This window comes from Capra hircus, chromosome 13 (genome assembly GCF_001704415.2).
Source record: "Capra hircus breed San Clemente chromosome 13, ASM170441v1, whole genome shotgun sequence".
In the NCBI taxonomy this organism is placed as follows: domain Eukaryota; kingdom Metazoa; phylum Chordata; class Mammalia; order Artiodactyla; family Bovidae; genus Capra; species Capra hircus.
The window spans coordinates 61415999-61557928 of NC_030820.1; the positions used below are offsets into that span (position 1 = coordinate 61415999).

The 141930-nt window shown below is 46.7% G+C and overlaps 3 protein-coding genes, 1 non-coding gene and 1 pseudogene across 10 annotated transcripts; 3 read left to right on the plus strand and 2 right to left on the minus strand.

The window, feature by feature from the left end:
- On the plus strand, positions 5858-6856 carry LOC108637409 (annotated as a pseudogene).
- On the minus strand, positions 11321-11393 carry TRNAR-CCU. The gene has a single exon. It is a non-coding gene; the product is annotated as a tRNA-Arg (tRNA).
- COMMD7 (COMM domain containing 7) lies at positions 14476-39481 on the minus strand. 4 transcript variants are annotated; one of them, XM_018057708.1, is made up of 9 exons: positions 39309-39475; positions 29894-29947; positions 29694-29796; positions 18176-18232; positions 18056-18093; positions 17517-17607; positions 17151-17200; positions 16256-16304; positions 14484-15240 (listed from the first exon to the last, which is right to left on the minus strand). In XM_018057708.1, the coding sequence occupies exons 1-9, from the start codon at positions 39390-39392 to the stop codon at positions 15164-15166; spliced, it is 603 nt and encodes a 200-aa protein (XP_017913197.1). In that variant the 5' UTR covers positions 39393-39475; the 3' UTR covers positions 14484-15163. The 4 variants fall into 4 exon arrangements, with proteins under 4 accessions (XP_017913196.1, XP_017913199.1, XP_017913197.1 ...); XM_018057709.1 differs by lacking the exon at positions 39309-39475 and adding an exon at positions 36458-36487 and having other exon boundaries at positions 14785-15240; XM_018057707.1 differs by having other exon boundaries at positions 14476-15240; positions 17151-17607; positions 39309-39481.
- Positions 51792-86092, plus strand: DNMT3B (DNA methyltransferase 3 beta). Its single transcript, XM_018057711.1, has 22 exons — positions 51792-51871; positions 63864-64026; positions 64805-64866; positions 66326-66433; positions 67321-67446; positions 68116-68325; positions 69299-69457; positions 71143-71250; positions 72094-72238; positions 73874-73999; positions 74125-74169; positions 75307-75386; positions 75678-75790; positions 76175-76358; positions 76803-76887; positions 77805-77950; positions 78279-78369; positions 78686-78834; positions 79888-79973; positions 82387-82456; positions 83142-83260; positions 84569-86092. Exons 2-22 carry the CDS (start codon positions 63870-63872, stop codon positions 84708-84710), a joined length of 2511 nt encoding a protein of 836 aa, XP_017913200.1. The 5' UTR covers positions 51792-51871; positions 63864-63869; the 3' UTR covers positions 84711-86092.
- MAPRE1 (microtubule associated protein RP/EB family member 1) lies at positions 92460-125863 on the plus strand. Of its 4 annotated transcripts, none has more exons than XM_018057715.1 (8): positions 92501-92580; positions 92969-93051; positions 96874-96997; positions 108283-108428; positions 110111-110318; positions 112840-112961; positions 117801-117953; positions 120009-125863. In XM_018057715.1, the coding sequence occupies exons 3-8, from the start codon at positions 96877-96879 to the stop codon at positions 120063-120065; spliced, it is 807 nt and encodes a 268-aa protein (XP_017913204.1). In that variant the 5' UTR covers positions 92501-92580; positions 92969-93051; positions 96874-96876; the 3' UTR covers positions 120066-125863. The 4 variants fall into 4 exon arrangements, with proteins under 4 accessions (XP_017913203.1, XP_017913202.1, XP_017913204.1 ...); XM_018057716.1 differs by having other exon boundaries at positions 92523-92546; XM_018057714.1 differs by lacking the exon at positions 92969-93051 and having other exon boundaries at positions 92460-92546.

The following is a 141930-nucleotide window of genomic DNA, read 5'->3' on the forward strand; positions in this document are numbered from 1 at the left end:
AGGAATGGCTTTGGACCTCCGCAGACTGGTTTGAAGCCTCACTCCCCCACTTAATTGCTGTGTGACTTTGGGCGAATGCATTTCCTTCTCTGAGTTGATTTCCTCATCTGTAAAATGGGGAAAATAACTACTTCTTAAAGGAAAAAGGAACTTTCCTGTTGGTTCAGTGGTTAAGACTCTGTGTTTCCAATGTAGGAAGAGTAGGTTTGCTCCCTGGTTGGGGGTAGTAGCATCCCACATGCCGTGTGATCTTGAAAAAAAAAAAAGAGGACTAACTGCTCCTTAATGTTGTGGTGAGAATTCCGTGGAATAAGGTGTCCATGGGATGGACCGCGCCTCCCCGCCCCCTGGCTGGCCTCCCCGTGATGGCAAATACACCCAAACTCAGAAGCACATGTTCTCTGCCCGGCCTTTCCGACAGGCCTGAACATCCTCCCCCGCTGGCCTCGAGCACAGGGCTTCTCTCCGGATGGCTTCTCTGGGGGGGATGCGGAGAGAGATGGACGTCTCTTGAAAGAGAGTGCTCCCAGGGGCTGGAGCGGACAGAGGATGCCGCCTCGCTTCTGCCACCCTGGTTTGCTGAGAGCTCAGCCCCCACTTCCCCCATCCCTCAAGAGTCTCCTGACTTTGGGGGGGGGGCCTGCTGCAGGGAGGGGCTCCTGGGGAGCAGGCTTCACCCCCTCCCATGCGGGCTCATGTCTGCTGAAGGGCGCTAGGCGGCAGCGGAGCTGAAAGCTGCTGACAGCAGGCCTCTGAGGAGGAGTGTGGAGGGGAGGAGGGGGGAGGTGGTAAAGGAAGACACGAGGAGGAGGAGAAGGAGGAGAGACGGAGGGGGTCCTGCTCACCCCCCATGGCCCACCCGGACAAGCTAAGAAAAGCTCTGGGAGGAGAACAACGGCCAAAGATGCACAGCTGCCCGCCCCAGCCCACCGCGCTGGGGGCCCTTCCTTCCCTCGAGCCAGCTGCCCCTGGCAGATTAGCATTCGACTCCGGAAAAGCAGGCCCCACACACCAACCCATGGGAGGCTGCCAGCTGAGTCAGCCGCTCTACCTGTCAGGAAATCATTCATAAAATATGACACCTTCCCAGCGGCCAGCGCCCGGCCTCACCCCAGCCACTGTCCCCGCCGCCCCCAGCCCCACAGCCACACGGCCTCCGGCCCTCCCTCCCACCCCCGCCCCCCAGCCACTCTGTACTCTTCTGGGATTACAAGAAATAAGGCCAGTTCAGCCTCCATAAATCAGTATTTACGTATGGGTTGCCTGCCCTGGGGACAACAGCCCAACAGCTGACTCAAGAAGAGCGACTACTTCACTCAATTATGAGCAAAAGTCAGTGACACAGCTTCCTAAGGGTTTTCCGTGTCACGGCCACTCGGGGCGTGGGCACTTCTTTATCTTTGGTTTCTGTATGAATAGCTGGAGGCTCCTAGGACACCTCACTCGACATAGCTAGACACGGACCACACACAGCCAGTCCTCCAACAGAGGAAAACTGGGGGACCCGATGGGGGGCAGCAACTTGCCCCAGGTCACATGTGAGTTCAAAGTAGAAGCCCACATCCTCGAGCTGCCAATGATATGCCACGTTCTTCTCACTTCCCACCACTCAAACCGCGATGCACTCTCTCACTGGGGAGATAAAAGGCAAGTGACTCTCCTGCTGAAGAACTGGATTCTTTATCACAGCCCTGTGTGCCTGGGCCCTGCTTCCCTCCACCCTCACCACATCCCCATGGGCTCTCCTTCTGCAACCACTTGTTTCTCAAGCACACCACGGGTGCCTCAGGGCCTTTGCACATGCCTGCTCCTTCTCCCTTCCATTCACTACATGTCAGGCTCCCTAGCATCCTGCAGGATTAGGTTCCGCGTCACCTCGGAGAGACCTTCCCTGACCATCACGAGAAACAGCCCCCAACACTATTCCCTAGCTTCGCATGAAAACTACTCCCATTCTCATCCACAGTACAAGTTAATCTTGTACTTCTTCACCTGTCAACTGCCTGTCTCCCCGGGGGAGAGTAAGCCTGTGAGGTTGGTTTTACTCACGGTGATGTCCTCGCACAATGCTTGGTATGAAACAGGCCCTCGGTAAATATTTGTCGCATGAAAAATGAACAATTTCTCATTGTGTACCATCAGAACCTCTCAGGCTGGCACTTAAGTCCCTTTATCTTCTGACCACACCACTAAGTTGAGCAGTTAAATGATCAGAACACATCGTCCCCGTTCATCATTCTTATTTGGTGTTCATGACAGAGGGACTCAGAAGAGCCCTGGAGGGTGAGGGTGGGGCCAGGAGCTGGGAGCCCAGGAACAGAGCCCCTTGGCGCCGCCCAGCTAAGAAGGTGCACTGACAGTTTTGTGGGTGCTGTAGGAGGCTGTTCTCTGAAACTGCCCTCATTTCTATCCTCTGTGCCCCTGGGAGCGGCAGAGTCGTCAAACACTCACTGCTTCATGAGAAGGGTTTCAAGCTACATCTGGGTCACCCTTCTGATCAACTGCTGATCAGCTCTGACCCACCAGGACTCAGACCTACTTTAGAAGCTGAGGCAAACATACCCAAGTCAGAGGATCAAGGGATCGCAACATTATACATCCAGTGGAATCACCCAGGGATCCTGAGAAGATCACAGATGCCCTGACCCCTGCCCGCTTGGGCCCATGATGATTGCACAGGTCTGTCTGAGCTTGGGCAAGGTGAGCACCCAGGGAGGTTCTGATGCGCACTGAAGGCTGTCAGTGAGCCCAGCTCTGGCCGGACACTGTAGTGATCTGAGCAGCTCTGGAAAACACTGACAACAAGGCCCTCTGAGATCCTGACTCAAGGGCTGGGGGTTTTCATTCCCCAGGTGATTCTACAGTGCTGCCACGGTTAGGAACCACTGCCCAGGTCCTTGATTTCTAGACTGCTTTCGCTGACCCAAGTCAGGGGACCTGGCTCTTCTTGCGGGTGGTGGATGTTAGGTGAACACTGATTGAGTGCTTGCTGTGAGCTGTGCTAGACATGCCCTTGCCCTTAAAGCCTCCACTCCCATTGGGGCTGGGAGACAGCCTGGAGGGGGACCATGCCGGGGGCAGGCGGGCACTGATGCTCCTGCCCCTCTCCTGCTTAACCCTGTCTGTGACTCCCTTTAAGACCAAGTTCTAAGGCTCACCTGGTAGGATCTGGTCCCTGACTATCTTCCCAGCCTTCTCTCCTGCGGTTCTGGCTCCCCAACACATACCCCAGGGCCTTCCTCATCTTAAATGACCTCCAATTTTTCCACAAGCACCACAAGTTTTTCCCACCTCCCTGCCAAGGGAGCTCCCGCCGTTACCCATTGCTGGGTCCTCAATCACCCCTCGCCAGCTTTCCTCACTCCTGCTGGGCTTCACCCGGTTGGTCAGAAGGCTCCATCAGGGCCCCTAGGGTGTGTTCTGCACACTTCCTCTAGTGGGTATCTGTCATGCTGCCTCAAAGTCGCTGTCCACCACCCGGAAAGCAAGGCTGGGTGTCCCCAGCATCTAACACAGGCACTTAAGGGTCTGGGGGAGAGGAGGGTAGCAAGGGCAAGTTGTGTTTTTGGTCTACTTTGGCCAAAGTTCTAAAGACTTCTTAGAGAATGGACAGTCTCTAGCTGGGCAGTCAGGAGACTACTTAATACCAACTCAAGGACTAGAAAGTTGCCATGAGAATGGAAATCCAGAACTTGACAGGCTAGCTATTACCAAGATACCTTATCACTCGGTTAGAATCCAGACTCTGCCGTGTACCAGCTGTGGGCCTTTGGGCCAGCTATTTAACTCTCTTGAGTCTCGGTTTCCTCATCTGTACAACAGAGATAGTTATAGTGCTAGCCCAGGGCTGCTGAAAGAAGTAAAACAAGCCAATGTATATAAAGCTTTTAACGCAGCAGTGCCTGGCATAAGGAATCATTCAGTAAATGTTGGCAATTATTACTGTTATTATTGCTCATGGAACACCCATGCTGAAAAAGCCTTAAGAGATAATCTAAATTAACTCTTGCATTTTAGAGCCAGGGAAAAGGAAGGTCTCACTGGCTTTTCTGTCCAGGCTTGCAAAGCCAGAGCAGGACCAAGCCAATGGGGTCTCCTCCTGGGCCATCGAGGAGAGCGGGGAGGGGCTGCTGGGGATCAGCTGATGTGTTGGCCAGACGCCAGCTGGACCCTGGAATGACTTGGAGTCTGACAGTCCCTACATCTCGGCTCTGTTCCAGGCCAAATCACTGAGCGTATTTTAGGATCAGCAAAAACCCACAATGCCTTTGGCTGAGCACTTTCCCTCTTCTTGTTGAAGCCCAGGGGTATTTTCGAGGAAATTGAGTCCATCTGTTTCTGATTCATTTGTACTTAACTCATCACCAAGCTGTTTTGTAAGAGCCCTTTGATGTGAAAGCAGCCTTATTCCATAAGCCTCTCTAAGCTTTTATTTAGTCAACAGTAGGTAAACGGGGCTCTCCAAAGAGGCCAGAGGCAGCTTTTTCATCTCTCACAACGCACAGGCCACGTGACTTGGAAGTGTGGCCCTCAGATCCCTCTCTTCGGGCCTGTCAGGACAAAGTGACCACGCCCTGACTCCGGACCAGTCTGGAGCTCCTGGCCACCTCTCCTCCCAGGGCGCTCTGACCCGGTGTCCTCCTCCACTCCACTGCCTGTCCACATCGCCCTGACTCCGGACCAGTCTGGAGCTCCTGGCCACCTCTCCTCCCAGGGCACTCTGACCCGGTGTCCTCCTCCACTCCACTGCCTGTCCACATGGATTTACAATTTCCTGTGCATTTCTTAATTTCAAGTTCCTCGAAGGTGAGTGGCAGGTGTCCTGATTCAACACGGCCCCTACCACCCCAGCACCGCGCCCTGTGCACAGTTACAGGAACCGTCACTTCCAAATCAAAAGCCCACGGGAACGATCTAACAAGTATAAGGGTCCCCAAAGGGACAAAGGGACGGAATATTTGAAGTTGGGGCTGCCAAGAATTTAATGAGCAGCTCAGAGAACTGCTGACTGAACTGAAAGTCCCAGGATATGAAGGGAGAGTCTGTCTCCCCTTCTGTCTGCCGCCCAGACCAAAGCACCCACGAAGTCTCACAGCTTCTCTGTTTCATTCAGCAGGATGAAAATTAGAAATCTCTTAACTCAAGAGAACGGATGAAAACTAACTAAACTCAAGGCTGAGTCACAAGATGCTCCTGAAGGGAAGCCTAGGTGTTTTAGGGGATGTCCCTAAATTTTGGAGTGCTTTCAAGGCTCCACAGCCCAATCTAGAGGTGTCTCTGTTAGATGGTATGATCTTAGAGGGAGGTCTCCCCTGGGCTGGTCATACCCTGTGTTTATTAATGACATAGTTGGTGGTCTCTTAAATGCAGGGGGTGGTATAGCTCAGTGGCCTTCAAAGGCAGGCGTGCATCATAGTTAACCTCCGAGGGCTGGTTACCACGCAGAGCACTGGGTCACAGCCCTAGAGTTCCTGACCCATAGGTCTAGAGCAGGGCCCAAGAACTTGTATTTCTCCAAAGTTCCCAGGGGATGCTCACACTGTGGCTCCTGGGACTATACTTTGTGAACCACTAGTCTAGCCACTCATTTAGTCCTGGGGTGAGACTATCAGGGGTGCAGCAGCCACCTACTGCCACTGAACGTGTTTTGTTTTGGTTTCCCCTTTTCTCAGTACTAAGTGAGGGGGTGACGGTGCAGGCTGCGTGCCCCATGGAGACCACCTCATTCAACCCTCACAACTGGGCTTCCCTGGTAGCTCGGTGGTAAAGAAACCGCCAATGCACCAATGCAGGAGACACGGGTCTGATCCTGGATCCAGGAAGATCCCACATGCTGTGAAACAAAAGAGCCGGGATGCCACAACTATTGAGCCTGTGCTAGAGCCTGGGAGTTGCAACCACTGAGCCCACACGCTGCAGCTACTGAAGTCTGCATGCCCAGGAGGCTATGCCCCACAACAGGAGAAGTCACTGCAATGAGAAGCCTGCACACTGCAACCAGAGCGGGGAAATAATGGCTCCAAGAACCTGACAAGTAACATGACTACAATGAAGCGAGACAACTGGGGTATCGCTCTAGAGATTCATGGGCTAGAAAGAAGCTGCCACAATGTTGGAGAGACCTGGAGGCTGTGAACTCCAGGCTCTGTGGGGCGGAGCTGAGCTCAGAGGCCAGGAGGTCTCTGGAGAATAAGAAAAGCAGCCTGATGAATAAAGCCTCCAGCTATGAGAAGGAGCTGAAATTGGTTCGGCAGAAGAACCACAAGAACATGCTGCTGTCTGCGGCCACCTTCCTCTTCCTGACCCTCGTCTATGCCTCCTGGACCTGGCGAGCCTGAGATTTCTCTGGTCAGCACAGCAATATTTACTGGAGTCCCGGAGTCATTATTTCCCTGCTCACTGAAACTAGAGAAAAGCCCACGTGAGCAGAGCCAAAAATAAAGATAGAAAATTAATTATAAAAAGACCCTCACAATTACCCTGTGAGGTTGACACTGTCTCCATTTTACCGATGAACCAGAGAGGAGAGGTGAAGCAAACCTCCTCAAGGTTGCACACTGCTTCACCCAGGAGCGGGTGCACGGCGAGAGAGTCAAAATACTCTCACTGAGTGAATGCATCTGTGAACACAGATGGCTATTTGAACCCACGTCTGATGCCAAAGCTCAGACTCATTCCACCACACTAGCAGGAAGTGCTGAAGGAGGTTATGGAAGGTCTGGGGCGGGAAGGACTGAAGTTTTTCTCTCCCTCCTTCCTCCGCTGCCACCCCCAGCCCCCTCTTCCTCTCGCTATGGCTTTCTTTTCTCTATGAAAGTAGTGATCTGACTAAAGCTTCTCTGAGTCTCCCGTCAGGGTTCAGGGTCTGACCCAGGGGAGCAGAAATGAAAAGCAGTAGGGAGAAGCTGGTCCCAGAGGGGCTATGGGGGAGAAATGGGATCACCTGCAAGAGGACTGAAGACAAGGCCCAGGTTAAGGGCCCAGATCAGCCCCAGGGCGTCACCCGACCTCATCAGAGGCGAGGTGTCTAGAAATAATTCAGGTAGGTGGGGTGGAGGAAGTGTAGTTGTTTTGGTTGAAAAAACTTAAAAAAAAAAAAAAAAAAGATGTTCTTTTTAGCAATCTAGGGGGTAGGGAAGTTCTCTTTGAATTTGTCACTGTGCACCTTTCATGTATTATCTCTACAAATAGATCACACTAACTGGGCTTCCCCGGTGGCTCAATGGTAAAGAATCTGCCTGCCAACTCAGGAGATGCAGGTTCAATCCCTGGGTCAGGAAGATCCCCTGGAGAAGCAAATGACAACCCACTCCAGTATTCTTGCCTGGGAAATCCCATGGGCAGAGGAGCCTGGTGGGCTACAGTCTGTGGACTCACAGAGTCAGACATGACTTGGTGACTAAACATCACAAATTGATGCTTATGTTGAAAATTTTAGATATTACAGATACCCAAAAAAAAAATTCAAAACCTGTTATTCCATGGCCCAGAAATCACCACTGACAATATTTTCCTTTATATTCACTTTATCAACTTACTAATTTATTTCTATGTAAACTTTACAAGAGTAGGTTCACCTTGATCTTACTGTTTTGTAACCTGGTTTTTTTTAGCTGTGTATCATGACCAAGGTCCCTTTACTGTCTTCTTCAATATCCATTTCAATGGCTGCATGCTCGTCCATTACATACATACACCATAATGGATATACCCAATCTATTGTCTGATATTAGATTGTTTCCATTACTTGTTATATCAATTTTAGTTTATTTTGCACTAGTACACTTTATTCATTTTTGGGTTACCCATGGTTTAAAAGAGCCCCATTGGATCAAGAGATAACACAGAGTGAGAAATGAAATATTCACGGAGATGTTTCAGTGTGGGTTTGATTTTGTAATACTTCTTAATTTACGTTAAGTTCAATTAAAACATTTCTAGTTGTAATTCTAGGGAATGTGAATTGTATCTTGGTAAAAAACAAAAGTCCTTTCTAGTTGGGAGATAGAAGACTAAAATTCCAACTGTTGCCACGTGACCTCATGTGGTGTAACCCTTGGTGTGTCCTTTTTCTCAGACACTGGTGTAACAATATGCAACTCTCAGAGTGTCCTGAGGTTCAAACAAGATGATGTATCTGAAGGAATGAATGCTGTTCTCTATTCATAATCACTAAAGCAAGAAATAAGCTATTCCAGATTTTAAAAACTGGGATGTAGCCTTAAGTCAGGGATAAAAAGGAAAAAACTACTGACATGTCAATAATATAGAGGAATCTGAAATACATTATGCTAAGTGGAAGAAGCGAGTCACAAGGCTATGAACTGAGTTATTTCATTTATACAACATTCTGGAAAAGGTAAACTGAGGGGACAGTAGTTACCAGGGCTAGGAGTGAGGGAAGGGGACTGACTGTAAAAACTCCTGAGGGGGGCTTCCACCTGCCAATGCAGGGGACATGCATGTGATCCCTGCTCGGGGAAGATCCCACATGCTTCAGGGCAGCTAAGCCCACGTGCCACAACTACTGAGGCCCTGTGCCTAGAGCTGGTGCTCCACAACAATCAGAGGCCCAGGCGCCACAATCAGACAAAGCCCCTGCACAGCAGTGAAGACCCAGCACTGCCAAAATTAAAATGAAAAAAACAAATCTTAAGAAAAGGCCCACGAGGGGACTTTCCGGGGTGGTGGAAGTATTTTACATGTTGATTGCAGTGGCGGTTACAGTTTTCAAAACTCATTGAACTGTACCCTTAAAAAGGGTGAATTTTACTGTATGTAAATTATGTCTTAGTAACTTTGACTCCCCTCAAAAAAAAACAAAAAACAATGTTTAGGGAATTCCCTGGCAGTCTAGCGGTTAAGAGTCTGCACTTTACTGCTGAGGGCCTGGGTTCAATCCCTGGTCAGGTAACTAAAATCCTACAAGTTACGGAGTGCGGCCAAAAAAATTTAAAAAAAGGTCTAGTGCTTCTCAAGTATAAAGTATTATCCATCAGGCACTATCTATAGTACTTTTCATAGAAACTCTGAAATACATTTGTGAAACATGGCAAATGTAAAAACTATAATCTCGAGAAGACCAAACATGCTCAGCAAAATAAGTGTTACTGGGTTGCCTTTTGGAAAGCTCACTTCTACATTCTAACAAATGCTCACGGTTGGGCAGCTGGTCTCACTGGGGAACAGCTGACCATTTGGACTGTTTGGGGATTCTCCTTGTCATCACCTGTTTTTTTTTTTTTTTTTTTTTTAACATCACTAGAGGAAAAAGAAACAACGGTGTCAGAACTGAAAGAATAGGAGACGCCCCCTTCCACCCCAACCAGGACAGCCTTTCCCCTTCAGGGAGAGAATACAGGTCTTTCTGGTTGATCTTCTCTTGGCCTGACCACTGCCATCTTAATGAACACCATGCTCCAAAAGTAAATAAAATAGAAACAAGAATAACCTGCAGCCAAAAACCACCCTAACAGATAGCAGATTCCTTTTTTTTTTAAAATTCGTGTTATGTTTTTATTTTTACTTTATTTTGCTTTACAACACTGTAGCAGATTTCTAATAAGAATAGGAACAAGAGGGGATCAATGCAAAGATGAAGTGCTAACAGTAAAAAAAGAATCTGCTCACAGTACTTCGGTGAAACCCCTGCCCTGCAGTCTGCGGCCCTGATCAATGAGCCTGATCCAATAGCTTGTATTTGTGATGAAATTCCAATACAACCAAGGGACTGAAGTAGTTCCTGGAGTTCATGATGGAATCTGAACTACAAATGGAAGTGAGGATATAATCTCTTTCGGAGAAATACGGTTGCTGAAAACAAAGGGTCAGTTCTCTGTATGCACAGGGCCCGGCGGAACTCTGGCCCATAGGAGGCGCTCCAAGAATGTTTGTGGAGTTAGGGAACAAGGCATCGGAAGATGGCCCCTGGAAGAAGGGTGCTCAACCCAGCCGCTTCACGCTGAAGACTCATCTACGATCCATGTTAAAAATGATCGGCAATCAAACCGGTTTCCCCTGATTTATTCTAAAGCCATGCAGGGAATTGCTGCGTGGTCCAGGGGTTAAGATGCCATGCTCCCACGGCAGCGGGTGTGGGTTTGATCCCTGATCAGGGAACCAAGATCCCACATGCTGCAGTACAGCCAAAAAATAAAAAATAAAGCCATGCAGGTTTGTTAACAGTCTGCTGTGGAGGGTCTACACAGCCTCATTTCAACTAACAACAGGTGAGGGGTGGGACACAGGGAGTTTGGGATTGACATGTACACACTGCTATATTTAAAATGGATAAACAATGGAGGACCTACTGTATAAGGTAGGGAACTGTGCCTTATAACGTAAGTTCCTATTCTACGTAACCGTTAGACTGTCACGTAACAATCTAAATGGGAAAACAATTTGAAAAAAGGAATAGATACATGTATATGTATAACTGAATCGTTTTTGCTGTACTCCTGAAGCTAACGACACCATTGTTAATCAACTATACTCCAGGGACTTCCCTGGTGGCACAGTGGATGGGAACCCACCTGCCAAGCCAGGGGGCATAGGTTTGATCCCTGGCCCAGGAAGATTCCACATACCAAAGAGCCACTAAGGCCAGACACCACACTACTGAGCTCGAGCCCTGGGGCCTCGGAGCCACGACTGCTGAGCCTGTGTGTCACAACTACTGAAGCCCGAGAACCTAGAGCCTGCGCTCTGCAGCAAGAGAGGCCACAGCAATGAGAAGCCTGCACCTGGCAACAAAGACTGGCCCTGCTCAATGCAACTGGAGAAAGCCAGCGCAAAGCAATGAAGACCCAGAGCAGCCAAAGATAAATTAAAAAAATAAAAATGACACTCTAATATAAGTGAAAAAAAAAAAAAAAAAAACTAACTACAGGGCTTGTTACCCCATTATCAGACAAGGGTAGGAGGGAGTAGAGTTGACTGATATCAGGTGTTGGCATGATTGAGCTGAAAAGCAAACCTCTTATCAAGAAGTTTACACATTAGTGGGGAAGAGAATTCCGGAAACAATGATATTAATTTGATAATCAAGAGCTGACCGTTAGCCAAGCAGACATTGTGCTAAGTGGCCTGTCCAATAATGCTGAGAGCTAAGAACCATACCCATTCTATTTTTCAAAAATTTTTGGCCATGCTGGGTGGCTTGCAAGGTCTTAGTTCCCTGACCACGGATCGAACCCAAGCCCCTTGCTGTGGGAGCACAGTCTTAACCACCGGACCTTCCAGAAAGTCCAAGAACTGTACCCATTTTATTATTATTTTTATTTGGCTGCACTGTGTCTTCGTTGCTGCATATGGGATCTAGTTCCCCAACCAGGGATCGAACCTGGGCCCCCTGCGTTAGGAGCTCAGAGTCTTAGCCACTGAACCACCAAGGAAGTCCTGTATGCCCATTTTAAAAAGAGGAAACTAAGGTTCTGAGAGGTTAGGAGCTTGCCTGAGGTCACACAGGCAGTGAGTAGAGGGGCTGGGAAAGGAACCCGAGAGATGTGACTCCAGGACCGCACTCCTGGCCCCTGCAGCCCAGCTATAGGGAGCCGAGGCCTGGAGCTGTCAGGGGAGGCTCTCAGACCTGTCAAGGATGCTACATCTAGAGGTGCGGGGAAGCACTGGATCCCAAGGGCAGGAGAGGCCGATGGCCTCATGGTGGACCAGACCCTCCGGTATAGGACCTTGCCAAGAGGCAGTGCAGGTAGGGCTGTGGGAGACACAAGCAGGGCCAGACTGCCAGGCTTTCACACTTTATCCAGGACCCCGGCAGAGCCACGAGCCTTTGGATCTGTCGGTTGACGTGAGTCTTGCCCAGGAGAATGCTCACGTAGGGACAGGCCAGGCTATGGAAGCTGGAAAGCTGAGAACTGGGGTGGAGCCAACAGGAAGCCACTGTGGTGGTACAGGTGGGTAGGAGAGCCTGAACTGGACAGGGCCAGGATCTCCTTGGTCAGAATCCACCCAGTGGAGCCAGGTTCAGGTCTCACAGAGCATCTGATGCAAACCAGCCCTGGGTAGTTCGCTGGGCTGATCCTCTTGGGTCTCTCAGGATTCTGCTGTTTCTGAACCAGGCAGACCCCATGGTTCACAGGGCAGCCTAGACCACTGGCCAGCAACCAATTTCACTTTCTAGTCTGTTTCCCCTTCAGTAGTATGAATGGATTTAATTAGACTGCACTTGAGGTAACTTCCTGTTCTGACATTCTGTGAATTCTTTTTGCATTAGATTCCTATGGTGTCAGGTACATGAAACCTCGTGGACACATTTGTAAGTTCTGTTCAAAGGCACTGACTTGCTCTTCTTTGGGACCTGTGGGCAGTGATCTTCCATAAACTGGAACAGGGTTTCCCTGGTAATTCAGCTGTAAAGAATCTGCCTACATCACAGGAGACCTGGGTTCAATCCCTGGATCAGGAAGATCCCCTGGAGAAGGGAATGGCAGGCCACTCCAGCATTCTTGCCTGGAGAATTCCACGGACAGAAGAGCCTGGCAGGATACATACAGTCCATGGGGTCGCAAAGAGTCGGACACAACTGAGCGAGTCACACACATACTAAAGAGGTGAGTTTGGCACTGTGATGGTTTGGTTTGTGTGTTAACTTGGCTGAGCCTCTGTGCCCAGGTATTTGGCCAAACATTATTCTGGATGTTTCTATAAAGGTGTTTTGGGGATGAGATTAACATTTAAATTTGTGGACTTAAAATCAGAGTAAAGTAGATTCCCTTGCATAATGTGGGTGGGCCTCATCCAATCAGCTGAAGGTCTTATTAGACCAAAGACTGACTCCAATGCCTCCTCCCAGCAAGAAGGAATTCTGTCAGCAGACTGCCTCTGCACTGGATCTGCAACTTCTCCCTGGGTCTTGAGCCAGCCAGCCTACCCTACAGGTTTTGGATTTACCAAACCTCCATAATCCTGTGAGCCAGTTCTTAAATCAATCCTCTCCTTCTCTTCCTCTCTCTTCTCTCTCACACACACACAGCTGGTTCTGCTCTCTGGAGAACACTGACTAATACCTGCAGTATTTATCAAAGTTGCAAATGCCGGTCATAACCCAGCCACATATCAGAATATGCTGTAGTCACAGAAAACGATGCAGTCTATTTATGTACTGATATGGAAGGATCTCCAAGATATATTAAGAATAATGTGTACAGTGTGCAAACAACAAAAATATTAAACTTCCTCTTGCTTACATGTGTGTTGGGGGGAACTCTGGAAGGATAGCTAAGAAACTAACAGCAGGGTTACCTGTTGGGGGAGGGCAGTAGGGTAACCGAGTAATGGGAAAGCAGGCGGAGGGGCTTTTTGCTTTATTCTTTCTAAATCCTTTGATAAATGAACATATTCTTTGACCCAGCAATTCTACATCCATATGTTGGTGGCTCAGTTGGTAAAGAATCCGCCTGCAATGTGGGAGACCTGGGTTCGATCACTGGGTTGGGAAGATTCCCTGGAGAAGGGAAAGACTACTCACTCCGGTATTTTGACTTGGAGAATTCCATGCACTATATAGTCCATGGGGTCGCAAAGAGTTGGAGGAGACTGAGTGACTTTCACTTTCATTTTCATGTTTACCTTATAAATACACTTCTCCTCATGCAACATGGTATGATATATATTAGAAAAAAACATCCAGGGGATTTCCTTGGTGGTCCAGTGGCTGAGAATCCACAATCCCAATGCAGGAGACCCAGATTTGACCCCTGGTTTCAGGGAACTATTAATAGATCTCACATGCTGCAAAGGATCCTGAGTGCCACAACTAAGACCCAGCGCAGCCAAACAAATAAAACAAAAATAAATATTTTTGAAAAATTCAGTTGTAGCATCGTTCATAAGAGAAGAATGGAAAGCACCTAAATACCCATCAGCAGGAAAGCGGTTAAATAAATCATCCATTTGTTACAAAGAATGAGGCTGCTCTCTTTGTTCTGATGTGATTTCCAAATGAAGTGGGAAAGAGCAAGATGCAGGATGCTGTGTGTATAGGATGCTACCATTTGTGTGGGAAGAAAAGTCAAATTCTATGCCTATATATTTGTAAAGGCATGATCACAGAATAAACTAAAGACAGGGCTTCTCTACAGGGAGCGGAACTAGGTAAGTGGGGAGTGGGCAGGAGAAGGAATTACTTTAAACTGTATTTTTCCAATCATGGGCATGTATTATCCATTCAGAATTAAAAAAATTTCTGAGGCGGAGGGGAGAGGTAGGAGGAGGAGAAGTCACATGACAGGTTGGTACTAAAGTTATCTGAACACAAAGTATTCATCTACTCTACTTTTCATATTTTTGACCTGAGTTTCCCCTGAACTGCTCTTACAAATGCCTACTTGGGACTACAGTGAATTTCACTGAAGACCCAGAGCCCTCACTAAAACCAGGAAGATAATTTTTGAAGATGAGAGCACTAGTTCTCTGCAAGGGAAATGACTCTTTAATCCATGCACGCAGACAACCGGATGCAGACCTGTTCTTCAGAATCTTCTTTATTCTTCATCTAACCACCACAGAAGGTCAGCTTGAACCAAAACAAGCTGAAGTAACCTCAAAAGGCCCGCCTCATTACACACAACGGGGCAAAACCTGAAGTGAAGCCTGTTTTTTTTTTTTTCAGAGCAGACCCAGCCCATACTTTTACACAGGTGTCCACTAAAGACCGATCAGCAAGGCCCCACCACCACAAACTCCTGTAGGAACTCTGCTGGGAGCTCCCTTTGGGTCATTCATGAAATCCACCTCTTCCTTAGTCATAAATAAGCCCTTGCTGTCTTGTGGAGAAGGTCATCAGTGTTGATATCTTGAGCAACAGACCATTTGTGTACTCTGGAGCTTTGAAGGGGAGGTGACTTGACTTACCTCCTCCCTGCATCTGAGATGCAATCACCTTTCTGAATATCTAAACAGTGACCTGGGAGATAGGTGGTGGAGGGTGCCTCATGAAGACTCTTCAGGGTCATCCTGTCCGGGCTCCTTAAGCACTTAATCCTTTGTTTTTCAGAAACTTTGCACCTGGGCTCCCAAGAGGCAGGCAGGCCCAGAGGAGAGGCCACAGGCCTGGGAGCCCAGCAGCCTCTTAGAGCAGGTCACCGGGAAAGAGGAGGAGGGCACAGGGAGGGGGCGAGGTGGAGATGCAAGGCGGGGACAGAAATCAGCTGAAACACTCCATGCTGGTTCTGACTCGCTCCATCTCGTGCAGGAAGCTGTAGAACTGAGGCAAGGTTAATTCTGGGGAGAGAAAACGTGGCTTCAGGTAAATGTTTCCAACTCCACAGAATCATCCAAGAAAACGAATTTACACCCAGCGACTTCCTTTTTATTTTTTGACAATACCTCTAAGCAGTTCTGGATGGGTAATTGATCATAATAAAGAACTGAAGCCTTGAACACAGAAAGTTCTCAGCTCCATAAAAAAAAAAAAAAGTGGAGGGGGGATTTTAAATGGCATCAACTCCCCAACACAAAGCCATTCAGGACAGCCGATATGATTCCCACAGCCCCAGAGCTTCTTGCTCTTAGATATTCACCATTCCTACCCCAAGCTTCCCTGATAGCTCAGTTGGAAAAGAATCCGCCTGCAATGCAGGAGACCCCAGTTTGATTCCTGGGTCAGAAGATCTGCTAGAGAAGGGATAGGCTACCCAATGATCTGCTGGAGAAGGGATAGGCTACCCACTCCAGTATTCTTGGGCTTCTCTTGTGGTTTAGCTGGTAAAGAATCCGCCTGCAATGTGGGAGACCTCGGTTCGATTCCTGGGTTGGGAAGATCCCCTGGAGAAGGGAAAGGCTACCCACTCCAGTATTCTGGACTGGAGAATTCCATGGACTATATAGTTCATGGGGTCGCAAAGAGTCGGACACAACTGAGCGACTTTCACTCACATTCCTACCCCACCCTTTCCCTTTAGCAAAAAGTTCATTGACTGTGGGGTCTCCAACTTGCTAATGGCTTATCATTTAGGAGAGCAAAGGTGGAAGAATGGAGATTCCATAGTCCGATTATGGCTTTTTTTTATGGAAAAATGATTAGTGGTGGGCTTCAGGAGCCTAAGGAGAAGGAAAATGGCAACCCACTCCAGTATCCTTGCCTGGACCATCTCACGGACACAGGAGCCTGGTGGGCTGCAGTCCATGGGGTCGCAAAGAGTCGGGCACGACTGAGCAACTAACACACACTCAAGAGCCTAATAACTGAAGAAAACATGGAAAAAGTGGAAGTATTCAAATGGGAATTTGGACTCACCTATGTATACATTTTCTGTTTGATTTCCTTTCTTAACGACCAACTTTAACTGAGCCAAAAAAGGAAAAAAGAAATAAAATATTTAAATTAAAATGATAACAACTGGGCAAAGAAATTCCTGAAACCTGAACTTTCACAGAAACATTAAACCATCCAATGTCTTGAGAGTTACTCGAGAGCTGTTTAGATTGTCCAACAGCAAAACTTCTAACGATTCCCAAGATGACAGGAACAATCAAAACTTTCAAGAACAACATCCAGATCCTATTCATCTGAAAGTAAGCGTGTTAGTAACCACATCTTTGGCTGACCACACTGCTCTGAAATACATAAGGCACTTCAGTGGAACATGGTTTAATTGTATATTAAAGAAACCCAAGGTAGGTTTGGTGGCTTAGATGGTAAAGAATCTGCCTGCAATGCAGGAGACCCAGGTTCAATCCCCAGGTGGGGAAGATCCCCTGGAGGAGGGAATGGCAACCCACTCCAGTATTCTTGCCTGGGAAATCCCAAGGATAAAGGGGCCTGGAGGGCTACAGTCCATGGGGTTGCAAAGAGCTGGACATGACTGAGTGAGTAACTGCATTAGAATATTGTAGAATGTGAGGGCTTCTCTGGTAGCTCAGAGGTTAAAGCATCTGTCTGCAGTGCAGGAGACCTAGGTTCGATCCCTGGGTCAGGAAGATCCCCTGGAGAAGGAAATGACAACCCACTCCAGTATTCTTGCCTGGAGAATCCCACGGATGGAGGAGCCTGGTGGGCTACAGTCCACGGGGTCGCAAAGAGTTGGACATGACTGAGCGACTTCACTTTCACTTTTCATTGTAAAATGTATTTAATACTTTATAACCAAGTCAAAAATCTCCCAATTTTCAGAGATCAGAAAAAGACTTACTTGTAAAAAAATACTTCCTACTTTTTCCAGTTCGCTGCTCCCAGACGTCACTGTGACACAAAAGAGAAAAATAGTAAGTGGCTGGTGGAGGACCAACTCTGAAGAGCCCAATCTTGCAAGTTGTAAAGCAGGAGCCATGTGGGGGCCAGGATGAAGACAGCAGAATGTGCTTTTCAGGAAGTGAACTCACAGATAGCCATGGGTAGAAAGAGCTGCTGAATGTGGACAGTGACACAGGGAAGCAGCTGCTAGACCCAACAATCTTAGGGGACCAAGGATCGCGATTCCCCAGTGAAGTCATCTGAGAGCCTCTGCCACCCAACCCTGCATCATCCAAGTGACCCAGGACTGGCTCTAACTGGTTACCTCCAAATTTCCATTCCATATCTACAAGCTGGTTAATCATCAGAGTCTGACCTATGGCCCATCGAGCAAGGGTGGGGGCATTCTGCTTCCACTGGAACAAAAGCAGAAAGCCAAAGTCATCACAATGGAAAAAAAAAGAAAAAAACCCTCTTTATTCCACCCCCAATGCAGCATGTTTAGTCTTTACACAGACATGGGCAGAGTGCAAAGGCACTGTGTGCACAGTGGGCTCGGCCTGTGTGCACAGATCCGGGTGGAGAGGGGCAGCAGGAATCTTCTTTTATTCCAAGATTTAATCCAGGTTGGAACAAAAACTGTATGATATTTATATTTAGTCAAATCAGAGGGAAAATATTAGATGCACTGAATAGTGTTTTCATGGATGTATGTCATCTGCATGAAACCAGGTGAAAAACTTTAAGCTGGGAAATGACATATGATGACTGAAGGTTTTTCTTTGGTCGGTGTTTTCCATTTGTATGTTTTCAGGAAATAAAAACAATCTTAAAATTCACTTTGATTAAGAGGGATTCTGATACCTTTTCAGAAAAGTAGATGGCTTTCTCCTCACTGAGACCTGGAAGAGGACAGAAGGGAGACGTGACCACAGGGAAGGGCCATAGGGCCTGTCACCTGAGCAACCTGGGGTGGTCACCTACCCAGAGTCATGAAGTCGGCCCGGACCTGCTCGGCTGTGAGACCCTTCTTCAAGGCACCTGGGAGAAGAGAAAAATCAGTCAGAAAGAGCAAATCAATCAATCCACTGGCAGGAAGTATTTAATGGGCACAACTTAAGTGACAGGGATGACAAAGGGAACACACAGACTCAGCTCACTAGGCGTGATCTCGGTCCAGCCAGGCAGGAAGGAGATGAGGGGGATAGGCAGCACGTTTTAGGGCAGATTCCTGAGTAGCTATAACGGCAAAGAATCTGCCTGTAATGTGGGAGATCTGGGTTCAATCCCTGGGTTGGGAAGATCCTTGGAGAGGGCATGGCAACCCACTCCAGTATTCTTGCCTGGAGAATTCCATGGACAGAGGAGCCTGGCGGGCTACAGTCCATGGGGTAGCAAAGAGTCTGACACAACTGAGCAACTTTCACTTCACTTTAGGTGCCACACAAGCATTGGCCCCTCCAGAAAGTATAGGTGAAGTCACAGACAAAAGAAAGACTGTCTGGGCTTGGGGAGGGGGTGACTCATCTGAGGAAATAAGGCCACAGACTCCTGGAGCCAAGTGGGGGAGTTCAAGGTCAGGTGGGCACAGGGGTAACAGCCTAAAGCTCGCACTGTGCCATCTGTAACCACCGAACACATGAGGCTCTTTTTCTTTTTTGGCCTTGCCACGTGGATTGTGGGATTTTAGTTCCTTGACCAGGGATGGAACCCAGGCCTTCATTAGTGAAAGTGCCAACCAGTGGATCCTAACCAGTGGATCTCCAGGGAATTCCCCTCTTTAACTGTTAATGAACTAAAATGAAAGGAAATGTAGTGTTCTGTTCCTCAGCTGCACCAGCTGTTCCAAGCGCTCAGGAGCCACGCAGGCCCAGCGGTTACAGCACCGGTTAGGGTGGATCACAGAGCATTCTTGTCTCCATTCGGGACAGCCTGCCCCAGAAGGTCAGCCCTCAGGAAGCAAACGCAGATGGACTAAGCAGTTCAGCCTCTACAGTTGCCAAGTCACTTGCAGAGGGGCTGTCAAGCCCCTCCCCTCAGGAGCCCTGAGAAACCCCACCCTCCTACTCTTGCCCTGCACCCACCTCCTTTGTTCCGCTCGAAGGCTCCCATTTCTGAAAATAATGTGCTCCCAGCAATCTGGGCTTCTCAACATTTAACCTGCAGGCTACAGCCTCCAGTCACAATCTGGCTACAGCTTTAAAATTTTCCACTTCTTAGTCCTTCAGAAGATGACTAATCCAAGTATAAGAAGTTGTCCACCAGGGTCCAGGGAGGGCCCTTGAAGTAACACCCTAAACCCGAGCCCCCACCCCCATCCCACTCCAGAGAAACAATCTGAAAGGCTGTTGTCCACTGCAAAATCAACGGAGTCAACAAAGGGAGGAAACCTTTTATCTCCGAAATCAGACTGAGCAAGGAAGCCAAAGGGAAATAAAAAAAAAAGGCAAGACCCCAGGAAACCTTGGCCATAAAAGCTCTCCAAGAAGGCTGTTATGTCCAGTCACTCCAATCAACTCTTGGTGAGCTCCTTAGTTTATATCCAGTTCAAATCCAACATTCTGTCTGATGATCCCCAAATACTCCGAGGTGGAGAATACCACTGTAACTTTTAATTTAGCAGGAAATTAAAGATGAGAAAGGTTCAGTTTTGTGGGGAGAGGATTTGGCAAATCCAGTGTTGACAACTTCACTGCAAAGAGCTCACCTACAGCTCTGCCCCTCCATACACTGAGTTCTGCGAGGAAAGCTCCTTAGCAGTGTGGGCAGGAGATGAAAACTCAGAAACAGTACACTGGTTCTGGTGTGTCCACACAAGTAGTGGGGTGCCAAGGTGATTTTGTTAAAACTTAAGTCAGACTGTGTCTCTTCTCTGCTCAAAACCCTCGAATAGCTCCTGTTCCACTCATTGTAAATCCCGAAGTTCTCACAGTGCCCTGTGGATCTGTCCTTCTGTAGAACCCTCTGCTCTCTCCCTCGCTTACTCCGTCTTTCCCATTATTTACTAGGCAGGGTCCTACCTCCATGCGTTTACCCTTGCAGTTGCTCCTGCAGGAAACATGCTTCCTCAAATCTGCACATGCTCACTCCTCACTTTCCTCAGGAATCTGCTTGAACTACACCTCCTCTGAAAGGGCCCCTGACCAATCTTCAAGTGTCCTTTTCTGCATGGCAATTTATAACTACCCAACTTCATGCTACATATTTATTGTCAATTTTCTCACGAAAGTCAGTTTGTTGAGAACAAGGACTTGGTCCGTTTTGCCCACTGCTGTGTCCCAAGTTACTAAAAAAATATGCCAGGCACTGTTCGTTGGTTGGCCCTCAACTCATTAAACACATGCTGAATCAAAGAATCCGTACAATGGAATGCTATACAACCTTTAAAAATAACGTAGCTCCTGACCTGCCTATTTGAAAAACATAATTAAAAGAAAAGAAAAGGTATGAACAGTCTGCTTAGTGTGGTCCCTTTTGCATAAATAAAGAAGGGTATATTATCTATTCTTCAGTTCAGTTCAGTTCAGTTGCTCAGTTGTGTCCGACTCTTTGTGACCCCATGAATTGCAGCATGCCAGGCCTCCCTCTCCATCACCAACTCCCGGAGTTCACTCAAACTCATGTCCATCGAGTTGGTACTGACAGCTTTAATTATATGCTTATCTTATGGCTAAATTGAGAGATATAAGGTACATTTTTGGTGAACATAACCACAAAACAGAGGATACCTTTGAGGAAAGGGACTGGGTGGGACTTTTTTTTGTTGGTGTCATTTAAAAACATCCTAGCTGCATGTTATTTCTTTTTTAATAGGAAGGCAGTAAAATTGTGAGTCATTTTTGTTTTCTTTCTTGTGCTTCTCTATTAAAAAAAAAAAAAAGCCCCTCCCTTCCAAGAAGAAAGGTTAAACGTATTGCCCAGGGCCACACAGCAGGCAAGTAGCAGAGAAAGTAGCTTATGGGGCAGTTGACCCCCAAATTCAGGCCCTTTCCATTCCAGGTCATTCTGAGATGCTGTCGGGGAGTAAGACTAGGCCACAACTGGACAGTGACTGACAGCTGAGGCTACCGAGCTGCAGGGGCCAAAGCAAGCGCTGTGTCCTGATGGCACCTCACTACCTGAGACAGGCAGGAGCCATACTTCAGAAACATACATAGAGGGACTCCCCAGGTGGTCCAGTGGCTAAGACTCACACTCCCAACGCAGCGGCCCTGGATTCAAACCTCGGTCAGGGAACTAGATCCAACGTCTCAACCAAGAGTTTGCATGCTGCAACTACAACCCAGGGCAGCCAAACAGATGAATAAACGTTAAAACAAACAAACAAACATGATCTTAAAAAAAGAGAAATACACATATTTGCATCGTTAGGCCTCAAGCCCTTAGTTTCTTTTTCAGCTTTTTCCTTTGGTGATTCCTCTGTCTTGTAAGCACAAGACAGCGCTGCAGCCTTGACCCCATGTCAGAAAAATCTGAACTCCAGGACTGCAGTCATTAGAACATGTCACTAGGGTAAATCTGAGAATGTCCTTTAAATACAGATAACCATCTGGGATGGTTTATAAGTCCTTGAGCTCCACTTTTCACTGGAACAGTTGCCTTAGGCAAACCCCCACTGCCATCAAATAGTGTGGGTGACAAAGAAGAGGGTTCCAGGAAACGGCTGGAAAGTTAGCAAACATTATTCTTCTAGCCAAAACTTTCCCAAGCTTATTCAGAGTAGTAAGGAAGTCCAAGGAACAGAACTAAGCCTTGGTGAATCAGATGGGAGAGCATGTGAGCCCCATTCATTCAGTGATTACTGACCCTGAAGGCTCACTAGCTGAAACCACCCCTGCAAGGTTCACGTGCAAACAGAGGTCACAGTCACTGTATACAAATGTCCTGAGACTGCCATGCGCCAGCACTAAGCTGGATGTCAGAATGCATCAAAAACTGAACAGGCAACAGTCTCTATCCTCCTGAGGCTCACAATCTTTTGGGATATAACAATATACACATATAATACATTATAACAATAATGTAACAAGTAGATAAGTCGTATAGCGAAAGTGTTAGTCCCTCAGTCATGTCCGACTCTTCACGATCCCTCGGTCTACAGCCCACTGGGCTCCTCTGTCCATGGGATTCTCCAGGCAAGAATACTGGAGTGGGTTGCCATGCCCTTCTCCAAGGACTCTTCCCAACCCAGGGATCGAGCCCAGGCCTCCTGCATTGCAGTGGATTCTATTATATAGAGTATTATTCCAGGTAGACGATTACTGAAAAGTGCCACATAGAAAATAGAGCAGGGTAAGGTTGGGAACCTCTAGGGAACTTAGTCCAGCATACCATTTGCGATTATTGTTCAATGCTCATTATTCCTTTTTTGGCCCAGCCAGACAGACTACTTTAAGTGGGGAGAGGGAATTATCGCTTTTTCTTTAAAAAAAAAAAAAAAAAAAAGACAACAAAAACCACCAAGCAGAGGAGACTTCCCTGGTGACCCAGTGGTTAAGAGTCCTCCTGCAATGCAGGGAACATGGGTTTGATCCCTGGTCTGGGAAGATTCCCCATGTTGAGGAGCAAATAAGCCTGTGCACCACAAGAAAATCTGTTCTCATGATGAAACTAAGACCTGACGTAGCCAAATAAATAAATGAATAAATAACAACCAACTACTGGGTACCCACAAGGGCCAGATATTAAAGTAAAAACCAACTTAAATTATGTCCCTACTGCAAAGTTATCTATAATCTTTTCTAGGTGACAACTCATAATAATAATGACAATCAATACTAACAGCAATGTAGCTACTACCACTTACTATTGAAACAAGCACTTTACATTTATTATCTTTCTCCATTTTTTTAAAAGAAATTCTTTAAAAATTATTTTAATTTTTTTGGCTGCACTGCATGGCTTGTGGGATCTTCGTTTCCTGACCACAGACTGAACGGAACCCCTGTCCTGAAAGTGCCAAATTTAACCACTGGATTGCCATCTTTCCCCACTCTTGAAACAATGTATGAGCTACTAGTATTAGCTCCATTTTATTCCTGAAGAAACTGATTCTCAGAGTGGTTACATGACTTGGCTCAAGGTCCCGGAGCTGTGAAGTTAAGCATACAAGGGCCGGGGAGGAACCAAATGCAAGGTGGGAGCCTAATCTGGATCTTAATGAGAACACTTACAAACAAAATGGATGAGACAATGGGGAAGTTTGAACTCTGAGTTTGTATTTTAATTTTAGATATGATTATTGCATAGTGGTTTGATAAAGAAGAGACAGTCCTTTATGGTTTAGAGATACATAATTAGGAATTGAATGAAATGATATGATGTCTGAGATTTGTTTAAAAATAATCCAGTTTGGAGAGCAATGAGTTGAAGTAGGCAGGGCACAGGTGAAGCAATCCGGACATGAGTTGACAAAGGGTGAAATCAGGTTTTTTTTTTTTAAGAGAACAATTCTTTGTGGACTTATTTTCATTTATTTATTCTAGTTGTGCTGGGTCTTTGTTGCTGTGAGGGCTTTTCTCTAGTTGCAGCGAGCAGGGAATAAATACCCTTTCTAGTTGCGGTGCTTGGGCTTCTCGTTGCGGTGGCTTCTCTCGCTGCAGAGCATGCGCTCTAGGGGCACATGGCTTCAGTAGTTGTGGCACATGAGCTCAGCAGTGGCAGTTACCAGGCACTAAAGCCCAGGCTCAGTAGTGATGGGCACAGGCTTAGCTGCTCCACTGCATGTGGGATCTTCCCAAACCAGGAATCAAACCCATGTCTCCTGCATTGTCAGGTGGATTCTTTACCACTGAGCCACAAGGAAAGCCCTCAGGTGCTTTTAAGAATTACATACTAAATAGTAAAAGAAAAATGTTAAAAAAAAAAAAAAAACAACCAACAAACCCACAAGCTTTGAGCTAATCAAGGAGGGTGCAGCAATAGCTTTTCATCTATAAGATCTAAAGCAAGTCACTTCCCCTCTCTAGGGCTCTGTTTCTTTATCTCCAAGACAAAGATCAGACTAGATCAGCACTTTACAAAGCTTTTACCTAACCCTCCCTCTGTGCACTCACTCCTGCCCCCAAAAAGAAGAGTTCCAGGGTTAACTGTTTCGCAGATACTGGTTAAGCAGGTTAACCGGTTTACTGCAGGGCTTTTCAGAGACTGAGATATGTTAATGTGTGTGTGAATCTCCAAGATTCCAAGGCTGGGAGGTGCAGGGACAGAACTTTATGACCCTGCCTGGCCACTGAAGTCTTTTCTGGATGAAAACACCAATTTGGGGAAGACTGATCTGGAAGGTCTTTGGGGTCCCTTGAACTCCAACAAGCCATACCAGGATGAAGGAAGGAGAAGGCAATGAGGGCACTTTCAGACTAGGCAGGGGAAGGCCTTGAAGGCCAAGTTAAGGACTACAGAGTCCATTAGGCAAAGTAAACAGTTGAGAGGAGCAGCAGGGTCCAAGTTGTTCTGTATTCCAGGGCAAACTAGAATCTGGATGGGAGAACAGAAGTGGAGAGGCTGCTGCCATAACAAGGCATGAAGGGCTGGGAATTTGTTCTGGGATGGCAGCCTTTGGGACTGAAAAAATAATCCCTCATCAGGCCAAGGGATGAAGAAGAGGCCAAGAGACTTACAAGCTACCTCAGATGATTAGCAGATGCTCTGGAAGAAATGCAGAACTCTTGAACTCTGTAGGAAGGAACAGTCAGATTGCATAAGAACAACAAAAAAGAGTAAAACAAACAAATTGTTGAGAGCTACTGAGGAGTTCGGCAAACCTGAGACTTCAACTCTAGAACTTGAAAAGCTTGAAAAGCTTTGGGGCATGACATCACCAATTCGAAGGACATGAGTTTGAGCAAGCTCCAGGAGTTGGTGATGGACAAGGAAGTCTGGTGTGCTACGGTTCATGGGGTTTCAAAGAGTTGGACATGTCTGCCTGAATGAACTGAACTGAACTGAATTAAACAATCAAGAGAATTCATATCCTCTCCATTGAGGGAAGGGATGTTTTATTTGATGCTTTGACATCGAGGCACATAAGAGAAACTAACTGAACTATCAATAAACAATGTAGGGCTTTCCTGGTGGCTCAGTGGTGAAAAGTTTGCCTGTCAGTGCAGGAGACACCAGTTTCATCCCCTGTCCGGGAAAATCCCACATGCTGTGGAGCAACTAAGCCCGTGAGCCACAACTATTAAGCCTGTGCTCTAGAGCCGGGAACCATAGCTACTTAGCCTGGGTGCTGAAACTCCTGAAGCCTGTGCACCTAGAGCCTGTGCTCCACAACCGCAGAAGCCACAACAATGAGAAACCAATATGCTGCAACTAGAGGGGAGCCCCTGCTCACCCCAACTAGAGAAAGCTTATATAGCAACGAAGACCCAGCACAGCCAAAAATAAATAAATCAGCAATGTAAAGTTCCGCAGGCATGGTATTAAGTGCTTTATGGATACTAACTCATTTATTCCTAAAGCCATCACCATAAACTGTTCTTACTACTCTGTTTTTCAGATAGAAACTGAGGCCCCAAGAGGCTGATTTGTCCAAGGCCAAATAGCTACCTAAAGTGATATGCCCAAGACTCAAATCCAAGTGAGCTTGCAAAGCCCGTCCCTGGAACTCAGCACACCTCAGCATTCTCTGGGCCTACAGAAAACGGTCTGCTATAAACACTGTTCATCAATCCTGCTTGAAGAATATACACCCAACATCCCCTGGGAGGGTCACAGGCTCTCCCAAGTTCAGCTCAAGTCACCCAGCATCAATCAAAAGCTCTTGTTCTATGTCATCATTTTATTTGTAACTGTAGCTTAGGAAAGTAGTACAGACCCGCCCATGACTTCAAGGAGACCCGCCCATGACTTCAAGGAACTGTCTGTTAGGACCACGAGATGGACACATACAAAACAGCATGATCAACAGAAGACTAAATGATTATGCTCCAAAAAGGGCTGCAGATAAAAGAATCCATCTCAGTTGTGGAGTGGAAGGGGAGGTCACCATAGATTGAGATGGTTTGGGAAGACTTTCTGCAAAGGGAGTACTGGGGCTGGAGCACAGGACTGAGCAGAATTAAGGCAGTCTGGCAGGACTCAATGGGGGCAGGGAGCAGAGATGATAAAGACTGGAAAGAATGGAGGCAGGGACAACAGACAGAGGTCTCCTGAAAAATCAGTGCCCACAATAGTTCACAGGTTTCCTCATTCCCACAGGAGTAGGCTGGACAATGAGAATAAAGAGGATAAAAACTCCTGGTTCTATAAGCTGGACACCTGTCCTACAGAAATGCTCACACACACTAAATACACAGATTTCCTAAGGATGTTCACTGTGGTACGGTACACTTTCTAAGAGTGAAGGATCAGAACTAAAATGTCCAGCAACAGGAAATGGATTAAGTAAAAGAAGATTAATTCAGTTCAAAGTCCACTGCAGTCATCAGAAGAATGAAGTTGATGTGGGGAAATCTTCACGATGTACCAGGTATGGAAAAATGCAAGCCGCAGAGCAATTCTGTGGTTTATCACCACTGATGAAAAACAAAACTATATGAATGTATATGGCTCTGTCTGTCGGTGTACATAAACATAGAAAAGGATACATGCCAAAATTATACCATGATTATTTCTAGAGACAAGAGTCAGATGAGAGTAAAAAGGAAATTTCTCTTTTGACTGTCCAGAGCTCTGCAGTTTTAAGTTTGCAATGAAAATTAATTCTTGTGTTAAGTGAAAGTGAAAGTCGCTCAGTTGTGTCTGACTCTTTGTGACTTTCTGTCCATGGAATTCTCCAGGCCAGAATACTGGAGGGAGTAGCCTTTCCCTCCTCCAGGGGATCTTCCCAACCTAGGGATCGAACCCAGGTCTCCAACATTGCAGGCGGATTCTTTACCATCTGAGTCACCAGGGAAGACTGCAATTCTCATCCAGCCTTGTGGCTGATGCTTTTAACCCGCCATGAGAGCAAAGAAGGCAAGAATCTCACAGAGGATCATAAAATTCCACAGCTGGAAACCTCAGGGGTCTTCTGATTCACAACCCGAACCCTCAGGAGCACAAGACAGGGCAAAGAAAAGGATCTGCATGAAGAATATATCAGAAGGTACAAACAATCAAGTTCCCAACTTTTAATGTACCATTAGGCTGAGATACTGGGAAGATCAGCTTTTTACTAATTTTTAAAATATGCAAACTGGGGATGCTGTTTACCTCCTCTGAGCCCAGTCAACATTTATTCATTCTTTAAGCCTGGGCTCAAATGTCACCTCTCTTTAAATAAAATTAACTTTTAATTAAATTGCCAAATTAATTCTAGCAACTTTTAAGACAATATTTAGCTAAAAATAAACAAGTAAAATAACCTGCTGTCTTATCACCCAGACAGAACCACAGTTAACTTTTTTAACACAAAAACAGGACCGTGGCAGACAGAACTAAACAGAATATTGTGAAAGGTTTTCCATATCATTATATTTTTCTCAACAACATGTTAAAAAATTAATATTAATACATAACATGAAAAATAAGAACCTTTTGCGGAGAAACTGTGCTAAGTGTTTTATTTCAGTTCAGTTCAGTTGCTCAGTCATGTCCGACTCTTTGCAACCCCATGGACTGCAGCATGCCAGGCTTCCCTGTCCATCACCAACTCCTGGAGCTTGCTCAAACTCAGGTCTATTGAGTCGATGGACATTTATTATAATAATTTATTCAGCATTTTATTTACATTATCTTAATTAACCTTCAAAACCATCCCACGCACACACCAAAAACAAGCTTAGATGGAGTGGAACAACTGCTGGGGGAGGGTTATTACTAGGGATTGAAAGAGACTGGGTACCAAAGCCACACTACTTACCAAGGGTCAGACTGGGATTCACACCCCGTTCCTACTAACTCAGACTGAAGTCTTGATCACTACCATGCGTATGTGCTAAGTTGCTTCAGTCATGTCCAACTCTTTGTGAACCTATGGACTACAGCTCACCAGGCTCCTCTGTCCATGGGATTCTCCAGGCAGGAAGACTGGAGTGGGCTGCTGTGTCCTTCAGAGGATCTTCCTGACCCAGGGATTAAACCCACATCTCTTACATCTCCTGCACTGACTGGCAGGTTCTTTACTACAAGCACCACCACCATACTCCTCTGCAAAACTGGACCACAGCACATCACACCAATTTTCAACAGCTGGGTAACTGGATTGCTTCTAATTTTTCTGTGATAAACAGTGCTATGACAGATAACCCTGCAGCTCAAACTTTGTGATCACCTCCCTCCTGGCTAGAATCTTTCCCTGACTGCTCTAAAGCAAACCCCACTTCTCAAACTATCTTCATCAAAAGACCTACTTAAAAAATTTTCAGTCTACCATGGACTGATATTTTTGTACAATACAATGAAAATTAATTCCTAGAAATATGAAATGAAAAAATGCTTACAAAATATAAGCCCCAAATAACTCTTAGTGAAATGTGAATACACATCACAGATTAAAGTGTTAAATCAGTGTAAACTTCCTGCTTTTGATAACTGCACTACAGTTATGAGAGAAAATGTTCTTGTTCTTAGTACTTGTTCTTGTTCTTGTTCTTGTACTAAGTACTAATAGTACTAAGTCTTAGCAAGGATAAGGGTGAGGATAAGTGAGCTAAAGATTCATCCAATAACTGGATCAAAAAAATTTTTTTAATTCAGATAAATTTCTATGCTATGATTACCCTAATAAATCATTAAAAAATTGTGAGACTCTCATTAGTTCAGGTTTTTCCTGAGCTGCATTTAACTTTATTTTTGTTTAGCAGGCATGCTACCCTGCTAGAAAAAAATTTATGTATCCAAAACTTGCTGCAAAACATGTACTGATTAATGTTTACAATCTAGGAAAAAAAAAAAGCTCCTAATGGTTACAATGGTCAATTATATGTTACATATATTCTACCACATTAAAAAAAAAAATGCAAGTCCCATTTTTTAAAATTAGTAGATTCAAGAAACTTCGTCAAGGGACTGCCCCTGATGGTTCAGTGGTTAAGAATCTGCCTTGCAATGCAGTGGACGAGGGTTCCGTCCTCTGTCGGGGAACTAAGATCCCAGGTGCCACATAGCAACTAAGCCCGTGCACCACAGCTAGTGAGTCTGTGCCAAAACGAAGATTCTGCGTGCCGCAACTCAGACCCAAGACAGCCAAATAAATAAATAAAAATAAATAGATATTTTAAAAAGAGAGAAACTTTGTCAAGTTGCTATAAAAGTTTATAAACCCTTACTCTCAATCTTGCACCTACCACGTGGAGGAAAGGTAAGTCTGGGGACCAGAATGGGGATGCAGACTGCAATTATGCTCTCCCACGGCTGTCTGTTTACCTGGCTTCCCTGCCTAGACTGCAGTCCCGCCCATGTCTGGTTCCCTACCAAACGCTCTGGCTCAGTGCCCAGAGCATGCCTGCCAACTCCGTGGATTGAGGGAATGTTCAAACAATGTCTCTGGCCTCGGCTGCTGGGAGGGGCTACTCACCATTTGGAACCAGGAGGAGGCTCTTCACGATGCTTCTCAGGGGGCCAAGACTGATCTGGTTGGTGGTGGCAAATTCGGAGAGCTGAGCCAGAAACCTTTCCACCTGCAGACGGGGGACAGCACAAAGCAGGCCTTCACCTCAAGCACCTCAGGACCGCAGATCCACCCTCGGGAACTCTCCTTATCACAAGATACTTTACCTCTTTTGGCTCAGTTAGGAAGTGGAAGAGCACTTCAGTCAGGGCTGAGAATTGCTGTGAAGAGAAGAACACAGAACATCAGAAAAGTCTACTCCTGGATCAGGGTTCCCCAGTTCCATCCAACTACAGCCCCTTAAGAGAGAAGAGGGGGCTTCCATGGTGGCTCAGTGGAAAAGAGTCTGCCTGAAAATGATCCTTGAACTGAGAGGATCCCACATGCCGTGGAGCAGCCAGGCCCGTCCACCGCAACTGCCGAGCCTGTGCTCTAGAGTCCAGGAGCCAAAACTACCGAGCCCGCGTGCTGCCTCCACTGAAGCCCTCTCAAGAGCAAGAGAAGCCACCGTAACGAGAAGCCTGCAGACTGCAACTAGAGAAAGTAGCCACTGTTCATCACAACTAGAGAAAGGCCTGCTTGGCAGCAAGACTCAGCAAAGCCAAATAAAAAAGAGGGAAGTGAAGAGAACATAGATGTTGATATCAGTTTTGATTATCTTAGAGCTACAAACATTTGTAATTTGAAAAGATATAAGCACAGTAATATTCACTGCAGCACTACGCACAATAGCTGAGATACTGAAGCAACCTAGGTGTCTATCAACGGATAAGTGGATAAAGATATGCTCCATACATACAATGGAATATCACTCAGCCATGAAAAGAATGAAATCTTGCCAGTGGCAGCAACATGGATGGATCTAGAGGGTATTATGCTAAGTGAAGTAAGCCAGAGAAAGACAAATGCCATATGATCTTATACACAGACTCTGAAAAACCAAATAAAACCAAAATAGACTCACAGATACAGAGGGGAGGGGGTGGGGTATGAAACAGGCTAAGGGGATTGACAGGTTTATACATTAGCCATAGGGATGTAATATACAGCATAAGGAATATGGTCAATAACACTGTAAAAAGTTAGCATAGTGACAGATGGTTACTAGACTTAGCATGGCGATCATTTCATAACGTACGCAAATGTCAAGTCACTGTGTAGTTCACCTGACACTAACATAGTCTATGTCAACTATATTTCAGTAAAAAAGACAAAAAAAAAAAAATTACAAATATTCACAACACCCACCACCAGTGCCCATCTAACTATACCACTTGATTGTCTAAAAAACTCATATTTTGTTGGGATGCTTACCAGATACACATTGAGAGACAGACTGTGTGCACATACACACGTTACACATAAATCTCAAGGGGTCAAATACCTTCTAACACCCCCCCTCCAAAATAAGATCTGAAAAGGGAAAATCACTGAAATAGTTTTTTCTTTTTTCTTTTTTTCCTTCCCTTTGTTTTGTAAGGCCCAGGTGGCTCAAGTGGTAAAGAATCTACCCTTTATGCAGGAGACATAAGAGACGTGGGTTTGATCCCTGGGTCAAGAAGATTCCCTGGAGGAGGAAATGGCAACCTACTCCAATATTCTTGCCTGGGAAATCCTGGGGACAGAGAAGCCTGTCAAGCTACAGTCCATGGGGTCACAAAGAGTCAGACACGTCTGAGCGACTAAGCACGCACATACTCACTCTTTTTGCTTATACTTCCACATATTTATTACTAAAACATAAATCAATCCAAATATATAATTTTCCCCATTTTCACTCTCATAAATGAACTTTTTCTCTACCTTACTTTTTTTTGAGGGGGGTACTGCATGTGGCATGTGGGATGTCCACTCTGACTAGGGATTGAACGTGAGCCCCATGCACTGGAAGCATGAGTCTTAACTACTGGTACCGCCAGGGAAGACGGAAGTCCCTCTATCCTGCTTTTGAAAGCAGTTACTTCTGTGTGGCAAGATTTTAGGTGATTTTTATTTTCTTCTGTTTTGTCTATCCATGTTCTCTGGGTTTCTCTCCCCCACAATAAACATCTTGCTGAGTATGTGACAGAATAGCAAATTTTAACACGTCATTTATACATTATCTTAGTGAGTGAGTCACTCAGTCGTGTCTGAGTCTTTGAGATTCCGTGGACTGTAGCCCGCCAGGCTCCTTTGTCCATGGAACTCTCCAGGTGAGAATACTGGAGTGGGTTGCCAGTCACTTATTCCCTTGAGCACGTGAACCTCTTTATCAGCACTATATTACTAAGAACTGAATATCTGTGTGCCCCAAAATTCATAGGTTTAAGTCCTAACCCCAACACTACTATATTAGAAAAAAGTGCCTGTGAAGAGGTGACAAGGTTAAAAGAGGTCATAATGGTGGGGCCCTAATCTGATAGGGCTGGTGCGCTTATAAGCACCAGGAAGTTCTGAGGAAGTTGCCTCAGAGCTCTTTCTGTGAGGCACACGTTGCGAAGACACAGCGTGAAGAAGGCAAGCCAGGAAGAGAGCTTTCACTAGGAAATCAATCTGTGGGCACCCTAATCTTGGACTTCCAGCCTTTGGAACTATGAGGAATAAATTTCTGTTGTCCAAGCCACCCAGGGTGTGGTATTTTGTTACAGCAGCTCGCACAGACGGAGACATTTAGCATTATTTTCCCATATCCTCTCCTGATGGACACAGTGTGTGTGGCACAGTGAAGGAAACCAGGACACAACAGTTTAAAAGACCCAGATGTGAATCACTGTTCTTCTGATCGTCCGGGTGACCCTGGGCAAGTCACTTAGCCTCACTGCGTCTCAGTCGCCATCAGAAAGACAGAGGTAGTAATACATAGCTTCCAGAATAGTACTAATCGGCTCATACAAAGCCTCCAGTACAGTGTCAGACTAGAGGCTCAACAAGCCTCTAGCATGTGTGTATGTATGTGTAGCAGTTACCACAGCCACAATTAAAGTCACTATGCCATTAGATACAGCTTTAACATTTAAACAAAAAAGACAACAGGCAGATATTGCGGCTCCAAGCCCCCCCAACTGTACATGTGACTGTCAAATGCATTTGCCCCTTTTTCCATGATACATAAACTTTACACAAACCCCTGGCAAGGTTCTGTATTATTTTATTCTAAAATGTACTCTATTTTAAAATATAAAACTAGTCCTATATGAAAATGTAAAAGTAATATACATGCAAAGTTTTAAAAAAGACCCACCCAGCTAGCATAAATGGATATCCCACAGAATATAAAATAAAATCTCTTACTCTCTCCTTGCCCTCTCCCACCTTAGTCCCACTATCTATAGGTAATTATGCTAACACCTCTGTGGCCTTCCCATCATTTCATTTTTTTTTTAGTTTCTTTTAAATAGAAGTGGGATCATACTGAACCCACTCCCTGCATCTCACCTTTTTTCCCACTCATTTACATTTTAGAGATCAATCATGTCAGCAGATATAAATCCACCCAGTTCTTTTAACAACCATATGGCATTCAACAGTTAAGACAGCAGAATTTAGCTCCCTACAAATGAACATTATAGTGTGTGTATGTGTTGATCTTATGTTAACGATGCTGCAATGAACATACTTCTTTGTGAAATATGTATGTGTATGTCTATAAGATGTATTCTTAAAATGTATTCTAGGTGAAAGGATATGCTTTTTAAAAAATTGTTTTTTTTTGCCATGCCATGCCATATGGCAGGTGAAATCTTAGTTCCCCCATCAGGGATCAAACCTGTGCCCACTGCAGTGGAAGCAGAGTCTTAACCACTGGACTGACTGCTGGGGAAGTCCTATATACATTTTAAAAATTGAGGTATAGTTGATGTAAAATATTATATGTTTCAAGTATACAACACAGTAATTGCTAACTTTTAAAGGTCATTTCCATTTATAGTTATTATAAAATATTGGCTTTATTCCCTGTATTGTACATTATATCCTTATAATTATTGTTGTTGTTTAGTTGCTAATTCGTGTCTGACTCTTTTGCAACCCCATGGACTGTAGCCCGCCAGGCTGCCCTGTTCATGGGATTTCCCAGGCAAGAATACTGGAGTGGCTTGCCATTTTCTTCTCTGGGGGATTCTCCCGACCCAGGGATCGAACCTGTATATCCTGGATTAGCAGGCGGATTCTTTACCACTGAGGCAAGAGGGAAGCCCATCCTAACGATAGCTTATTTATTTTTTACATAATAGTTTGTGTCTCTTAACCTTCTATCCCTATCTCCCTCCCCACTCCCCTCTCCCCACTGGAAACCACTAGTTTATTCTCTAAGATATGTGCATTTTAAATTCTGAGAAAATATTACCAAATTGCCTTGTAGAGAAGTTGCATGGATTTACACTCCCACCAGCTAATGGTATCTTAGAAGTCTCTGCTTTCTCAAAACTCCATGGATATCACACAGAAACACTCTAGCTTTGCTGGTCCAGGGTTTTTCTTTCTGCGATATTTATGATATTGGGTATCAGTCTTGCACAAATGTTGACAGAGTAAAAACAGAATAGTCAAGACTAGCTTGAGAATGGGTCCTCAAACTGAGTTTTCCTCTATTCCTTTAATTTTTTTTTTGCTACAGATCTGGGAACTGTTATATCTTTGGCCAAAAATGTTTCCTATGCCACTAGGGCCTTAAAAAAAAATGGGGTGACTGAGAGGGCCTCCAGCTGCTCTTTCATTTCCAGGCCTCAGCCTAACACTCAGGATGGAGCTCCTTGTGCAGCCTCATCCCCGACTTTCCTCCCATGAACAGCCTCAAGCTACTCTGATCTGTAGGCTGTTATCAACCCCCACCCCTATCTCCACTTTTCCAAACCCTCCTTATCCTTCAAAGCCCTGCCCAGATATCAGGACTCTCCCAACAAGAAAGGGACCTACCCAGATTCTTAACTTCTGAGGCTCCCTCTTGGAACCTCACCTGGGGGCACTTAGAATTTTCAATCTTGATAAGGAGTACAAACCTGTCTTAACAGAGAAGGTTTCTCCTCCAGCTTCTTAGGGTCACAGCACCTTAATTATTGTAAGTGCAGAGTTAAGTATCTGTTGAACAAATCTTCCCAAAACACTTTCCCCATTCTTTGCCTTTGTACCTGCATAGCTCTCTCTCCCTGGAATGCTTACCTGCTCATGACTAGCCATGAAATCAAAATCTTAACGAATTCTCACCAGTTAAACATATGAAAAGATGCCCAAGATTATTCCAGATGAGAAATGCAAATCAGCAGAACAAGGAGATACCATTTTTCATTTGTCAGATCTTCAAAACTAATTGTCTGACGGCACCAGGGTTGGAAAGTAACAGATGTGACTGCGTACTGTTGAGAAGATAAACTGGGGCAAACTTTCTGGATTACAATTTGGCAATCCATGTCTAATTTTTCAAACGATCAAACCCTTTGACCTGGTAATTCCACTGCTTGAAGCATACCCTTCAGAGATGTCCTAAAAAGTAAACCCAGACATAAACAAGGCAGTTTGTTGACAGCAACAAAGAAAAATAAAAAACTGAAAGCAACTGAAGTGTCTGTTAACAGGGGACTGGTTAAATTATGCTATATCTGTTTCAAGGAATATCACAAAATGCCTTTACTGTCAAAAAAAAAAAAAGTTTTTAAAGGATACCCATAAATGTGATGGCAGATGCAGATTTTTTTCTATAAAGATATATGAGAAACTATTAAAATGATGATTTCTGGAGACAGAGAAATAGGTATTTTTATTTTAACTTTGTATCTTTCAGTACTGTCTGAATTTTCTAAACTTGTATGCTGCTAGGTGAGAGACTGTCGACCATTTGTTTCTTCTTTATATTTTTTCTGAATTTCCTCTGATAACCACACTAAAAATGATTCTTTTAATCCTACCTACTCTCAAGGCTCCATGTTACCTAGACTGATCACAGCATCACAGAAAACATGCAGATTCACGTAGTAATGTGCCGTGTTTCCATTTTCTGACCTGCCACAGCAGATTACAACCTCCCCAACACAACAGGCCTCATTCATCAAGACTTTGTAAACTTTACTGGGTTTAGCAGCTATTTGGTGCATAGTAGGCATTCAGATAAATATGTATCAAATAAGCAATAAATAGTCATGCCGACATTAACACAATGATTCTTTTCTTCCTTGAGGCCTAGGTCTCAAGTATAAGGCTAATGAAAGTAATAACTAATAGAAATAGCTAATAGACGGAGAAGGCAATGGCACCCCATTCCAGTACTCTTGCCTGGAAAATCCCATGGACGGAGGAGCCTGGAAGGCTGCAGTCCATAGGGTCACTGAGAGTCAGACACGACTGAGGAACTTCACTTTCACTTTTCACTTTCATGCACTGGAGAAGGAAATGGCAACCCACTCCAGTGTTCTTGCCTGGAGAATCCCAGGGACGGCGGAGCCTGGTGGGCTGCTGTCTATGGGGTCGCACAGAGTCAGACACGACTGAAGTGACTTAGCAGCAGCAGCAATAGCTAATAGAAATAGCCAGAATAGCTGGCTAATGAAAGCCAGCTAATAGAGTGGCTACTCAGAGAAGTCTGATCACCCAAGAAAAGGGGCAAAAATGGCCCAAAGGACTTTGATAAAGGCTGCCTGCTCTTCAGTTCAGTTTAGCTCAGTTCATTCGCTCAGTTGTGTCCAACTCTTTGTGACCCCATAAACCGCAGCACGCCAGGCCCTGCCGTCTATCACCAACTCCCGGAGTTCACCCAAACTCACGTTCATTGAGTCAGTGATGCCATCCAACCATCTCATCCTCTGTCGTCCCCTTCTCCACCTGCCCTCAATCTTTCCCAGCATCAGGGTCTTTTCAAATGAGTCAGCTCTTCACATCAGGTGGCCAAAGTACTGGAGTTTCAGCTTCAAAATCAGTCCTACCAATGAACACCCAGGACTGATCTCCTTTAGGATGGACTGGTTGGATCTCCTTGCAGTCCAAGGGACTCTCAAGAGTCTTCTCCAACACCACAGTTCAAAAGCACCAATTCTTCAGCACTCAGCTTTCTTTATAGTCCAACTCTCACATCCATACTTGACTGCTGGAAAAACCATAGCCTTGACTAGACAGACTTTTGTTGACAAAGTAACGTCTTTGCTTTTTAATATGCTGTCTAGGTTGGTCATAACTTTCCTGCCAAGGAGTAAGTGTCTTTTAATTTCATGGCTGCAATCACCATCTGCAGCGATTTTGGAGCCCAGAAAAATAAAGTCAGCCACTGTTTCCCCATCTATTTGCCATGAAGTGATGGGACTGGATGCCATGATCTTTTCTGAATGTTGAGCTTTAAGACAACTTTTTGACTCTCCTCTTTCACTTTCATCAAGAGCCTCTTTAGTTCTTCTTCACTTTCTGCCATAAGGGTGGTATTATCTGCATATCTGAGGTTATTGATATTTCTCCCAACAGTCTTGATTTCAGCTTGTGCTTCCTCCAGCCCAGTGTTTCTCATGATGTACTCTGCATATAAGTTAAATAAGGAGGGTGACAATACAGCCTTGACGTACTCCTTTTCCTATTTGGAACCAGTCTGTTGTTCCATGTCCAGTTTCAACTGTTGCTTCCTGACCTGCATATAGGTTTCTCAAGAGGCAGGTCAGTCAGGTGGTCTGGTATTCCCATCTCTTTCAGAATTTTCCACAGTTTATTGTGATCCACACAGTCAGATGCTTTGGCATAGTCAATAAAGCAGAAATAGATGTTTTTCTGGAACTTTCTTGCTTTTTCGATGATCCAGCGGATGTTGCAATTTGACCTCTTGTTCCTCTGCCTTTTCTAAAACCAGCTTGAACATCTGGAAGGTCACGGTTCACATATTGCTGAAGCCTGGCTTGGAGAATTTTGAGCATTATTTTGCTAGCGTGAGATGAGTGCAATTGTGAGGTAGTTTGAGCATTCTTTGGCATTGCCTTTCTTTGGGATTGGAATGAAAACTGATCTTTTCCAGTCCTATGGCCACTGCTGAGTTTTCCAGATTTGCTGGCTTATTGAGTGCAGCACTTTCACAGCACTCTTAAACTGCCTCAAACTGGTCAAATTATTTTCCTAAACCATTTTTCCTTATCTGTAAAATGGGAATGGTAATAGTACCTGACTCCTAGGGTAGTTGCAAGAACTCAGTGACTCAATACACATAAAAGCACTTAAAACTCTGCTATGCAGTACAATGGTCACTAACCATATTGAGCACTTGAAAAGGCTAATCCAAAAAAAAAAGCTAATCCAATTTGAGAGGTGCTTCAAAATATAGACTAGAATCAAAAACCTTATACCAAAAAAAAGTGAAACATCTCATTGCTATTTTTTTATGTGGGTCACACATGGAAATGATAATACTTTGATAGAGTGGGTTAAAGAAAACACATTGAATTCATTTCCTCTTTCTTTTCAGTTTTTAAATGTGGCTACTAGAAAATGTAAAAGTAGACCTGTGGCTTGTAGTTTATTTCTCTTGGACGCCACGGCAGTAGAACATGCCTGCCATCACAGTCAGTGTTCCTTTATGAGAAAACACCAAGTTGTGAGGATGCTGAGATAACAGACAGTGGCCCCACCTTCTGGGAAGTTACAACACGGTGGGGGGAACAGATGTACCTTTGCAGTGATCCTGAGACCTGTCATTTTAACTTGCTTAATTTGGCTGCCTTGGTGGTAGGAAAGGGACATCCCAAACACAGGAGCAGGAAGCCTTCAAGGTTGACTGGCTGGCACCTGCAGCCTGAAGAGTGAGAAAAAGCCTTCGACAGCTCCACAAGGTAGTGGATAGGGTACATGGTTCTTGGAGACTACAAGTGCTGTGCTGTGCTGTGCTTAGTCGTTGTCAGACTCTTTGCGAGCCCATGGACGGTAGCCCCCGCCAGGCTCCTTTGTCCATGGGGATTCTCCAGGCAAGAATACTGGAGAGGGCTGCCATGGACGACCGGTATCTCCCTTAACTGGGGGGTGGGGTGGGGTGGGGTGGGGTGGGGGTGGGGTGGGGTGGGGGTGGGGACGAGGAGAGGATGTCATCACCAGCCTGCCCACAGAGCCACTCTGGCTTGGCCATTATCTGCACCCACATCCCATCCCCAGATGCCGAGCCCCATTCCAGGCAGCTTCTGCTCCGTTGAGATGCTAAGACCCTCCTCAGTCTCCCCCAAGACGCCCCCCCCCCCCCGGCGTCTTCCTACTAAACGTCTCAGTCCCTCACCTGACCCACCAAATCCCACGGCTCCCCCAAACTCCATTGGCCTCCCAAAGCCCTCAGTGCGTTACTCTAAACTCCGTTCAGCCACATTAAGACTCCCTTCAGTCGTTCTTCCGGGATCCTGCAAACTCTCCTCGTCCCCAGGACCCTGGGAAGTCTCCTACTACCATTTCTTGGCCGCCGAGGTTTCCCTGGGGCCCTTCAGCTTGGCCTCAGACCTCCCTTAATCGCCCGGCCCTCAAAACTGGCCTGAGACCCTAACTGCCCTCAGCCCCTCTCCGAACCCACCTTCCCCGAGCCAGGCTCGCACAGCGGCCTGCCGCGGCCTAACCCTCCACCCCTCCCCGGGAACCGCCCCGGCCCCGCGCCGCGGCCGCCCGGCCCACCTGCGCGCCCAGCTGGTTCAGCTGCTGCATGTCGCCGCCCACGGCCTCGGGCACGGGGTCCTGTGTGCAGTGCAGCCGGCCCATGGCGTCCGCCCGGCCCCGCAGGCCCCACGCTCCCGCGCCTCCCCCGACTTCCTCCTTCGCGCGGCCGCCGCGGCCGCGCTTCCGCAGCCGCACTTTCGCCACCGGCCGCGGGCGCCGCCGCCGCCGCGCTCCACCCGAGCGGGTCCCCAGGGGCTCCCTGGCCGAGCCGCGCACTCGCGCGCGGACCCTGGGTGGGGCGGGGCAGGGGCTCTCTGGGGAAGCCCAGGATATCAGCAATCGCTGTGCCCAGGCCAGGACCCTGAGCAGCAAAGCGGTGAGACCTGGACTCCCAGCGGGGTCTCCCGCCGCCGCTGGATGACCCCTGGGCACTGCGCTTGCCCGCTCGGAACTTGCTTCACTCTCCTTGTAAACGATCGCGGGGGTGGCACCTTAAATGAGCTAACCCTCCTAAAATATTCAGAAGATAGCCCAGCACACAGCACACAGAAGGTCCTCAGTCAATAGCTAGCTGCTATCATCATCACCGTTATGATGCATTCGGCATGTATTCAGTGCTTGCCTCCTCCTAGATGCCAGGCACTGGCGACAGAAAAGTGAACAGACAGGCCCAGTGTCCCTGAGCGAGCTTGGGTCAGAGCAGAGCAAAGCAATAAAACCTCAAACTTGGGCTTGCACCAGTGTCATCTGGAGGGCTTGCTATGCCAATTGCTGGGACCCACCTCCAAAGGCTCTGCTTAGAAAAGCCTGGGATGGATCCAGAGAATTTTCCAACAGCTTCCCAAAGACCGCACTTGGGGAAACTCTGGCGTGGAAGAAACTGCCTCACAGAAGAGGAAGGTGGTCAGATTGGTGGAGGGGAGATTTGGGGGACAGTGACAAGCACTGCAGGCCTTGAAACATTGTAACCCCCATGTTCTCTTCCCAAGATTCCCTTGAAGTCCCAGATATTACCTGATCCCCATTGGACAGATGAGAAAACCAAGACATGCTCCCTGGAATCTAGGTCCTGACACCAAAGCCCAAAAGCATCTTCACCTGCCTCTTAGCTCAGACTTGAGAGTAGGGAGTGGGTGCCTAGAAACCTGGGTGGGGGAGTGTGGGGAAGACTGGCATTCCTCTACCCTTCCCCAAAAAATCCCTTCTGGAAAGGTATGAACAACACTCCATGCATTCATTCAACAGATAATCCGAGTGAGTGCCACCCCTAGGGCACATGTCCTGACAGGTGCTGGGACTCCACAGTGACAAAATCAGTTGTAGTGCATGGTCTAGAAGAAGTCAGAGTGTGATCTGGGAGACAGACACACACGTGAAAAATCACACATGTGTGAAATTATTAACTGATGCCAAGAGGTACAAAGTGCTTTGAGAATGTATACAGGGCACCTGTCCAAGTCCGAAGTACCTGGAAGAGAGTAAACCTTCAAGTTACTGACAGACAGGGACTGAGCTCAGACCCCCTGACTCACCATCCAGGAATATTAATTTTAAAATAGTCTTAACCTATTAAAAACGATCCATGTCAGGGCCTTATATTTATTCATATTTTTAAGTACTAAATCAACTTTGTTCAGGTATAATTTATATACAAGGAAATGCTCCCATTTTAAGTATGTTTCTTTAAATTATTTTTAACTTGAAAAAAAAAAAAGGAACCTTGCGGAAACCACTAGATTTCCTTCATTTCTGCTCTCACAGTGGCTGGTGCTGAGGCACTCAATAAATATTTGTGGAATTGATTGTGACAGAAAATAGATAAACGGAAAGAAATTCACTTGAAATTGCAGCCCAATACCGTAGGTGAAATAGTAATTGTATTGTTTTCCAGTCTTTTTCTATTTCACAGGTCACTGGGGCTTCTGTGATTTGTTTCGTTTTTACATATTTGGGGCTCTCCCACTTTGCCAAGCTATTTAATCTCTGGTACTCAGAGTGTGGTCCTTGCACCAGCAGCTAGGACATTACCCGGAGCATGGTGGAAATGCAGATTCCCAGGCTTACCCCAGACCTGCTGATCCAGCATTTTAAACTAAATCCCCAGGTGACTCATGATCACATTCAAGTTTGAGGTACAAATTATCACTGTTTTAAAATGCCCACCACATGCTGGGCTTTATTTTAAGCACCCAAAGATATACCTTGTATGATATTAATCATACTTTCAATTACTTCAAATACCTTCAATCACACTTTCAATTGTCTGTCTTGTCCCTCATTTTATTTGTTTTAATATTTATCACATTGTGTTTCTGCTGTCATTTACACATCTGTCTCCTCTGTTTACTAATTATGTTGTCTTGAGCAAATTACTAACCTTTCTGTGCTCCCATTTCTTTTTTCTTTTGTACAAATGGAGACAATAGTAGAACCTACTAGAAAAGATGAAATGAGATAATGCTTGTAAAACACTTAGCACAGGAACTGGCCCACAGTAAGTGCTCAGCAAAAGCTTGTTAGCAATAGTATTCCAACTTTTAAATCTTTTAAAAAGAACTTGGCAATAAGCATCCTGGTACACAATTCATTTTTCACATCTGATTATTCCTTGAGGAGAAATTCCTAGAAGGTCAAGGGATATTATGTTCAGACGTTCAGGGCTCAAAATAGTGCTAGGATGCTGCTGCTGCGTTGCTTCAGTCCTGTCCGACTCTGTGAGACCCCATAGAGTGCTAGGATGACAAACTTTCAAGTAAGGGACAGGCTAGACAATGAGAACACCCGGAAATTAGCATTTCAGCCTGAACAGAAACCTGGCAGCAGGCTCATTTCCCTGAAGAGGACCCTGCTTCCCTAACCCACATCTCTCAGCCCTGAGAATTCCAAGTCCTCTAAGAGAAACCTCAAAATCTCACACAACAGCATCTTGGTTTCAATTATAAATGCTACAAAAACATCACCATAAAATGCAGCATAATATTCTACTGAGTGAGAATATAATGATGCTTGTAACGAATCCCCATTGGTTGCCCGTTCAGGTCTTTACAATTTTTCAATTTTATTAAGAACTTGGCAACTAACAAAGACAATAGATAAAAATTATCTTTCCAATGGTATCCTTCACAACCCACTCAGACAGAAAGGAGCGGTGATCACTGTTAAAAAGTTTGTAGCAGGAAATGCAGACCTGGGGCCAAGCCTCCTTCTAGAGAACCCCCGCCCCCAGCAGCTCCCATTTCAGCCTTAATGAGGGACCTTGCTCCCTCCATTCACTTTAAAATGTCCCCGCGGAGGGCAAAGGAGTCTCCCAACCCCCACCCCTGCAAGTGAAAGGGGTTCATTAAGAAGTCCTTTCTCAGGCTAGAGGATTCCTGCTGGGAATTTCACCAAGGGGCTAGGTTCTCCCCAGGAGAATGGTTGACACTTCAGGCTCTGATATTCCAAAAGGCATCTTTTTTAAAAAATTAAACTTTTCATTTTGAGATAATTGTAGATTTATTTGCACTTGTAAGAAATCATAGAGAGAGACCACTGTACTCTTTTTCGAGTTTCTTTCTGTGCACAGATCCAATCTTGCAAAGCTAGAGTGAAATCTCCCAAGCCGGATACTGATGTTGGCACAAAGATACAGAACATCTCCATCACCACAGGGATCCTGCATTTTAACAGAAGGAACAAACTCCAGATCCTCCTTTTACCAAAACCTAGGGGGAAAATACTATGGATATTTTTATGTTTCCATTGGTGATTATCTTCATCATACTTTCAGTATTATCTTCTTTATTATAAAAACATGTAACAAATGCCACAAGATTACAGTTACCCTAGACTCTTCAAAACAACTATGTTATGAAAGTCACCAACAAAGGAACGTGAAGGAATTTTTCCATATTAAAAGACACTGAAAAAGACAAAGTGACTACATAAATGCAATGTAAGATCCTGGATGGAGGTAAACGATTGCTATAAGAGATATTATTGACACAACAATGTGAATATACCTAACACTGCTGAACTGTACACATAGAAATGGCTAAGGGAGTTTCCTGGTGCTCCCATCCTTAGGACTCCAAGCTTTCACTGCCAAGGGCCTGGGGTCAGTCCCTGCTTGGGGAACTAAGATCCCACAAGCTGAATGGCACAGCCAAAAAATATTTTAAAAGAATGAAATAAGACGGTAAATGTTATGTGATGTGCTTTTCTTTTAACCACAGTTTTAAAAAATGACATTATTGGGACAATTGATGACATTTGAATACAACTTATAGATTGGATAATAATATTGTATCAATGTTTAATTTCCTGTATTTGATCTTTGTGTTTGCTTTATGTAAGAGAATGTCTTTTTTTTTTTCTTAAGAAATACAAGCTGAATGTATTAAGAGGGATAAAGTGACTTAAATGAGGAGGGGATAGTGCAAATATGTCAAATGTTAATAGCTGGTGACTGGGTAAAGAATATACATGGATTCTTTGTATCATGATTGCAACTGTTTTGTAAATTTCAGTTTATTTACCGAAAATATTTTAAGGAAATTTTTCTCATATCCTGTCACATGATAAATTATTTTCTTTTTTTTAAAAAAATTATTTTCTATTTTAACTAATATATCTTTGAGTACTCCTTCTGGGAGAGGTGTCTGGTATTTATGCATTTTCTTCCTTAATCCTCTCAGTAACCCCACCAGGAGGTCTTAACCTTGGTCTTTTTTTTTTTGTAGAAGGGGGGATACACTTAGGGAAGAAAGGAGCTAATCAAGGACATTGCTGGTTAAGGGTACGGCTGAGGTTGAAATCTTCCAAAGGTGTTCTCAGGATCCTCTGGAATGGCCTAATAGACTTGTTTCTCCATATATATTTTTTGAACCATGGACTCATATATACAGAGCTTGCTAGGTGGTGCAGTGGTAAAGAATCTGCCTACCAAACAAGAGATGCAGGTCTGATAGTCTGGAGAAGGAAACAGCAACCCACTCCGGTATTCTGGCCTGAGAAATCCCATGGATCCCAGAGCAGAAGAGCCTTGTGGGCGCTATATAGTCCATGGGATCACAAAAGAGTCACAGCTTAGTGACTAAACACACACACACACAGAGTTTACAGCACTTAGCATCTTGCCTTTTCACTTAGCAGTATATCTTTCAGTTCCCTCCACATCAGCATTTACAGACTTGCTATTTCCTTTATAACAGCTGTATAGCCTGGATAAATCCCACTGGATCTAACCAGGCTTCAACTGATGGACACTTAGGGTTTATCCATGTTTGCACTATTACAAACTTACGAACAAATCTAGAGGGGACATTTCTACATGTACAGATAGTTGTTTTCTAATGAATGGAATTGCTGGGTTGGTACCCATTTTTTTTTTTTTTTTTTTGGTCGGGCCACTCAATCCCTGTGACCAGGGATTGAACCTGGGCCCTGGCAGTGAAAGGGCCAAGCCCTACCCACTGGACGACTAGGGAATTCTCACTGGGTCAGTAGCTTCCATTTGGGAAGGATTTGCCAAACGCCCAGGAAGATTTGGAGTCAGTTTTGTGAATACATTTGTCCATTCATGGGACACATCTTTATTGAACACCTATTATGCAGCATGGTGCTGGATGCTGGGACAAGTAAGCTAGACAAAAATGCCCTGGTTGGGTGGCTATTAAGGGCAGAAGAAATGAAGAACTTAAAATAGGAAGATTTAAAAAAATAGAAAGATAGTAAATCAGGACCAGGTAGGAAGTAAATTCACTAACACATGGGGCAGTGGAGGCATTATTGATTAGGTTTTAAATGGGCTCTGAGCTCGCTGGAAGCCAGGGGTGCAGGCGTGCTTGCTAAGTTACTTGAGCTGTGTCTGTCTCTGCGATCCTGTGGACCAAGGAAGCCAAGGAAGAAGAGTCGTTCCACTTTTAGTTTATCCTTATGCATGTGAATGAATGTAAAGAATACTCTACTGTTAGACTCCCAGGACAGTTCCAGTTTTTTTTACTTTTATATAGGATGTGGTGATGTATTAATACTTATTTGTTTGTTCAATAATATTTCTCTAATAAATCTCAAGATTTTCCCTTGAGACAAATTTGAGAAGTGGAATTCCTGGGGTAAAGTTTAAACCTGTTTAAGATCCTTGGCATTAGCTCCAGTGGACGTTTACACTGTCCCCTCCAGAAATTTGCTTCTTAAAGGGCCCTTTGGCACTTTCTAGTTTTGAGGGTGGGGGTGATAATGCCTCTACCCTTTCGGAATCTCACCGCGTATTTCAAATTCAAGGTGGGATTCACTTTGCCTGAGAAAATGAGGCCTTGGATCCCTATTGTCTGCTTTGTTTTTCTCCTCAGGATGATTATAAAGTGAATGCCTGGCTTGGGCCCCAATTTAGGACTGCAATGCAAATTGCTGCTGAGTGTTGTGAACACAACCTGGGTGTAACCTTGGAGGAGTCCCTGGGGAACTTTGTCTTCTAGACCACTTTGATTACCTGAAACCTAGAGAAGCCTACTGATTCTTTGAAGTAGCACATACTCTTTTTGGAGAAGGCAATGGCACCCTACTCCAGTACTCTTGCCTGGAAAATCCCATGGACGGAGGAGCCTGGTACGCTGCAGTCCATGGGGTCGTGAAGAGTAGGACATGACTGAGCGACTTCGCTTTCACTTTTCACTTTCATGCATAGGAGAAGGAAATGGCAAGCCACTCCAGTGTTCTTGCCTGGAGAATCTCAGGGACAGGGAAGCCTGGTGGGCTCCCGTCTATGGGGTCACACAAAGTTGGACATGACTGAAGTGACTTAGCAGCATACTCTTTTCCTTCTTTTAACTTTTTATTTTATATTGGAGTATAGCCCATTAACAATGTTGTGTTAGTTTCAGGTGGATAGCTAAGGGACTCAGCCATACATATACATGTATCCATTCTCCCCCAAGGCAGCAGATACTTAGTGAGCATCTACTCTGTGCCAGGCCCTGTGCTAGGTGCCCCGGACATAGCAGTGAACAAGACAGGCTACTGCACTGCCTCCGTGCAGCTCCCAATCTGATGGAGGAGACATGCTGTATTTTTGAAGAGTCACTTTTTATCCAAGAGTCACTTCCTGGATAAATGCCAGGAAGAGAGTAGGAACTTGTGGGCAGGTTCAATGAGGATAGGGGTAGAAGAAGCCAGGCATGAGCAGACGAATGAAAGTTAAGCAGAGTCCTCAGGCCTTGAACATATGACTTAAACAACCCGGTGGAAGTCCTGGGGCCCTAAGCATGTCACCCAGTCTTTTCCCGCTACTCCACAACTCACAGTCACTTTCCAAAGCCCAGCCTGCAGGCAGAGTTATCGCCACCCTGTGTATATGGACTTCCTGCAGATTGGAGGGAGAGGGCCTGCCCAGAAGAGATAAGGGCAGGTCTGGACAAGGGGATTCCATCCCTTCTATGCTTATCCTGAAATAAAAGAGGAGGCAGAGTCCAGATCCGGAGCAAACTCAGGAAGTAGAATCCTTCCTTTCCAATCCCTCAACAACAATTGTTATTATTACTACATATCAGATGGTGATGTTCTATATCTTGATAGGGGATGGGTTACACAGGCATGTGTGCGTGTATATGAACGTTCAGCAAATGTACAATTGAGATTTGTGTGTATCAGTGTGTGTAAAATTTACCTTGGAGACAAAGCAACTGTAAATAAAAATAAACTCCAGTTAGTGATATGCAGGTTGAAATGTTTAGAGGAGGTACACTGATGTCTGCAACTTATATATTGAAATGCTTCTAAAAGTAAGATGATAAAAGTATAGATGTGTAAGCTGGGTGGTGGATATAAGTGAAAGTGAAAGTCACTCAGTCTGGTCTGACTCTTTGCAACCCCCATAGACTTTACAGTCAAGGGAATTCTCCAGGCCAGAATACTGGAAGAGGTAGCCTTTCCCTTCTCCAGGGGATCTTCCTAACTCAGGGATTGAACCCAGGTCTTCACATTGCAGGCAGATCCTTTACCAGCTGAGACACAAGGGAAGCTCGGCGGGTATAAGAGTGTTCTTCATAACCTCTTTCAACTTCATTGAATACTTGAATGTTTTCATAATAAAATGTTGGAACATTATAAAAATAATTAATAAATTGTTATATAGTCAGTCACCTGTGACAATTTAACAGTAATTCTTAAAACTGAAAATGTCTCGGAGCTCCCTGGTAGCAAGTCAACCAGGGCAGAAGTCTGGGTGTTCCTGTTGAAAAGGGAAGGTGAGGAACCCACTTTGCAAATGAACGTAGCCTCTAATGACACTGCAATTAAGACTGAGTACTTTACAATGGGGTTCTTTCACATACACGGGCTCCGCGAAATCCCCGCAGTCACTCCTGGAAGTAGGCATCACTATTATTATTATTCCAATTAGAAGGGGAAGAAGACTGAGGCTCAAACTCCTTAGCATAGCACTCGAGGAGTGGCGGGCGGTGGGGGGGGGGGCGGCAGGTCACAGTGAGTGGGGGTTGAGCTGGGAGTCTAGTCCTGAGCTGCCACCCACCAGCTGTGGCTCAGCCTAACTGCCTCACTACGCAGAGTTTTGTCTGTAAGATGGAGCTCATCCTACTAGACTCCGCTGGTAGAGGTGAACTGGGCTGGCCTCAGCAGCTAGGAGCCTAAGGGACTGGGTTGTGTTACCCTGAGGAGGAAGGGTGGATGTTCATCTCTGTACCAGCCAGGGGCCCAGTGTAGCACATACCCATCATTAATAACAAGGTGGTTTTTTAATTTAACAAGCACTTTTATGGTAGTTTATATGTTCAAAATGCCTCCCATGTATTAACCCATTCAGATCTCCCAACAACCCTGTGAAGGAATTACTACTTTCATTTTACAGGTGAAGAAACTGAGGCACACAGAGATGAAGTTACTTGCTCATAAAAAAACACCAACCATAGGGACTTCCTTGGTGGCCCAATGGCTAAGGCCTCAAGCTCCCAATACAGAGGGCCCGGGTTCCATCCTTCATCAGGGAACTAGATCCCGCATGCCACAACTAAGACCTGGTGCAGCCAAATAGTTAAATAAATAAAAATGATATTAAAAAAAATACCGACCATATACAGAGAGCCTACTGGGCATCAGACACTTTCATGTGTTATTGAAAAGCTGCAGCTGCTCTAAGAGCTGAAAAGAGGATGATATAATTCCATACATACAGAATATTTAATCTCAACACAGGCAAAAATCCATCATCGGTTGATTTATTAGCATGAGGGCATTAAGGGTGTAATGTATGTGTGTTTTTTTCTTTTTAATGTTAATTTTTTTAGGAGGAGGGTTTTAAAATTTGAGGTAGTTCCTAATTTACAGACAATTTGTAAGACTAGCATAAGGAACTCAAGAATGTCTTTTTAACCAGATTTTCCATTTGTTTACATTTTTGCCCCATTTTCTGTCCACTCTCCCTCTGCCATATATATGCATATTATTGTTTCTGAACCATTTTATAGGCAAATTGGTGATAATATTGTGCCCGTTTATGCTTCAATACTTTCCTGTTTATTTCCTAAGAGTATTCTCTTCTCTATGTTGTTTTGTTGTTGTTAATTTTTTTTGACCATGCCTCTTGGCTTGCAGGATCTCAGTTCTAGGAGCAGGGATTGAACCCAGGCCAAGGCACTGGAAGCCTGGCTTTCTAACCACTGGACCACCAGAGTACTTCCTCTTATCTATCTATATATCTTTTTTATAACAAATGTATTTTAATCACAGAATTTTTGTTGTATCCTTAATAAATATTGATTGGCATATGATTATAATGATTGTGATGTGTCACAGTAAATTTTTAAGTAAACACTGTTGCACCCGTATGCAACCAGAGGAAAATCTGAAATCCTACTCAGGTGTGTTTTAAACATCTGAGTCAGAACATGGCTTAAATGGGGACATATCCACCATGGCTTGGCCCCTGTTACTTTTCCCCTCCTTATTCCCTGTGCCCTGGCCACACTGGCTTCCTGGCTGTCCCTCCCACATGCCAAGCTGGATCCTGACATAGGTCTTCCCCTGGCTACATCATTCCAGCCTCCATTTTATCTTCTTCCCAGATTTAGCCACCCACCCCAACCATCAGGTAAGCTCTGAACCTTCCCTTCTGAATTCCTAGTCAGGTAGATGCCACATAGCAGGTGCTCAAAGTCAGGCTGCACGGCTACTCACTTCACACAAGTCCTTCTATTCTCTGGGCCTCAGTCACCTACTCTGAAATGAGCACCCAATTCTCCCTGCCCTGATTTCTCATGGAGTGGCTGAGAGGCTCAAAGGAGGCAGTGAATATGACCAATGAGTTTTGCAAACTGTAAAGTTCTGTGCCACAGGGAAACATGACATCTTTGTTTCACTTTCTTTCCAAATGACAGGACAGAGACCACTTGCTTATTCAGACCTTGTCTGTTTTTCTTCCTGGAGTTAGGCACTACGATGTCCCCAGAAATGTCTGCCATGTCCCCCCGAACCCTACTCTTTGTCATCTTAACTATACCTTCCAGGCATTCGTTGTTGTTTATTTTTTTGACCATGGTGGTATACAGACATGCTTTGACACATGGAGGTCTTAGACCTTATGCATCAGAAAACAGAGACCCAGCAGTCACTCCCCACAGACCCACCAGCTTCATATATAATTTCTTTCCTCTGAAGACTTACCGCAGAAGCGACAGGCCCTCTTCAGAGATCTTCTTGCACCAACTGACTGGAACCCAGTTTTGGATGCTTGTGCCAGAAGGTCAAGGAGTTCCTGCCACTCATTTACATGAGGCTTGCCTGGTCACTGAGCCCACCCCACTTTCACACTTCCAACATCAAATAGCTATACGTGCTACAGAGAGAATGAAATAGGGGTGAAGGAGGGGACTATTCAGGTTGCTTGGTCAGAAAAGTCTGTCCAGAACGCGAAATTTTGGGAGAAAACTGAATGGTACAGAGATCTGGACAAAGAACACCCAGAACCAAGCTTGATGCATTTGAGGAACAGCAAAGATTAGATTAGAGTGAAGTGAGGGAGGGGTGAGACTAGGAGATACCTGGGAAGGCAGGCGGGAACCAGCTGACCTAGGGCCTTTGCAGCCCATCCTGTCATCATTCACTTGCTCTCTCATTCATTCAACATTTATTTGGCATCTACTGTGTGCTAAGACATACTGAGACACTGCTCTCACAGTCACATAGACACACAATGTGCTGTGCTTATTCGCTCATCATGTCCGACTGTTTGTGACCCCATGGACTGTAGCCCACCAGGCTCCTCTGTCCATGGTGATTCTCCAGGCAAGAATACTAGAGTGGGTTGCCATACCCTCCTCTAGGGGATCTTCCCAACCCAGGCCTCCTGCATTGCAGACTGACAAAAATAGGCAGATAAGTAAGTGTAGATGCCAGGTATGGGAAATATTAGGAAGTGCTGTTTTCCAATAGTTCAATGCCCCTTTTGGAGAAAGAAACGGCAACCCACTCCAGTACTCTTGCCTGGAGAATCTCTTGGACAGAGGAGCCTGGCGGGCTACAGTCCATGGGGTCACACAGAGTCGGACAGGACTGAGCGACTGACACATAATGTCCCTTAAAGGGCAGAGGCCATCAAGACCTGCTAACAGAGTGGGGCTTCTTCAAGGAATGCCAACTGTAACCCAGAAGTCCGCCAGGGACCTAACTACCTTGGCTCCTCAGCTCTCCCTCCCATCCTCTCAAGATGGCCGACAAAGGCCCAGCAGGGTGGGAGGAAGGGACAAGGACTAGTCCGAGGGTCCAGAGAGGGCTGACTGACCCGCGGGGGTACCGCAGCGCCCAGGTGGCCTTGCGGCTGGGAGTTGGGGTAAAGGGGATACCCGGCTGCTGTGTGACTCGGGGAGGGGGGCGGGGTTCTTCCTTCCCTGGGCCCCCGGCATCCAGACCAGCCCGCGTGTCCGGGGTCGGGGTGGGGATCGGGGAAGAGGGGCCCCGGGAGGAGTCTCGAGAGTTGGGGGACGTCTGCGGGGTCCCCAAGACGGGCCTGTTATCTGGGGGGAGATTTAACCGACCGGGGTCTGTGTGGGGGTGGGGGTGGGGCCGGGAGGCGGCGCCTGTGGAGGAGGGGCGGAGGGGAGGCTCCAGAGCGATTTCAAATTTCCCTCGTCCCCGCCCCCCGCCCCCCGCGCCCGAGGCCCTGCTCTGAGTGGCTGCGGCAGGGGCGCCCCCGGGCGGGGGCGGGGCGAGTGCCGGGCCGGGGTTACAAGGGGACTCGGCACCGCCCCCTCCCCACCCACTCCAGCTGCCGGGTCCTGCCCGTGCCGCTTCCTCGCCGCAGCCGCACCCCCTCCCTAGCCCGGCTGCCGCAGCCCTCGTGGACGCCCCGAGCGCCCCCCGACGGACGCCACCGGCTCACTGGCAGGCAGGCAGGCAGGCAGGCAGACGAGCGGGCGCCCGCGCCCGGCCGGCAGCGCGGGGGTTAAGTGACCCAAGTAAACGTAGCTCGGCGATCGGCGCCGGAGATTCGCGAGCCGAGCGCCCTGCGCGGCCGCCCGCCGGCCTCCCGCCCGCCTGTCCGAACCCGCGGCTCGACCCGCGGAGCCGCGCCCGAGCCAGGCTCTCGGCAGGTGAGCGCCCCGTGGCCCCCGGGGAGGCTTGCCAGCCCGAGGGCTCCGTGGGCTGGTGGGGGAAGGGACCGTGGAGGGGTCCCGCCACCGCAGGGAGGGAATCCCGTTCCGGGACGTCCTGGGGAGGCGGCTCCCGTGCGGCTGGAGACCGGGCATGGTTGGGGAGGAGAAGTCTCTGATCTTACTGCGGGGAAATGGGCAATGAGGATAAAATTGGCGACGGGGAAGGCATGTATCTTACAGGGATACGAGTTGAAGGGATACTTGAGGTACTCAGGAGACCCAGAGGAGAGAGGATCGTCCCCAGGGAGGGCGCCGGGCGGCCTTCCCGGGGTCTAGAGCCGAGGGGAGGAGGTCTCCTACTGGAGACAACTGGAGTTAGTGAAACAGGGGTATTCTTACCTGGCCTCGGTTAGAGAGGGAGCCTTCTTGGGAAGGGGGACAGAGCAGAAGAGAGTTCTATCGAGGAGACGAGCGTCCGTCCTTTACGACTTGGACCTGGGGGATCAGCCGAGGGCCTTTTTTTTTTCTTTCTCCCTCCCAAGGACAGGGGAGAGATAGTGGATGGGCGCGGGAGAGCAGGTGGACCGGTATGTGTGCGCTTCCCAGGGGCGTGTGCCAGAGGGGCGGGCTCGCGGGGTCCTCCCTAGGGTACCTACGGAGACCGAGGTGCGGCTGGGTTGCGGGGATGCCCTCAGGAGAGGCTGCCTTCACGCTTGTGCACACCTGGTTGGGAAGGAGCCGACCCGGTGCGGCGCCTCCCTGCCCAGCCACGCTGCCTGCCCTGGGGCCTCATTTTCCATTTTTCCCCCTCTTCCAAGAGTCAGGTTGGTCCCACTTCGTAAACTTGCAAACTGAGTCCTGAAAACCTCCAGCGCTACCTCGGTGCCCAGTGGGATTGTTTGCCGCGGGTAGGTGGGTTTTGAGTCCCACTTTCAAGAAGAGAAAGTGGAAGTTGGGGAAGAGCCGGCAGAGGTAGCAAGTTAGCAACAGAGTTGCTCTTCGGCCTGGGTTTTCCTGCTGGAGTCACTCACCTGTGGCAGGGAAGGGCTGCAGGAGTTCTGGGCCCAGGCCAGGTTGTCCACGCTGCCTCCTTCACTTACCTCCCAGGCTGAAAGAGGCTGGCTGGGCCCTAGTGCTTCCCCACCCTGAGCTGAGAGGCGTATGCATTAAAGAGAATTAAGGACAAGGTTACGATGTGTGATTTTCTGCCTCCTGATTTCTGGATGTTGTGAGTTTTGGCGAACTGGTGGCAGTTGTTTTAGGGAGCCAGATCCCTGCCGGGGCCCACATTTCCAGGATCCAGGACACTGACCTGTCTCTGTTCTCCACCAGGACTGCTGTGACTTCTTACACCCCAGCCATTGGAATCCCCAGGTGCAGGCTTGGTTTTTCCAGCTTTGAGATGATGCTACCTATTTTATAGGGCTGGCATACAGTAATCCCCCAATAAAGTCTTGCCACTCCTTATCTATCATGTGGGATAAGTAGGCTGCTTCCTTTAAGGGGGATGCATAGATCTTTGGCATGTGTTTAAGTCTGTCCATGTTAATCTGTGGCCCTCTGTGCATTATTACATCTGTGAAATAGGAACAGTCATACTAAAACTCCAAGTTGGGTAAGAAGGAAACCAGTTTTACACAATTTAAACTCTAACCCTCTGTGTTCCTCAGATGATGTGATAATTCCTATCACATTAGGCTTGGGTTAGGACTCAGTACTTTAATGCTTGGTATAGCAGGTAGTGAATGGTACTGTAGTAACCATTAGCCCCTCTTTTTAGGGTGGCCATTAATGAGAATTGGGGAGGATGCAGGCCAACTCTGCCATCCCCTCCTTTCCTCCCTCCCACCAAGGTACTCCTCTCAACTATGGAAGATTTTCCAAATCATTGTCCTAGATTTGGGAGTTGGCAGGAAAGGGTGCCTTTGTTCCTTTTTGAAAGGAGCAAGTTTTTGTTTTATGGATTGGGGTCATTTTTACACCCCCACCCAAGTTTGGGACCTGCCTTGAGGTTGCAGAACTAAGGGAGAGCCTTTACTTTTCTCTGTTAGGGTGGAGAAGGCTGAGACAAAAGGGCTAGGGTTAGGGCTGGCTCCATCCTGCTCCTTAAAGCCATAAGCGGTACCTCCAACCCCTGCAGTTTGCAGGGAGGGGTAGGAGGGTATTTGGGAGCTGCAGGGGGTGAAGGGGAGGAGCCAGGGAGGTGGGGCTGCCAGAGGCTGCTTGCCCTCCTTCCTTTCCTCCTGCCGTGTGGGGCCTGCAACCCAGAGGGGCCTGTCTCCCTTTCTCATACTGCAGTCCCAAGCTCCTTGATGGAGGGTTTGGGTAAGTTCTTCCCAGAAAAACTTCTCCGGGACTAACTCCTTTGTCTCAGACCAGCTCTCCTGCCTGCTGTCCCCTCCAGGCTCAGATACTTTTCCATTTCACCTGAGATGATCGCGCTAAATCTGAAAGGCCGCTTGGTGTGACACCATGGCAAGTGCTTCACCCCAACCCTCCAGAAGTACAGGCACACTCTTGGTGTTGAGTTTTAAAATCATGAACTTAGGGTATTTTTTTTTTTTTTCAGTTTCATGGCAGATCAGGGCTGCAGGAGTACAGAATTCCTCATGTCAGCACCCTCTTTGTAAAGCAATGGGCTCACGTTCTCACAGGGTCAAAAATTTGCTGCTGATGGAGAGATGCAGGTACTTTGGCAGCCTGCTGATTAGTGCTTTACAGAACTTTAACGTCTGCCACTATCCCAGGACAAGAGTGATCCTCCAGAAGGGGAAAAGCCAAGTCCAGGTGTTCAGATGTATCTGGCTGTGGATGGAGGGAAGTGGCCTGGTGAATGCAGAGGGAGCCCGCACGTGGAGCCCCTGTGCTGATTAATACCTGTATGTAAAGTGAGTGAAGGTATACACACCCCAGTAGAGTTGGTAGGAGGATGAAATGGGATCCTTTTAGGCCTTAGGCCATTTTCAAAATAAGTTAGGTGGGGGCCCCGAGATATTATAAAAAGCCTGGTATGTTGTAGGTCATGTTAGTCATTAGAATCAACATACATGCAGTCTGGGCTGCCAAATCAAATCAGGATTTATATCCAACTCACTACATTTATAAGCTAGTGACCTGAGCCTCAGTTGCTCCATCTGTAAAATGGGGATACATTGTTGGCCAGTTAAGGGGATGTTGAAGTCAGTTGAGATCCTATTAAAAAGTGTACATAATGAGGATTTAATAAATGTCACATTGTGTAGTCAATATTGAGATGATGGCTAGTGGTCGTAGTTTACTTGCTGAGAGAAACAGTCCTAGATGGCATTCCTGAACAAATAAGCAAAAAGTGAGGAGGATCTGTTTTGCATAGGGAATTAGAATATTTCACCAAAAGGATTTTCATCGTGTTTGATACAAATGAAGATCAAATTTGCCATCTTCAGATGCAAAGAAAAAACAGATCATGGCCTGTAATCTCACAGTCCCAAGGTAATCAATGTTTTACTTTCATCTGGGGGCCCTCTCAGTTTCTTCTAGAAGTGGAGAAAGCGTAGAGAGGAGCAACAGTGCATCCTAAGCAAAACGGCAAGAACCCAGGGCAAGTGCAGTGTGGTGAGGAAAGGCCCTCCATTGGCGAGGTTTCCCAGCGCGCTGTGGTCATCTTGGGGGCCAGCTCCCCAAGTGGATGGGAGGACCTTTTAGAGAACCATTGGCCTCTGCTCATTTCTCAGCTCAGCCTGACCAAGTTTTTCTAAATAACTTCACCTGCAGAGGTTTTTCTCTTTCTTCAGAGTAATTTTTTTCTCCGTATATATATAAATAATATTTTATTTTTGGTTGTTCTGGGTCCTTGCTGTGTGGGCTTCTCTATTGTGGCGAGTGGGCACTCTAGTTGGTGGTGTGTGGGTTTCTCATTACAGTGGCTCTAGAGGGCGGACTTTAGTAGTAGTAGTAGGGCTTGTGACTCAGGCACAGACTCAGTAGTTGGGGCACAATGGGCTTAGTTGCCCCGTGAGATCTTCCCAGACCAGTGATTGAACCTGAGTGTCCTTCATTGGCAGGCCGATTCTTTACCACTGAGCCACCAGGGAAGCCCTGCAGAGATTTTTTCCATTCAAAGGACCCGGTCTCTGGACTGTGCCCTAGGCAAGCCATTGCCTGTTGTGTTGTCCTCCCTGCTCCCCTCCACAGCCTTTCAGTTTTTTGACACAGGGGACATACTTAGATCTTCTAGAAAATGGCCTTTGGTAGTCTATGAAATTTGTGGGTAGAGCATTAGTCATTGCGAAATTATGAGCAGGAAATTAGAAATGCATTGTTAAGAACTGATGGGTGGGAGAGGTCATAGGGAAATGTTCTTAACCAATTAATTTCCTCTCAGGGACAGATGATGCTGACCAGGTGTGTATGAGGAGCTGGTACGGGAGAAGGGCTCAGTGTCACTGAGGGCTTCTATCCTAAAGTCGAGGGAATAAATTTCCTTGAGCTATCACACTCCTTGTTTTTTGTGCTCTGTTACAACTCATCAGATGTGGCCCCTCCTGGCCTGGTGGCATTTTGGCCATCTGTCCTTAGTTCTGCTTTCTGGTGTCCTCAGCTTTTTTGTGTTTTGAAGAGTTCCTGTCTTAAGAATTTCATTTGTAATGGTGTCTTCATCTTGTTTTTGGACACATCCTTTATCCCCTTGTTTTAATTTTAGTGTGTAGAGCTCCATCCAATATTTCTGAGTGTCTTTTTTTTGTTGTTGCTGTTTTTGTTTTTCATATTTTAGTTTTGAACTGTGTTCAGAAGGATTTAAAACTGGAGGCTTACTGTGTGGGACATGGACTGGAACTTGTCTCTGGGTCTCCCAAAATCTGAAGGTAGCTCTCTGACATTGGCATGTCTTATTCCCCATTCCCTGGAGGAGAGGGATTGTCCAATGCCCTGCCCAGTGGTACAGGTCTGGCAGCTAGAAAAGGGACCGGGGAGCTCTCAGTCTGGTATTAATTTTTCCCGAGTCAGGTCTCTTATGTTGCAGCCTGGGTGAAGTCATTACCTACCTATTTCTTCATCCTTTCCTGTACTTCCACCTTCTGAGGTTAATGGGGCTTCCTAAGCAGCATTTATTTCCAGTTGCATTTGCTTCCAGTTGCAAATGGGCCTGCTGGGGCCAGAGCCAGGGCCTTCCACTGCCTTCAGCTCCTGGAGAAGGGATGGTGCCTTCCTGGTGGATGTTCCCAGCAGCCAGCATGGTCCTGGGGCACGTGAATGTGTGCTGGGTGACACCCAAAGGAGGCCCTGGACAAGCCTGGGTGTCCTGTAGCTGAAGCACTGGAACCGGAGGAGATACTGCAGGTGAGCGGAAGGAAACCTCAGCTGGGACACAGATGTGCAGTGTTAGGCGGGATGCCTGGATGGGCAGGTACTGTCCTCAGGGATTTTCTAGGTTACCAGGGAGGCAGCATGTACCTGCACAATAGGATATGGACAGTTCTGAGCAAATGTACATTCAGGTATGGGTGAAATCAGGAAAATCAATGAAACTTTAAGGTTGGCAGGCTTGTCCAAGCAGATACGAGCATTTATTGTAAATGTATCATGATTAAAAGAGGTGGCAGGGGCTAAATACCAAAAAGAAGTGAAGCCAGAAACATCCCATGTATATAGGGGAACCATATAGAAGAGGTGGAGTTGGGTCATACTAGTCATTGTATGTCTGACTTTCCTTATAGAGAAAATTGAGAGCTCTACCTTATACCATTCAAAAAAACTTCAGATTGACTAAACTTAAATGGTCATTTTCAAAAGTGACATTTTAAAGTTGGCTTTTTGATTGTAAAAGTCACATGGAGATAGATATGGTTGTCTGTTCTTCCACAGGCTACCTTGCTGAGAAGTTAAAGAAAAAATGCTGGAGGAACATGGCTTAATGTACACAGTAACCGATTAAATGCGATTGTATTGTTAGGTGGACCTTTTCACTTTACATGGTTTCATCTAGAAACAGCTGCCCTATTCTTTGCCTCTCAGTGGTCTCCCCAGTGTGGCTGCATGTAATTTAGACAATCTCCCATTGATCATTTGTTGGTAGCTTTTCCTTTGACAATGAAGGCAGTGCCAGTCTTTCCACAGGTTTTGGGAAGAACTTTGCGCTGAGTGGATTCCTAGCAGTAGAATTCCTGTATAACAGGATATGGACACTTGGCACTTGAGGTCATACTGTCAGATTGCCATCTTCAATACTGAATCAATATCCCCACAGCACTGGTATGTGGATGGGCTGAGGTTTTAGGCAATGGCAGTAGCAACAGGTGCAGGCTGCTGCAAGGGCCAGAGCTGAGGGAGTGACTGAGGACAGCGGTCTCCTTTCTCCATTCCCCTGGGAAGAGGGCAGAGGACACTTCGGCTGGATTTTGCCTAGGGGAACAAGGCCACAGGAGTGGGTATAGCAGCTCCCAAATCCTCGGCCTTAGGATGCCCCACGTGGCATTCTGGGTGACCCATGGGTTCCCTGTCTTCATCTGCATGACCTTCCTAGGGCTTCTCAAATAACTTGTAGGCGGAAGGGGCTAGTTGCTTGCAACTTGTTTCCATAGGGTAAAAAGTTTGGCTCCAAACTCCAGGTGAAGCTCTCATTTCAGATCTTTCTGTAAGTTCCTAGGTTTTCCTGTAAATTATCTAGAGGGTAATGGTATATAATTTTATTAGTCTATTGACAAATATCCAGAGGTACTGATGTTTCTCTATAATTTTGCTATTAATGAGCAATGCTGCAAGGAACATCTTCATAGCCAGATTTTCTCATACTTGCCCAGACTGACTACTGGAACATCTTCATAGCCAGCTTTTCTCATACTTGCCCAGACTGACTACTGGAGTCAGTCCTTACGATGATTCTGATAAATATGCCCAGGCCCAGCTATTATCATACAATGACAGTGGTGCATGCAGCCTCGACCCAGAGGCACTGAAAAATTCTCCAAACTTGAGTCATCATGGATGAAGGGATGCATCCCCTTGTGAGCCTAAGCCGGGAAATCTGGCACAACAGCACACGAGACTGCGTAATCTCCAGGTTTTAAGGTTTTGCCGTCTGCTTTGGGATCTAGCACCAACCGCCTACGGAATCAGATGAGGTCACTTCATTGCCTAGGCTGTATGAATGAGGCTTGAGAAGGGACAGTGAGGACATTTTCTTCCCGTTTCCCTGTGAACCTGATCTTTTTTATGAAATTTACTGGAGATTCCTGATCAGGCATCGGGAACTGGGCCCCTGTGCTCTGTCCCCAGCCAGGGCGACAGCTGTTTCTTCCTCCCTGACTTTGCCTGTACTGTCTCCACTGCCTCCCTTCTCCCCACTCACCTGGGTGAGCTGTCCCTCCCTGGCCTTGAACTCTTTAAACTGTTTAAACTTAAAAACTGCTCGCTGCATTGTTTCATGATGTCTTTAAGATCTGCCTCCTGGACTAAGGCCTCCGTCTCCATCACTCAGTCACTCTGGGAACCTCATCAAGGAAACTGCTTATCTGTTTCCTCTGAGCTTGCTTCCTCATCTACAGAATGGGGATCATAAGAGTAACTCTTGCGGTGCATGCTGAGTGCTCTATCTCAGCCATTTTGGGAAACAGCAAAGAATACTTGAGCAGTTCAAGGGGAGGAGTCAGGAGTCGATTCCCCTCCCACAGGCCAAGGAGGAACTTTTTAAATAGGGGAGGTGGGAATGTCTTTCACCCTTTCCCTTTTTTGCTTTACAAATCTCTAAACCCTGGGTGGACAGAGTCGGTCAGGGATGCCCAAGGTCCTCCCCTGCTAACCTTGCCATCAAGCCCGCCATCATCCCCTTCCTGCACTGTAAGTTTAATTAATGCAATTAACATTTACAGAGTGCCAGGAAATAGCTCTGCTGCTGGTACCAGCCTGGAGGAAATGAATGACATCACTTCTCAGGTTTATAGCTGGGTTGAGGGGAGTCCCTGGGCCTCCTCCTCCCTGAGTCTAATTGGGGGTGCCACCCACCCTTCTGTCTGCCACATTGCATTTGGACACGTCTGACCTGGTTCAGTCAGGACACAAGCATCCTGCACTAATGAGGCAGGGTCTTGCAGGGGGAACCTTGCCTGTGAGCCCACCCAGCACCGCTGACCATCCCGAAGTCACATGCTGGACCCCAGCCTCTGGGAAAGGGTCAGAGTTCACCTGCATCTCGAGGTTGGACCACCACCTCCTGTGATGGTGAATACTCAGCTGGTGTAAGTCCCTCAGCCATACAGCTCCCGAAGCTCCTGGAACGAATGGTGCATTGTTCATAACTCATCTCAGGCACAACAGTTCCAGGCACGTGCCCTGGATTGCCTGGGCATGAGTTTGGCACTGCCACTTTGCTGGGTGACTTAATTTATTTGAGTCTGTTAAGAGCAGGTTGATGAGAGGACTTGCCTTGGGTTGGGGTGGGGGTTAAGAGGTGTCAGTTCCACCCTTAGCAGACAGGAGGGGCCTGGGACATGCTAACAGCCAAGTGGCAAGTGTCCTGGAGCTGGTATGTCAGCCCCTCTGGGAAAATCCCTGGGGAAGCTGCCACCACTCAGGATTGGGATCCCTCTAGATAAAGGAGCTGGCTTGTGCTGGGGGCCACATTATCTGGGAAATGCCAATTTTGGCTCATTAGAAGCCAAACAACTTCATGAGGGAGATGTATTATCTACCATTACAAACCAATCCCTGGTGCTAATATCTTCCTGTTGCTAAAAGCAGGTAGTTAAAATTCATGCCTTCTTGTTTAAGTTCCCTGGGAGCATTCTTTTGAGTGAGTACGTATTATGTTGCCTAACCTCAGTTTGCTCATCTGTTATACAGGGATAACATTAATGGTACGTAAGGATTAAGTGAACTCATACAGGTAAAGCACAAGGGTGCCTGGCATATGGGAGTAAATACTGAGAAAAGTGATCAAGATTTGTGGATCTTCATGAAGGCCAGATGATTACTTATGGAAGCCTTTGAGAGACGCCTTCCTTGTTTTGACCTGTGGTTTCTGAAATCTGAATATGTGATAGGGCTTCTAGGTTGAGGGCCTAACAGTAGCACATGCCTGCAGGTGTTCGGGTCATGTGTATACTGTGGAGGAGATATATAATGTGTGTAGAGTGTCGAGGAGCCGAGCTGGGCATCTTTGCATCTGGCCAGTTCTGGACTCTGGTGTGTGTGTGTGTTGTAACTAGTGAAGTGAAAGCGAAAGTTGCACAGCCGTGTCCGACTCTTTGCGACCCCGTGGATTATACAGTCCATAGAGTCCTCCGGGTCAGAATACTGGCATGGGTAGCAGGCTCCCTACTCCAGGAGATCTTCCCAACCCAGGGATTGAACCCAGGGCTCCCACATTGCAGGTGGATTCTTTAGCAGCTGAGCCACCAGGGAAGCCCAGGAATACTGGAATGGGCAGCCTAGCCCTTCTCCAGCTGATCTTCCCAACCCAGGGATCTACTGTCATTGCAAATTCTGGGTGGTGAAAACTACAGGGAAGGAACTTTTAATGAAATCACATTGAATGACGCCACTGGAAGTAAGAATATTTTACCTACCTAGCTCACCCCAGCGCACCCAGGTAGTTGGTCATAGAGCAGGTTGGTTTCCTTCCCTGAAATCTTCCTCCAGTCCCTGTGGGTTTGGTTCTAGGGGCAGAATTTTTCCTGACTGTTGATCTGGCTTTGGGAAGGAGCTCTGCTCACCTGTCCATCCCTCTAGCGGGCTGGCAGACAAGTTGGCACTGCTGAGGCCCCAGGGGAGCCTGAGGTGGTTAATCATAGTTAATCACTGTCTGCTCTGGGCTGCAGGCTCTAAATGGGTCTGTCTAGGAGAGAGATTCCTGTTGACCCAGGTGGGGACTGTCTGAGGGAACTCTGAGCCCCTCATAAGAGGGAAGGAAGCCTTGTCCCTTGATTTCAGCCTCTGACCTGCTACCCGCTCCTGACTGAAGCGCTGTCTTCAGTCTGCCCTCCCCTCTCCCCAGAGCTCCCTGTGGAACCACCCCATGGCCAAGTTTCCCACCCTCTGCCAGGCCATCCAGGTTACTTAGTTCACTGGTTTGGCCTGAGGCAAAACACTGGAAATTAATGATTACTCTGAACCACTCTCCAGCAGTTTTTCTGAGATACTGGCCACTTGGACTCACAGGAACTGGCCATAGGGTCAGACAACCTGTTCTTCCGGGTCAGAGCTTGAGAGTAAAAGGGCTAGAGAAGCCGCTAATCAGGCTGGGTTAGGCATTCCTCCTTTTCCTTGGGGCTGGTGAGATTCCTTAATATGTATTGAGAGAAAATAACACCAGGAACTGTGAACCTGCACACTCTGGACTGCATGGGTTAGTTAAATGGTTTGTGTCAGTGTATGCATTTGTGACCCAGGCAGTATTTTTTTTTTTTTCCCTTTTCATTGAACTGCTCAGAATCCAGCTTGAAGAATCTTGGTCAAACCCCAAGCTCCACAGTGAAAGAACTAACCACTGGACTGCCAGGGAATTCCAAGGCAGGGTTTCTTTAACTTGGGTATTGACTACCCAGGGATCCTGTGAAAATGTTGATCCTAATTTAGTAGGTGCCTGAGAATTCTGCAGGAGCATCAGAGGTCTACCCATACCTGGGGGATGGACTGATGCCCAGGGTGGAATTAAGAATCCATAGGACATTGCATACCTACCAGGGTGGTGCGGGGGTGGGGGTGGGGGTCGGGGGGTGGGGTGGTGGGGTGGTGGTGGCGCACTGAGAAGTTCATCACTGAGCCCCACAGCGCCCCCTGGTGGGTGTGCTGGCAGCATCCCCACTGCAGCTCACAGCTCTGTAGCCTAGATGACGCTTCTGGAAGGTCACCTGGGAGGCTTGTTAGGGTTTTTGGGTACTATGTGGTGAGTCTGTCTCCAAGAAAGGGAATACGGGCCAGGAGGGCTCAGCGCCCATAGGCAGCTGTTTGCTGGGGAAACTTCACAAGCAGGGTTCCTGTGGCACCAAATACTTCACCTCCATTTGGGGCTTCACTCTTCCTCTTACATGTGAGGTTTTTATTTTTGATGTTGAAGATGGACAAGGTCTGTGGGTCAGTTTTCCTGTTCTACAAAATGGGCCCACAATCACATTAAGAGGAATGAATGAGAGTAAGGTACATGTTCTTGAGGCCAACATGTTGCAGGCAGTAGGGCCAGGTCAAAGGTCACACAGCCTTCCAATGCATGCCTGAAGACCTGGCTGGAGCTGGTCTTAGCTTAATAGCCTAGTGATGATGCAGTTACCAGGGTGGGCAGGGGTGGGGAGGCAAAGGCCCAGAGGTGGGGTGGGGTTGGAGCAGATGGGTAACATGTCCCTGGTTAACCCATCCTAGTCCTTCCCCTGTGTCTCCTCCATTCCTTCCCTTCTTGGGAACTTGGGACTCTGAGCCCCAGCTGGTAAGGGAGGAGGAGAGTGAGCGACAGGCCAGCAGACCAATGGGCCCCCGAGGTTGTGATGGGGCGGGGCTTGTGCTGCCATGGAGAGGAGAGAAGCTGTTCTGTGGGGGAGGAGGGGACGGTGGGAAGAGGACCTGGAGATTGAGGGGAAGGGAGAGAGCAAACAAAGGGGTCAGGAGGGAAAATAATGCACTGACTTCCCGAGGCCCTGCAGAGTCTGGGCAGGGAGAGCGCGCCAGGGGCAGAGGGGACCAAGGCTGGCGGCAGGCAGGCCGGCCTTAGATGGCATTGTTTGAAGTGGCCGGCTAATTGCACAGAGCAGCCTGAGCCTCAGACCACGGCCCAGCCCCCTCCTCTGTCCTGGGTGCTGGCTGCTGAGCCTTCGGGTCGAGTGGCCACATGGAACCAAGTCCTGAGCCTCCGAGTTTGGTGAGGGGGGCAGGCTATGGGGGGCGGCCTGGGTGGGGTCCTGAGAACCACTCCCAGGCCCTCTCTTGGCCTGAGGACTTGCTGACATTGGCAGAGGTTTAGGGGCACACTGCGCCCTTCCACCCTTGCATCTCTGCTGCCCTCATCACTCTGGCCTTCCTACAGGAAACAATGAAGGCAGACACCAGACAACTCAACGGAGAGGAGGACGCCAGCAGGAGGGAAGACTCCATCCTCACCAACGGGGGCTGCAGCGACCAGTCTTCGGACTCCAAGGATGCGCCCTCACCCCCGATCCTGGAGGCCATCGGCACCCCTGAGATCCGAGGTGGCAGAGGTGGCAGAGGTGGCGTGGCCTGTGGGGAGGAGGGGTGAGGAGGGCGGTCACGGTGGATCACAGCTGGGACAAGGCCCCCGAGCAGGCACAAGGCAGGCTGTGGGAGTCTGGGCTCTGACGACCCCTGCCCCAGCCCCAGGGAAGGGAAGAGCTGCTCCCTTTCTCCTGTCACCTCCACTGGGACAGAGTAGGTGACCCCAAGCCAATGAGCCCTTCTGTTCCAGATAAGGGGGTAGACACAGCATAGGTAGACTGGGGTGTTTGACACTTCTATGTGGACAGCCTTCTCCCCTTGCACCTGGGCCTGTCATTTTTCTGGGAAGAAAAGAAGAGGCAGTGAGCGTCTCAGGCTTGTTGCCAGTCCCAGCCTCTCTCTCTTCCCCTCCTCTCTGCTGCGCTGAGATCACATCACCTGGGATCCTCCCTGCTGAGATTTTCTGGCCCAGCTGGTTTGGAAACCCCTGTATTGTCTCATCCTGCTGTCAAGAGAACTCTTCAAGTTAGGCCTTCCCATAGAACTTTCTAGAGGGTGAAAGTGTTCTCTTTCTGCACCGTTAACATGACGGCGAGGAGCCACATGCGAGCACTTAATGTGGCTGCGCTGGCAGGCACTGGCTTGCTCCTTTAGTGGAGTTAGTGGCCACTGATTTGGGCAGCATAGGAAGGAACTGTTCAAGGGCTAGGATTTAACCCCTGAGGATGTCACTGGGTTTAGGGAGACCAGGAGAGCCCCTTCTTCACAAGAGACTCTGGTTCTGCCTTCTTCCAGGCCGCAGATCAAGCTCACGACTGTCCAAGAGGGAGGTCTCCAGCCTGCTAAGTTATACTCAGGTACTGGTTCTGTGGTCACATTTCTGGGATTCAGGGGAACTCTATGATTTGCATATTAAGTAGGGAACCTGAGGCCCACTTAAACTGATGGCCAGCAAGTACTTGCTGAATGAGGAATTTGAACACCGCCAGGTACACAGAAGACTTAGAACAACCTCAGGTAAAGTGACGTTTGCTGCTGTCACATGCTGAGTTTTTGAAATGAATGTTTTTCTCAATCTGGATGATCAATTGAACTGATAAATTTCTACTGTAACAAAATTTTTTTACCCCTGAAAGGAATCCAGCTTGCTCATGGTATGTTTTAAATTGGATCTACTTTAGAATTTAACATCTATTCATGAGTAAAATGAATGTATGATTTTATTTCTTGTAATATACCTGTGTGTGGTTTAACAGTAAGATTGTATGGCCCTGTGGCCTCAAGGATTTTATTTTTTCCTTTTGGAAAGAACTTGCCTGCCTTATTAGGGGATTTTCAACAATCACTGAAATATCTTTTACCATTGGGCAATGTCAAGGTTTCTACTTGATTAGTTTTCTCCAAGTTGTAGCTTTTCCATGTTTTTTTTTTTTTTTTAAACTCATGACGCTATTTATGCCTTCTGTTTCCCTATGAATCATATTAGAGTTTTGCTAATTCAGGTCCGTATCAGGCATTGGGGACGGAGTCCCGGTTGAAAGTTGTAGACAATGAGAACTCCCCCTCATGCGGCTTGTCTTGTCCTCATGGAGGACCACGCGTGGGCACCCAGACAATGAGGATCAGGAGCTGAGGGGACCTGGTAGGGACAGCACTGGAACAGAGACTCAGAACAGCTGTTCTGACCTCTTGGAACTTCCTCTGTGCCCTGCCTTGGCAAGAATGCATTACTTGATTCTCACTATAACTCTGTTGTGCTATAAGGGAAGAACCATTGTGCCAGTTTTAAAGAGGGGACCGGACCCACTCAAGACCTTAGTTGGCAAGGGAAAAGTCAAGTTCTTAACACTCTGGCCAGACATCGGACCGTGCCCCGCCTCTCTGACTCTTGTGCTGAGTTTTTGTTGAGTTCGGTGGGCAGCTCGGGATGTGTACTTGACACAGGACTCGTGCCATTTCTTCTTGGCCATTATGTCAGGAAGCATCTTCCTCAAGCCTGTTTCCCCCAGACGCTGTTGATTGTGGAAACTGACCAGGTCTCCCTGCTGGGCATAGCAGTTAGTCTAACCATGAAATGATGATTTTTGAATTCAGGAGAAACCCCAGTGGAATTAGAAAACCAAAGAAAAGGTGTCAATGCAAAGGGCATCGTGAAGCCTTTTGTGCCCATACCTGTAAAAATCTTTTGAACAATATGAGGCTGTAGATCTTTTAAAGTCTACTCAGACCAATATTGTTTTCAATATGTCTGACTCTTCATTATTAAACTATCTTGGTTATATGACATCTAAAATTCATAATTTTTCATTTATAAAGGACCTGACGGGTGATGGATATGGTGAGGGAGAAGACGGGGATGGCTCCGACACTCCAGTGATGCCAAAGCTCTTCCGGGAAACCAGGACTCGGTCTGAAAGCCCAGCTGTAAGTGTCTACCCCTGAGCTGAGGCACTTTAAACACACACATGCCTGCATTAAATACCTTGTCTAGGATCTCCCTGGAGGAACTTTGAACAAATGTTCTGAAATTAGAAAGTGACAGCAAACCTCATTAATTATGATTGAGATGGTTTTCACATGGCAGGTCTCTACTTTTCTGGGGAGCATTCTAAGAAGTGCCCAGGGGTATAGTTTACATGTGGATGATTCCAGTGCCAGCCAGTTACCTTTGGGACCAAGTTGCTTCTGTAGGTGGATTCTATGACTAAAAAGTCTGGAAATGGGAAGGCAGTTATTGCTTACAGTCACCCAGCCTGCTGTTAGGAAGCAGACTGACTCTTGGTAACCACGGCGTGTGCCATTGATAATCCTATCCAGCACGTGATGTCTATCGGCCTGTTTTCACAGATGACAGAAAATGCCAGTAGTTTACCCATGGTTAAGCATTAACTCTTGTGTGCAGGATTTGAACACAGTCTGCAACACTCAAGTTCGTGCCTTTTTGAGAAGAAAGCCTAAGGGAGTTCGCCTCTGTCTTGAAGAATGCAACAATAATAATGCTTGCAGGAAAGAAGTCTTTGGGAATAAATGTGGATTTTGTCAGTTCAATTTGCAGGTGCCAGTTTCAGCTGTACGAGGCCAAGTAGGACCTGCTGTGGATTGTCGGGCAGCCCTGCCAGCCACGCTGCCCCCTTACTCCTCTCTCACTAGGGAATTCAGGGGTGGGAAGTTAGCAGACCAGAGTGAGTCAACCACCGCCTTCACTCCTGTTGGCCTGAGGCGGCCTCTCAAGTCTAGTTCTCTGGGCCCACGGGCTGAGCCTCCAGCCTCCATTCACCGAAGGCCTTGTGCTTATCCTCTCTTGCTTCCAGGTCCGAACCCGAAATAACAGCAGTACCTCCAACCGGGAGAGGCACAGGCCCTCCCCACGTTCCACCCGAGGCCGGCAGGGCCGCAGCCACGTGGACGAATCCCCCGTGGAGTTCTCAACTACCAGGGTTGGTTCCCCGGATGCTCAGATCCCTACCCCCCGCCCAGGCTCTTAACTGGAAACTCTGCCCCTCTCAGCACACCAAGTGGCTGCTATTTATGTAACCTGCTTCCTTTCTTCACTCCTCTCCCTTTCAGGTTCCTGCCTTTCCTTTCTCTCCTGGGAGCTGGCTAAGCTCTTGCTAAGGCTGAAGACTTCTCTCCTGGCCTAATCCCTAGACAAAACCCTGGTGGGAAGTGCAAGAATTCCCTGTGGACTGGGCTGTTACACTTCCTAAGAATAAGCTAAAACCACTGATTTCAGAACTGTCTTGTCTCCTTCGTATCTTCAGTGACTCTTCTAGAGGCAACCCCATGGGTTACAGCAACTCTCAACTCCTACGTCAGGGCTAGGCACCAGGAAGCCCGCTCTGAGCATCACTTGTTATCCTGTCTTGGTCCTTAATTCTGTCCTTGTTCTTCCGGAAGTTGTTTCTCTCCCCACTTATGGGACACTTACTTGTTCCTGGAAAACTGTCCCTGTTGGTCTCTGTTCTGTTAACTTACGTCTTCACTCTGCTTCACTCCTGCTTGACTGAGAAGCAGTTGGGTGCACCTCTGGCTCTGGCCACTGCCCCCCCGCCCCCCACCCCGCCCCGGTCTGCTGTGGCCCATGCTATGCATCCTTGTGTTCACAGTCCCTGAGGCGAAGGACAGGATCCTCTGCAGGCACGCCGTGGCCGTCCCCTGCCAGCCCCTACCTCACCATCGACCTCACAGACGAGGATGTGGTGCCGCAGGGCAGCAGCACGCCCTACGCCCGCCTGGCCCAGGACAGCCAGCAGGAGAGCATGGAGTCCTCGCAGCTGGATGTAGAGGGCAGAGATGCAGACAGCACCGAGTATCAGGTACCGCTGGGAAGGGCTGAGTACAGCGAAAAGTTACCCAGAGGTGACTTAAGACTTTTTGTCACTTTCATCACAATAATTGATTCATTCTCCAAGTACATTTCCCATTTGTCAAGTGGCCCTTCCTGTATCCTTATCTCGACATTGACTCAGACACCAGATTAGTTTGCCTCCGAAGTTTTTCTGAACATTATATCTTTGTACTTACAAATGTATATACATGGATAATCCATAATTCTATTCATCAGGTGTGTGTATACACATGATTTTTGATTGGCTTCTTTAACTTAAGAACTGAAGTTGCCTCACTTCCATGTCTACTCCATCAGGTTTTGTTCATCACCAACCAGTTGAGCTTGCTGGCTTCACTCAGGCTTTGCTACATATGTGTTACTCTATGTACACATACTGTGTAGAAATCTGTTTTCCAAGTACATGACTTTAGAGTAGATCTTAATGCATTTTAATAGCTTGCATGATTCCATGGGAATCTCCCCTTTTACGGCAAGCTTTTTACGTGCAAATGGCCAATTTTTTTTTACATTCTAACGGCTTGTACTATCCCATTTTATGGCCTGTGGGAATATCCAGGGTTTTTACTCGATTCTTCGTATGAGTTTTCAGTTTTGTTTTTTGTTTTTTTGGCTTTGCAGTTTAACATGTTTCCCAGATACTAGGTCAGATATTACAGGTGACATACTGTAGGTCCAACCTATAAAAGCTCATGTTCTTGTCATGCAACCAAACCTGCCCATCCTCTGCTCCTTATTTTCAAGCAGTTCTCCTGAGTTTTCAACCAGGAAGTGTTGGAGGGGTAGGGAACTTCCTGAGGAACTCTGCCTGCACTTGCCGGAAGCCCTGTGCTGGACTCTGAGGCAATGCCCATCAGGGCTGGTGGGACAGGGAAGGCTTTTCCTCAGTCCAGCCAGTCGATCTCACTGCGATTTCATTCCTGTGGTTTTTCTTCTTGCAGGATGGGAAAGAGTTTGGAATAGGAGATCTTGTATGGGGAAAGATCAAGGGTTTCTCCTGGTGGCCTGCCATGGTGGTGTCCTGGAAGGCCACCTCCAAGCGGCAGGCGATGTCTGGCATGCGGTGGGTCCAGTGGTTTGGTGATGGCAAGTTCTCCGAGGTGAGTCCAGGATGAGATGGGCCTTACTTAATGGGCTTATGGACAGAGCCAGGGTTTCCTTCCCTTACTTTTCCAGTTGCCCTTTGACATAACAGCCTGCTCTCTGAGATGGATGTGGCTCAGTGAGTCCGTGTATCCAGGGCTCACACCAGCCCAGAGCTGATTCATGGCCACTTGGCCTCCAGTTTATTTCTCTGTGGCAGAGTCACCAGTATAGGTTCTGAGGGGCAAGAGTGGCCACCTGGGAAAATACTCTCTAAGTATTCCATTTGAGAAGCTGGAAAAAGATAGGCAGGAGGGAGGTCTCTGACTTATCATTTAGCCCTGGGGGCCGGGACATCCCTGGCTGGGCTTAGAGATGAATCCAGGGTCGCTTGGTGACAGTTATGGGAAAGTTCTTTGGAGATTTCAGCGTTTCTTGATTTTGATATTAGCCATTTAAAGCTCATCTTTCTTATTGAGAATCTGTGTTAGGGATGAATCAGGTTGATTTGATTCTTCCACCTTTTAAGACATCTTCTTAGACTCCAGGTTTTGACTAGAACGCAAGGAACAATACTTTTCCTGTGATGTTGTCTTTAGCTCATCCAGAGCTAAAGTGTGTCCAGAGGTTAGGTGAGGAACATCCAGTGTGTCCAGAGATTAGCCGAAGAACAAGTTGGCAGGTTGGCAGGGATGGAGACAGGTGTGAGAATGAAGAACCAGCTAGTAAGTTGAGACTCTGGTTTTCTCATTGAATCTTTCCCATTAGCAACATTGTTCTCAGTGGGTAACAATAGTCTCCCTGGTAGGGAAAGTTCACATGTAGAGTTCCTCCCTGGCCAGCAGGGGGAGCCAAAGGACAAATATCTGGGGCCTGTGCCCTGAAGCATCTAATTGCAAGAAAGTGGGCAATGACTTGTGTGAAATGAAATGAAAAGAAACATGGAGGGTTTGTAATTTCTTTGGCGAGTGAGACATAAAATGTGCTTAGCACAACCATATCTGATACTAGTAAGATGCTGTTGTCTTAGCATTACAGGGTGTAATTGCAATAAGGGGCCTGGTGCTTAGGCTGTAGGCTGTAGGCTGTATTGAAACAGTTTGGCCTTGCAGTGGCACCTGAATTTCCATGCACAACGGTTGAACTGCAGTTTCTGCCACCCCTATGGGTGATCAGGCTTAGAAATGTAAATAGAGGTGATCATGAGTGCCATCACTGGGGAGAATGAGACATTACGTGTCTCTTGAGCTCTGAAACCTGAATGCCTGGTTTCATCTCATTGGCAGCCTGAATGGTTCATGCATGACCTGGGGACGTGGGAATGAGACTTTTAGATCATTAGCCCCAGTTGAATTCATGTATCAACAAATCATAGTTACTAAAAAGAGCTTAACTCTGTGCCATGTACTATTCTCTAATCCCATCCCTTAGCTCACTTAATAAATGGCTGAAATAAATAGTAAATAGTAATCATAGCTATTTGTTATGCTTAGGAAGGTTAGAACCTGTACCAAACCCTTTGAAAGTTGGAGCATCCATGGAAAATTGTAAAACTGAGCTGCACGGGGGCCACACCAGGGACTATTTAGGTCATTCGCTCTTAAAATATCGGTGAACTTGATCCTCAGAGATAAACATGAGAAGTCCAGGGCACCCCAGATATAGGCTGTGAGTGGATGTTGATGACAACTTTCTCTTCTAGATTCCAGCAGATAAGTTGGTGGCATTGGGATTGTTCAGCCAGCACTTTAACCTGGCGACCTTCAATAAGCTGGTCTCTTACAGGAAGGCCATGTACCATGCTCTGGAGGTAACTTGGCAGTGGGTGGCTAGCCTGGCCCCAAGAATGGGATTAAAGCAAGGAACATACAGAAAGCCAACTCAATCCACAGTGTGGCCAAGAATGACTTGGAGGGGACCTGGGCAACCAGTGGGAGGAGGTTAAAAGATAGCGGTCTAAAGGGGCATGCTGAGAAGGGAAGGAAGGGGTCTGAGACTGTCCATAATTTCCCAGTGTTGCCCCCATGTCCCGCTGATGTCTGTCTGAATTGCCCTCTGAATGAGGAAGGAGGACCCCTGGGAAGTAAGAGGCAATATCAGCATTAGTGAGCGGCGATATTAGCATTAGTGAGCAAGCTTTTCCAGAGCTTGTTCAAAAGGCCAAGATTATGCAGCTGCTGAGGTCAGCTGCTTCCTCCCCTTGTCCATGGGAACCGTCAGGCTCTGTCCTTCCTCTACCTTCTCTTGGATTTGCAGTGATCAGTGTCATCTGTCCAGCATGTGTGAGACCAAGCACTAGGCTTAATTAGACATTAAGGCTTCACCTCCACACCTTTCTCAGAGACCGTGAAACAATGCTGACTGATACTTCTCCTGTAGCTAAGAGTGGCCCAGCTAATTCTGACCTGACCACTCCAGTTCTCTACAGGGAGGAGATCGTATTTGGTGCCTCTGCAGGGAGACTGAATGCTCCTTCGTGGCCTGTCCCTGCTCCTCCCTCCCTGTCACATACCACAGCTCAGGACAGCTGTCTGGCTATGAAAGGGCCCAGTGTGAAGGGGAATGAGGCCCCAGCAAGGGGAGTCCCTGGGTGGGGTAAGCCAGGCAAATACCCACCCCGCCTATTTATCAGATTCTATCTCTGTCTCGGCAGAAAGCCAGGATCCGGGCTGGCAAGACGTTCCCCAGCAGCCCTGGAGACTCGCTGGAAGATCAGCTGAAGCCCATGTTGGAGTGGGCCCATGGAGGCTTTAAGCCCACAGGGGTCGAGGGTCTCAAACCTAACAACAAGCAACCAGGTATGAATGACGCCCTGTGGCACTCCCCTGCCACACTGCTGGTGAGAGCACCCTTGGGTGGCACAGTCATGCCGGCTGCCTCTCACTTCACCCCGGCTTTCCAGCAGTCAGTTATCCCTGGCTGACTAAGTTAGTTTTTTCCCAAAAAACAGCCCAAACATTTCTAGTTTCACTGGCCACTTTTCCTGCTAGACGGTCAAGTACAGATAATTGAGATCGAATCTGTTCTGAAAGCTTCAGTAAACAGAGTCAAGGTGGAATGTACACTAGTACCGTATTTATTTATTTTTTTAAGGGGAAAAAATTAAGCTTTGCATATTGGAGAAAACTAGGAAAGTGTTTTAAAAAAGCCCCTCAAAACACCCCAAATCTAGGTCACCTCCATTTAGAAAGGGGCACCATCCATCCTCAAGTTGACCAATATCTCAGTGCCATGTTTAGGCAGCTGTTTTCCTGTTTCTCTCCAGAAATCCAGGATGTCTTCTCACCCTTTCATTTAACGCCGTGTTTTCTGTTCTGTTTTGTCCCTCCCCCCAAAAAAGTGGTTAATAAGTCGAAGGTTCGTCGTACAGGCAGTAGGAACTTAGAAGCCAGGAAACACGGTATTCCTTCACCATCTTTTGACTATGCACTCTTCTCTCTGCACTTTCTTTCAATCTGTTTGCACATAAAGTACTCTGAAAAGAATCAAATATGTTTAAAAGTCACCCTGAACTTTCACCTCCCCCTTCCCTCCAACCCTCACAACTGCCTTCCAGGTGACTGGTTGGGTGTGCACGTCCTTCCAGCTCTTTCTGTACACTGGTTGGATTTCTACTTTTCCCTTCATTTCTCAATATTTATGATATAAGCACTGTTAAATGTCACTTTTTCACTAAAGTGTCCTTATGATATTAATGGCTGTGTAATTTTCTCTCCTAGGGATAGAGTCAAATTAAATCATGTCCCTTAATAGATTATACTGTGTAGATTGAATAAAAATAGAATTTATAGAAATAAAAACAGTAGCCGCCTGACGTAATTCAGTTTTTTAGTAGCCACATCAAAAAGCTTAAATTAATATTGATCATACACTTAATCTGTTTCAGCATCTAGTATAAAAAAATGATAGTCCTCTTTGTAATATCTTGCTTTAAGTGTCTTAGAACATCTCAACTGAGACACTGAGTTTTCATTACAAACAGTTGATCTGTGTTTTCACCAATGTCTGACTTGTTCCAAATGGACTAGTTAATGGGATCTATCAAAAGTTTTAAAATTTGCATCAGAATTAAATTAAAACACAGTCCCTCAGCCACACTGGTGAGACTGCCAGTTCTCAGTAGCTATCTGTGGCTTTCAGCTGATCAGAGATCTTGGGCAGAGTTAGTTGCATCTGTAGACTGAGCTGTGTCTACTTCCCTCGTGCTGGATCTAGAGGATGCTTTTGCACCTATAGCTGTTTAAAGCCCTGTATGTGGGTTAGGCATGTGAGTTTCAGATAACATCATCCCCATCCAAGTTGTCCATAGAGGGGCCATGTGACACCCAGCGGTTACAGCCAGATGCAGCTGGCACCCAGGCCTAGCACACAGGGTCCTGTGCTTCCAGCACCCTCCTCCCACCCAGCCGCGGCTGCCTTCTCACCTTTCACAGAGAATAAGACGCGGAGACGCACAGCTGACGACTCAGCCACCTCTGACTACTGCCCCCCACCCAAGCGCCTCAAGACAAATTGTTATAACAATGGCAAAGACCGAGGAGAGGAGGACCAGAGTCGAGGTGACTGTGGGGCAGGGAGGCTGGGGGCCCATCCATCCTCAGTTGGTTGTGGGCAGGAGTGGGGAACGCCCAGCACAAGGCTCTCTAACCTTATCTTTTCTCATCACCTCGTCTTTTCTTAACAGAACAAATGGCTTCGGATGTTGCCAGCAACAAAGGCAATCTGGAAGGTAACGCTCTCTCCCTTGCTGGCTTCCCTTCCTTGGTGGTGCTCCCAGCTAGTGCTCCAGTGCTGCTGGTCTGCCCTGCCCTGCAGAGGTTAGCCCCAAACTCTGCCTTGACCTCAGGGTGAGCTGTGGACACCTACCTTACTCAGGTGCTACTTAGAATTGAGTTGCCTGATTTTCACTGAGGATGATTCCTAAGGTCGGTGAGCAGGAAGGATGCTTGGGGACAGTAAGGAAATGACGCTTGGACCAGGAGCGTCACAAACTTGAAACCACGATCTGTGGCCTCGTTAGCCCCCTGAACAAGCACTGCAACTGGCTCAGAGGTGGAAGACTGTCATTCTCAAACCAGCTCTGGTTCCTTTAACTTGGCTGGGAACCCAGTACACTTCTGTTGGGTCTCGGGATGTGTGAGGAAGGCTGTCTATTGCATCCTCACCCCCAGGTCCTTTAGTCACCATATGAAGTGGCTGGTCACTTCAGGGTCAGAAAACGGCACAGCTGCTGACGCAGGAAGCCCATGTTTGGGGCAGACCCTGACAATCCTCAGGACCTGGACCATGATCTTCCCCAGACCTAAAGACTCCTTCAGCCATCTGTCTGCTTCCTGGATGGGCGTGGGGTGAGGGTCCTTGGTATTCAATAGGCCCAGCCCACTTGGTCGGATCTGTAAGACCCGCTGATGGGACATGAGGCAGGAAAGCCTAATAGGGAAAGGACCCCGGCTCTTGAAATCACAGATTATAGGCTGTGTGTAGGATTGGTCACAGTCAAGTCCTATCTTTGACAACCGGCAAATTGGCACGACTGCAGTTTCCTCAGAAGTCCCGGTCTGTGAAGAGTCTCTAAAGACTTTCACGTCAGACTCTCCAAGCATATGGCTCTGCTGGTGCAGCTGCTTGTTCTTTCCTCCCTGCACACCCAGGTCCACCCCCCCCCCCCCACCTGTCCCAAGCCCCGCGGCTTCCTTCTGGGCCAGTCCTTTACCTGTCTTGTGGGACCTTCTGCTTGGAGCTGTTGATTTAGCCCTCTCCATGTGGGATCGAGGATGGTTCCAGAGACAGATCGTTATATAATCCTAGCATGGAGTAAAGCGCAGTGACACCCAAGGCTTTAGCAGCGGCCTCGTCTTTCTTACAGATAGCTGTTTGTCCTGTGGTAGGAAAAACCCCGTGTCCTTCCATCCTCTGTTTGAGGGTGGGCTCTGCCAGACATGCCGGGTAAGTCCAATCCCAACCCTGAACTTTCCCACACCTTGCCTGCTCTGTGACTTCCCGTACTTCCTCAAAAAAAGCCTCCCGAGTAGGCAGCAGGAAAGGTCCTAGGGGAGCTGATCACCCTACCCTTCCCTTCCAGGGGTGCTGGCCTGCAGACCCAGGCCAGTTGTCCCTGTAAAGAGCACCAAGCCACTAGCGACCTGTTGTGTGGCTGCGTCCGAGGGCCGACGAGCCTGCTGGACTTGGCTGCTGTGCCCAGCCTCTGACTTTACAGGCGTCTCTCTCCGCTGCCAGGACCGCTTCCTCGAGCTCTTCTACATGTACGACGACGACGGCTACCAGTCGTACTGCACCGTGTGCTGCGAGGGCCGTGAGCTGCTCCTGTGCAGCAACACGAGCTGCTGCCGGTGAGCCGCAGGGCTCCCCGCATGGGTCCCAGGCCTGGGCACTGGCTCCTCGCTGAGCGGGAGCCAGGGCACAGAGCCAGAATTATTCCGGGGGCCTGTTCTTGAAGTGCTTGTACATCCCTACAGTAGCACTGGGATGTACGGACAGGCTCAGGGCATGAGAGAGGAGGATCCATCACCCCCAGAGCTCAGCCAATTCTGGGGATGGCATGGGTCCCCAAGGAAGAAGTTGGTGTTCCCCAAACACAGGCCTTCCGGCCCATGGGGAGGGGCAGCCAGGAGGCTGAGAAGGTTTCAGCCAGCACGAGCCATCTCCATGGGGAGGATGGGTTCACAGGAGCACTGTCGGATGACAGACACCCTCCCCGCTGCTGCCTGGCACAGGTGCTTCTGCGTGGAGTGCCTGGAGGCGCTGGTGGGCACAGGCACAGCGGCGGAGGCTAAGCTGCAAGAGCCCTGGAGTTGCTACATGTGTCTCCCGCAGCGTTGCCACGGCATCCTGCGGCGCCGCAAGGACTGGAGTGTGCGCCTGCAGGCCTTCTTCACCAGCGACCCCGGGCTCGAATACGTAAGCCTGGCATCTGCCCCAGTCTGCCAAACAAAGCTCCACTGTCCAAGGAGCATCTGAGAGCCTCAGGCTGGAGACCCAGGCAGCTCTGGGGTTCTCCCCTCCCCACCTTCTTGGCTTGGGATTTCAAGGGCCTGCTGAAGAACTGACCCAGTCTTAGTTTTAGTAGTAGAACTGCAAGGGGAGGGAAGCCTTTGACTTACTCTCAGGTCTGGCTGAAAGTGGCTTTTCCAAGGCTGCATGTTGTTTATGGAGGAATACATGTCTGGAGTAGTGTCAGTCTCGTTGTTCCATGTCCTAAGGGGAGAAGGGTCATCTGTGCTGAAGCTCCTCAGGGCATTCCAGCTCAGAAAGGTTAAGACACATGGCTTGTTGCCCCTCAGGAAGGCCAGCCCCACCTCTGCACCTTCACCTCTATGACCTCTTTTTTTATTAACCTGTCAGGAAGCCCCCAAGTTATACCCTGCGATTCCTGCAAACCGAAGGCGGCCTATTCGAGTCTTGTCGCTGTTTGATGGAATTGCAACAGGTGAGTTTAGAGCTCACTTAGGGATGCTTACCTGCTTCAGGTATCTGATTTCAGTATTAGGAAAGAACCCTGGGATTACCCATTGGTCACCTGTTCTGAGAAATCCATTGGTTCTTGTTTCTCTCCTTGAACCTTTACATCGTTTCACCCACCTGGTCCTCCTTTAAAGGCATGGATTTCATTTTTAATGTGTAGGAGTCTTGGGAAATTATTTTCTGTTTCATATCATAGATACGCTGGAGATTAATTCTGAACTCATCATCCAGTATCTCGAGTCTTGGTTCCTTCCCATTTCCCTCAGGTTTCCCATGTACAGAATTAGCAGAGCCAACGTGCGTTGCCTCCGGGGGCTTTGCCTGATTCATTTCTCAAAAGTGCCCTATAATATATTGTTAGGAACATTTTCCTTTTACTAGAATAGGAAGCAGTGGGAATCAGCTGCTGTGCATTTAGCATCACTTGTATTAATATGTATTTTTGTTCACCAGTGTCCACCTGCCAAAAATAATGACGGCTTTAAAAGACTCCCAGGTTATCACCAGTGGCTTGTTTTCCCCTCCCTTTGGGGAAAGTAGGTTCTAAAAAACTATTGTGTTTGTGCAATGGCTTATTCTCACTATGGCTTGCTGGAAATGTATTTGATTGTCCTGGAGTGGCTGGTGCTGGGCACTGGCTATGCACTAGTCAGTTTTGGTACATAACTGCCAGTGGACACAGCAGAGAGTCTGGGGGGCCCAGTTGCATTGCTCTCAGCATGGGTTCCCGAGGACTGCCATGATCTTTATGCCTCTGGTCTGAGTTCTAACGATTGTAAGGAGATGGCTTCCAGTCAATCACTGGAAGGATGGGCCCTGGGCAGGACAATCCTGATGCATTTTCTCTTCCCTTTGACAACCGCTCCCCCCCCACCCCCATAGGGTACTTGGTCCTCAAAGAACTGGGCATCAAAGTGGAGAAATACGTGGCCTCTGAAGTGTGTGAAGAGTCCATTGCTGTTGGCACCGTTAAGCACGAGGGCAACATCAAATATGTGAATGACGTCAGGAATATCACAAAGAAAAACGTGAGGGCAACACCCCCTTCCTCTCCTCCCTGAACCTCTTATACCCTTACAACCCATTGGTCACCTTATACCTGCCCAGGGTTGTGGCAGAAGAACAGCTTTGGTTACCTCGATCTGTAGTGCTAAGCTTACAACTTGAAAATCCTTCATATGTAAATCAATCTCAGAGAAGCCTGAGCTTTTGGATTTCTTGGGTCAAAAGTGAAGTTGGGAAATTTAAATGACCAAGCAAGACTTGGAAGTGTGTTTCCTTCTAGCTAGTTACCTGGAGTCCAGGCTGTTCATCTCTCCATTCCCGGCCCCAGCCCTGACTGTTTTTCTCCTGCAGATTGAAGAATGGGGCCCGTTTGACTTGGTGATTGGTGGAAGCCCATGCAATGATCTCTCCAATGTGAACCCTGCCAGGAAAGGCCTGTATGGTAAGCATCCCTTCTCACATAGACCCCAAGAGACCCTCTGTCCCCTGACTGCTGGCCAGGAAGAGTGCCCTGAGAAGGAGCTGTTAGCTTCTGGCCAACTATACTTGTTGGCTCTGTTCATGCCTCATTGTGACTCCTCAGTTTCCAGAGATAAGAATGAATCTCGCATGGCTGATGCCCGTCTTTCTAGAGGGTGGCAGGGAGAGGGGACAGTAAGTCATCAGCATAGCTAGTCCTTGGAATACATTGGTCTCAATATGGAAGAAGGGGCTGAAGGGTTTGAACCTGGCTTTGCCATTGTCTTTCGTGGGCTCAGAGGGCACAGGCCGGCTCTTCTTTGAGTTCTACCACCTGCTGAATTACACTCGCCCCAAGGAGGGTGAAGACCGGCCTTTCTTCTGGATGTTTGAGAACGTGGTGGCCATGAAGGTCGGCGACAAGCGGGACATCTCTCGGTTTTTGGAGGTGAGGACCTCTGCAGTCTTGATTCTCAGGGTAACACAAACGGGAAGGCCCTGCTGGCACTGGGGTGAGGGTTATTTCCAGGGTTGGGGTGGACGGTTCCCCATGGAGGGCGTGGCTGGTTGTGAGAGTATGTGGGAAATGTTTGATCTCTCACCTCACCCCAAACCCACTGAAGTCAAGAAGATGAGACTAGCATACTTTCGGAGGCACCAGGAGAGCACCAGACACTTTTTACTTGAATTTTTCTCACCCTTATGCTCAGAACTTCTGCTTTAGGGACCATAAGAAAGATAATTACCTACTGCTTAGTATGCATCAAGCATTGTAGTAAATACTATATATAATATATATCTGTATGTAATCTGTATGCATATCTATATATAATATGCATCTGTATGTATATAAGGGCTTCCCGAGTTGTGCTAGTGGTAAAGAATCTGCCAGTGCAGGAGGTTTTGATCCCTGGGTCAGGAAGATCTTCTTGAGAAAATGGCAACCCACTCCAGTATTCTTGCTTGGAAAATTCCATGTACAGAGGTGCTTGGCAGGCTAGAGTCCATGGGGCCACAAAGAGTCAGACATGACTGAGCACGTATACACAACACACGTACACTTACTTCCGCCCGACTTTAAAGCCTCTGTTCTGCTAGGGAGGCTCTGGACCTGGTTGGTCCATTCCTCATGCCTTGTGGACATTGGCCAATCAGTGACAGAAGTCAGATTTTGCCAGCACTGCCTTTCCATAATCAGGACCTCATTCATTTTGCTGGGTTTCAGTTTTGAGCTGCCTTTCCCACCTGTACCCGAAGCTTCTGTAATGATCTGACGTGCCCAGGGAATACTGCCTCTTAAAGCAGCAAGTCTGATCTGGTCTCTTTCCCCACCATTAACAGAGACACAGGCTTGGTCCTTCAGATAGATTCTTGAGGGGAATTGGTCAGTCCCTTGCCTGGCAGGAGTCATTCCTCCCACACAGTCAGGGATAGCCATGTCACCAGTGCCAACTGCATTCTGCCCTGGGCTCCCAGCAGCTGCCCTGCTCTCTCCCCACAGTGTAACCCAGTGATGATTGATGCCATCAAAGTGTCTGCTGCTCACAGAGCCCGATACTTCTGGGGCAACCTGCCCGGGATGAACAGGTAACAAGGGGCTCCCAGTGGGACCAGTAACAGCCAAGTTAAATAGAATGGTGTGAGCCATAACCACCAACTCTTAGGAGAGAGACACACTGGAACCTTGTATAAAGAGCTATGCTGCTGAGAAAGACCTCACCCTCTGCTTCAGACCAACCCTTAGTGTTATGGTTGAAGCTTGTTAGGCTGTACAGCAACTGCCTGAGACTCAGGCCAGGATTCCACAATATACTTTACTCTTGCTCTGCCCACGGACCTGGTGCTTAAACCTGGTACTATGCGCTGGAGCAGGCTTTGTCGCAGCCAGGGACACTGATGCTTCTCCACCTCCCTGTTGTGGTCCATTGGGAAATGAACTTTTCCAGTCTCCTTACCTCCAGGATGAAGTGGTGATCCCTGGACCAGGCCTGAGGTGACCAATCAGGTGGCAGAGCTGAGATAACCGTCAGTAGCCCAAAGCCTGTCTTTGGATTTTCTTAACTGAGTTCTTTACCCAGCTTTTCATTAGTCCTGTCATGTTGAAAGCCAAAGAAATAAGGGGTATAACTGACGATTAATTATCTCTTTCATGTGGCTTCAGGGAGAACAACCTGCTAATTAAGATACCAAATGTGATGATAATAGGACTTGCAAATGAGTTAGCTTCAAAAAAAGATTCTTTAAAAGGAAGTGTTGGAAGCATAACTTTCAGGCATTTAGCAAAGTGTGGACAGAGGTGAGAAGGTACTGGAATAGCTTGGAATTTTCATTTGGCTAATCTGCCTGTCAGATGGAGCAGTGTCCACATCTGGAACTTCTTCTTCATTCCACTCCTTAGCTCTGACCCTGCCAGACGCTGCAGTCCCTGCTGCCAGTTGTGCTGTGACAATGCCAGTCTTGGCTCTAATGGAGCTGACCCTGCCAGTGGGGTAGGCACAGGGAAGACAGATAAAGTTAATGGGGAGGCTTCTTATCCCAGCAGGACTGGAAGAGAAGGAGCAGAGGCATGAAGTTCAGAGTGAAAAGGTCAGGGGTCACAGTCACAGGGTTTTCACAGTGCAACTCCAAAAACAGTATTCTAGGAGTCAGGGACAGGAGCGTGAAATGGGCCCAAATTACATGAGGCCTGTGGTCATGGCAACAGTTAAATGTACTCTGGCTCAGGGAGTTCAGGTGAGTTTTTCATGCATGAGATGTGTTTCTGGTTCTCTGGGATTTCTGGTGGAAGAATAGACTATTATGAGATGAGAACAGAAGTGGGGAGACAGCTCAGATGTGGTTCAGGGGAGGACAGCTCTGTGTTTGTGTTGGTACCAAGAGGTACCATCCACATGCATTGAAAACAATGAGTGTGGTGGCTCCAGGAAGGTGTCCTGTGGAATTGCACAGAGGGATCAGATTCTAGATACTGGGATTTGCAGAACTTTGTCTGAATTGGGATGAGAAGTGAGCTGCTACAGCTGGGATCTTAGGATCTGTGACTCTACATCGACCATAGGTCACAGACCAAATCTAGCCCTTAGACTAAACACTGGGTTTGTAAGATTTCAGTCCTAGAATCAACAGAATGTAGGGTTCACAGCCCTGCCCTCCCCTAGGCACATGGAAGAGTTGGGAATGGAGAGAGGGTGAGGTCAGTGCAGTATTTTGTGTTCAGTGGCTCCTCTTGTGGGCACCATGTCCAGTCTGACATCTGATTTCTTTTTGGCCTCTGAGTTCCTTACCCAGGGATGCTGTGGTGGTCATCAACCCTGTGCGTTCAGACCTCTTCCTAGTTTTCTGCTTTGGACCTGCTTAACCACTTCAGTATCTAAAGTTCTATCCATTCTGCTTCTCAAGCATCTGTTTGCGTCTCTCTGCATTTGCAGGTTTCAATGGTGAAAGTTACGAGGGGAATTGTAGCCCTTAATGTAAACCCCTTAACTACTGTCCTTACCTGGACCCCACTGTTAAAGCCTCCTGAGGCTGCATTCCCGCAGTAAGCTACCCAATCATGGGTTTGATGTGCTACTTGTAGAGAGTAGACCCACAGAGACTTAACTCCAGGCTCCTGAGGCTCAGAGATGGCAGAGTTTGCTCAGGGTCACTCATTCAGCCAGTGAGCAGTGGGGCTGAGACTGAAGTGTCTCCTGACCCCTCTAACCATGTGATTCACCATCCTGCTCTCCTCAGTGAAGGCGCTTGGGCTACTGTTAACCATTTGGGTAGGGAGGGGGACCATTCACCGCTGCACCGCGGGCTTCCTGCCCCAAGCAGCTAGCCTGTCCCTAACTTGACCCCCAGGCTTGTGCTCATGCCTGGGCCGTTTTTATCATATTTCTGTAGCAAGTTCTCGGCCAGAGCACATTTTGCAGCTTGGGCTCTCACTCCCACCCTGGGAAGCACCGAGCCAAGGCCCTTTCCCAAGCAGTAGAAAGTAATGGGTTTTGGATGTTCCCAGGCCTGTGATAGCATCCAAGAATGATAAACTCGAGCTGCAGGACTGCCTGGAGTTCAATAGGACAGCAAAGGTAAGCAGCGCTCTGTGCCTGGCCCACCACTTGGCGACCTTTCAATGGGACTAAACCTTGGTGTCCTCCCCCCACACGACTCCCTGGTGCTGGGCTTCCTTCCCCACACAGTTCTATCCCATCTTCAAATACAGAGTAGGAGAGGTTCTTGATAAACAAAAGTGAGAGACGGCAACTAGACTTTCCCATTGTGAATGCACGCTCCTTGGAGACTCCCAAGTGAGAAGTGACTATACTTTTGCCAAAAAAAAAAAAAAAAAATCTGCTATTATAAGTCATATTAATATCTCCAGAAACTTAATTTTCAAAGCTTCCATTAAGCTAAGTTCCATTCAAACCCTGCTCGACCATCCTCTATAATCTGGGGGAGCTTTTCCTTTTGCTTAATCTTGCTTCATCAATAACTGTTTCCTTGACACCCGTCTGATCTCATTCATGGACACTTTTTTGTTTATCTCTTGTTCTCTCTGAGGCTGGTCCTTCCTGCTCATTAACCTCGTGGCTTTTGTGGGAAGCACAGAGCGTGCCCTCCCACCTCTCCTTCTCTCTTTCCCTATCCGAGCCTGGCCCTGCCACCCTCTCTCCCCCACCTGCCCTCCCTCCTCCACCTTCCTTAGGTGCTTCTGAGCCCTGACCCAGAACCGTCCATTCTGTGCTCACTCCATGATGTCATTTTGTTCTCCAGTTAAAGAAAGTACAGACAATAACCACCAAGTCGAACTCGATCAGACAGGGGAAAAACCAACTTTTCCCTGTTGTCATGAATGGCAAAGAAGATGTTTTGTGGTGCACTGAGCTAGAAAGGTGAGCAAGGCTGTTCGTGGAAAGGGGAATCAAGCAGACAGAGAGAAAAGGGGTAGAAACCGTGGTTGAGGCCAGCAGCACGTTCCTCGTAGTCTCGCTGACCTTCTGCATTAGCAGGGCTGGGAGCAACCTTTCCAGTTGGTGCTTATCTCCTTCCAGAAATGGCAAAAGGGCTGCGGTGGTGAGGAATCTGAAACCTGAGGCCATGAGACGGTACGTCTGTCTCACCTGGCTGTGTCTCCCTGGCATTTGCCTGCCCTGACACGCTGGGACCCTAGGATGTGTGAGGATCCAGCTAAAGGAAACTACTGGCAAGCCGTTGCTTCTTTCTCAGGATTCCTCCCGCTGAGTTGCTTGTTCCAAAACTCCTTAGCCAAAGTCTGTCGTCTCCCTTATCCATTTATTTGGCTAAGTCGGGATTTTATCTGTTTTGAAGAACCAACTCTTTGATTTAATTTGTCCTGTTCTGCATTTAACTTTTTTTTTTTCTCATTTTATTTTGTTATTGTGATGAGACTGTAGTAAGGGTTGTGAACATTCCTCTTTACATTTTTGGCAGTGTCTTAGGGTTATTTTGATAGAGTATTTTCACTCCAGATAGTTTAGTTCTATAACTGGATGTATTTCTTGGTTTAATTAGTAGTATGGGCTGTAAACCTGGGAAAGAGTGAGGTCCAGTATATCTGTAGCCTCTTTCCAGACCTGTACCTCTTCTCCTGTGGTAGAATGCCACTCAGGAGGCTGTTGGTATATTTCGTTGCCATCTGCCATTAAAGTCCAGCTTGGGCCTTGATCCAGCAATTTGCTTTGAAGAGGGAAAGAAAACGCAGGATGCTTCAGTTTACTCATGGTCAATTACCGGAGCATCTGATGATTGGAAATAAGATCTGCTTTGTGAGTGTCCCTGTTCCTTAGTGCGGCGATGGCATAACTTGCTAGCCTTTCGTGATGTGAAGATAGGTACTTGTCTGCTGACTGGCTGGCCATCTTGGCATTCATTCAGTCATTCATGCAAGAAAAGTCCAGCGAGCACCATGTGGCAGCAGTACAGTGCAAGCGTGGGGCCGTGCACAAGACAGGTGCCCTCAAGAGAGGGACCATGCCCTCGTGACAGGCATCTGTGAGCCGAAGAACTGGTGGACTTGACCTCTGGGGGTCAAGAGGCCTGGCGGAAGGGACGGGTCAAAGGGTAGGAAGAGCAGAGCTACATGGGCTGCCTCGGCCAGGAGTCTCCCAGCGGCGCTAAGCACGCTGTTGGGGGCGCATCTGACTCCCTGTCTTTTCACTCTGGTACCCTCCCCCACCCAGGATCTTCGGCTTCCCTGTACACTACACAGACGTCTCCAACATGGGCCGTGTGGCCCGTCAGAAGCTGCTTGGGAGGTCCTGGAGCGTGCCTGTCATCCGACACCTCTTCGCCCCCCTGAAGGACTACTTTGCCTGTGAATAGTCCCCCAGGCACCAGGGCGTGTGGGCAGAGCCACAACCCAGCAGGTGCAGCCCGGCTCTGCCCTTGCCAGCCCAGCTGTGCTTGCGGGGTTGCGCCGAGTACCTCGTCGGGAGCAGAGCTGCCTGTCCCCTTCCTGGCCGGGGGACCCCGAGGTGCCACCTCCTTGTGCACAATACAGACCTGGCCGCTCGGAGCGGCCAAACACGGTGCTCATTTTATCTTCTCCTAAAACTTTAAAACTTGAAATAGATAGTAAGATGGCTTTTTTTCCCCTCCTTTCTGGGTTTACCGCTCAGAGAAACGATGGCTAAGATACCAAAACCACAGTGCCGACAGCTCTCCAAGACTCAGGTTAATGCTGAAAAATCACCCAAGACAGTTATTGCAAGACTTTAATTTTTTAAAATGTCTGCGGCTCCTTGTTTCCAGGAGTGTGCAGCAGTAGACAGGTAGCTAAGGGACCTTTGAAGGGCCCAGTATGGTTTTTTTCTAGGGCTAGCACAAGAGGACATGATGTCCATGTCTGTCTCGTCGTCATCCCCACCTGCCCCCCACCCCGCCCCCACCTCAGTGTAAAGGGCTGAGATCTCTGGCCCATTTAGAGTATTTTCCACAAGGATGATGATTTCAGCAGGGATGACATCATCATCACATTCAGGGCTATGTTTTTCCCATAAATCCAAGGGTAGGGCTACCCTTAGCTAAATCCCTCCCAGTGACTGCAATAGAACCCTCTGGAAACTCAGGAAGGGGTGGGCTGGGTTATAAGCTGCCATATATTGGTATAGACAGGTATGGCTTCTCACTGTGAGAGGAGAGGAGGAAGAAGCTTACGTAAGACCCTCCCCCCCACCCCACCCCACCCCGCATGCCTCCAGGCTACTTTGCAGGCACAGGTCCCCAGGATGACACCCCATCTTCTCAGCCAGGGGCAGAAGCACAGTCCTCGCACTTTCCCCTTCTCTAAGAGACTGCAGGGGGAAAACTGCAATAAAAGCTCAACCCTCCCTCCCTCCTGAGATTTTAAAGTCCTTTTTTATTCCACGATAAATCTTTTTTTTGTGGGGGGAGTGGGAGGTCAGACAAGCTGCATTTCAGAAATGCTGTCGTAATGGTTTTTAACACCTTTTACTCTTACTGGTGCTATTTTGTAGAATAAGGAACAATGTTGACAGGTTTTGTGGGAGGTTTTTTTATACACTTTTTTTTTTAAATCTCAGACTTCTATTTTTGTTTAAACATTTTCATATTTTTTTTTGTGACTGGAGCCACGTAACAAATATGGGGAAAAATTGTGCCTTGTTTCAACAGTTTTGCTAATTTTTAGGCTGAAAGATGACAGATGCCTAGAGTTTACTTTATGTTGAATTAAAATCAGTATTTCTCTAACAATCCGGTGTCCCTTTTGTTCTTTTGCAGATCAAATGGGTGGGGCATGTGAGGGAAAGTAGAAAGGTGGATGGTTGAAATAACCCACCTTCGAGTCCAGTGCAGAAGTTTCATGTGCAGGCGAGCTGAGCTGTGCATGCATGCTAAGTTGCTTCAGTTGTGTCCAACTCATTTGCCACCCTATGGACTATAGCCCACCAGGCTTCTCTGTCATGGGATCCTCCAGGCAAAAATACTGGAGTGGTTTCCATTTCCTTCTCCAGGGGATCTTCCCAAACCAGGGGAATGTCTTCTGCATTGAAGGGGGATTCTGAGCCACCTGGGAAGCCCTTTTAAGTACCACAGGTGACCCCCAAGTCTAGTACCATGGTCCCCAAACTCCAATGTATCAGCATCCCCTGTAAGGCTTGTTCAGTGGAGAACAAGCCCTACCGCTAGGGCTTCTGATGCATTAACTCTAAAGTGGAGCCTGAGAATTACTCAGTGCCCATCCAAGGACAAATCTGGGATAGTGAATGGATTTCTAAACCTTGTTTCCCCAAATAAATAGCAAGTTCATTGAAAGCCTTGATGTCTGGAACAGTCATGTCCAGGTTATTTCTCACAGCTATTGGCTAGCTGGTTGAGAGGAGTCAAAAATCCCAGGGCTGACCATCCGGTTCCTTGTCCGTTTGTAGGCTTCTGCACTTTGTTCCACTGCTCCTAAGTTGTCATGTCATAACTGAGCCATGGTCAGTGAGGGGAGTTGGCTCCAGTGAGGGGAGACTCCTTGGGAATGACCCAGGATCAATTTTTAACAGCTGCCTGTGGCTCCCCAGTTCTTTGGGTGGACTGTGTTTCTTGCCCTTGGTAAGCTTAACGTTGCAACTCCCTTCAGTAAGTCACCTGGGTCCACCCAGCCACGTGTCCCAAAGCCCAGAGTCCATCATGTCATAATTCTGTGTCACTACCTCTAGCCTTTGGTCAATGAAACGGTCCTGATGAAGATTCTAGTAGCCTTCCAGAGGTTAATATTGGTCATATGGTTCCTTTAGGGAGAAGGCAATGGCAACCCACTCCAGTATTCTTGCCTGGCAAATCCCATGGACAGAGGAGCCTCTTAGGCTGCAGTCCATGGGGTTGCTGAGAGTTGGACACGAGTGAGCGACTTCACTTTCACTTTTCACTTTGATGCATTGGAGAAGGAAATAGCAACCCACTCCAGTGTTCTTGCCTGGAGAATCCCAGGGAGTGGGGAGCCTGGTGGGCTGCTGTCTATGGGGTCCACAGAGTTGGACACGACTGAAGTGACTTAGCAGCAGCAGGTTCCTTTAGAGGAAAGAGGGATGCCCTTGTGCATCAGTTGAATATCTCAGTTGGCACGACTCTCCAAGATTAAGTTTGTTGCTGAGTTGTGTCTGACTCTTTTGCAACCCTCTTATTGTCAGCTACCTGGCAACTCTGTCCATGTGGTTTTCCAGGCAAGAATACAGGAGTGGGTTTCCATTTCCTTCTCCAGGGGATCTTCCCAACCCAGGGAGTGAACCTGTGTCCTGCGGTGGCAGGCAGCTCCTTTACCACTGAGCCACCTGGGAAGCCAACTCAAAAGCAAGCTCAGAAATAGTCTGGCCCAGAGTTGGAGTGGAGCATGAGAAACTGTTTAGGCACCACTAGGCTAGAATAGAACAGCCTGGGTGCAAGTCACCATGGTGAGACATTGGCAATTAGCAAGCCAATCCTGCTGGTGCTCTGCTCAGGTGTTCAGGCCCCAGGGGCCGTGGCTGCCTTATTAAGCCATCTTGTACACAGCGTTGCACCAAGTGCCAGGACAGGATGAAGCGAAATAAACAGCCTCGGCCTCGAAACCCCAAGAGAGGAGATGGACTAGCTGTCCAGGTGAGGGGCCCTTGGGTGTTGTGGCCTGCTTGGGGGCAGCCTTGAGGGGAGACCTTGAAGGGTCTGTGGGGGCAGTTCTCCGTTTTCTCAAGATGGGGGCCAGGTTTGGATCCTAGGACTGGGGCCAAGTGGAGAATATGATGGACATTCTGATCTTGGGGAAGTAGTTGGGGTTTGTACCACAAGTAGACCTTTTCTGAAAATATCATCTGGTTGCCTGGGGCTGTATCTGGGGGCTCACATGTATCACCTTGGAACTTTTCATCTCTAAAAGGTGAGGATCATAAATTCTACCTGCTTCCTAGGGCTGCTGTGAATGTTTAAGGCTGTAACCTGAGTAAGTTGTTTTGCCTGGTGCCTGGCACACAGTAAGCCCTCACATGTACTGAATGGCATTGTGATACTAAAACCCTTATAGTGATGGTAACATCCAATATTAATGTATTACTAAATCTTAAAAAAGGACAGATAATTTTCATCTAGGTGTTGCAAAAGAGCTGAGCAACAGCAGTATTTGGTGCTGAAATTGTGTCCATCACCCCACCTGCAACATGCTGGGGTGCCCTTGCTCCTTGTTAGGGAGAGTAAGTGTGGGTGGCTTTGGAGTCTGGCACCCGAGAGATCTGTGAAAGGGATCTTCCCTGGGGGCGCTTGACTGACCTCTGAATAGTTCCATGGTTATTTGGTGGGGGATCAGCACTGGACAGAGGGGGTCCCCCACCCTACCTCAGTCAACTGGCTCTTGAGTGATTTTCTGTTCCAGGCTTGTGCTTGGTTGGTCCTTAATTGCTTCCTGCAGCCAGACTGGATGGCTCTCCTGCTTTACCTCCTCCTAGCTTGTGACCTTGAATGTGCTCCATAGCCACTTTGAGCCTCTGTTTATGCAGCTGTAAGACAAGGATAATAACTTCATAAGGCTGATGTGTGGATCAAGTAATTCAGTGTGTGAAGCACATGCAGAGTGCTTGTGGGTAGTGAGTGCTGAGTACACAACAGCTGCTTTATTGTTTACTGTTTAGAGTCCTCCCAGCAACCCTGAAGTGAGGTAGTGGTTACCGTGATCCCGGGTAAAAGAACTGAGACTCAGAAGTGAGTACCCAAGGCCACACAGCCAGTGCAAAGAAGTTGTGAATTGAAATCTGTTTTGTGAATCCATTGGTCTCCCTTGCATCTGTGTATGTGTGTGTGTCTGGATTCTGAAATTACCTGCTGCCCTTTGCAGCCTATGACACAATTGACCTTTCTTGCTTCTCTTACTGTTTTTCAACTTACCTTCCTTCTCTCCTTTCTGCCTTCTATCCTTTCTTCTTTCTGTTTAACTTTATTACTGGATTTGGTGGCTGCTTACTGAGTCTTTGCACATGTTGTTCTCTCCCCAGAACAGCCTTCTCCCCTTTGCCTGGTCCTTCAGTTCTCATCTCTTCCAGGAAGACTTCTTTGCCCCCATTCTAGGCAGCACTAAGAGACATTCTCTAATCTGAGCTGTCCTTCCCTGTGGATTGATAGAAGAATATCTCAGCACAAAGTACTCTATTATTTCTTATTTTTGTACCCATCTCTTCCATGAGCTTGTGAGGTGCTCAAGGCAGATGAGCCCTCCCAACACCAGTTTTTGGTTTAATAAGCTTGTCATACATTTGGAAAACTCAGGTTTGAAGTCATAGTTCTTTATTTATTTTGTTTTCGGGGAGGAGACTTACAGTTTAGAGATTACTGCATATATTAAAAGTCACTTAAAAGCACATAGTGAAATCTCCCAACTTTGTCCTACTGGATGGAAGTTCTTTTTTCTTTTTGCCCTCTGGTCTTTCACAGTTAGACCTTAATGTGACTCGGACAACCTTGGCTTAAACGCCTTCTCAGAGAGGAGCGTGGAGCCTGAGTAGGTCACGTGGCCCTTTCTTATCTCTTTGGGGTGCTGTTGCCTGGGAGGGCAGATGAGTTTTTTTCCTGAGGCTCTAGCTCAGAGACCTGTGATGTCCTGTGTCTCCAGAACCAGGTTCAAATGCTAGTTCGACACCTGAGGCCCTTCTTGACTTGACTTTCATTTCCCTCACCCATTCCTCCCCAACCCCAAATGGCTTTCAGGTACTGCTGACAGCATATCAGATGACAGAAATTGAATACTGACATCAACTGAAAGGGACTCTGAAACCATTAACATTGATTGAGCACGTACTATATGCTGGGAGTGGTCTAAGAACATTACATACAACTCATTTGATTCTAACTCCTAGCAGAGTCAGGATTTGAACCCAAACCCGGTGGCTTTGCTACTTACAAAATTTACTGAAAGCGTTGGAAACTTAACATCCTTGTGTATAGCTCAGTTCAGTTCAGTCTCAGTCGTGTCCGACTCTTTGCGACCCTATGAATCGCAGCACGCCAGGCCTCCCTGTCCATCACCAACTCCCAGAGCTCAGACTCACATCCATTGAGTCAGTGATGCCATCCAGCCGTCTCATCCTCTGTCGTCCCCTTCTCCTCCTGCCCCCAATCCCTCCCAGCATCAGGGTCTTTTCCAATGAGTCAACTCTTTGCATGAGGTGACCAAAGTACTGGAGTTTCAGCTTTAGTATCATTCCTTCCAAAGAAATCCCAGGGCTGATCTCCTTCAGACTGGGATTGGTTGGATCTCCTTGCAGTCCAAGGGACTCTCAAGAGTCTTCTCCAACGCCACAGTTCAAAAGCATCAATTCTTCGGTGCTCAGCCTTCTTCACAGTCCAACGCTCACATCCATACATGACCACTGGAAAAACCATAGCCTTGACTAGACGGACCTTAGTCGGCAAAGTAATGTCTCTGCTTTTGAAGTTGGGGGTAATTAACACATATGCCCAAATCACTTATGACTATCTGTATTCAACTGTCCATATAGTGCTGCTATTACTACTGTTACTATAATCATCTGTTACAGGGTTCTTTGCTGCATCCTTTTGTCTGTCTTTCTACCCTAACTCTCGCTAGGTTAACATCCTATATTTTAGGGCAAGTATCATCTCTAGGAAGCCTTCCCACACTGTTTAGGTGAGGTCAAGTTTTCTCCTGCTGTATACTCTTGGAGCGCTACTCAACAGCTAGACAACCCAGCAGTACTGGTGGTTAAAATATTGAAATGCCTCCAGACCAGTTGATAAAGAGCTCCTGTCCCAGCTCCCTAACCCATTCTTCCCTGAACATCTTCCCCTGCTTCAGCAACTACTTGGGTGAGACCCAGCCCAGAAGAGGCCTCTAGGCCCCTACTTGCAATGCAGGTGCTGTCTCTCCTGCCACAGCCCCTTCCTGTCTAACTAAGTCTGGTTTGTAATTAAACATGATTATTGTGCTTAGTGGTGTCTGACTCTTTGCGACCCTTTGGACCGTAGCCTGCCAGGCTCCTCTGTCCATGGCATTTTCCAGGCAAGAATACAGGGGTAGATTGCCATTTCCTCCTTCAGGGGATCTTCCCAACCTAGGGATCCAACCAGTGTCTCTTACGTCTCCTACATTGCAGGCTGGTTCTTTACCGCTGAGCCAGTAGGGAAACCCTTGTAATTAAACAGTGATGTATAATCAGTTATGTGCTTTGCCTTCCCTGACAGATTGGAAACTTTAAGAGCTCAGAGGCTATGTCTGTTTCTTGGTCACTGCCAAATCCCTCAGTTCAGTTCAGTTCAGTCGCTCAGTCCTGTCCGACTCTTTGCGACCCCATGAATCGCAGCAGGCCAGGCCTCCCTGTCCATCACCATCTCTCGGAGTTCACTCAGACTCACGTCCATGAGTCAGTGATGCCATCCAGCCATCTCATCCTCGGTCAATCAGGGAAAAAAAAATATTTGCTGAACACATAAATCAGTGATATTTTGACAAGAAAACCAGCTCAAAACTTGGATCAATCTTTGTGATACAGGGCAACTGATCTCTCTGACCCTCAGTTTTCTCTTCTGTAAAGTGGGTCTAACTCATTCTTTGAACAAGTCTCTAAGACTCTAAATATCAGGCTCTTGGACACCGTGGGAACAGGATTGATAAGATTCTTGCTTCCGTGGAATTTGTGGAAAAGCAGACAATAAAGGCATAAACAATTCAACAAGATGACTATACTGAGAAAAAAAAGGATGAGATTACAGGGTCATTCTAGAAAGAAAAGTCGCAGAATATGTCTCTAATGTGACTTTTAAGTCCTTGCTCAAAGCGCCTATCGATTTATTTTTTTATCTAATTATCCATTTTTTGTAGAAATTCATTGTAAAACCAATTTTTTGGCTACTGGGGTGGAGAATTTGTAACTGCATCCCGCCTTCTAGGCGGGGTCATATCTGCCTGAGGTGGGATCTCATTGGTTGCGGCAGACCTCGCGCAGTTGCATTGCCCCGGCAGCCGGCGCCCCGCCCCTAGGGTACTCCAGCCGTCCATCAAGCTTCGGGCTCCGCCCCCAGCGCGCGGCTTCGTCCTTCTCTATAAAAGGAGCCGGCGGACGATGACGAGCCTTTACGTCGGCGCGTAAGGGGAGGGGTGCGTGTGAGGTCATCGCGCGGGCGGGCGGGCGGGGTCAGGCGGTTTGAACGAGACGAAGACGGAACCGGAGCCGGGTACGGGCAGCGGACGCGGTCGGACCGAGAGCCGGTGAGCCGGCTAGCGGGCACGGGGCGGTGGCTGGGGGGCGGCTGGGCGGGCCTCGAGCCGAGCTGAGCGCCAGCGCGCCTCGCGGGCAGTGCTCGGGCCGCTCCCCACGGCGGTGCGGTTCGGGCCGGGTGGGGGAAGGGCGGGGCCGTGACCCGGCGCGCGCGGGCTGGGGGGCGCGCGCTCTTCGCTCCGCCGGGGACGGGGGCGGGGCGTTGGGCCGGAAGTGGGGGCTGCCCCTTGGCGGCGTGGGGGCTTATGGGCCGCGGCCTAGGCGTGGAACCAGGACAGGAGGCAGGAGGTTCCGGGGTGGTTGGGCCGGGTAGGGGGCGTGTGTGGGGTTGGAGTGGGCCTGCTGGAAGTTCTGAGGATCATCCCCCCTCCACTGTAGGAGACGGCGCCGCCTGATGATTCAAGAGTCCAGGTTTTGGTGTGCAACCTGTATTGAATTCCCTGCTGTGCGACCTTGGGCAGGTGCTTTAACCTCTCTGGGCCTCAGTTTCCTCTTCTGTAAAACGCGGGAGAAAGATAATACTACACGTAGAAAGGTCTTGTCCCCGAGTATGGGGAAAAGCAAGCCAAGTCCCTGGACTTCTTCCTCTTCTTCAGTTGAGCGTCCACTGAGCGCTAGGAACTGTATTAAGCACTGGCTATACACCCTGGAGCAGGAGGGCAAAGGCCTGCTTTCTAGTAGTCTACGTTGTGATGGGGAGACCGAAAATGAAAAAATACATGGAAATGAGGAAATTAATACATGGAAAAGAATTTCATATGATCACTGGCGAGACAGTGTAATAGGGTTATATGAACAGTGCTTTTTCAGTCCCTGGTTTCACAGCTGACCTGGGGTGCTGCAGGGCAGAGCTGGGCCTCTACTCCATTTTGGGATTGAAACTCCTGAAGTCCATTGAAGGAAGATGCACCAGGCCTGCCATCCGCCTCTCTGATGGGGTATCTGTAAGAGTAGTGATAATAGCAGCTCTTTGCTAATTGGGTACTTGCTGTGTGCCAGGTGTTGTGTGGTTTTATGTCATATTGCACTTGTCTCTTAACAGATTTTATCTTCATTTTACAAATTAGGGGACCGAGACTGAGAGGTTATTTGTTTTATGGTGTTCAGCAAGTGGCTGAACCCAAGTCTGTGACTCTTCGAGTCCAGGCCCTTAATCTCATATTAGGCTGCTTCCCTGAAGTCCAGATCTAGACAGTGTGTTTCCAGTGTGCCCTTTATGATGGTGTATATATGTATACAGTTTCTGTGGTTAAGAAATGTATAGTGATTTCTGACACATAGGGAAGCTTAGGACATGCTGTGTTTTTCACTTAGAGTCAGTTAATCCTCACTGCCTCCTCTGGATGAGCAGATGAGCTGTTTGTGATCCGGAAAGGTGAGGTATTTACCTAGGGCCACATTGCCTTTTTTTGGGCGGGTGCCCCCCCCCCCCCCCCGATTCCGTAGTGCTCAGTATGGTGCCTTGAAAGTGATAAGTGCTCATCAGCCAGCCTTAAATTGGAGTGGGTTTGGGAGCCTTTAGGAGAGGCTATATATGGAGAGGTAAGGGGAGGCTTTTTCAAGGAAGTTTAAATGTGGATCAAGGAGGGGTGAGGTTTGTGTGGTGATCATGGGGTCTTTCTTCCATTGAGGTCAAGCAGAGGAATCCTTATGGAGGAAGAGAGTGAGCTGTCGCTAGCTGTAGCTGAGGCTCTGAGAGCTGGTCTCTTTTGACTGCTTGGAAGAGCAAATTAAATAGTTGAGTCAGTGGATGTTTATTGCACATCCACAGGGTGCCTAGCCCCATGTATTTAGTGGCTGCAGAGTTTGCGGAGCACATGGGGCCAGGTATTAATGTGCTGCTAATGAAAGAGTTTTAAATTTATGATGAGGAAAGGCCATTAAGGTTTTCTGAGCTGAGGTGTGGTCAGGAGACACACGTGGCTTTACCAGCTGCTTACATTTTACAGCAGCATGATACACACAGTACCTGATGGATGGATGTATCAATGTTGCCAAAATAGATTACGGGTGCGCACCCGGGGACTGGGGTGGTTTTTGTTTGCATGTGTTTCTCTTTGATACCACACAGTCTGCATTTCATTTCTTCCTTTAGGGATTTTAAACACAGGAGTCACTTGGTCTGATTTTTGATTCAGAAAATTCTCCTTGGCTGTTGTATAAAAACAGTTTGAGACAGAGACTAGTTTGATGTCTGTTGCAGTGGATGGAGGTGAGAGATGGTAGTGACAGGTCTCAGGTGCTGTTTTTGGCACTGGAGATAGGATAAATGAGACAAGGTCTCTCTCCTGGACTTGTTTGTTTAATGCCAAACCGTTTTTTGTGCCTTACCTCATTTAAACCTCACCTCAAATAGGGGGCATTCACTCATAAGATAAATGAGGTGTATTGAAGTTAAGCAACTTGTCCAAGTTCATACAACTGAGTGAGAGCCTCATGTTCAAACCCAGGCTTCAAATACTCAGTTCTTTGCATAGAGCAAATTTCCTACTGGTTCAGATCCCATCTGGGAATGATTCAGAAATGAAGAGATAATGACAGTTGTAGAGGTTTGAATGAAGTGCTGTGGGAACATAGGGATTAATTTCCCAGTGGAGTCAGGAACTAAATTGTGTTGACTTCTTGTATAATATGGTTTTGTCATCTGAGTTTAGGTAAGAGAGTTGGTAAGTTGCTTTCTGAGACACATTTTTCTCTGCTTGACACTGTCCTGCCAGCATGAAAACAAGTAGCCTTTCCTGAGCCCACTGTGTAATGTGCTGTGCCAAGTCCTCAGGGGAGGGGAATGTGGGGTGTGAGGGCCCAAGCCTGAGACGTCAGATAAAGAGGAGGTTGTGTGGTAGATCTCCATCATTTCTGGCCCTCACATTCTGTAGCTGTTTGACTTGTGAGGTGTGCTGGTGATGCAAGGGAAGACTAGCTAGTCCCTTGGTGGAGGAATGAAGTGCTCAGAGTCCCATGGTGGTTCCAAATTGTCCTGAGTTTTTCTTCCCGCATTGATCATATTGATGTCACATGAAATGAGGAAAATTACAAGTGTTGGTCATGGTGAAATTTACTATTTTCTAGCAGGAGTCCCCAACCTCCAGGATTTAATGCCTGATGATCTCAGGTGGAGCTGATATAATAATACTAGAAATAAAGTGCGCAATAATGTAATGCACTTTGAATCATTCGAAAACCATCCTGCCTGCCCCCTCCCCCCTTTCCCCAGTCTGTCCATGGAAAGACTGTCTTCACAAAACCTGTCCCTGGTGTCAAAAAGGTTAGGGACTGCTGTTGTGTAGTCATGAGTCTTCATGGTAATTGCCCAGGAATCTCATTTAGGTCTGGATCCACCTGCCCTTATCTCATAGTGAATCTTTTCTTCCCATTATCTGTTCACCAGAAGTTGGTGACCTTTTTCAAACTTAAGTAAGAATGTGATTCTCCCTCATTTAAATCCCAGGAAGGGATTCTTGATTAAGGGATAACATCTGAACTCCTCATCATGCCTCCAGAGTCCTAACAGGATCTGGGTGCTTCACTTTCCCACTTCTGTTCCTCCTCACCCTCCTGCTCACGGGGCTGTAGCCACTCTGCTTAAGCTTCTCACTTACCTTAGCCAAGTGTCTGCTAAGCTCCTGGTGCTTAGTAGGCCTGCAGATGGCCTCCTGTCCTCAGTAGGTTCAGCAGAGAATTTTACTAAGGACTCTTCTCTGTGAGGTCATTTGCCACCACCTCTGTAGTACTTAGTTATAGAAAAGGTTACTTTTTTGATTGTAAAAGTGGATATGGTCTTTAAGAAAATTTGGAGAACTTTGTAGTGGAAACTATAAAGAGAAATTAATAAAAAGCCCACCATCTGAAGAAAACTGGTGTAAACATTTTGATACATTAATGGATAAATGAATTGACGTTTTCGCGAGTCTGAGTGAACTCCGGGGGTTGGTGATGGACAGGGAGGCCTGGCGTGCTGTGATTGATGAGGTCGCAAAGAGTCGGACACGACTGAGCGACTGAACTGAACTGAACTGAAGCACATTTTTATATCAATCACATTAAAATGGGGCCTGAATTTTAGGCTGGCTGGTGTTGAGCCATTCATTTCAGGTTATGTTTACTCCTGGAAATCTAGGCTTATGGCTGGAATCCTAGGTCTTTGATTTGGCATCTTGGGGAAGAATGGGGGTGAGGCTTCCAAGTTGAGTGTCCCCATACCTCTGCTCTGGTGACTCCAGGAAATGCTTGCGCTTTCTTACTGCCCAATAATGCGATCCCTTCTCTTTTCTCACATGCTGTAGAAGATGGCAGTGAACGTGTACTCAACGTCAGTCACCAGTGATAACCTCAGTCGACATGACATGCTGGCCTGGATCAATGAGTCTCTGCAGTTGAACCTGACAAAGATCGAACAGTTGTGCTCAGGTAAGAGAAGCTCAGTAGACCCCTTTCCCCAGGAAAGCCTGCGGGTCCTTCAGGGATGCACAGGTCGGCCATGTCTGATTGCAAAAGCCACAGGTTCGAGTTCTGTGTTAGGGCTGTTCTGTTTGTTTCAGCCTTGCCTTGGTTCCACTTGTGAGTGGGACTGTGCTTGAAAGCAGCCTGCTCTCCTTTGGCCTGTATGTCCATCGTTTCCTGCTGTAGCTGCTCCATTCTGAGGCCTGCAGCTTACTTAGCCTCAGCTGCTCCATCGGCAGTCTTTGCATCCAGATTTGAAGTGACTTATTTGAGGAAAACAGTTGTAATTGTTCTAGTTCTGTATTAGTTTATCAGTGGCGTTTCTTACTCCCACAAAACTCAAGACCAAAGTCAGTCCGGTTTGCCATTTCAGCCACAACTTTATTGAACTACTTGTTTATTAAGAATATGACAGACAAATGCTGATTTAAAAAAAGAACATACATTATGTGTTAGGGTTATCAAAATTGGATTTACCCCAGATAGGAGGTGGGGTCAAGAATATGACAGTAGAAGGATGAGCTGTATATCCTGTTGCTACTTGAATTCTTATTTTGATCTTGGGGTAGAGAATTAGAACCTTCAGCTTCTCCAAGTAATCATAACAACAGTTATTTAATTGAACACTTGTGTGCCAGGGTTATGTAAGTGCTTTCAAATATCTTTTTATCACTGTACCTCTGTGAGGTGGCCTCTTGATGAAAGTGAAAGAGGAGAGTGAAAAAGTTGGCTTAAAGCTCAACATTCAGAAAACGAAGATCATGGCATCCGGTCCCATCACTTCGTGGGAAATAGATGGGGAAACAGTGACAGACTTTATTTTTTTGGGCTCCAAAATCACTGCAGATGGTGCTTGCAGCCATGAAATTAAAAGACGCTTACTCCTTGGAAGGAAAGTTATGACCAACCTAGACAGCATATTAAAAAGCAGAGACATTACTTTGCCAACAAAGGTCCGTCTGGTCAAGGCTATGGTTTTTCCAGCAGTCATGTATGGATGTGAGAGTTGATCTGTAAAGAAAGCTGAGCACTGAAGAATTGATGCTTTTGAACTGTGGTGTTGAAGAAGACTCTTGAGAGTCCCTTGGACTGCAAGGAGATCCAACCAGTCCATTCTAAAGGAAATCGGTCGTGAATATTCATTGGAAGGACTGATGTTGAAGCTGAAACTCCAATACTTTGGCCACCTGATGCGAAGAGCTGACTCATTTGAAAAGACCCTGATGCTAGGAAAGATTGAAGGCAGAAGGAGAAGGGGGCGACAAGAGGATGAGATGGTTGGATGGCATCACCGCCTTAATGGATGTGAGTTTGAGTAAACTCCGGGAGTTGCTGATAGACAGGGAGGCCTGGTGTGCTGAAGTCCATGGGTTGCAGAGTTGGACACAACTGAGCAACTGAACTGAACTGTGAGGTGGGGATGTTTATTAACCTTTTTTTTTTTTTTTACAGATGAGAAAATGGGCTTAGAGAAATTGTATAATAAGTATAGGGTTAAACAACCAAGAATAGAATTGAGGCTTGAACCATATTTGAAATCAGGAGCCCGTGTCCTTCAGCCTCTGTACCATACTTGTTCTTCAGACTTTTCTTTTACCAACTAGTGCCATTCAGATCTCCTTAAAATTATTGCTTTCATTTATATGAAAATTTTCTAAGTGAATTCACCTTCTGTACTTCCTCATTTTGTTGCTGAGTCTGTCTTAGTTTCACTTGCTGGTCTTGTTCCTTCCCCTGTGAGATTTAATCCAGTTTTATAGATGGTCAGAGAGGCTCGTTGTGAAGTTGTACAGTGAGATGGGGGTGCCCGAGAGTCACGCCTACTAAACGTCAGTTGCACTGTTAGTCGTAGGTGCTGTTAGATCTGTGCTGCTTTTCTGCTGGTTTCATTTCACCACCACATCCCCTTTTGTTGGAGGCTTTTAAAGCACTTGTTTGCCCCGTGATTAATGACTAATGGGGGGGATGAGGTCATCTTAATTTTGATTGGAGCCAGCTTTTTCACCAGCAATTTCTCCCTGAAATTTGTCTCTTTCCATAAATACACTTCAAGATGCATTTTACTTAATTAAAAGATGCGATATCTTTTCATGTGTAGGTAAGCAGTACTTGTGCTGATCTGGCTCCACGTTTCTCTCCTTCAGTCAGGGAGCTGTCGTCAGTAGTCAGGACTGGGCACGAAGAGACCGCAGTCTGCTCTGAGCTGTGTGACTTTGGATGGGACCCTGATGTTCTGGTTCTTCATCTGTAAACTGGGATAAGTGAAGCGAAGCAAAGTCGCTCAGTCGTGTCCAACTCTTTGCGACCCCGTAGACTGTAGCCTACCAGGCTCCTCAATCCACGGAATTCTCCAGGCAGGAATGCTGGAGTGGGTTGCCATTTCCTTCTCCATAGGATCTTCCCAACCCAGGGATCGAACCTGGGTCTCCTGCATTGCAGGCAGATGCTTTACTGTCTGAGCCGCCAGGGAAGCCCTTAGGATCTGGTTCACCTGTTGGGCTGTTGTGAGACTTACCTGTAAAAATAGCTCTCAGATACTGATTCTGTGTCAGCCCCTGGATGTGAGCTTAGGTCTCTCAAGGGATAGGACACGTTGTTTTACAGAGGAGCCTGCATGGGGCACACCTTATGCATTATGGAGCCTGATTTTGCGTCCACATCTTTCTGGCCGCATAGCCTGTACTCTTTCTGCTGTGTACATGCTGTATCTTTTTATCTCATTTCTTTGACTGCACTGGGTCTTCATGGCTGCCTGTGGGCTTTCTCTAGTTGCAGTGAGTGGGGGCTACTCTGGTTGGGGTGCACAGGCTTCTCATTGCCATGGCTTCTCTTGTTGCAGATCATGGCCTCAGTAGTTGTGGCACATGGGCTTTGTTGCCCTTGGCGTGTGGGATCTTCCCGGAGCAGGGATTGAACCCGTGTCCCCTGTGTTGGCAGGTAGATTCTTAACCACCGGACCACCAGGGAAGTTCATCCACGCTCTTGTCTTTTGAAAAGAAGCATTTGGAAGAGAGTTGAACAAATTAAAATATATTACCAATTATAGCGATATTGTTTCATTAAGAATCTGTGAAGAGTTTGAATTTTGCCTGCTGCCTATCATTTTTCTTATTATGAAGTGCTTTTTCCCAGTGGAACATTCAGAATACTTTCTGTGATTTGTAAACAAGCTTCTGTTCACAGCTTGTTCCTCCCTTGAAAGTGGTGTGGGGCTTTTCTGAGTATGTAGAGGTTGCATTGTGTTTCATGTTGGTGTTTAGGAAATGGGGTCTCAGCTTCTAAACAGGATGAACTGTAGACACTTTGTCCCTGAATAAGGTTTGCTTCCGGGGGATTGGAATCCGAGAGAAAGCAAGGCTCCTAAGATCCTTGTGTTTACTGAGGCCTGGGGAGAATCCCACGGCCCTTTATCACTGGTGCCTGGTCCCTCTTGATCTTACCTTCCTTAAGCAGAGAGGCATGCACACCAGAATTCTCTGACCATGCACAAGCTTTGAGAGGTAGGAATAGGTTTTCCGCTCGAGAGGGCAAAGCCCTCAGGTGCTACACTGTTCATGTGCTGGCTGCCTGTGAAGTGGCTGAGTTTTATCAGCATTGTGTGCTCCCTGTGTCCAACGGTGAAAGGAACCTCTGCTTGGCTCTTGTAGTGAGATAAGGTGTGGAGGACTTCAGTGATAGGGTTGGCTGGTTGTTTCAAGGTCCATTTTGTTCTGTCATAGTCTCTCTGTTTTGGAGAATTAGTCATCAAGTATTTTGGAAAGATAGTTATCAAGAAAAAAGACCCTGGTCACAGAGAGTGATTGCAATGAGGGATCGCTTGTGTCAAAAGGGGGATGCAGGAAAGGAAAGAAAAAAAAAGATTTATCTGGTAGACTAGTGGTTAGGATTTGGCGCTTTCACTGCTGTGGCCTGGGTTTAGTCCCCGGTTGGGGAACTAAGATCTCACAAGCCTGGTGGCAAGGCCAAAAAAAAGCTAGAGTGGGGAGAGGAGGTGAAGAATGCTGATTGCTTTCCATTCCGTTCCTCTCCCCCTTCGGTTCCAGTCCCTGATCAGGTCCCTCTGCACTTTTCCAAGGGCCCAGCGTGGTGCTCTGAGTGTGAATGTCCTCAGAGCTCCCTTCCTTGCCTTCTCCTGTCCAGGCCAGCCAGCTTCACAGTTCCTGTGCTCCGCTGAATGGGAGAGGTGTTCAGATGCTCCCAGGCAGATGCTAGATTTCCTGTTTTCTTAGCTTATTGTGGGGCCCTGGTGGCCCTTTAGTTTATATAAAACAGCTTGTCAGTCTTATTCTGGAGCCATTCTGAGAGGGAGACCATGCCCCTGACCAAGCCTCTCCCACTTTGTTTTCTCCTCAAGTTGACTCCCTTTTCCATTTTGGACCTTAATTGCACCATTCTTCCAGTGTCTCAGGCCTGAGAAGCATCTTTTGAGGCTAACTCACAGAGTTCTCTGGGTCTTCTGCAGGGTCTTTTGGCTGTAGCCTTTTCTCAGTTTGCAGGCTGCTGCCACAGTGGCCTCCACACTGGGCCCTACATGCCTCTCTGCTTGTCCCATGGTTGTCTACGGCCTTTTGAAGAGACCATTTTTATTGAGTCACTCCTCTGCCCATGGAAGTGTCTCTTTAAATTTTTTTTTGCTAAATTAATTCTTCAAATACCTCTTTGTGTTAATTGAAGCAGAAGACAAACTTATTTTCTTCTGAGTATAAGTAATTAGGTCTTCTTCATAGAAATGTATTAAAAAAGAAAGCTAGCTTAAAGCACAACATTAAAATTTGCATCCTGTCCCATTACTTCATGGCAACTAGAAGGGGAGAAATTGGAAGCAGTAACAGATTTTATTTTCTTGGGCTCCAAAATCACTGAGGACAGTGACTGTAGCCACGAGAATAAAAGATGTTAGCTACTTGGAAGGAAAGCTACAACAAACCTATATAGCATATTAAAGAGCAGAGATATCACTTTGCTGATAAAGGTTCATAGAGTCAAAGCTTTGGTTTTCCCAGTAGTTATGTATGGATGTGAGTGTTGGGCTGAAAGAACACTGAATGCCGAAGAATTGATGTTTTGGGAAATGTGCTGAAGAAGACTCTTGAGAATCTGTTGAAGTGCAAAGAGATCAAACCAGTCAATCCTAAAGGAAATCAACCTTGGATACTCATTGGTAGGAGTGATGCTGAAGCTAAAGCTCCAATACTTTGGCCACGTGATATGAAGAGCTGACTAACTGGACAAGACCCTGATGCTGGGAAAGATTGAAGGCAAAAAAGAAGGAGTGAGTGGCAGAGGATGAGATGTTTAGATAGTGTCACTGACTCAAAGGACATGAATTTGAGCAAACTCTGGGTGACCGTGAAGGGCAGGGAAGCCTGGTGTGCTGCAGTCCATGGGGTTGCATAGAGTCAGACACGACTTAGCACTGAACAGCAACATAGAGACATTAAGAATAAAACTGTAATCTGTTGTACTGTGACAAGTGACAATCACTGTTATCTTTTAATTGTATTTTTCCCTTTAAGGTTTTATTTATTGAGCTCTTACCATAGGTCAGGCACTTTCCAAAGTACTTCACCTGTATAACCTGGAAGGTAAGGTCTATTATCCCCATGTTAGAGAAACTGAGAGAGTTAACTGACTTGTCCAAGGTTTCTCATTTTAGCTGTATTTTCAGTATTTTCAATAATTTTAAAACATAATTGACATACGTTTTGAATAACTTTAAGTCTCAAAATGGTTTAGAATTCAAAAGAAACAAAAAGATAAACAGTGAAAAGCCTTCCTGTGAAAAGTAAGAGCAGAAGTAACCAGTGTTGTCAGCTGGGTGGCCTCCAGAGAGTGTAGGAGCAGACACGTCCATCTGTCCGTAGTCTGTGTCTATGTTCTTCTCTTCCCCTATTTTACGCAAGCGGTGGCGTGTTTGAGCGCGTTGGACATTCTGGGGAGCGTTCCATTACCCGTGCAGCGGGTGTCACTTTCCTTTCTTATGGCTCTCTAGCACCGTAATTTCTTTGAATCAGTCCCCTATTAATGGACATTTCATTTATTTCCAGTCTGTTGCTGTTACAGACTGTTGTTCGGTTCAGTCGCTCAGTTGTGTCCAACTCTTTGCGACCCCATGAGTTGCAGCACGCCAGGCCTCCCTGTCCATCACCAACTCCCAGCGTTCACTCAAACTCGGATCCATCGAGTCGGTGGTGCCATCCAGCCATCTCATCCTCTGTCATCCCCTTCTCCTCCTGCCCCCAATCCCTCCCAGCATCAGAGTCTTTTCCAATGAGTCAACTCTTCACATGAGGTGACCAAAGTACTGGAGTTTCAGCTTTGGCATCATTCGTTCCAAAGAACACCCAGGACTGATCTCCTTCAGAATGGACTGGTTGGATCTCCTTGCAGTCCAAGGGACTCTCAAGAGTCTTCTCCAACACCGCAGTTCAAAAGCATCAATTCTTCAGCGGTCAGCTTTCTTCACAGTCCAACTCTCACATCCATACATGACTACTGGAAAAACCATAGCCTTGACTAGATGGACCTTTGTTGGCAAAGTAATGTCTCTGCTTTTTAGAGACAACCTAGATATGCTGTCTAGGTTGGTCATAACTTTCCTTCCAAGGAGTAAGCGTCCTTTAATTTCATGGCTGCAGTCACCATCTGCAGTGATTTTGGAGTCAGCCACTGTTTCCACTGTTTCCCCATCTATTTCCCACGAAGTGATGGGACCAGATGCCATGATCTTCGTTTTCTGAATGTTGAGCTTTAAGCCAACTTTTTCACTCTCCTCTTTCACTTTCATCAAGAGGCTTTTTAGTTCCTCTTCACTTTCTGCTATAAGGGTGGTGTTATCTGCATATCTGAGGTTATTGCTATTTCTCCTGGCAATCTTGATTCCAGCTTATGCTTCATCCAGCCCAGCGTTTCTCATGATGTACTCTGCATATAAGTTAAATAAGCAGGGTGACAATATACAGCCTTGACGTACTCCTTTTCCTATTTGGAACCAATCTGTTGTTCCATGTCCAGTTCTAACTGTTGCTTCCTGACCTGCATACAGATTTCTCAAGAGGCAGGTCAGGTGGTCTGGTATTCCCATCTCTCAGAATTTTCCACAATTTATTGTGATCCACACAATCAAAGGCTTTGGCATAGTCAATAAAGCAGAAATAGATGTTTTTCTCGAACTCTCTTGCTTTTTCGATGATCCAGCTAATGTTGGCAATTTGATCTCTGGTTCCTCTGCCTTTTCTAAAACCAGCTTGAACGCAGAGTGTTGTAGTAAGTATCAAATACAAGCAAACAATGTTGTACAGTTTTCTTTCTTTTAAAATTAAAATAGGGTAGTTTTTCTCATGTTAAGATGTCTTCAGACCAACTTTGAACGTCTGCATTAATGATGCCTCAGCCTTCTATTTCCAGATTGTTTCGGTTATTTATTTATTTTTGATGCCTGGACAGGGACTATTTCCAAATTGTATTCATCCTTTAAAATGACTTTAGCCTCACCTACTCTCAAAGCCTGAACACTTTTGCATTTAATGGAGTGTGTTTCCTGTGTGTAAAACTTTGAGAGTTCTTAATGGGGAGTTTTCTGATAGGAGGGCATCTGTCGTACGTAGAATTCATTTTTTTTTTTTTAATCTGTTTTTCCCCTCATTCTTAGTTTTGGTGATGCTCTTGGTCATACTCTCAGACCTAAACTCATTTTTTAAAAAAATTTATTTATTTTAATTGGAGGATAATTACAATATTATGATGGTTTTTTGCCATACATCAACATGAATCATTTTTTAAAAAATTAATAAATTTTTGACTGTGCTGGGTCTTCACTGCTGCTCGTTGGCTTTGTCTGGTGGAAGCGAGAGGGGGACTCTCTCTAGTTGCCATGCACAGGCTTGTCATTGCGGTGGCTTCTCTTGTTGCAGAGCATGGGCTCTAGGGCGCACAGGCGTCAGTAGTTGTGGCACCTCTCTCCATGTGGAATCTTCCTGGACCAGGGATCAAACCCTGGTCCCCTACATTGCAGATGGACTTGCCAACCACTGGACCATCAGGGAAGTCCTGGCCTGTGTAGGTTGTTGACTTCAGCTTCCATCTAATTCTCCAAGGGGCCTTGGCCCGAAATGCTTGAGAGCCTGTGCACTTGAGATAGTGCACGCTTGGGCGCAGGGGCTGCATGGTGCCCTGTGGGTTCTCTGCTTGTAGCACAGATCTCTGTGGGACAGGGCTGTGGTAGCCAGCGGAGACCTGGTGGTTGATGTCAGGACACGCCTGGTCCCACCTGTGGCTGTCTGCATCTTCCAGCCACAGGTTGGTTACGTGAACCTGCTCTCCTGCCCCAAAGCCCTGGGACAGCGGTCATCTAAGAGAGGTCCTCTTGTGCAACTTGTGTTGCCAGACTTTGTTACTAAGGCCGAGACTGGAAGGAAAGCCCCTTTGAACCTCTTCTGTACCCAGCTGAGACATCTATAGGCCAGGAGTTTGGAGCCCTTTTGTAAAAAACCACCTGACAGACTTCTTCCTTTTCAGCATTTATCTTCTTTATTTGTGTGCTTATTATAAAAGTAATTATCATTGTATATAATAATATTTTTAAAAATAACATATTCTGTACCACCTCCAGAGATGGCCACTGTTCAGTCATACTTGATCTCCAAAACAGTAACCTTGTGTGGTTTAATACATTGTGCTTTCTCCCAGCTTTTTTCTGTACATGTTTTTACATATATGAAGACATGTTATAGATACTTTTTGCATCTTACATTTTCTTTACCATTAAATCTTGAGCTCTTCCCCCAGCCCCCACCAAAACTGCGCTTTGATTGCTTGCGTAATATTCTCTTAGGCAGTGTTGTGTGGATTTATGGAGCTGATTGCTCCTGCTGTTGGACACACAGGTTGCTTCCATTTTTTCCTCTCCTGAATGAAGTTATACAGTTTTCATGTGTAAATCTTTGCTGGATGCATTTTTAATGTGTGTTACTTTTTAAGTTCACTATTTTCCCTGTTTCTTGGAAGTTCACTTTTTTTTCTTGTTTCTTGGCTATACCGAGTCCTAGCTACTGGACTGCCGGGGAATTCCCCTTGCTGTATTAAAAGAAAAAAAAAGAAATTATTCCCTGAGATGCCTTAGGTTGGATCCCCGTGTGTTTATTAGGTGTTTACATTTTTGTATGTGTGAATTGTCCAATTGATTTGTCTATTTTTATTGGAGTCCTCGTGTTTTTCTTCATATATTATCTCTCTTTCAGCCAACTAGAGTGTAGCAGCATGGTAGATAACTCTTTCTTTCCCTGAGCCAGGAAATGCTTTAGTCTGGGGTAGGGTGTTCTAAGAAAGTGTATAATGACATAGGAAGGAGCAGTGGACAGGGAGTCAGAATGCCTAGGGTCTGGCTCTGAGCTTGGTCTCTGGCCTCTGTGGTCTTGAGCCACAGTTTTTGGTCCTCAGTTTTAAATTTATAACGGCTCTAAGGATTCTTTTAGCTCTAAAATAAAAACTGAAAGTTCTTCAGGCAGGTTTTTTTTTTAGAGGAGCAGATGACTGATGCTTTTAAGGGGTTTTGAATGGAAAGTCTCATGAATGGCTTGAGAAAACTGTGTATTTAGTAAATGTACTTTATTTTCCTGGTTCAGAAAAAATATCTTTCCTATGTGAAGCAGTGCTGTAGGTATAGATGCTTCATAGATTATCTCCTGTGTATATGTGTGCTTTAAGTTGATTTGTATGTATCAGGATCTAAACTAGATCTATATATTGCAGTTGGTAAATTATTGCAGTCAACAGAAAGTTGACTTTTAAATCTCCCTTAAAATACAGCAATCATAACTCTTTGTGCTATTAACTTGTTAAAGAGACTGGGTTGTTGTCTTATGAAATTTAGGAAGCTATTACTGCCTCTGTTTTAAAGAGCATAAATATTGCTAATTCACTGCCTGGTACATAGAATTCCCATAGTATATTTTTGTTTGATGAGTAAATAAATCAAGCCACCTCACGAATCAGGCTTTCACTTTCTAGTGCTCCTTTCTACTAAGAATGTCGCTCTGATCACTGAAGTGCTTCTGCTCTCTTTGCTGCTGCTGCTACTGCTGCTGCTCAGTCACTTCAGTCGTGTCCGACTCTGTGCGTCCCCCATAGATGGAAGCCCACCAGGCTCCCCCGTCCCTGGGATTCTCTAGGCAAGAACACTGGAGTGGGTTGCCATTTTCTTCTTCAGTGCATGAAAGTGACAAGTCAAAGTGAAGTTGCTCAGTCGTGTCCGACTCTTAGCGACCCCATGGACAGCAGCGTACCAGGCTCCTCCGTCCATGGGATTTTCCAGGCTAGAGTACTGGAGTGGGGTGCCAGTGCCTTCTCCAGTTCTCTTTGCATCTTTCCAAAAATAATGATAATGGCACTCTTTATGCCAGATCTGCCAGGAAGCCAGTTTGGCCTGATGTAAAATAAGTTGAATATGCTTATAAGGCTGCCTCATTCTGCAGAATACCTGTTGCATAGTCGCTGGATTTCTTATCTCCTTTTCCTGAAAAGACAGTAAGTGTACATGAAGCCTGCCCTGTATTAGGAGAGTGCATTTTAGTAGGCATTAGAGAAATTGCATTCCTAAATTTTAAGTGCCAAGAAAACACTTTTGGGGGCAGTGATGGATAAAAATGAACAAGTGGAGGAAGGAATGAAATTGGGGAGCAAATGGGATGAAATATATGCAGTAATTTCTTATAGTGGCCTTTAAAATGGAAAAAATTTAAATGGAAAAACTCAAAGATTCCTTCTATTCAACTTTGTTTATAAACTGATAGGTTAATTAAGTTTATTTAGAGATGTAAAAAGCCCAAGGAGGCAGGCATCTTAGAAAAAACATGTTTTTAACCTAAGTCAGAGGATGTATCTTTGATCAGAGGATGATCTTTGCCATATTGGGGAACTCCTCCTCCTGCTGGCATTCATTTTTCGTTCAGTTGTCATTTTATTGTCATGCCTGTTTCTTACAAAGAATAGTCTTAAAATTTCATAGGACCATTCCTGTGCTCTTCATCATGGGATTTAGGTTGCAAGTATGTTGTGGAACTTAAGTAGAACCACAGTTCTGTTCCTGATTTCAAAGTCAAGTGGAAATGACGCTTTGGGATTTTGTAGGTACACTTTCACAGCTTTTCAAATTGTGCGTGGGTTAAGCGAGTTGCTAACTTTTTACCCTGCTCTTTTATAGCTAGTGCATTTAATGTTCTGGTGTGTATTTCCTTCTTCTTTTACTCATTCAGGGGCTGCCTATTGTCAGTTTATGGACATGTTGTTCCCTGGCTCCATTGCCTTGAAGAAAGTGAAATTCCAAGCTAAGCTAGAACATGAATACATCCAGAACTTCAAAATACTACAAGCAGGTTTTAAGAGAATGGGTGTTGACAAAGTAAGTAAGCTTTATTCTTTCATTTAGGGTATTTCTTAACTCGTCATAATTACCAAGGCTGCCCATAATTACCAAGGCTGGCCCATGACTTTGGATGTTTTGTTTCTCTTTTCCCAGTTTGTATAGTTATCTTTTCTCGAGTTAACGGTTTATCGGGAGCAATGTGTCCCTCTGTTGTCCTATCCCTCGTTCCCATGTGATCATCTTTCTTCATCGTGAAGTTGGAAAATCAGTCTGTAAATCTGTACCCATTTTTTTAAACTGTTTAATATATTAATCTGAGATCTAATTCTTTAAATCTCTGAATTTGCTTCTGTAAAGCATAGCATATGGCAGAATAAGTAGTTCTAATAGAGAAGATTCTAGATCTACTTGACTTTTTCAGTGAAGTATAAAACCAAAGTATAAACTACAATATTTTTATAGCTAGTAGGTGCTGGAAAGTTTCCTCTTGCCCTCAAGGTTACATGAAGCTATAAGAAACAGTCCACCAGGCTTCTTTGGAAAAAATATCTCTGTTTTAGCAGATAATACGTTATTGCACAATTAAGCAGTCCCCCCCCCCCCCATCAAAAGGGCTTATCCTTTAAGCCATTCTGGGTGGGGGGGACATTTTTCAGTAAAGCTTGTAATCACCCCCTAGTTATCTTGCTTCTGTATCTGATTTTTTATTTACTTTGAAATCAGTCTTAATTTCATTTTGTCTCTGCAATATATAAACTGTGCGTTTGTATTGTAAGGATATCATTTAGTTGTCAGGCATGGTTTAAACTAGGTTTATCTTATTATACACAGTAGTTTTTCTTTTTATGTAATTAATTTTTTTGAATAAGGCAGATTCCTAGAGTATATAAAAGTAGAATAGTGCAGGGATCCCCCTTGTACCTCAGTGATTATCAACTCAGGGATGGTCTTATTTCATATATATCTCTACTCTACCCCCTGTAGTCCTGGATTATTTGAAGTCAGTTCCAGATTTAACTTTATTTGTTGATGTTTCATACCAAGAAATTTTTAAAAGTTTGCTTGCTCAGAGGGGTGGATAGTTCAGATTGTAACTGGAATCCTTGAGGAGTTAAAAGATAGTTAAGCTCTGACCATTTAAAGTAATAGCTGATAGCATAGTTTTCTTACACAATGAAAATGTTAGCGGGTCCTGTAAAGTATGTTTTAATAGAATTGTAATTACTTGAAAAACATGCCATTTTGTAGAAGTCTATCCCAGGATTGATTCTGTACCTTGACCTATTTTTAAGATAATTTTTGTTTTTAACACAGTTCATTGTGAATGCTTGTTGTTTTGTGCTCTGGACTTGGTACCTTGTGTCAGGCTCTGTGGCCATGCAAGTTCCGTGGGAGGTTTACTTTTTACAGTGAAGTGACATATCTTAAAATGTGTTTGGAGGTGTGTGTGTGACTTCTATATGAAACTTGTTTTTTTTGCATTTCTGATTTCTTTTGATGGACTTGAACTGTGGGGATTGGCGGCTGTTAAGTTCTCTGTGGAAGGTAAATTGAATGAAACGTGCTCTACAACCTTCCAGGGACTTACTGAACATTTAGTTCTTGCCTCTTTGTCTCCTTTTAGCAGAGCTTTATACTGATTTTGATGAATGTGAACACCTTTGATGCTTTCCAGAAACCTCTTGCTTTGAACTAAAGAATCGTATATTTTTCTGCAGATAATTCCTGTGGACAAATTAGTAAAAGGAAAGTTTCAGGACAATTTTGAATTCGTTCAGTGGTTCAAGAAGTTTTTTGATGCAAACTATGATGGAAAAGAGTATGACCCTGTAGCTGCCAGACAAGGTCAAGAAACTGCAGTGGCCCCCTCCCTTGTTGCTCCCGCTCTGAACAAACCGAAGAAACCTCTCAGCTCTAGCAGTGCAGGTAAAAAACAAACCAACTCCCCCTCCCCCACAACACACACACAAATAATGCCATTTCCAAATAATGGTAGTCTAGGTATTCATTCATTCATTCAGCAGTCACCCAGCAGTGTTTGGGTAGGCTTAAGGATCTGAAGTAGCATAATCCTGGCCTCATGGCAGGAGCGACCTCAGGGCCCTGCGTTTGTTCTTAGGTCTCTGGAGCCTCTATGAGTGCTTCACCTCTGCCCTGTTTCCTCCTCTGTGAGAGGGGAATTGCAGTACTGGCCCCAGAGGGCTGTTCCTGAAGCCTGAAAGAGTTACTGTTTGCAGTTTTGCCAACACTCGTTGGTTGTATGGAATAGAAATCCTTCAGGTTAGCTCACGTAAAGGAGAGTTAGTTGGAACACAAGTACGGTTCATCTTAGAGCCCTGGAACTGGAATTTGCAACCGGACCTGGACTCTCAGAAACTGAAAGAGCTTTCCAGGTCCCTTGGGGGCTGTTCTTGGTTCTGCGTTATCCTTCTGTCTGCAGACCAGCTACCTGTGCTTTCCCTGGCCTCCCTAGAACCTCAGCTGCTAAGTTCTATGATGCCAGCAGAATCTAGGAGGCAGGGGGAGGCTGTTTATAAGAGACTATATCTTGAAGTCCCGGCCTAGTGGGTTTTCCCAAATGTGTTTGTAGTGATACACTCACAGAACGTGTGTACCTTGTGGAGCGGTGGGTGTTCTATAGATGCCAACTCCTCCTCCCCAGAAGGTGGCAAAAACATTAATTAAAGTTGTATAGTACCTTGAGAGAGGGGCTGATCTATCTAGTAGGTAGAGAGGGATGTTGAGTGCTTTGTAATTTTTATAGCTTTTTTGAGCTCTTGATTGACTTAGCATACAGTTCATGCATTTAAAGTATTCAAGTGTACAGTTGAATGGTTTTTAGTACATACATAGGTAATGTTATCCTCTTACCATAGTCAGTTTTAGAACATTATCATTACCCCCCAAAAGAAACCTCATGTGCTCCCGGTAGCAGTCACTTCCCATTTCTCCCCAAAACTCCTCCCTCCTTGATATTCCTGGGCAACTACTGATCCTCTGTGGATTTACCTATTCTGAATATTTCTGAATGAAATTACAGAATATGTGGCCTTTTATGTCTGACTTCTTTCATTTAGCATAATGTTTTCAAGGTTCATCCATGTTGTATCATGTATCAGGACTCCTTTTTATGGTTAAATAATATTCAGTTGTGTGGCTGTAGCACATTTTATTTATTCGTCAGTTGATGGTGATTTGAGTTCTTTGCATTTTTAAGCTATTATGAATGGCTGCTATGACCATTCATAGCAAGTTTCTGTGTGGGCATATGTTTTCATTTCTCTTGGGTGTGTATCCAAGAGTACATACTCTTGGAGCAGAATTTTTGGGTCATGTGATAACTCTGTGTTTAACTTTTGACAGAACTACCTGACTGTTTTCCAAAGTGGCTGAACCATTTATTTTCCCAAGCAGAGTATATGAGGGTCCAGATTTCTTCAGATATTGACTACTTTGATTCTTCAGCTTCTTAGAATGGGGAATTGCATAGATAACCCTGTGCATTTCATATTTCAGGTGCTGCTAACAGGCATATGGAGACTTGGATTAAGTATTTAGTCTTCAGTTTAAACGTATGCTAGAGATCCTCCAGTGGAAATGCCTGTTACTCTGGGTGGCCTTAAGGTCATATGGTTGTTGAATAGTTTGGAGTGTTAGGAAGATGAGATATTTCTAAGCCTGGCATAATATATAAACTTGGCAGAATACTCGCTGAATGAAAACTAAAGTCATGAATGGTAAATTTGCCTTGAGGTAGCCCATTCCTGATTATTCTTTATCATTTTAACTTATCAATAGATTGGCCCCTCTGCTGTTTTTCCCCTTGTCTTTGCTTTGGTCATTCTTACTGAGAGAAGTCTGCCCATCCTAGTCAGCGTGCTGCTCTTCTCTCCTGACCCTCTGAACACCTTCTTAAAAGCAAACAGGAAGGGGTTTTGAAGCCGTTAGTGGTCAGAGCAGTCTCTACCCGCTCGCTTATCTTCCTAATCCAAGGAGTGTGAGTTGGGAGACACCTTGCTTTCCAGATAGGGTGTCATGGGTGCCCCAGAGCTGGGGCTGTGAGCTCTTTCCCTTTGCTCCATGAAGCTGCCTGTCTGTGCATTTAGTTGGAGCTGGGTTCAGGTAGTTCATCTGTTTGTACCAGGTTGACTTTGCCTCTTTCAGATGATAGTCCCGTCCACCCCAGCGGAAAAAAGACCACACCAAAAGACTTATTGCCAGCCCGAAAGATCATGGCTAAAATTGGTACTTCTGTGCTGCCAGAATGCAGAACCACTTTGGGTGATCATGGGGTGTAATCTTGCATGCTGGGCTCTCTGCGGTGGGTCTCTTCACTGCATAGCTGTGGAGAGCAGTTGGTCACAACCTTCTCTTGTTGTCTGGTGGGTTCTTTTTGTCTTGAAATTTCTTCTCTTAAAAAAAAAAGCCAACTTTGTTCCTCTCTCAGCTCCACAGAGGCCCATTGCAACACACAGAACTACTGCAACCCCTAAGGCTGGCCCGGGTGTGGTGCGGAAGAATCCTGGTGTAGGGAATGGAGATGACGAGGCAGCTGAATTGATGCAGCAGGTAGGCATCTCCTGTGTCCACAACAGGAGCCCTTTGGGGGAAGGGGCGCTTGCTGCCCTGACTGGGTCGCTTTGTCTGTGTTCTTGTGGGAAGACCTGCCTTGTCTGCGCATCACAGCAGTCCTCGTATCACAGCAGTCCTCGTGACGTGTCAGGGCTTTGGGACCTGTGTGGGGACTGTGAGCGTGGACATGAAGATGGAAGACGCAGGTGGGCAGCTGTTTCTAAGCTCGATTGTTTCTATTAGAAACCAGTATCTGTTTGGAAATGCACACATAAGGTAGAACCCTGTTGAAAGTCCCTGAAACACTGTCAGGGTTCCTGGGATTCAGAGATTGTCTCTTGAATTTTGGCTCTAACAGGAGATAATGGAGAGCTCCTTTCTAAATAATAATTTAAAAAAAGTATTCTGTAGTGTCCCAGCTGACATCCTGGGTCACTGGAGAATCGAGTGGAGAGTGCCGCTGATGTGCAAAGCCTATGGCTTTTCTCTTCTTAATAGGTAGATGATTTGAAACGTCTTCTTCTGAACCAGTTAAGTATCTGAAGATATTGGTAGAGGTCTCTATAGATCAGAACAAATTTTAGATTTTTAGCCATTTTCTCACTAATTCTTATAGTTGTTTTGTTTGCTTTTGGATGTTCCTCGTAATTAATTCCAGATTTAAAAATCAAGGATGCTCTGTAATTCCTGTGAATTTAGGAATGAACCTTTTCATTTTCCTGAAAGCCAAGTCCTAAAGCTTGGGGAAAATAGCCTCACTTTAATCCAGAACGTTTTGTGACCCAGACCATACTCTGAGGAAATCAGGACATAAAAGCCTGCCCCCAAGATCACATTTATTGTTTTTTTTTTTTTCATTCTTGATTTGTGTGTGCCCCATGGTGTAGGCACCTCGGGAGGGTGGAGGTGACTGGGTCAGCATCCCCATTGTTGTGGTGGCCGCAAGCACCCTGTGGGCACTGTGGCTGTGAGTGTAGAAGTCCTGGAGGATGAGGAGGTGTCCCTGGAACTCCTGGTTTCCAGGCACAGGTGTACACAGAAAGTGGTCTCAGAAATAGAGTAAAGAGGTGTCAGTACTGAGACTTGGCGGCCAGCGTAGCGTGGGCCTCACAGTCTCCAGAAGATGCAATGGATTCCATGGGACCGCTGCCCAGTTGGTGTTCTGGGTGAGGGAGCACCAGATTTGGGGGGTGGTGTAGATTTGTGGCAGGTCCTGGCTTTGCCACTTCTAACTTGGGGCGGGTCAGTTAACCTGTGAACTCACTGCCTCATATGCAGCGGGGCCAGTACTTTACTTTCGGTGGTTGGATGGATTTCACAAGCTGATGTTTTGCCAAGTGTCTGGAAGGATTTGGGATAAATGGGGTGCGTGGGGGTGGATGAAAGACAGTTGTGATTATTATGGTTTTTGTCTGTGGTCTTGATAGAGTAAAAAAGGTTTTGAAATATGTTTTCAAAGTTCACAGGAGTCAGATTCTTTTTGGTGAAATACAAAACTGTTAACAGCAAAAACAAAACCAGAATTTTTAGAGTGCAAGTGCCAGTGCTGTGCTAAGCATTTTGCTTTCACTTTTGCAGCAGCTCTGAGGGGTTCCAGGGCAGGACAGCAGTGCAGCTCACACCCAGCCTGTCCAGCCCTGCCTCAGAAATAACGTGTGTGGCCAGCACAGGGCTCTGATTTTTATCATTACTATTTACAACGTGAAGGATGTTAGGTTCTTTGCAGGTTGTCAAAGTCCTGTGCACACCTGTTACTGAATCCCATGGCTCATGTACGTGATCTCTCTGACCCTGAGAGTATTTAAAGCGGTGCACTTGGTGAAGGGATGGAGGTCCGGGGGACATGACCATATCGGTCATGAAAAGTGGAGCCTCATGGGCTTGGTGGGCAGTGTGTTCTACACAAATTACCTTTTGGTGTTCATAGCCTTGGGAGAGCTTCAGGGATTCCATATTTGTTTTCTTAAACGTAATCATTTTTATTTTTGACCGCACTGGATCGTCACTGTTGTGCGTGGGTTTTCCCTAGTTGCGGAGAGCTGGGGCTGTTCTCTAGTTGAGGTGCACAGGCTTCTTGTTGCAGGTGGCTTCTCTTTTTGTGGAGTGCAGACTCTAGGACATAGGCTTTAGTGGTTGTGGCACATGGGTGTAGTTGCTCCAAGCCGTGTGGGATCTTCCCGGACCAGGGATTGAACTGGTGTCCCCTGCACTGCAAGGGGACTGTTAGTGGACCCCTAACCACTGGACCAGCAGGGAAGCCCGATTCCACCTTCTTACGTCATTCGGGAGAAGTGTACTGTTATTTGATTCTAGTCCAAAGCAACACTATTCATAGAAATAGACTGTAAACCGGAATTGTGAGACACACCTATATAGAGCTGAAAGTTTTCTGGTAGTCACACTGAAAAAAGTAATAAGAAACAGGTTAATTCTAATAACACATTACTCAACATACTTAAAGTATTAGCATTCTGACATAATCATTACAAATAATTATCAGTGAGATGTTTTACATTTGAACACTGTACCGGGTCTTTGAAATACAGTGTGTATTTGATAGTTATAGCCTGTCTCAATTGCACTGGCTACATTTCAAGTGCGCAGAACACCGCCTGTGGCTCATAGCTACCATATTGGCCAGTGCCAGGTCTAAAACGTTCTCCTTGGGCTTCTTAGTTTCCAGCTATTTCTTTGCTGTAAGAGAATTGTATGCTTGTTGATTGTTGCTTGTGAGTTCATGGTTATTGAGGGATGTCAGGGAGGGCTGCTGCCTTGGCCTTGTGGGTGGGGCCTGTCGGGCTGGCTTCTGGTGCCCTGGATGATGTATAGGTGGGAGAAGGTTTCAGGGGGCTTATGAGGGAGGCACTGGTGTAACGTGTGTGTACAAGCGGGCTCCAGGCTGCCGTGCCGTGGTAAGTGCTTCCCTGTCCTTCTCATGTGATTACGGGCCTCTTCTCTCGCTCGTGGACCTTGGGCCGGAGATCCAAGCAGCTTTTCACTGCTGCGGATAGTCCCCTCTGATCCTTTAGTCCCCTTCTCCCTCTCCGCTTTGGGAGTAACTGATGGTTTAAGGAAAGGCTGCAAACAGCGTTTAAAGCAGGGGTGGGGAGAGTGGAGGCAGATGGATTACTTTGTTTTGCAAGTGACCAGGTGGTGTTAGTACTTTACTGAAACTTTCAGTCACTTTCATTTGTTTATCTTTAAATTATTTGTTTGTTTCTGGCTTTGCTGGGTCTGTGCTGCTTCGTGGCCTTCTCGCTAGTTTCAGGGAGTGAGGGCTGCTCTTGTTGGGCACATGGGCTTCTCAGTGCAGCGGCTTCTCCTGCTGCAGAGCACAGGCTTAGTTGCTCTGCGGGATGTAGGATCTTCCTGGATCAGGGATCGAACCTGTGTCTCTTGCATTGGCAGGTGATTCTTTACTGCTGAGCCAGCGGGGAGGCCCCTCAGTTATTTTTAAAAGTCATTCCAGTGGTTGCTAAAGGAATAGTGAGTGTCTAGAACCTTGTTTCTAGAGCCTTGATTCTGAATCAGTCTGTTGAGGGCTTTGATGGCAAACATTGAAATTAAGTCTTTAACAGAATGGTCCTGGTGGTTCCAGTCACCTGCTCCTCATCTCTGATGCCTCTCAACTGCAGGTTGTGAGGGGGCAGGACTTGATCCCTCTGGTTGAGCCTGGCTCCTTCATCAGGCTGTGGGGAAGCTGGATGAGCTGTTTTAGTAACTAGACGTTCAGAAGGTGGACTAGATTCCTGTAGTGCTTCTGGCTCTCAGAATTCCACTACCCACGTTGTTCTCAGCAGCTGCACCTTTGATTCCCTGGCTGGGCTTTCCATGGGCCCCTAGCCTGTAAGGCCTGTGAAGATACTATATTGTACCATTTGCCATGTAGTTTGCATTCAGTGAGAGTCACAGTTGATATTCTGGAATGAAGACTCACTGGACTGTGAGAGTTGTTATGGTATTGTTATTGTTATTATGTTATGATAACATAATAAAAGTTATGACTTTTATTACTCTTGGCTGAACAGAATCCTGACCCATTCACTGAGATTTTCTTTGTGGAAATTAGAGTCCCTCAGTGGGGCTCCTGGAAGATCCTGTGGCCTGAGTGGTGAGCTGGCGCTGTGCTCAGGGAGCTAGGGGTGGAATATGGTAGGGTGTGCCCCGTTCCTCTGCTCTTATCTCTCCCTTCTGAGACTGTCTTGGGGGAGAGAGTGACGCAGGGACCCTCTCATCAGAGGATGCTTTTCTTTTGAGTCGTGGATCATACCTTGGCCCAACATATTGGGGAGAAATAACCGTTGAGTCTCTGTGCCCAGGCCCGCCTCAGTGCTAGCCATCTTTGGTCAGCATAGTTGTCTCTAACTAGGCTTGCCCTCCTGCTCATCATTTCTGCCCTGCTCCCTTGGACCAGACCCTGGCTTACCGTTGACTTTAGCTTGCAGAAGGACCTGGACGTCACTGACCAGGGTCCTGGTGTGGACTCAGTGTATAATTGGCAGCCACTCTGCTGGGCCGGGATGTGGATTCTGTTTCTGTATTTGTCTCAGCAGCCATGCCTTTTTCTCTTTGATCTTGTCTTAGTCTCTGAGAAGTACCTGCACGTTTCCTCATGTAGCCTGTCCTTTTGCGGGAATCGTTATAGTCAGAGTGCCATGAATAAGCCCATGCTGTTGATCTGGGGCTGAAGAAAATTGACATCAAATTAAAATGGGAGTTTTGTCCTTGTTAGAGAATTTGATGAGAGACCAATCTCCTTTTGGGTTGGAGGTTTAATCTGATGTGTTGTTGGTGTATGAATTCTAGATGTCTCACCCTTTCTAATATTTTGTGCAGGTCAATGTATTGAAGCTTACTGTGGAAGACTTGGAGAAGGAGAGAGACTTCTATTTTGGAAAGCTGAGGAACATCGAGTTGATTTGCCAGGAGAACGAGGGGGAGAACAACCCTGTGCTGCAGAGGATTGTGGACATTCTCTACGCCACAGACGTACGTGCTGACTTGGGGATGTTTTCTTGCCATTTTGCCACCTAAGAGAAAGTACATTGTATCGGGTGATTCTTGGCAAGCTCAGTACTGATGCTTGGTGTGTTTCAGCGTAGCATTCATTTAAAGACTTCATCGTTGACCCTCAGAGTCAGCCAGAGGGGGCCACTTCAGCCTCTGCCTTGAGGTCTGAAGCCTTTGAGGCTGGCACGGGACAGTGAGGTGGCTGGCTGCCCTGCTTCTGTAGCTTGTGGCCACTGGTAGGTCACGAGTGCTACCAGGTGCTCTTAATCCTGCCATCCCCACTCCACCCCGCTCAGCTTGGACCCCTCGGTCTGAGTGCTGCTTCTTTTTCATATGGCCCCAGGTGTGCCCTGGAGAGTCAGGCGCATGGCCCTGTGATGTCTGCTGCCCACAGCTATGAGAGGCGCCTTTTTCCTCCCACACTGGAGTGTGCCCGGTTCCCATTTCTCCACACTGTCTTGTGGTCCCGTCTCTTGGGAGTCTTGTGTATTCTGCAGCCGAATAGGGAAAACTCATTTAGGATTTAGGATTTGACATTTTGCTCTGTCCACTGTTTCATGGCTATAATTATTAATAATTCTTCTGCCATGCCCAGCAGTGTCTTGAGGATCAAGCTATAGTATGTGTCTTGTCTTAAGTGTTTCACAGTGTGTGCTGCTACTGCAGCTAAGTTGCTTCAGTCGTGTCTGACTCTGTGCGACCCCATAGACGGCAGTCCACTAGGCTCCTCTGTCCCTGGGATTCTCCAGGCAAGAACACTGGAGTGGGTTGCCATTTCCTTCTCCAATGCATGAAAGTGAAAAGTGAAAGTGAAGTCGCTCAGTCGTGTCTGACTCTTAGTGACCCCATGGACTGCAGCCTACCAGGCTCCTCCGTCCATGGGATTTTCCAGGCAAGAGTACTGGAGTGGGGTGCCATTGCCTTCTCCTCACAGTGTGTAGCCATATACAAATATAAGGCAACGTTAATGTTATTAGCACTGTCCTCTAAAGTGAATTTGGGGGTGTTAAAACTGATGACTGAAAAGTTGATAATTTGTTCAATAAATCTGTGTTTCAGGCTTGCTGTATGCCAGATAATGCAAACAAAGTTAATGAAAAAAAAAAAAACAAAACCAAAGTTAATGAAGATACAGGTGTCTTTGGGTTTAGTCCGAGTATTGTTTTAGTGGAGTCATATGTTAAGTAAATTTAGCCATAGAGGTTTAGTTTAAAAAAAAAGATGGTGGGTGAAGGGGGAGTCTTAAGTTTTTATGGTGGTGTAGCCATTAGCTCATGCCAGATGCCTGGGGTGAGTGTGAGGTGGGAGCCACACATCCGAGGTCTCCCATGCGGCTCGTGTTTGGTCAGCCTTGGTAGCTGTGGGTAAGCAGACCACCCACAGCACCTGCAGTGGTATGCGGGTTCCTTCTTGTTGCTCAGTCACTCAGTCGTGTCCGACTCTTTGCGACGCCATGGACTGCAGCACACCGGGCTTCCCTCTCTTTCATCATCTCCTGGAGCTGGCTCAGATTCGTGTCCATTGAGTTAGTGATGCCATCCGACCATCTCACCCTCTGTCGTCCCCTTCTGAAGGGGATGCAGGTTCCTAAGTGCAGTCAAAAGAAGGCGTGAAGGAAAAGCTGGCCGTGTGGACACATTACTGGAGGAGATGATCTGGTACTATTGTGGTGACTTTAGGGGATTTTTGAGGGTCTGTTTTCTCAAACAGCTTCTTTGAGGTTCAGTTGGTTTAATGACAGCTTGATGTTTGACATCATTGCCATCACCAGGACAGTGGACACATCCATCACCCTGAACAGTGTGAGGGTGAGTTGGTGCCCAGTTTTGTCCTGTGCGATGTGGCTCCACTGCCCAACTAATAGGAAAGCAGTCACTGGGTCTTGTGCCCTTCAGTGCCCCAAGTGTGTGGTAGAGACAGGAGGAACCATTGACTTTGAGAGGCTTTAAATATGAGGAAAGGGAACCCACAGTAGAAACTGATCTTTCATTCAGCGTTGACTAATGGCTTTCCCCTCCCATCTTCCCATTTCAGGAAGGCTTCGTGATACCTGATGAAGGGGGCCCACAGGAGGAACAGGAAGAGTATTAATAGCCTGGACCAGCCGAGCAACATCTGAATTCTTCACTCCAAATCATGTGCTTAACTGTAAAATACTCCCTTTTATTATTCTTAGAGGACTCACTGGTTTCTTTTCATAAGCAAAAGTACCTCTTCTAAAAGTGCACTTTGCAGAAGTTTCACTCCTTTTCCAATAAGTTTGAGTTAGGAGCGTTTACCTTGTAGCAGAGCAGTATTAACATCTAGTTGGTTCACCCAGGGAACAAAGAGGCTGACCATGGGGCTCACTTTGTGGATGCTGGTAGCACTGATAGCTGGAGAAGGTGGAGACCTCAGTAGAGAAATGTAAAGACTGATTTGAATTTTAAGTTAATGTGAAATCTTGGCAGAGAACGTTTTAATAAATAAATGCCTTAAGAGTATTTAAAAGATGCTTCCATATTTCAAAATATAAGATGTGTGTTTGACATTGCGTCTGGGAAGGAAGAGCTGGAACCTGGAGCCTTTGGGACCTGCTGTTCCCAGCCTTCGCAGGACTGCTTGATCCTCATAAGCCCAGATGTTGGCCCAAAAGCAAAATTTGAAAAGTTATTTTGTAAGCCATTTTGATGTCCTTGACCAGTAGCATGCCTGCTAAGAAGCAAGAGGCATTGTTGCCTGGATGAATAGAGGGTGTGTTTCAGGCCTGAGACGTCTGAGTCAAAGAGCTTGATTTTCATTGAGCATTTCTCTGGTGATTTTTCCAGTTATCCCTGATAATTCTGTGTACTGTGCATGTTTTTTTTTTTTTTGAAATGAGGTGTGTCCAGTTTTTAAACCTAACAGCTACTTTTGGGGACTTGCCCACATCTCTGGGATTTGAATGGGGGCTGTGTCCCGTTTTACTGTCTTTTAAGTTTACATTTAACATGTTCCTCTTCTCTGCTCCCCTTGCCCACCGGGGACTCCTCTTTGGCTCCTTAAAATTTGCTGCTTAGAGTGGAAGTTCAGCAGGCAGGTGATCATACTGCAAGTTCTTTCTGGACCTCTGGCAAAGGGAGTGATCAGTGAAGGCCACCACTCCCTTGGGATCTGCAAGGCTGGGTGTTTTCGGTACCTGCTGTCCACAGCCCTCCACTGTTATCGGAATACTTTGCCAGTGCACTAATCTCTTTGGAGATAAAAATGTTAGCGTGTTACTAAATGTTAATTTTCTTTTGCAGAAAATAGAGTACCATGTCTGAATTAATTATTAATATTTAAAATATTTCATTCCTTAACCCCCTCATTTGCTTTGCTCACAGCCGACTCAGTTCCTTTGTTTGGCAGAATTCTGCGACGTGTGTGTCCCCCACTGCTGAGACTGTTCAGCCCCTGATGTATGTGTATTGATTTGTTTCTGGTGGTAGCTTGTCCTGAAATGTGTGTAGCAAGCAGGTATTTGATGATAAAATTGTTGTGTAGTGCATGCTCTGTGTGGAATTCAGAGGAAAACCCAGATTCAGTGATTAACAATGCCAAAAAATGCAAGTAACTAGCCATTGTTCAAATAACAGTGGTGCTATTTCTCTTTTGTGGCCTTTTAGACTTTTGTTGCCCTAAAATTCCATTTTGTTGGAAACCCATTTTCCACCTGGTCTTTCTTGACAGGGTTTTTTTTTTTCTATTTTTAAACAGTTTCTAAATAAAATTCTGTATTTCAAGAGTGTCATGTCTTCTGAAATTTGTCTTGCCCTGGGTATATTCTTTTAGGTTCAAATGATAAGGTAGCCATGCTTCTTCCTTAAATTAGGGCTGATCTTTTGGAATCCTTCACTGTTTTTTTCAGATGTGGTTATTTCTAAGGCTGTTTCTTTTTTCTCCATTCAAACAGTACACTTCTAAGCCTCCTGCTGTTTTCACACTTTCATGTTGCTGTGAGAGGGCTTTCAGAAGTGCAGAGCTTGGCCTCAATGCCATGAAGCTTCCTCAGGCTGTTTCCTTCAGAGAAAATCTACAGGACAGAGCTTGGTGGATACCATGGGGCAGTACTGTTTTATTTTTTCCCCTGAAAGTGTGTTTCAAAGTCAGTAAACACAGCCAATCTGTAACAATCCGAAATCATCTTTAAAAATTCTATACTCTAACAAATGAGTTCAGAAGGTGATGTGCTGCTATTTTCAGTATGAAATAAAGTTAAATGGGCAGAAGGTAGTTTTCAGTATGATCTTTATGGTACTGACCACAGTTAGGGATGATTTGTAAACCAAACTTCATGACTTTCGCTAGGATTACTTCCATACTTCCTCTAGAAGTTAGCAGTATGATGCCTTCACTGAAATGTTACACCTTCAGAAGGAATTGGATACCATGTGTGTTGATAATCTATAAGAAGATACATCCAGGAGTGCATGGAGTTTGTGAATAAAATGTTAAGTATTGTCAGCTGAGAAGTTACCTTGGAAAGAGTGAAGCTGGTACTGTATGTACTTCTGAGCTAGTAAGTCCATTGGCCTGGCTATTTAGGCTGAGGCACGTAGTATTTAAGTGGGTCTCATTTAGGTTAGGTCATGGGTGCTGTGATCTTGAATAAGCTGCTTGGTTTGCTTGGCAAGGCCTGTGTTGTATGCAGGATAGGTAAACAGATGGCTGGATTTGGATTTAGGATTCACTCATGCTGGTGGTCCTCAGACTGATGGGTTTCAGAATCACCTGTGGAACTTGATTGACATAAAGTTTCTGAAGTCCAATTGGCAGAAATTCTGAGTTAGGTGATTAGAAATCTGCATTTTATTATGTGCTTCAGATGACCTGGTTTAATGTAGTCTTCAGAGCTAATTTTGGTCATAGCATTTATCTCTGCCAGCTCAAATGTAACTGGCAGGGGTGTATCAGGTTAGAGTCCTTGTAGATTGCTCCTAGCTTTGTGACTTTTAGTTATTAATAATTGATTGCTTGTTCTGACTTGCAAAACAAGGATGACAGTGGTGACTGCACTGCCTCCCTCACCTGGTGCTTGTTGACATCAGAATAAGCTGAGAACCAGAAAAGGTAACCACAGTGTTAGAAAGCACTGCTTGGTTCTTCAGACCCAGTTTGAAGTTTATGAATCAGAAAAGCTTAGGCCAGGGGTTTTGAATCCTGATAATTCAGGCAGGCAATTCTTCAGATAGGCTTTGAGTATATTGTAAAATTGTAAGTAACAAGTTCTAATTTTTTTTTTTTTCCCAGCTTGGACGATTGAGGAGTGCAGCTCCTTTCTTTTGAGACTATCATTTTCATCCCTTTTTTTCCCCCAAGTGAAATCATGATCTAAACACACCTTTTACCTTTTTCTTTTGAATGAAGATTTGGTGATTCAGTAATTCAGATTCATTGATTTAAAGATAAGTGTTTTCTTCAGGATATAATAAGGTGTTGGAAAGGAAGCAGTTTCCTTTTGGTATAACCAAGATAAGTCTAGGGAAATTTTTCTTTAAGGATTGTTTATGAGACTTGGTATGAAGAACTCTTCTTATGATGGTTACCATTGTTCAGCAGAGTCTACAAACAAAACCTCAGCGTTAGGCCTGATCAGCTTGATCAGATTAGCTTGCTAGTATGTGGGTGACCCAGATCTGACTGCTGTCAGCAGAGTGGAAGTGATTGCTTTGAGCCAAGCTGAACCTGAGCCTGTCTGTGGTCAGTGTTCCTGAATCACCAGTCATTTTGCTGGTCTGGCACTGTTGCCATTGATTTAAAATCAGGCTTATACTGTAGTTTTGAATTCATACGTTCCAGGTACAAAGTTTTAAAACCTGGTGAGTTCATGTTTATTTCTGACACTTGCTACTTTTTTCTCAGTTTTCACGTGTGAGGCTTGAGTATGCAGAGTCCTTTTCTGAAGAAAAGCCCGAAGAAGAATTCTATGCTTTTACACTGAACTTGACCATTACCACACATGCCTTCAGCCAGATTGTTAAGCAGCTATAACTTGTGAAGGTGTTTCCTTTTTAGCTTAATCTGAGTTGGAAAGCAGTGTTACCTTAGCCTAGCGCACAGCTTTCTGTTGAGGTTGTGGTCAAGTTGCTTCACTAATTTCATTATCTAGATAAGCAGGTCTAACCTTAGAGTTGGAATTCTGGGCCCCGTATTCCAGGACTCTGTATATATACATATAGAAATTTAAAAAATTAAAATAACCTATATTTCTTTTGAATTGGAGGCTCCGAGGTTCTGAAGTGTAAAATGAACGTAGCCTTCACGAACATGTTTCTGGGGGTAGGATGAGAAAAAAAGAGGCAGATCTTTATCCTGTGATGATAGGGAGAGAAAAGCAAGTTAGCCATCAAAGCCTAGCACTTCATAAATGGTGCTGAGAGACTTAGAATTACAGAGTGATCTGTTAGCAGTTTGAAATTCTGTAAGATGTCTTAACTTAAAAATTCAAAAAAAATTTTTCCCTTCTTCCTGGATGACTGAATATTTTTCACAGTCTGTAGGAATTGGTGAGGATAGGCTGGATGCAGGTATGAAGAAGAGGAGAAAGAACAATTTACTGTATTTGCTGATGTCTTTAATTTTCACTTCTCGTGGGAGAATGAGATTTGGGAAGCCAGTAGTGAGGGTCATTCCACCAGGGTAGGTCTTAACAAAGCTGTCTTTATGGCTGTTACTAGTTTCCAGCAGGGACAAAGATGGGTTTCTAAGACAACCTTCATGGATGATCCACAAACTGCAGTGTAGACTTTTATAAAATTAAGCCAGGCTCAAGCATGCAAGTGGGTGGACTGAATATATAAAGGGAATATGTGACTGGAGCCCTTTTCTGACCATTATCAAGAGGAACGAAGAAGTGCTGTGATCAGGAGGCCAAGGGCCAGGAGTTGAGACCAGTGTCCTCCTCCAGGCCCTGCATCCCTGGTCTGCAGAGCTTTTCTTTGCCTCAGTTAGGAGATGAGTGAGGATGGTTTCCCTGGGATCCCCTCTGAGCCAGGAAAAATTACTTAGATCTGTAAAAGCCAGCAGGATACCGGAGCCAGAAAGAGTGGGAGAGTGCCCAGTTCCAGCAACTGTTGCTTCTGGAGGCCAGGTTTCATCAGTTAAAACAATTTTGGTTCAAAAAAAAGCACAGTGTTTTTCAGCATCAATGACATTTTGTGTGTGAAAATTTGAAAAAACTCGCAATGACAGTGAAATGGTTTGTAAAGTGTACATCCTTTTGTGTTTCAATAAAAGTTTTTGACCCTGAAAGAAGAGATGTTGACAGGTGAAATAAAAAGTGGCTCAACACGTGAGTTTGGCTCTCTCCTGCCCCTACCCTCCCCCCATAGGCTGGAAGCTGCAGGGAGAGCTTTGCTAATGTAGCCGTTCCTGGCCTGCCATTTAGTGCAGGAATCGAAATGTATTGCTCCCACCAGATCCGTCATGGTTTGTCCTTGTCTAATCTTGAGTGACCTTCAGATTTCTTTCCTCTCTTGCTTGCTTCACAGTTACTTTGTCACATTCTTATTTTATATTTCTCCTGATCAGGCTCATTTATATATTTTGGAGTAGTTCTAATGATTTTAAGATCCAGTGTACCTCAAGGTTGTCTGGGTTTTTTGCATTCTAAAGGTTTCTCACCAGATATTGCCTTTTTTTTTTTTTGTATTTTATGTGTTTTTCTACAAAATAATGTGAGTTAAATATGTGTAATTATATATGACTGCTGTTTTTACTTTGAAATTTAAATGCTACCGAGAAGAATGGAATAAACTTTTTTTTACAGGTAGCTGTAGGCGAATCCCAACTTGCCCCTGTGTGTGCCCCTCCCTCCCTACTAATTTTAAAAGCGGAGAGAAGAAACAATTATGTTGAATGAAATAAAGTTATTTTAAAAAAAATTCCCCGAGCATCTGTAGCTCTCTTGACTTAATTTCTGTTTTCCATTCTTTTTTGGGAGGAAGTGGGTAAGTAGGTACTAAACCACCCCAAGAAGCTACTGTTTTCTTGAATCACGCGTGGTAATTTGAAATCTTTGGTATCTGAACTGGGAATTCTCTCTGGCGGTGGGGTGTGGTGGGAAGAGCATTGTTTTAAGTGCCATGTGAGCTGAGGAGTTGGTCTCAACTGAAGGTGTAATCTTAACATTCATTAATCCTCTGGGTCCCCTGCAGTTCTCAGTGGTCACTGGCTTCTGTCTTGTTTATTTGATTTTGGAAAGGAAAAAGCCTCTCCTTAGCATCAAGTTGCACCTTAAGATTTTTGATACATTTTATAAAGCTGAGGATACAAGTTTTCACTTTTGTTAGCTTTATTAAGGAATTTTTTTAAAAAAGTATGTTAGGATACAACTATTTAAAGTTAAAAAATTCTGGGGGCCACACTGTGAATCATGAAGGATCGTAGTTCCCTGACCTGGGGTTGAACCTGAGCTCTCTGCATTGGAAATGTGGAGTCTCAACCACTGGACCCCCAGGCAGGTCCCAGGATACAATTTTTGACATTTTAAAAACCCGCAGTGGTAAAGCTGAAGAGAGCAGAGTTGGTACCGCTTCTGAGCAGAGTGGGGCCGCCTTCCCTGGATGAGTCAGCCATGTCCTCGAGTGCCCTTGAAGCCTTCCGGCAGCACCCATCCCATCTCCACTGTTAGGGAGCAGAGTAGGGTCTCCTTGGCATTGGCGAGTGATGCCTCAACTTGTAGGCGTTGAGTAGGACTTTGAACTTTCTCCAGGATTGTGTTGTACTGAGGTTTTGTCTAGATTTTTTTTTTCCTTCAACACCTTCCCTTCTGCTTCTGTTTTTAAATGAGTTACTGGTTATCATGAATTTATTATTCTTAGGCAGGGGTTTTCTGAAGTTTTTCTTACCTAAAAAATGGAATGCATCTTAACTAATTTCCCTGTTCTGATGTTTCTTGTTTGGGAAGGAAAATGATATTTATTGTGAATGAATCTAGCATGTTTTAGACCCATGTAAAAAATGTGGATAAACATGGACAGCTGTAAGTAGAAATGATAACATTGGATTGGAAAATGAAAGCTTCAAGTCAAAAAAACAGTGGGGAACAGTCAAATGTAGCACCATCAGCTTTGTTTCTGTTTTCTTTTTTTTTAAATTTAAATAAACCCTTCTAGTTTATTAATACCCAGTTTAGTAAAACTGCTTTAAAAGACCTGCATCTTTTATGACATTTCATTGAACCACTGCACTCCTCATGGTTTACAGTATGATGAAATCTTTTGTCTTCACTGTTGATGAAACGTGAGCAGGAATTTTTTTCTGTCTGTGGGTGGTCTCTATGTGATGAAGATCTGGGGAGGGGGGTCTTGGCTTGGTGGTCAGTTAACATTTTGGTAACATCTAGGTGATCATGAAATGTGACTCAGCGTGTAATCCATGTCCCTGGTTGAATTCTCCCACAAGAGATTTACCTTTGACCAACTGATGCTGCTGAATTGGGCCAGGGGCAAGACTGAACAGTGCTGCCTCAAGTCCAGGCCTGCCTTGAAGTCTGGGTTTATAAGACCCTCGTGTCACACACAATTCTCTTGTCACCTTCCCGTTTTGGAGCTCGGGATTTCCCTGGTGGTCCAGTGGTTAAGAATCCTCCATGCAATGCAGGGCACACAGGTTCAGTCCCTAGTTGGGGAACTAAGATCCCACCTACCACGGAACAACTCGGCCTGCGTGCTGCGACACCTGGACCCCTCGAGCGGCGATAATGAGCCCTCGAGCCACAATTGGAGAGTTGGTATGCTGCAACAAAAGGTCCCACCAGTGGCAGTGAAGATCCCGCATGCTGCAACTAAGACCCAGTGCAGCCAAATCAAGATTTGGAGCTTGTGCAGCTCATGTTAAGAAGGCTGCTGTGCCTTCCACTGTTCCCCCAACTGGGGGGCCAGTTGGCCTTCTGGATTTATCATTAGACTTGCTGGCATTTTCCATGGTTTCCATGGCAGGTGGGTTCTCGGTGCTGCCCTTGTCCCGTGGATCGTCCTCCACTCACATTTGTCCTGGCTCCAAGTACTGGCGCTGCTCCTGTCGACTGCTCTCAGTCCAACTTCATCACAAGAGTGTCTCAGATTGGGTGAAAAATGGCCGCGTGGTAACGGTTTGTGGGATGGATTCTGATGTTCCATTTTGTGTTCTGCGTGTGGAATTCTGTCTCATTTTCCTGGTTCTAAGTGTGGCCAACTGGCCCTGCAGTCTGTGGAGGCCCTCGGAGCTCCATAGCGACCACAGAGGAGCCGTTCCGGACCTGGGGCTGGCTGCCGAGATGTCTCAGCCGAGGAGGAAGTTGAACACCAATAAGCCTCCATTAAATACAGCGAGCAGTCTTAACTGGGGAGAGCAGATCAGGTCAGGGTGAGTGAGAGTCTGGGGTTAGTCTCTCACACGACCCCGGGGCCCTGAGAGCCAGTGGTCAGGCGTTCAGTTGTGCCCAGCTCTGTCACCCCGTCGGCTGCAGCACACCAGGCTTTCCTGTCCTTCACCATCTCCCGGAGCTTGCCCAAACTCCTGTCCATCCAGTTGGTGATGCCGTCCAACCATCTCGTCCTCTGTTGTCCCCTTCTCCCGCCTTCAATCTTTGCCAGCATCAGGGTCTTTTCTGATGAGTCAGTTCTTTGCATACCTGAGACTCAAGGCCAAACAGGAGAGCTGAGCCTCTCTCAGCTCGATTTCCAGGGCAGCTTTACTGCACTTGGAGTCACCTGCTGCTGCAGATTCTTAAAAACAGCAAACCAGTTATTCTCCCATTGCCTGCCTGCTCCCCTAGTGGCTATTCTAAGCTCTCACTCTTGTTTCCAGGTTTGTACCAAACCCCCCACCCCAACCCCAGCCGCCTTCCCCTCAGAGCAGGCTTCCTCTCATCTGCTCTCATCCTACATGGATATTTAACTCTCCAGCTAAATCTTTCCCTGCCAGTACTTCTCTGATTCTTGTGCTTTGGTCTTGGGTATCATTAATTGTCCTCCACCAGTATTTTTTCCCTTTTGTGGCCTCAGTCCTTGAACACAAACAGCTCCACTCTTCTGGTTAAACTAGTATTTCTCTCATAAAACATAGTTTTGAAATAATAAAATTTTAAGTAGTTTTAAGAATAGTATAAAGAACTCCCCTTTGCCCAGATCTCCTAATAAGCAGGAAACAACATCAATATCACCTAAAAATGTAAAGGCATGTTTAAATTTCACTGATGGTCCTAATGCCCCTGAGACCTTTTGATCCTGAGTCTAGGATCCAGTTCAGATCACACATTGCCTTTAGTTGTTACCTCTCTTCAGTCACCTTCAATGTGCTTTAATCTCTGTCCTTCATGACACTAAGATTTTTAAGAGTGAAGCCTACTTACTTAGTAGAATGTCCTTCAGTTTGGGACTGTCAGGTTATGGGTTTGTAGGGGATACCACAAAAGCAGTGGTCCAGAGTCCAGCACACCATGAGGCATGGCCTTTGGCTCCCTCATGAGTGATGTTGACTTTAGTTAACTTGTTAACCCAGACTTAAAAGCAAAAGAAAATACAGTCATTTTCTGTATACCTACCCATGCTTGCCTTCTTAATATAAACGGGATGATATATGTGCCTTCTGTTAGTGCAGACTTTTTGTATTCCTTTATTCCTGGCCCACCTTTTTCGCCACACTGGACCCCTACTCTCCATAATCCATATCAACACCCTAGTGTCTATGTTGATAGTTCTGTGTGTACTAACAGTACAGGAGCCCCTTAGACCAGGCCAGAAAGGCCCCTGCCCTGAGCCAGGCAACCTACTCTGTCCCCTATCTGACCATGTCCCTTTCTACTAGATGAGGGAGGTAGAGGATGGCCGGTCAGCCCTGCTGGTGCACTGCCCCTCTTCCTCCACTGCTCTCAATACTGGAATTACCTGCCCAAATCCCTTTGAGCCTGATTCCAGAGTCTGGGGGCCTATTCCTTAGTGCATCATTAAAACCTTTTTTAAAAATTCTTTTTATATTTTGGCTGTTCCTTGCAGCATATGAGATCTTGGTTCTCCAACCAGGGGTGGAACCTGCGCCCCCTGCAGTTGGATGTGTGGAGGCCTAACCGTTGGACCACCAGGGAAGTCGCTCAGTGCACGGCTTGAGGGCAGCCCTGCCTAGGCTTGCGGTGGTCATGGAGCCGTGGAGGCACGGGATGTATGGGTGTACGGGTGACGGTGGCCGTCCACATGCCACCGTTTACAAGCTCCCCCCCCAACCCCCAAGCAGGAATGAGAGGGCAGCAGGACAGAGGGCTTGGAGGCCTTCCAGGTTGTTATGAAAGGTATTTGTAAAGACACGTGAAGAGAATGTATTTTATTTGACAGTATATTAATCTATGGACATTTTAAGTAACGACTTGCTGTGTGGACCAGTGTTTGTTCTTTTGCCCTTGGCCCCATAACTATTAAGGGTAGACCTGTTGACAGATGTGTGTACGTGTACACGTACCTTCTATGTATCAGCACGCACCCATTCATCATCCTTTTGTAAATATTGGCCTCATTCTGTGCACTCTTTTCTTTTGAGTATCTCCTGGAAATTCCCCCTGGTCGTCTGCTGAAGGTCTGATTCATCTTTTTGGCTCCTTGGGTGGCGTCCCGAGTGCAGGTGCTCTGACTTATTCAGCCATTCGTCTACCGAGAGGCGGCCACCGTGCCTCTCGATGCTGGGAACGACGCTGCTGCCAGCGCTCCTGTCCAGTGAGCTTTCACAGATGACTAAACTGTACCCACCATTCACTCTTTAAATAAATCTTCAAGATTACCATGAATCTTTTCTGAATTAAAAAATAAAGAGAAACGCATGGTTTTATACTATAGACATTCTCTTTGATCTCACGTGCCAGAAATAGCTGCCATTACCTTTGGAGTATCTTTTTCCAGGCTCTCTCTCTAGGCATGTGCCAACACCTCCATGGAATATTCTTACTGGAAATGGACTCGTGAGTACAGCTCTGCAGCTTTCTCACCAGTGACCTTGCATCGCCATCTTCAGCGTCCTTCCTTATCACCGTGGCTCACTGTGGAGCGTCTCAGACTTCCAGTTGACCCACCCTGCCTTTTGTGTGTTTTTCCTGCTCTCTCTATCCCCTCAGTGTAGCCATTTTTCAGTCCCCATATTTCTAGGAACTTGTCTTTTATCTCTGATTGTATAGCCCAGCATCATGTGCATTAAACCACTTTCCCCCATTGTTTCCTTTCCTGGAAATGTTTCTGGCATTTCCCTCAGTTACTTGGTTCCTGGCCTCCAAGTCTCCTTTCCTTTGGCTCTTCTCTCCCCTTCGGTCCTTATATCTGGCTGTCACCGAGACACGGTTTAGGTTGGGACACCACTGGGCAGTCATCTGGTCTTCCTCCTCCTCACTCCCCACATCTTAGGCTGGTGAGTTTTCATAACTGCCCTGCGTCCTGTTCAGACTTCCTGGTGAAGGTATTTAAGATCCTGCTTCCATTTTTCTTCTCCTTCCTCTTGCACCGTTCCTCCCCTCCCACCCAGGAGCACTTTGTCAAGCCATACTGGCTCATTTGCTCTGTCCCCTGAGCCTGTCTGGGACTCATCTCTTCCCTGCCATTCCCCTACCGTCCTGGAGCGCCCCCTTGATTCCTGCTGGTGGCACTTGCTCATGGGGTGGATGGATGCTCCTAATAACCCTAACACAACACTGTCTTCCACCCTCTGTGGAGGTCTGTTGACCCAGGGCAGTGTGCCCTTTGTATTCTCAGAGCAGAGCTCCATGGAACAGACCTCTCCCACGCACTTGCACCTGCCTCCATGCTGCGTGAGGGGAGTCCTGTCAGCTCCCTAAAGAAGTCCTGTCTCCAAGGACATTGAGGGCTGGGCATGGGTGCCCGTTGTGGAGAGTCAGGGGTTCTTCTTGCCCTACCTTTGATGAATGGAAACCTTTGACCCTCTGGAAACATGCTTTCCCCTGACCTTATTTCCCTAATCTGTGGATTACAGTTGGACCCCCGCATGACCTAAGCTTTTCTACTTCTGTAAAATGGGTGACTGCCTTTAGGAAGCTGCTGGCATGAAGCCAGGAGTATAGTAACCTGAGGACTCTCAGGTCATCAGGAAGACAGCTCCCCATCAGCGGAAAGAAGGCTTGCAGCTATAAGCTCTGGAAAAGCTCTGTATTGGAGGAGCCCCAGTGGGATGTGGGGTGCTTGTCATATGCGAGTTGGGGGTCCACAGGCCTGGGGCAGCCACCTTCTCCCTTGACCTTGACTTCTTTTCCATCCTCCTGTGATTCAGCTAGGTCAGCCTCTGCATGGTCCTTACAAAGATCAGAGTTAAAGCCACTATGATTCCCTATTCTAGGTCAAGACCTGTGTCTTCTGAGGACTTAAGAGACAAGCCTCTGCCTCGAAAGGTAAGAAAACCATCAGAGTTGATAATGGAAGGGGTATTCCAGAGCTGCCAGACAGCATCCACGTCTGTTGATTATCAGGTTATCAGCCTCCGCACTGGGAGTTGCAAGCTTAGATATTTACAAAATGTTGATAACTTAAGTCCAAGCTGCAGTAGGCTGGTTTTTGCCTTTTGAAGCACTCCATGGGCCGAATGCAATAAACCTGAGGTCACCAATTTATAGTAACTACTTGAAAGTGCAAGTTGCTCAGTCGTGCTCGACTCTTTGCAACCCCACAGACTGTACAGTCCATGGGATTCTCCAGGCCAGAACACTGGAGTGGGTAGCCTATTCCTTCTCCAGGGGGTCTTCCCAACCCAGGAATCGAACCGGTGTCTTCTGCATTGCAGGCTGATTCTTTACCAGCTAAGCTATCAGGGAAGTCTTGGACTCTACTTAATTTTGTCCAGCCACGTTGTGATAACGGTGGGATGGGCTGTACAGAGTATTATCAAGTCAGATGAGTAGTCAGTGTCCATTGTGTGCTTGGGGCTGGGAAACAGGGAGACAACTAGTGTAGATTAAATGAAGATAAATTTAAAATGCCCCGGCCTTCAAAGAGCCCACTTTGGTACTTCCTGGGGGTGTAGTGGTTAAGAATCCACCTTTCAATGCAGGGGATGTGGGTTGGTTGGATCCCTGGTCAGGGAACTAAGATCCCATGTGTCATGGGGTAACTAAACCTGCGTGTCACAACTCCTGAGCCCATGCACCCTAGAGCTGGTGCTCCACAGCTAGAGAGGCCCCTGTGCACTGAAAGAAAGAGGCCGTGTGCAGCAGGGAAGACCCAGTGCAGCCAAAAATAAATGAATAAAGAGCTCACTGTGAGATGGAGAGAAATAACAGTTCTCATGGATTGTGTAATACCATGTGGTCGGGCTTCACGTGTGTTCAGGTGACATTTTGTCTCACTACAACCCTGCAAGGTGGGTATTAGGGAGAGAGATTCTGCAGACAAGGCAACTTGTGGCTCAGAGAAGTGAGGTAACAAGCCCACACTAAATGAGCCTGGGAGCAGGGAGCCAGGAGGAATCCTAGTCCAGGGATCTGGGGCTCTACCATCATGTTTCCCATCATGCCTTGCTGCTACATGTATGGACAGGCATACACAGGAGTCATGTATGCATGGCAGATAGGAACAAAGAATTTGGGAGCACAGAGGTGGCGGTGATAACTCCACCTGAAAGTCACTGAGGAGCTCCTCGGAGGAGGTGCATTTGAGCCAGACTTTGAAGAACGGGTGGGACTTCACCTCTCGAGGTGACAGTCTGTGTCACAGAGAGGGAAAGACGAGAGCAGATGTGGAATGTTGGCTGTGATTGTGGGGCGGTGGAGAGCAGTTGGTGTGCCTGGACCGTGGTGTGTGCAATGAAACTAGAAACCGGTCAGAGCTGCGTGGCAAAGGGCTTTGAGTGCCACGCTCAGGAGTTGATGGGGATGACGGGAGTAATCTGGAAAGCGTCAGCTGGGGTCAAGTCATGATCAGACTTGCCTTCCAGAAAGAAGATTGGCCCCAGTGTTGGGCGGTGGGTTGGAAGGGAAGAACAAACTCTGGTCCCAGTTCGGGAAGGGCACTGCACTTGTCCCAGCAGAAGGCTAGGGCTTAAGGTGGGGCAGGAGTAGGGGAGAGGAGGGTTAAATGCAGGAACTGGATTACGGTAAGAAGCAATATGAAGGTCAGCAAGAATGAAAGGAGGCAGAGGGAGGAGCCAAAGATGGTGCTGGGATGTCTAATCTGGGGGCTGCATGGCTGGTGAGAGAATTGACCAGCTCATCTGCTGGGCTCCATGAAGGCAGGTCTCCAGTCTGTTCACTGGTGTGTTCACAGTGTCTGGGACTCAACAAACGTGCACAGACCCTGAGTGAATGAGGGCAAGTTCACAGTTGGATTTGTAGGTGGTTGAGCTCTGTGGTTGGTATACTTGGCATAGGGAGGGTGAGCAATCCAACCTCCGCTTGTCTTTTGACTTTCTGGACTGATGTCTCCTTGACTACCCAGCACCCAAAGCAGTGTATATCAGTGGGCAACACACAACAGTCATCACATAGTCCACACCTGGAGTCTTCTGGGAGAGGCAGCCTTTGATGACCTGAGCCTCCAGTAACCTGAAACACTGCGCTAAGTGTCAAAATGAGTCTCGTGTAGGGGCTGCAGAGCGGAAGAATCGTGGAGGGTGGGGGAAGGCTAGGTAGGGGATGTGGGAAGGTGAGCAGGAGGAGGAAGAAGCTGAGAGTCCCTGATGGCGGGGACTGCGTGAGCTGGGCTCTGTGCACAGGTGATCTGATCTGACCTGGGGTGTCTGGTCTGGTCAAGACAAGATCGTGATAGCTGGAGAAGATGGAGCTGGACTCCTTGGGGTCTTGAATTCCAACCACTGAAGATGTGGAACTCTATAGTAACCAAACTGAAGCACCTTATAAATTAGAGTCCTGTGATGTGTGAGGTGGGATCTTGGCTGTGGCCACTAACCTCTAAGCCTCAATCACAGCACATCTATAAAAGAGGAGCCACAGTTAACTCCCCAGAGTCAGGGGACGCAGTCAGACCTTCCTTGAACTTCTTAGGGCTAAAAGTGGCTCAGACCTACTTGTTTGCATCAGTAAGTAACACACCATAACACTATGTACCCCACAGATGTTATCTTTCAATAGATGTGCTTAAAACTGTTCAGCTCTGGAAGTCACCCCTCTCAGGGCCTGGTTCTTGCCATCATCTGTGTTCCAGGTGTCCTTTGCAGGTGGACCCGAGAAGAACAAAGAGGTTCTCAGCTCCCCAACACCATCCATCTCTGTTAGCCAGACGTCTGACTTCCAATATGAATCTCAGCTGTTCACTGAGGCAAACCTAGCTGAGATGGAGAAGACATTTCACAGTGAGGTCAATTCCACTGGAGGTGAGGCTGAGTCATGGGCCCCGCCTCTGGCCTCTGCACAGGGTGGGACCCAGGACCCGGCCTGGGTGGATGGTACAGGTTGCATAAGCATTTTTGCATCCCGTATGTCCTTTAAAACTTTTCATCATATGCTCTGTAAGTATTGTAAGCCCACTAGAGGCTATTTGGGACCGAGGGAAAAAATACCCCTAATCCAGACACTTAGACAACCACTGTCAGCATTTCAGCATGTTTGCAACTGAACAATTTCATATGCATGGCTTGCTGTCTATTGCTGTGTAACGGTATTTCTACAAAATTCATGGCTTAAATCAACACACGTTCACTATCTCACCATTTCAGTGGGTCAGGAGTCTGGGCAGAGTTTAGCTAGCTCCTCTGCTCAGGGTCTCACCAGGCTGTGACCAAGTAGTCATCCGGGGCTGCAGTATCAACTAGGCTTGACTAGGAAGGATTCACTTCTTTTTTTTTAAAAAAAATATGTATTTATTTATTAGGCTGTACTGGGTCTTAGTTGCAGCATTTGGGATCTTTAGCTGTGGCATGTGAATGCTCAATTGCAGCACGTGAGAGCTTTAGTTGGGACATGTGGGATCCAGTTCTCTGACCAGGGATTGAACCCAGGCCCCCTGCCTTGGGAGGTGTGGAGTCTTAGCCACTGAACCACCAGGGTAGTCCCTGTGAGAGTTCCACTCCTAAGTTGATGCAGAATTCAGTTTCTTGAAGCTACAGGACTAAGGGCTCTCCGTTTGTCCTGGCCTTTGGAGGGCTACTGTCTTCAGCTGTTAGAGCTGCCCTGTTGGTGGCCCTCTGGGACTCACCAGCAAGGCTGGCTTCAACACTCAAGCCAGGCAGGGAGGTAGGAAAGCCAGGCAGGGAGGTGGGAAAGCCAGCCTGAGGCATGCTGCCATCACGTAGTCCTGCGCACACAGTCCTGCACATCCTGTCTCCTTTGCCGTCTTCTGTGGGTCAGAAGCAGGCCATAGGTTCCACCACACTCAGCGGGGCACGCACGCTAGGAGGTCTGCCGTCACCTTCCGTCTCTTCGCCCCAGATGACTGCGTGTGTTTTCACATGTCTGTAACCATACTTTAATTTCACACCCTCCTTTTTCTCTTAATGTTAATTTCTTAAGGGTTTTTTTTTTTTTTTTTTTTTAATACGTTATGTGATCTGCTGAACCATCATTAGCAGAGAATGCAAGGGCTCCACTGGTCGACTAAGCCATTTCCCTAAATGAAACATTTAGTTTTTTTTAAACATTTGTGTGTTTGCTGTGGCTCTTGGTGTCTCTGTTGCATCATACGGGATCTTTCCTGGCGGTGCACGGACCCTCTAGTGCTGTGCAGATCCTGGAGCACACAGCCTCAGTAGTCGCAGTGCATGAGCTTACGACACGGGGGATATTAGTTCCCTGACCAGGGACTGAACCCATGTCCCCTGCATTGCAAGGATTCTTCACTACTGGACCACCAGGGAAGTCTCCAACTTTTAGCTTTTTACCAAGTTTAAATAACAGTGTGAAGAACATCTTTGTACATAAGTTTTTTTTTCTCTTCAGAGCTTAAATTTTCCCCTTGGGAAAATACACATCAAGTTTACTTATTATTGCTACTGGAGTTCTTTAAGGCATCTTTATTTCTATCCAGTAGACTCGGAGCACCAATGCTGGGGCCATGGCTCCCTGCCCCATCAGTTTGAGTTTGACAGTCACACTGTGATGTGGGCAGGAAGGGCAACAAACGGCCTGTTTATAAAGAGCAGAGTGAGGCTGGCGAGGGACCGTTTGAGTCTGACCTGAAGCTGAGATGCTTCCTCATCTGAGCTCTTTGGGTGTTGGTGTTTGGCGGCCGGGAGGCACCACCCATGTCTTGGAGGACCCAACATTCAGTTTTGGCCACAGTTTTTATTGTATTTTGTTTTGAACAGGTAATATATTCACACAGGTCAAAATTTTAAAAGTGCCATCACCTCTCCCACTTTTTGAAGTAGACCACTATTTTTTTTTAAACAAAAACAGTAAAAATAACAGTATTTTTACAATGCTGATCCTAGGGAATGTATTAAGGGTAGCCAGGCTTCCCTGGTGGCTCAGACGGTAAAGAATCTGCCTGCAATGCAGGAGACTAGTGCTCGATCCCTGGGTCAGGAAGATCCCTTGGAGAAGGAAATGGCAACCCACTCCAGTATTCTTGTCTGGACAGAAGAGCTTGGCAGGCTACATACAATCCATAGGGTCACAAAGAGTTGGACACGATTGAGTGACTCTCACTCCCTCTCTCCTTCCCTCCCCAGGGACATGATATTTTCACTTTTGTGCTTCAAGAGCTATTTTTAAAAATTATTTACTTGACTGTGTCAGGCCTTAGTGGCGTCAAGTGGGATCTTTCCTGGCGGCACACAGACTCTCTCAGGTCATGTCACGTGGGCTTCAGGGCATGCGGCCCTCAGCAGTCACAGCACGTGGGCCTCGTTGCTCCTTGGCCGGTGGAATCTTAGTTCCCCAACCAAGGATTGAACCCATGTCCCCTGTGTTGCAAGGTGGATTCTTCACCACTGGACCACAAGAGCTCTTAATGAACCATTTGTTCACTATACGTGTGAGACTGGGTGAGTGTTTCTTTTTAGCAGCAATGTGCAGGGGCCTGACTGGTCCCCACAGTGTACCCATCCTTTCCAGGACACCTATGTGTCTAGTCTCTTCTTATACTCAACAGTTTTTTTCAGTTCAGTTCAGTCGCTCAGTCGTGTCCCACTCTTTGCAACCCCATGAACCGCAGCACGCCAGGCCTCCCTGTCCGTCACCAGCTCCCGGAGTCCACCCAAACCCATGTCCATTGAGTCGGTGATGCCATCCAACCATCTTATCCTCTGTCGTCCCCTTCTCCTCAGCCTCAATCTTTCCCAGCATCAGGGTCTTTTCAAATGAGTCAGCTCTTCGCATCAGGTGGCCGAAGTATTGGAGTTTCAGCTTCAACATCAGTCCTTCCGGTGAACACCCAGGACTGATCTCCTTTAGGATGGACTGCTTGGATCTCCTTGCAGTCCAAGGGACTCTCAAGAGTCTTCTCCAACACCACAGTTCAAAAGCATCAGTTCTTCAGTGCTTAGCTTTCTTTATAGTCCAACTCTCACATCCATATGTGACCAATGGAAAAACCATAGCCTTGACCAGACAGACCTTGGTTGGCAAAGTAATGTCTCTGCTTTTTAATATGCTGTCTAGGTTGATTATAACCTTCCTTCCAAGGAGTAAGCGTTCTTTTAATTTCATGGCTGCAATCACCATCTGCAGTGATTTTGGAGCCCAGAAAAATAAAGTCAGCCACTGTTTCCCCATCTATTTGCCATGAAGTGATGGGACCGGATGCCATGATCTTAGTTTTCTGAATGTTAGCTGTTTTTAAGAAGAATATGAAAATAATACGGCAGTGAACAATATATATAGGTTCTTAAACAGCAATGAAAGGACTCTCCCTGTAGCGCTGTCAAGAGGCGTTTGTTCATTAATTCTGCACAAAGGCACTTTGACTGCCAGCTCTTCCCCGAGGGGACGGCTCCAAGCTCGTGGGCTGCCATCCGTCTGATACACAGAGGGACCGTTACGTGTCACTCAAACGTGTAAGGCTCTTGGCTATCACTTCAGATGAGCAGGCTGGGTCTTTCTTTGAGCAGGGCCCCTTTTGTTCAGCCTTTCATTTGTTCCTCAGTCTAGCCGTAAGCGATGACAGTTGTCACCGTAGCACAGAGCTGGTTGTTTCATGAGGAGCACGGAGCACGGTGAGAGCGTGACCCCAGATTGCTGGGAATGGCTCGGTACCACCACTCACCAGCTATGTGACCTTGGGCTCATAGCCCACCTCTTTATGTCACAGCTTCCTCTTGCCCCCCACCCCCAGCCCCCCCCGCCCCCACCATCAGCCAGTCAGTGTGAATAAACTCAGATGATACTGGTACCCAGTCATCATCATCACATCCCCCAGTGCTGAAGGACACACTCAGGGAACAAACATCTGCTTCACGTAAGAACTCGGTCATGGAGGGGACAGGCTTAGCCCTGTACTCCCTGAGCTCACAGCCAGGGTGGTAATGAGGAAGGTCAGGGGGCAGCAGAACCAGGCAGGGTGCTGTGCCGCCTCCTTAGAGAGTCTCTGGGAAAAGGCTTCCCTGTGGAGGAACCAGGCAGTGCAAAGCCTTGAGGTGACAGGTGTGGGGACATGGTGGCTGTAGCAGAGAATGAAGGGGACAGTGGTGGGAGGTGAGGTCCTAGAGAAGAGCCTTCAGGCCAAGGTGAGAGTTTCACGTATTTGCAGCGGGTTTTAGAAGCACTTAGAAAAGTGTTTCTATTTATGTTTTTGGCTGCAGTGGGTCTTAGTTGTGGCACTGGGTATCTTTACTTGTGGCATGTGGGATCTAGTTCCCTGACCAGCGATCAAACCGAGGCCCCCTGCAGTGGGGGCGTGGACCACCAGGGAAGTCCCCATAAAAGTGAGCTTTATAAAGACTGTGATTATTTTTTAAAAACCTAGACAGGAGTAATTGACCCCTCTGTAGACAGATTTCCTTGTAGCCACAAAACCCAGCAGGGGAAAAATTTTTGGTTCTTGTCCTTCTGTTCCTTGTTCCTCTCCCCTTTTCGTCTTTCTCTCCAGCCCGAGGTTGCATTTTAATTGCCTCTAAAAGATGCACATCTCTTCTCCTTCTATAGCTTTGGATTTATTTATGTCTCTTGTTGCCATTGTTGAAGTTTTTCTCCTTTCCTATTTATTTATTTATGAGTTTTCATCAGTTTTCTTTGTCTCAATGCCTGGTTTGTCTTATTTGCTCAGAAATGGGATCTGATCTCGAATCTGATCTTTTTTAGTACCCGTTCCCCCTCATTGCTCTGGGGCCACCACAATGCTATCATGCAGCAGGTGTGGAGCCAGGATTTGTGGGTGATCGAATGTTGAACAGATCACCCAGCAGCGTGACCCTCTGTGTGCCCAACCCCGCCTCCCCTAACACCCAGATGTCCAGGAACACTGTGGCTGGTGATGGGCCAGGGCACTTGCAATGAAGAGGATGGTGTTCTCCCTTCTCTCTCTTGAAGCCCTGGACATGAAAACTTTCATTAATGCTGTGAAGAAGATTCTGAGCAATATGTCAGAAGAGATGCTGGAGGCACTGTTTTTGAAGGTGGACTTGAACTGTAACGGCTTCATCACCTGGGTGAGGAGGGCGCCCCTGCTGCCTCAGAGAGGGAGGGAGGCTGGGGGGAGGCTGGGGGGCATGGGCCGTGGCTGGTCAGAGGGGCACAAGGAGGGCTGAGGATCCAGGGGGCAGATTCTGGGGGACTCTCTGGGTAGAGGGAACACTTGGCGTCTTCAAGGGGGCCCTCTTGAGACTCCTGAGAGCTGGACTTGCTGCAGCTTGTTCCCTCTGGGAGACAGGATAGTGTGTGACAAAGGCTGGTGACCCCTGCATGAGGCCAGCTGTGCCCCCGGCGGTGAGCAGCAGAGGCCTCCAGCTGCCATGTAACAGTCCTGCACACGGGCCTCCCATTTGGCTAGGGGGTTCCAGCCAACGCCACAACCATATCCTGACCCTTGATGCTCACTCAGTGTCTGTTACATCACAAAATGTCAGAGTTTTAGAGCATATTAATAATAACACTACCCCTTGCCCCCATTTTAAATGTTCTACAATGAGCATATACAACATTTAAGAATACAACAGAACATAGTAAAGTACAGAAATCAGTCTGATGTGTTGATGTAGCAATGCTGACAATGACAACTAGCATTTAGAGCAGGTATTGACCTAAGCAGTCTAAATATCATTACACTCAAACCTCGCAGGAACCCTATGGGGTAGGTGCTGGTAATGTACCTCTATTTGACAGACTGGGAAACTGAGGCAAGAGAAGAATAAACTGGCCCGAACTTATGGAGTTACTTTAGCTGAGTCAGTCTTCAGACCTAGGGATTTTCCTTCAAGAGTCCCTGTGTAGTCAGCTCTTCACACCTCCCCCCAAGCATAGATGTACTTTCTGTTTTTATATGTAGTTTTTGCTTTCATTTCTTTTTTAAAATTTACTTTTAATTGGAAGGTAATTGCTTTACAACATTGTGTTGGTTTCTGCCACACAGCAATGTGAATCAGTCGTAAGTATACTTATGTCCCTTCCTTCTTGAACCTCCACTGCCCATTTCTCTTAATATTGTATAATAAACATGTTTCTAGCACTCTGTCATCTACACCGTGATCTTTCTTCATAGCTGCCTGAATCTTGCTATGGCTTCACCTGGTGGTCCGCTCTGGCCTTGGCCGTATTTTCATGAGGCTGGTCAATAGAGCCTAGAGGTGCCCCTGTGGCTAATGGGTGCTTCTCTGCTATTGACTTGATATATAAGCTGGGGCAACTCATCTATACTTATGTGGGCCTCAGTCTTATTATCTGTACAGTGGGGGAATAAAGGGACTCCGAGGAGATGCCAGCTGTGGAGCGAGGTGAGGATCATGTAGAATTACAGACATGAGGTAAGGTGGGACGTACTGTTGTTCCATCTTCACTTACGTGTGCAAATAGCCCTCTGCACGATGCAGATCCAAGAACAGCACCGGTGCTTGGCGGCCTCCCTCCGCCAGGGCCTCCGGGGGCTCCCAGAGACCCTTGGAAGGG

Bases quoted from the DNA above. Each gene is read 5' to 3' on its own strand.
- DNMT3B (XM_018057711.1), top strand. From the start codon at position 63,870: ATGAAGGCAGACACCAGACAACTCAACGGAGAGGAGGACGCCAGCAGG. The intron at 68,326-69,298 runs GTACCGCTGGGA...TTCTTCTTGCAG, and splicing joins CAGACAGCACCGAGTATCAG to GATGGGAAAGAGTTTGGAAT. The intron at 79,974-82,386 runs GTAACAAGGGGC...GGATGTTCCCAG, and splicing joins AACCTGCCCGGGATGAACAG to GCCTGTGATAGCATCCAAGA.
- MAPRE1 (XM_018057714.1), top strand. From the start codon at position 96,877: ATGGCAGTGAACGTGTACTCAACGTCAGTCACCAGTGATAACCTCAGT. The intron at 108,429-110,110 runs GTAAGTAAGCTT...ATTTTTCTGCAG, and splicing joins AGAGAATGGGTGTTGACAAA to ATAATTCCTGTGGACAAATT. The intron at 112,962-117,800 runs GTAGGCATCTCC...TATTTTGTGCAG, and splicing joins CAGCTGAATTGATGCAGCAG to GTCAATGTATTGAAGCTTAC.
- COMMD7 (XM_018057707.1), bottom strand. From the start codon at position 39,392: ATGGGCCGGCTGCACTGCACACAGGACCCCGTGCCCGAGGCCGTGGGC. The intron at 29,797-29,893 runs GTAAAGTATCTT...CCCCGTCTGCAG, and splicing joins TCCTAACTGAGCCAAAAGAG to GTGGAAAGGTTTCTGGCTCA. The intron at 17,608-18,055 runs GTATCAGAATCC...CTTTTGTTCCAG, and splicing joins CCATCTACTTTTCTGAAAAG to TGGAAGCAGAATGCCCCCAC.